Source organism: Camelus bactrianus, chromosome 7 (genome assembly GCF_048773025.1).
Source record: "Camelus bactrianus isolate YW-2024 breed Bactrian camel chromosome 7, ASM4877302v1, whole genome shotgun sequence".
NCBI lineage: Eukaryota > Metazoa > Chordata > Mammalia > Artiodactyla > Camelidae > Camelus > Camelus bactrianus.
In genome coordinates this window covers 40,398,589-40,538,884 of record NC_133545.1, presented here as the reverse complement: position 1 = coordinate 40,538,884, position 140,296 = coordinate 40,398,589, and the positions used below count along the sequence as shown (strand labels likewise).

Sequence of the window (140,296 nt, the reverse complement as noted above, 5' to 3'; positions counted from 1 at the left end):
CAGGCACGTGGAGGCAGCTGGACACTGTAGTCGGGAGCGCCGGGCAGTAAGCAGGGCTAAAATACAGACAGCTGCTCTGTGGGGGAGCTTCTGGGAGGGGTGAGTGATTCTTGGATGGCCAGTGACAGTAGAGGCAGCACGGAGACTTCTGGCCTTGATGATTGAGAGGCCTTTTCTGACTCATTCAAGACCCCAGGTCCTGAAGGACGTGGTACCTCAGGGGTCATTACTTCACACTTGGACCACTGTACTGTGTTCCTCAGTCCCCCTCTGTACTCTTGTTACTCAAGGTGGTTCTGGAATCAGCAGCAGAGGCATCACATGGGAACAGGTCAGAAATGCAGATTCCCAGCCCACCACAGCCCTGCCTAATCAGAATCTGCATGTTCACAGCGCCCCAAGAGGTGCAGGAGTAACATAATGTTTCAGAAGCCCTGGGCCAGGCCAGCAGTTGTCAATCTTGGCTACACATTCAAATCACCAGGAGATTGTCTTGAAATACTGCTGCCTGGGTCCCCCAGCCTCTACCTCAGATCTTCTGATCTAGCTGGTCGGGGGGAGACCCGGGCTGCAGGAAGGTGACAGCTCCCTGGGTGATTGCAATGCATATCCAGGGTGAGAACCCCGGCCCGAGCCCCTGCCAGGCTTCTCTGAGGGACTAGAGCTGGGAATATTGAAGGTGATGCCTTTGTGGAAGTCATTTTGTTTATCTGTGGGTCTCAAGTTGGAAATCTGCAACAAAAAGCACCCTGTCCCCTCTGCCTCGTAGGAGCTCAGAGGAGGGCAGGTGATGTGGCTGTGGGGGGACCTTTGTCACCAAGGGCTGGCTGGAAGGTGTCTAGTTGTTTGAAATACACACCAGCTTTAGCGGCAGCAGATCCTGCCGCGCCTGACAGGGAACTGCTGAGGTGAGGAGTCTGGGGCACCCCCAGCCCCTGCACTGGAGGAGCGCCATCTGGTGGAGAAGACTGTCAAAGACCAGAGGGAGGAGGAGGGCCCCCCACCCCCGGGAGTAAGAGAAGGGGAGTGGGGTATTTCCTGGGTGGAGTGCTGGGCTCCTCCCTCTCTCACCTGGAGACAGGAGCCAGGGAAGTGAGCTGTGCCAGCTCCAAGCTGTGCCCAGCAGCCCTGTTATTTCTGGGAAAAGTCAGAATTCAAGATGCATTCCTCAGGGCCTTGATCCTCCAAGTATGGCCCTCAGACCAGTAGTGTTGGATCCCTTGAGGCCTGCTGGGAATGCAGAATCCCAGGCCTACCTCATCAGATCTCCTGGATCAGGATCCACAGGTAAACAAGCTCCCCAGGTGACTCACAGGCACCTTAGTTTGCAAAGCCCTGGTCTCTGGGGCCCAGCTGAAACTCAGTGTCCAGAGACAGGAAGTTCTGGCTTCCTGAAGGCTATGCCTGTCCAAGGGTTTCCAGGCTCCGCTGAGTGTGCTGGCTTCTGGGCTCAATGAGGCCTGGCACGGCCCCCATGAGCCAAAAGTTGGCCCAAGCACAGTTTTCTTTCCTGAGGAACCTCTGCCTTCTGCCCGCCCTGCACCTCTGCTGGCCGCTTCCTGCCCTGCACTGCTCTCTGGTGGCCATGGGAAGTCATTGCTGTCTCCCACTGCCCCTTCTCTCCTGTCAGCTCCCCAAGTCCCAGCTGAGGTTGGAAGGAGGAGGACTCGCCTGCTACTGACCTCTGGGACTCCCAAGAGCACCGTGGAAGCAGTTTGGAAAATACTGGGCTTAGCAGCAGGCTCGCAGTTGGAGGCTGCCCTTTCATCTGGCTGAGGGGTCCTGGCTCAGCCCTTCCCCTGGCACTGCCCTTTGCTGCACAGCTTGTTGGAAGCTGTTCAGAGCTGGGACATGGGCTGGAGGAGGGAGAAGGAGCCCTTTGTAGGGAGGACGTGCAGGTGGGAGGTCGCTGGCCTGGTTCAAGGAGCCCTGCATGGTGGCTGCAGGACAGGAGGCAGCAGTGAGGTTGTGGAGGGCCTCGTGGGCCGTTATGTTATGTGTGGGACCTTAGTCTGCGGCCCAGGGTTTCAACAGGGCAGAGGCGTGACTGTGTTTGCTTTGGGAGGCTGCTCGGGCGAGCGTGACTGGGGTTGGAACACTGGGAGCAGAGAGGGGGCCCATGCCACAGTTCAGAGAGCATTAGGGGCTTCACGGGAGCCAAGCTTGGGTGGACCAAGGCTGACGCCCTCCCACATCCCAGGGAGAACATGGCAGCGCGGTGTCAGGACCTGACCGGGATGTGAGCTGACCATCTGTGTGGACAAGGAGGGTGTCCAGACACAGCTGAGCTTGTGAAGGTTCTTCTAGGGACATGGCCCTAGTTCTTCCCTAACCTCTAGGAGCTCGCTTTCTGGGTCATATGGATGGAACAGCCTGACTCCCTGCCCTGCGTGGGCTGCTCAGCTGACCATCGCTGCGGCTCCATCCCCTGCCAGATCCGCAGTAACCTGGCCTCACAGGTACTGTGGGGAGCTGCCTCAGAATGCCTGGTTCCCCTCCTAAGGCCAGGGTGCTGGGCCCATGGGGTGACCTCAGCAAGAAAAATCGAGGGCACAGGTCCATGGGCTGGGTACAGGCTCCCAGTGGACTCTCCTGGCCCCACGTTGCACCCACTCCCTGGAAGCTCCGTCTCCCCCCAGGCCCAGCCTAACCCGGCCCCCGGCTCCTGTTTAGGCTGTGCAGTTGACTCACTGAGCTGTCAGGAGCCGGTCACCTCCCCTCCCAGTTGTTCACTTTCCCACCTGAGCGGGAGCAGGAGTTTGGCCTAGAAGTCACCTAGTTCTTGCAGTTCTTTGGCCTTTGAGAACCTGAGGTCCTGCTCCTCCTGCAGAAGGGCCAGGCTGCCCAGAACCGGCCCCACACCCGAGCCAATGCGGCATCTGTATCTGTTGGGGGAGCTCTCGGAGCCCCCTCCCTGTCCCACTGGCCTGGGGCCCAACTCCAGGGACCAGCCCTGCAAGTCTTTGCCTGAGCGTGTCTCCCCCTCTGGCCCATGAACAGGCAGGCTGAAGATGCTGCCAATTAATGCCCCTGGGAAAGCCCTCACCCATGACACTGGGAGCTGGTGGACAAAGGCCCAGCTCTCTCAGGTGGGTCTCCCAAGGCCCTGCCCCACAGATGAGCGCCAGTTTCCACAGTGGTGACCGGCTTGATGACACACCCTGTGTTACCTCCCTGTCTTCCTCCTTCTCATGCTCCCGTGTCTGTTTCCTGGGATCCCTCTCAGATCAGCTCTTTGCACTCAAATCCTATTCCCCGGGTCCGCTGAGGAGGAACCCATATCACAACAATATCTCGTTGAGCCACTTTATTTCCCTGATTTTTGACGTGCAATGAACCAGAAGGGGTGTGGGGGCCAGATCCCTGGGCTAGGGGAGAGGAGGGCCTGCTTTTCTCGTGTGACCTTGGGATGTGCTCATCAGAGTGAAGGGTGGAGTTAAAGCTCAGCCATTTTTAGAGGGCTGTGGGTGAGACTCTGGCCACTCTGGCTGTGACTTGCCCTCTGGGGCAGGGCCTCTGTGCCAGGGTGTCCTCAGGCCCTGGGGCCTTTGCGGGCGACCACAAAGCAGATGCCCTCGTTGGTGGAATGAACCTGTGAGTAGCTGATGGGGCAGTACTCGCACCGCAGCACCTGGCAGCCGGCCTCCTGCACGGCCTTCTCCACCGTCTCCTTCTCCAAGGGGAGCCCAAAGAACTTCTTGGCACCTACCATGTAGTGCTTGGAGCGCAGGGCTGCCATGGTGACCAGGTGCCCGCCCGGCTTCAGCAGGCTGACCAAGCCCCGGATCGCTGCCCTGTAGGCGTCCGCATCAGGACAGGCACTCTCCAGGGCCAGCAGGGTCAGCACGCAGTCAGCTGGTGGCACCTGGGCTGGTGCCAGGGGGTGTGGCTGGGTCACATCACACTTCAGTAACTGAGTGACTGTCCTTCGGAGCCGTGACTCCTTCTCCTGACACCTGCTCCTGTGGGGAAGGGTCACGGAGGTGATGATTGTGACAGTGGCCCCCACCCCTTACCACTGTCCAGAGTGCTTCCTGTGGACAAGGAGAGTGATTTAACCTGTTCAGCAACTCTCTGAAGGAGATCATATTCCCCACATTATATGGATGAGGAAACTGAGGCCCAGAGAGGTTAAGTGATTTGCTCAAAGCTATACCGGTGGTAGGTGATAGTGAATTTAACATTTGATTCCTCTTTCGTCTTCTTCTTCTTCCTCCTTCTTTTTCTCTTTCTTCTTAATAATTCAAAATAATTCACTTTTTGGTCCATTGCATTATTAATTTTTTAAGTTGTAAAATATATATAAGAAAAATTTGCCATCTAAACAATTTTTAGTGTACAGTTCAGGGGCATTAATTGCATTTACAATGACTGCAACTGTCCCCATGTCTACTTCCAAAATTTTTTATCTCCCCATGTGGAAACTCTATACTCATTATGCATAAGTCCCCGTGCCTCCTCCCTACATCCCCTGGCTCTTTAAACATGCAGATCCTTCTAGGTGACTTCCCTCTCTAGTGTTATTGAGATTCATACTAGAGTCCACACTCCTCACCTTGGCCCTCTACCACCTTCCTGACTCCTGACTCTGCTTTTCACTTGCTCAACCCACAGTCACCTTCTTCTAGGTCCCTAAATTCACAGCCAGCTCTTTCTCCCTGATGGGCCTTTGCCCATGCTGTTCCGTCTGCCTGGCACGCTCTTTCCTCACATCTTCACATCTTTTCTCCCTCACCTCACCCAGGAAGCTGCTCTGGGGGCTCCTCCTTGGAGAGGCCATCTCTTACCATCTGCTATGGGCTGAATTCTGACCCCCTCAAACTCATATGCGGACACTCTAACCCTCAATGTGATGGTATTTGGGGATGGGGTCTTTGGCAATAATTAGAGTTAGATGAGGTCACGAGGATGAGGCCCCTCAGGGTGGGATTTGTGCCTTTAAAAAAAAAGTGACCCAAGAGCTCTCTCTCTCTCCTTGTCCTCCATGTGAGGACACAGCGAGAAGACGGCCATCTACAGCCCAGGAAGTGGGCCCTCACTGGACCTGACCTGATGGCTGGTAACCTGATCTTGAACTAACAGCTCCCAAAACCATGAGAAGTGAATGTCTCTGTTTAAGCCACTGGTTTTATTCATTTTGTATGTCTGCCCAAGGTGACTAAGACACTGTCATACTTAACACAACAGCCTTACCTCTCTCTAGGCCTCTACTCAGGTAAAGATTATTCACTTAACACTAATTTTTCCTGAATCTCAGTTTCTATCTAATGTGATTGTGTTGACTTCACTACTAGAAAGTCAGCTCCATGGAGCCGAGACTAAGTTCACTGCGATGTCCCCAGTACTTAGAAGTGAGAGTGACCCTCAGAATGCTCTCCACGAATGGTGATGGGAATGAATGAGGCCCAGGCTGGGTTTCATGGAGACCCCTGTGCTTAGAGACCCTCGAGCCCTGACCCACTTCAGGCTGCCGCCACCTGTAACTGGGTCAGGCCCTAGTGACCCTAGGGTGGGGCAGGAATTTAAATTTAAACTCTGGTCTTTATCCTGGCTCTAAGGTGGCCTAGAGGTCACTCTCCAGGTCTGAGCCTCAGTTTCCTTGGCTGTAGAATCAGGGCCAGAATGCTGCCTGTACCCCTGGGGCTCTGGCAGATGCATGTCCTCTCTGTGAATTGAATGGGGAGGGTGCCTAGAGGGGGTGGGTGCTGTTGGTCTATGGGTTTTGGCAACAGTGCTTCAGGGGGATACCCTGAAATCCATGGATTCAACATTTAGTTAAAGGAGAGCTGAACCACCAGTTTTCAGAGGAACGTGATATCTGTGTGGTCAGGGGCAATCAGAGGAGGCTTCTAGGAAGCAGTGAGACTGAGGCTGGTCCTACAGCATGGGCGGGATGTAACTCGTGGAGCGCAGAGAGGGCAACCTAAGCTAAGAACACAGGCAGCTAAGCTTAGCTGAGCTAAACTAAGGCTGGTTGTGGGACTCACTTCAAGAGAAGGGGGGAGCTCGGGGGCAAGGAGACCCAAGTGGTTCAGGAAGAAAGAGTAGGGAGGTGGTGGGGGGAGCAGGGTGGCAGGCCCACGCTCTGTCCTGTGGGGGCTGGGGAGACCTCGTCTGAGAAGGACGGTGGCCGTGGGTACCTGTCTCCCTCCAGCTCACACACGTATTGCACGGCTGGGGACCAGTCATAGGCCCCCGGCTCCTTCTTCAGCCACTTCTCCAGCTCCCAGAGGTTCTGCTCCGTGTAGTCCGAGACGATGATCTCCCGGAAGGCCTCACAGGCCGAGAGCAGCTGGTAGATGGTGGGGCCCGAGCCAATGTCGATCAGGATGTCGCCTCCCACTCCTCCTGCAGGAGACAGCACGTGCGGGTCTGTGGTGGGGACACCCTACTCCGGGCCCAGCTTTGGTGGCTGGACACGCCAGGCCCTGCCCTTCCCCAGGACTTGCTGGCTGGGGAGGGTGACACACAGGAGCCGACCCTGCCATTGAGTGGCACCCAGATGTGTGGGGACACCAGAGTCCATGCCTGGGGCTCAGGTGGGTAACAGCTGGAGGGTGGGCCACAGCCTGGCTCACATCAAGTCCCTCTTGCTGCCCCCAGAGGCCTGATAGGACAAGTTCTGCACTTCTGGGCAGGTTTCAGATTGACTTCCCAAGTGGAACTGGTTTGTTTCCAACAGTGCTCTGACTCTGGGTTTAAAACAATGGTGAAAGTCACCCCACCACCCCGACCCCATCACCTTCTTGCTACAGAGAAAAGAATCTTGGATAAAGGGTGAGACCTGAGCCAGTGGTTCCACTTTGGCTCAGCCAATCAGGGAAGGCGAGGGAATCTGGTAAGTTATGGGGAAGGCTCTTTGCTTCAGAGTAGCACCAAGTGCTTGCTGCCCTCTTCTCTCTGCTCCCTCCCTCCTTCATTCAAACCCATCTGTCCATTTTTCAAGGCCTAGTGCGTGTCCCTCCTCCAGAAGTATCTTGAGATTTCCCTGTGAACCCTAAGCCTTCTTTCTTCTGTATTTCTATATATGTTGCTTGATCTAGCTTTCTTGGCACTGATTACATAATTAGGCAAGATTTGTTGAGTGACTGAATAACCCCTACTTGTTCAGTACCCTCCCTGCCCAACTGTGCATGGCAGCCATAAATTAACTGATCTTTAGTTTTGTTGTTGCCACTGACTGGCAGTCTGAACTGGGCTGACCACCCCATTCTCTCCCATCTCGGTCTACCCCTGGGTTGCACTGAGGAACTTGGGTGGTAATCTCTGTTGACCACCCAGTCTGATGCCCCAGAGCAGGGATTTGTAAACTGAGCTCTGTAGTTTGGCTTTGGTTACCCATGAACTCTCTTAATTTCATATAGAATATTAGGAATCTGTGTGTATGTGTGTGTGTGTGTGTATGTACCAGAGCATTTATCAGATTTCCAAGGGGATTCATGAGCCCAGGCTACGAAGCCGGGCTTTAAGGGAAGACAGGCAGAGATGGTCAGATGCAGGCAGTGTGCTCATGTCTGTTGTCTCATTTCCCCTCCAGAATGAGCCTGTGAGCCCCACAGGTTACCTTCCCATTTCCCAGGGGAAGAGACTGAGGCCGACTGTCATAGGTTCAAGCCTGGCTCTTTGGCCTCCAGGGCCAGTGTTCCGGCCCCAGTGGGTGGCCACCTGGCAGAGGCCCTTGTAGGTTCACAGGCTGGGCTGCCTTTGCAGCATCCTTGGTGAGCAGTGTCCCAGAGGACAGGTCCCCTGCCACCTGCCGTTCTTCCTGTCAGGTGAAGCCCCATCATCCTCCCGAGATAGAGACCAGCCACTCACCTGAAGAGAAGGTCTGGAAGAGGTTTTTGAGGTTAAATTTCAGGATTTCATTTTCAGCTACAGTGCCTGAATCGAAGGCATAGTAGGTCTTCAAGTAGTCTTGGGGGTCAAATTCTTTCTTATAGTCTTCTCCAGCATAGAGCTTGCCTTCCATCCTGGCTGGGGACCCAGCTGTGCCTCCTCACTCCTGCGGTCCCCTTATATCTACCCTCCTCTCCCAGCCTCTCCCCATCAGGAGTTTCATAATCTCTTTAGACAGACCCTCCTCCCTCCAGGGAGGGAATTGGATTCCACACAGTTCGAGTCAGGCCAGGGTGTTAGCTTTTTCTGGCTGGAGTTTATCTGGTTGAAAATTACCAAGAACCCGGAAATGCAACAGCATAGCCAACAGGTGCTCTTGGAGGTTCTCAGTTTTCGGTTCCTGAGGAGTGATATTTTGAGGGTAGGTGCTGCTGGCAGGGGTTGGGGGTGGGAGAGAATGAAACAGAGGGACAAGGACACAGAGGGAAAAGAGAGAAAGACAGATAGGTAAAGAGAGATAGACAGAGACAAAGACAGAGAGAGAAGAAACATCTGGAATGGTTCAAGGATGCTTCCTTCTTTGTTGTTTGGTGGGAAAGCATGAACTAGAGCAGAAAGACCCCTAAGGGTGGAAAACAGGATTCAGAGATGGCTAAGATCTCACTGAATGAGGTCTGTGAGCTTGCTCTTGGAAATAGTTTGTCCTGAACTTGGTTAAATATTTCCCTCTGTCTTCGATTCTGTTTACTCTAGTCACTTAATCAATTCTTTATTTTGCTGAGGGCAGAAGTGAACTTAGCTAGGGCCCCTGAAAATGCTGGGAAGTCTTTGTGCAAGCCATTTAAATAGTGTTGGCATACATAAACAAATCATGTGTTAAATTGCTCAGAACTTGCGTGCACACAGACACATACATGCACAGCAAACAGGAGTGCCAGTAAAACGGGGGAAAGCTAATCAGAGCAGTGGGTTGTATCAATGACAAATCTGGTTGTGATATTTACCATGTTTTGAAAGATGCCATCATTGGGAGAAACTGGGTAAAGCTTAGATAGATCTCTGCATTACTTCCTATAGCTGCAGGTGAATGTAAAATGATTTCAAAATAAAAAGTTTTATATAAAAAAAAAAAGGATTCCCAAATCTCTTTCAACAATTCACCTATGAGCGGAGACCTCAGGCAGCAAACTTTAGTGTGTTTTGCAAATGGGCAAGTCTGAGACCCTGGTGTGTAGTGAGCTACCCCTACAGAGTTCCTGCTATGTTACTGGTGTCCCCTGGTCCTCTGCCGTCATCACAGCAATCTGCAGAGCAGGTGTTGGGACCACCCCTCCTTGGAGACGAAGAAGCTGAAGGTGATGGGCTTTTCCCCAGGGGTTCCTGGCAGCAAGTGACAGGGTCTAGGTTCCTACTGATTCAAGGCCAGTGTCCAAAGCCAATATAAAGACCAGCTGCACACCTTCTTCTCTGCCCATCACACTGTGCTGCTCAAACTCCTGTGCCCGGGAGTCCCCTGGGGGAGTCCGCTAAGTGCAGATTCTGGTTGTGAGATTCTGTATCTCTGACAGCTCCCGGCTGAGACTGAGGCCACCACACTGTTAGCTCTACTGCCCAGAATCAACTTTTACTTTTCAGGTTTTTAAATTTCCACAGAAATAAACTCTAATTGTATTGTGCTGAGTGAAATGAACAGAAACTGGACTCTGTGGTGTTCCCAGCCAGTAAGAAAAGGGTGGATTATATAATAAATGGTGATGGCACAACCGTCTTTCCAGTTGGAAGAAAATGAAGTTAGACCTCTCTCCAATTTATTAAATAAAGAATTTTTATATTGAAACCCAGTTAACATAATTCTAAAAGGATTAAAATGACTGGTGACATGGAGTGTATCACATGTATCCCAGGGTTTTTTATTATGAATGTGCCCCCAGACACGTGAACCTGCAGTGGTTTGCAGGGCTGTGGTCTTGTTGCAGGAAAACGTGTTACAGCTCCGTGTTGCAGCTCAGTTGTGACAGCAACCTGGATCCGGGTGAGAGACCAAGCAGCACGTGGAGAGTTGGAGAACTCAGGTTTATTATGCCAGAGGGCCCAGAGGAGTTAACACTCCAAGCTCCAGACCCCATCTGTAGGGTTACACAGGCTTTCATAGGCTGCCAGTTTACACTTTGCAACATGATATGCAAATAAGGTATAACAAAAGTTGACTAATTAGGAACAAGCTTTGTAGAAATGGACCAATCAGGAGGGAGAGAAATAACCAATCAGGAGTGAGGGAAATGGACCAATCAGGAGTGGAAGAAAGAACCAATCAGGATTGAGCTCAGGGAACCAATAGAATTTTAGGTTAAGTTCCACTTTCCTAGAATTAAGCCGTTTCAGAGGCAAAAAGTGAGATAGAGCTTCTGGGCCAGGGACTGGGATGGTGCTGGCAGGAGAGTAGTGGCCCTGCCTGGGGGTCCTGCCAGTCTTTTTTTATGGGGCTTCCCACCTCAATCTCACCATGTGCCCCTCGTGCCTGCTTGACTGTCCCCGCACTGGGTCAGCGTTCTTTCTCCATGTCACTCTCAGTGAGCTGGAAATAGCAGTTTCCTAACAGTGCTGCTTAGTAAATAGGACACAGAGGCTCAAGTACACAGTACACAGGGGTTTGACTTAACTGCTCCCCAAAGGATTGTCAGGTGAGAATGTTACAGGTGTTCATTATTTTAAGTAACATTGCAAGCAGTATCCTTGTGCAGTAAGCCTTTTCTGTATTTGGGATTCTGGCTTTAGGCTGGATTCTTAGACTTAAGGTTAATGGATGAAGGTTTTAAAACTTTTAGTACAAATAACTTAGGCAAATAAATAATTTAAGCCAATAGATGCTAAATTATTTTTCCAAAAGGAAAATTTTTTTTGCTTTTTTTTTTGTTTCAGAAGAAATATTTAATTTTTCTCTAAGAAAATGTGTTATTTATTTTCCTTTGGGCTTGTTTCTATCTAAGCTTTGAAAATCTTTTCCTATCCAGAGATCTGATAGTTATCCAATTGTGACAGCTTCTGTGACTTATTTTTTTAAAAGATATTTAGTCTTTTTTTGGTGTTTGATGTGAATGGGGCTCTGTGCAGCTGCTTACAACTCACCAAAGTCTTGTTGATACATGCAAGTTCTGGACTGGTCTCCGCCCCACAGGCTTCTTCAGGAAGAAAGATAACAAGGGTATTAGAACAGGGGATCTGAGTTGGTGTTTTCCTAACTAAGGAATATCGATTCTCTTCTTATCTGGCTGACATTTAAGGAGTCTTATTTTCTTGATAGGTAGCATGGATTATGCCTATTTGTTTGAAATTAAGGCAGAAGTCCTCTCGAATGGAAATTTCCATGAGTTATTTAAGAGTCATGCTATAGAAAGATGTTTAAGATGATGCAGACATTCTTAAAAGGGACTGAAACTGCCTGGCATGAACAAAACGTGTCAAATTGATGACGGCAAACCTTAGGATACTGGTTCTTAACTGGTGGGAGGAGGGGACTTTGTCTCCCTGGGGACATCTGGCCATGTGTGGAGACATCTTTGGTTGTCACAGTTGGAGACTGGGTGCTACTGACATCTGGTGGGTAGAGACCAGGGCTGCTGGTAGAGATCCTCCAATACAGACTTGGTCCTCCCATCCCAGTAAAGAATCATCTGGCCTGAAATGTCAATGGTGCTGAGGTTGAGAAACCCTTCCTCAGGATATACCCATAAAAGACTTGACTTTGAGCTGATTACCCTAGTGCATGAAGACCCCTGGCCAGGCCAGACTCAGGATGTGTGTTAGGGTGGAGAGGGTGAAACTGGTGGAGAAGTAGTTGAGACCAGATGTTAGAAGCTCTGGAATGGGAGGGGGTTTGGATTCATTCCTCTGGGCAGTGGGGTGGGCCTGTTATTTCTATCCAAGGATATCCAACTCCCCCCACTCTGCCAGGGAAATCCCTGGATGCCCACACCTGGTTCAGGGCTTCTGGGTATAGCCTGGATGGCACATAGATGCCCAAGTTCAATTCTGAACATGTTAATGGATGTAGGCTGGGCATCATCTTCCGTGTGTCCCTCAATATCCACTGCCTATCTTCTCCATCCTCTTGTGAGCCCCTACTTCCTGAGAAAAGTTGCTGCTATGGGGGGACTTAGGACTTCAGGTGGTTTCCCAGCCACCCAAAACAGGGCTCAGCCTGGCCTCTGTTGATATCTTTCCGTTTCATTGTAATTCTACCTTGAATTTGCATCGCCTTTTTCTTTTTCTTCTTGAAGCCTGGTCATATCATGCCATTCAAAGCCAGCTCCTCTTCCCTCAGTATATCAACCAAAGCCTTCTTCCTGCTCCCCAAATGGTCAACGGGGACCCCTCAGCAAGTCACAGGCGCCTGGGACCCACAGAGCAGTCCATACAGACAGCCCACCCCGACAGAAACACGTCTCGGTGGTGAAGGGGCCTGGTTATCCAGGTGACCCCTCACCCATCGTGTGGACATCACTCTGGGCCCAGAGAGTGAGCACAGGCCAGAGACCCTGCCCCAGAAGCCGGGACACCCACCAGGGCTACGAGCGGAGCGGAACCAGCCTGACAGCACCGCACCCGGGGCACCGGGTCTTCAGGGCACCTGGTGGTTTTCACACAGCCTGAGAGCTGGAGTCATGCAAATTGCTGGGTTCGGTTTTAATTTATTTGCAGGTGAACATCTCTCCCCAGAGGTGGAGGCAGGAGGAAGGGGAGGTACAATCTCTCTCTAATTATTCAGGGCATTATTTACAGAGCCCTCTGAGCTGAGGCTGGGCCAGGGGTGATTCTAATCTCCCTTCTCAACTGTTCTTCCACAATTAGATGCCCAAGAATTCATTTGGGGCCCAGGCCGAGCCCAACCTACTCCCGCCCCCTCTGCTGCACATCCTCCCCTTCCCCTGTTGCCCCCCTGCTCTGGGCCTGGATGAACAGAGCTTGGGTGGCACCGCTGAGCCCAGGCCTCGGCGCGGGTCCAGGTGGCACCAGGGCCGGCAGCCAGACACCCAGGCAGAGACGCGGCCCCCGGGGGGCTGCCCCCACTCTCGATCCCTCAGCTGGCCTTGAAGGCTGCGTCCCAGCTTGTCAGGCCTCTGCTCAAGTGCCTCTGATGGATCTCACCTCACTCAGGGGAAGGGCCTGGGCCTTACGGTGGCCCACAGGGCTCGCCACACACACGGGCACGGATGTGCACAGAAAAAACACACAGGGGCCAGCACTAACGACACACTCACCATTCACACACGTGTCTACAGGCACAAGTGTGCCCCTGGGTGCACAAACACAGACATTTGCACGAACAACACAGACACGGATGCCTGCACACACACACACAGACACCTTTATACCTTGTCCCTGGAACTTGCCAGGCACCCTCCCTTCTCAGAGTCTTTGACACCAGCTGTCCCCTCTGCCTGGAAGGCACTTTTCAGATACCCCTGTGGCTCCTTCCTACGTCTCCTGCCTCACATGTCACCTGACCGAGGCCCTCCGTGGCTGCCCTTCAGTGGACACTGCTGTGCCCCGTCAGGTCCCTTCCCTTTAGGCTGGGGCACCATGGAGAGGAGATGGAGAGGCCTTTGAGCCTTGGGGGAGACCCCGTGCACCACCTTGCTTCTGCCACCTTGTATCAGGGAGGGGTGGCTGCCCAGGGCCACACGGCTGATGAGAGGTCCAGCCGGGCCTGGAACCCAGGGTTCCTAACTCGTGTAAACCTCCAGGGCATGGGGTTCCCACCCAGCTTCCTGCTCTCGGGCTGCTCCCCGCCTCCCAGAGTCTAGGTTTTCCCATTTGTGAGCTGGGTGGTTGACTCCGTGGTTCTCAAGTGGCCTGCCTGTGCTGGGACCCCCTTTCCTGACAGCTCTGCACCCGCTGGCGGGCGCCACCCATTGGGTCCTTCTCCCGAGGACTCTGGGACTCGTCACAGCTTCCCCCTCCCCCAGCACCGCAATGCAGGAACCGTGGTGGGGGGTGGTTTGGCTGCTGAAAGCCACATGCTCAGCCCCCTTAATGCATTTCCAGAAGCTTTCTGCCTTTGCCGCCGCAGCACACAAGATTTCCTTCTTTGTGGTATTGAGGGAAAAACAAGCAGTTATGCCTTTTGAGGTCTAAAATGGGCACAATAACTCTGGGGGAGAGGCAGAGCGGGATTCCACTGCCAGCAGAGTAGACAGGGGACCCCGAGAGACCCAGAGGGGACAGAGGAGAGCAGAGACGTGTGTGTGTGTGTGTGTGCAGAGTGTGTGTATGATATATATTTACCTGTGTGTTTGTATGTATGTGATGTGTGTGTATAATGTGCATAGACAACATTGTGTTATGTGTGTGTGGTGTCGTCTGTGGGGTGCAGGGTGGGAGCGGGTGTGCCAGGGAACTCGGGAGAGAGAAGTTAATGGGGCAAGGGGTTGTTGCTTCTCCCTGGCTCCATGACACAAGATTGTCTGTCTTAGAGACAAGAACCAGGGGCCCATGATCTGGAGCTGGGGGCTTGAGAGTTGCAGCAGGAGGGAGCCAGCAGGGGCTTGGGTTCTGTGCGAGGAAAGATGCTATCCATGTAGCCACACTGGGTGAGGGCATGAGACTCACACCAGGCTCATGTGAGGGGAGAAAACTTCCCTGAGGTCACACCACTGTCACTGGTAGCATCAGAATTGGAACCTGGGCCTCCTGGTACCCAGGCCAGGCCTCCACTCGTGCCTCTGGCTCACCTGGCACCTCCTCCGGAAGCAGGGCCCACGGCTTCCTGGAATGCATGTGACCCGGGTATGCACTGGAGAGCCCCTCTCCTCAGATCTCATCCCCTGTGGGGTGCTGAGCCTGCCTCCTGCCCACCTGCCCCTCCACATGTAGGGCCCCGGGGTGCCAGTCTTCCTTTGAGCCCTTCCAACTTCAGATTTTGCCTGTTGGTGCCTTTGCAATGCTGCTTCCTCCTTGTTCATTCAAAGGACATGAGGCTGGGGCATTTATTCCAGGTTGTCATATAGCTGGAATCATGCAGTGCGTAGCCTTTTCCCATTGGCTTCTTTCACTTAGTAACATGATTGAAGGTTCCTCCGTGTCTTTCATGGCTTGAGAAATCGTTACTTTTTTTTTAGCACCAAATAATATTCCATGTCTGGATGGACCGCAGTTTATTCATTCACCTACAGAAGGGCATCTTGGTTGCTTCCATTTTGGCAGTTATGAATAAAGCAGGAATAGACATTATGTACCAGCATTTGTGTAGACATACATTTTCAGCTCTTTGGTGAAATACCAAGAACAATAGATGGTACAAATGTACAAGTGCTTTTCAAGCCCCAGTGGCATCACTTTTATTAATATAGCATTGGCCAAAGCAACTCACATGGGCAAACCCAGATGGGGAGAGGGAAGGTGATGGAGAGAAATGGACGTGACCTCTCAGTGGGAGAAGCAGCAAAGTGATTTGCAAAGACACGTTGGGTGCTGGAAAGGGAAGGCAATCTACCCTACCCTTTTGAACACGCTTTTGAATTCTCCATGTTCTGCCTGAAGCACCAAGTTGTTGGATTGTGGGCCATTGGAAATGTAAAGAATGAGACAAAGCCGCTGGATTAGATGGCTTCAGCAACTCTGAAGTTCAAAGGGAGAAGGTTGTAGCAGCACCAAGTCCACAATCGTAAGTTTCACATCATCAACTGATTTCTTGAACAATACCGGTGGGTCACGGAGCTGGTGATGGATGGGCACTGGGGATACAGCAGGGAAATGGAGGCAATGACTCTTCCAGGGAGGGAAGGGGATGGAGAATGGAAGAGAGCGGCATGTGAGGTGAAGGAAATAAAAGGGTGATCTGGTGGCGAAGGGAGGGAGTGAGGAGGGAGGAGCTGCTCTGAGCTGTGAGGCAGGGACCTGTCACAACTGAGCTGAGAGGCTGAGTGTGAGGAGGGCCCAGAGGAGGCCACTAGGAAGGAGCCTGTCTCCCTCTCTCTGTCCCTCCTCCCCCTCTGTTTCCTGTCTTCATTTCTCCAGTTCTAGATCAGGCCCTTTCAGGCTTTAATATGCATCAAAGCCTTTGGGGATCTAGTTAAGATTCGGATGTGCTGCAGCAGGTCGGGGCTGGGACCTGAGAGTCTGCATTTCTAACAAGCTCCCTGTGATGTCCGTCCTGCTGCCAAGAGTCCGGAGGTGGGGACAGCCTGACCTTTCTCAAGCCCGGGGGCTCCAGGTTCAGGAGAGGGCTTGGCTAAGGGTGAGGAGACAGGGAGGGAAAAAAAAGCATCTCTTCTCTGTTTACCTGTCACGCCTGAGCTCAGGAGGCCCCTGGCAGTTCTCTCCTGGGCCACTCAGCTGTCCCTCCTGGCCTGGGGTGAGCAGTGAGCAGGAACAAGTCATAATCCCCTCCCACGGATCTCAAAACTGATGTTTCAGCATCACTGGGTCGAGTTTCAGATGAGGAGAGTGAGGCCAGGGAGGAGAAAGGGTGTCCCCACAATCAGCAAGTAAGTGAACAGAGCCAGGACTGGACACCAGGGCCCCTGACTCTCTCCTTCATGCAGACAGCATCTATCAGACACCTGATAGTGGCTAAGGACAACGTGCTCCGGGGAGTTCACTGTCTGGTGGAAAAGATGGAAACAGACACAATTTGGTGGATCCGGAGGCCGGGGCTGGTCAGGAAACCACTGCGGATTGGAAGTGAAGCTCATACAGCTGGGTTCAGGGCAGTGATGGGGTTGAGAGCAGCTGAGTGGATCGGAGAAGCTGTTTGGGGGAAACATCAAGAGACTGGGGTGAGCCGGGGTGGGGACCGAGGTGAGAGAGGAAGGAGGCTGAGACGGGTGAGAGCGTGGACGGAAGTGTCCCCTCTGGGGTGGGAACGTGGTGGGAGCAGCATGTGTGGGGATGGGGGTCTTGTCTAAGGACTTGCTAAGTTAGAGGGGCCGAGGGCCAGGCACGTGGAGGCAGCTGGACACTGTAGTCGGGAGCGCCGGGCAGTAAGCAGGGCTAAAATACAGACAGCTGCTCTGTGGGGGAGCTTCTGGGAGGGGTGAGTGATTCTTGGATGGCCAGTGACAGTAGAGGCAGCACGGAGACTTCTGGCCTTGATGATTGAGAGGCCTTTTCTGACTCATTCAAGACCCCAGGTCCTGAAGGACGTGGTACCTCAGGGGTCATTACTTCACACTTGGACCACTGTACTGTGTTCCTCAGTCCCCCTCTGTACTCTTGTTACTCAAGGTGGTTCTGGAATCAGCAGCAGAGGCATCACGTGGGAACAGGTCAGAAATGCAGATTCCCAGCCCACCACAGCCCTGCCTAATCAGAATCTGCATGTTCACAGCGCCCCAAGAGGTGCAGGAGTAACATAATGTTTCAGAAGCCCTGGGCCAGGCCAGCAGTTGTCAATCTTGGCTACACATTCAAATCACCAGGAGATTGTCTTGAAATACTGCTGCCTGGGTCCCCCAGCCTCTACCTCAGATCTTCTGATCTAGCTGGTCGGGGGGAGACCCGGGCTGCAGGAAGGTGACAGCTCCCTGGGTGATTGCAATGCATATCCAGGGTGAGAACCCCGGCCCGAGCCCCTGCCAGGCTTCTCTGAGGGACTAGAGCTGGGAATATTGAAGGTGATGCCTTTGTGGAAGTCATTTTGTTTATCTGTGGGTCTCAAGTTGGAAATCTGCAACAAAAAGCACCCTGTCCCCTCTGCCTCGTAGGAGCTCAGAGGAGCGCAGGTGATGTGGCTGTGGGGGGACCTTTGTCACCAAGGGCTGGCTGGAAGGTGTCTAGTTGTTTGAAATACACACCAGCTTTAGCGGCAGCAGATCCTGCCGCGCCTGACAGGGAACTACTGAGGTGAGGAGTCTGGGGCACCCCCAGCCCCTGCACTGGAGGAGCGCCATCTGGTGGAGAAGACTGTCAAAGACCAGAGGGAGGAGGAGGGCCCCCCACCCCCGGGAGTAAGAGAAGGGGAGTGGGGTATTTCCTGGGTGGAGTGCTGGGCTCCTCCCTCTCTCACCTGGAGACAGGAGCCAGGGAAGTGAGCTGTGCCAGCTCCAAGCTGTGCCCAGCAGCCCTGTTATTTCTGGGAAAAGTCAGAATTCAAGATGCATTCCTCAGGGCCTTGATCCTCCAAGTATGGCCCTCAGACCAGTAGTGTTGGATCCCTTGAGGCCTGCTGGGAATGCAGAATCCCAGGCCTACCTCATCAGATCTCCTGGATCAGGATCCACAGGTAAACAAGCTCCCCAGGTGACTCACAGGCACCTTAGTTTGCAAAGCCCTGGTCTCTGGGGCCCAGCTGAAACTCAGTGTCCAGAGACAGGAAGTTCTGGCTTCCTGAAGGCTATGCCTGTCCAAGGGTTTCCAGGCTCCGCTGAGTGTGCTGGCTTCTGGGCTCAATGAGGCCTGGCACGGCCCCCATGAGCCAAAAGTTGGCCCAAGCACAGTTTTCTTTCCTGAGGAACCTCTGCCTTCTGCCCGCCCTGCACCTCTGCTGGCCGCTTCCTGCCCTGCACTGCTCTCTGGTGGCCATGGGAAGTCATTGCTGTCTCCCACTGCCCCTTCTCTCCTGTCAGCTCCCCAAGTCCCAGCTGAGGTTGGAAGGAGGAGGACTCGCCTGCTACTGACCTCTGGGACTCCCAAGAGCACCGTGGAAGCAGTTTGGAAAATACTGGGCTTAGCAGCAGGCTCGCAGTTGGAGGCTGCCCTTTCATCTGGCTGAGGGGTCCTGGCTCAGCCCTTCCCCTGGCACTGCCCTTTGCTGCACAGCTTGTTGGAAGCTGTTCAGAGCTGGGACATGGGCTGGAGGAGGGAGAAGGAGCCCTTTGTAGGGAGGACGTGCAGGTGGGAGGTCGCTGGCCTGGTTCAAGGAGCCCTGCATGGTGGCTGCAGGACAGGAGGCAGCAGTGAGGTTGTGGAGGGCCTCGTGGGCCGTTATGTTATGTGTGGGACCTTAGTCTGCGGCCCAGGGTTTCAACAGGGCAGAGGCGTGACTGTGTTTGCTTTGGGAGTCTGCTCGGGCGAGCGTGACTGGGGTTGGAACACTGGGAGCAGAGAGGGGGCCCATGCCACAGTTCAGAGAGCATTAGGGGCTTCACGGGAGCCAAGCTTGGGTGGACCAACGCTGACTCCCTCCCACATCCCAGGGAGAACATGGCAGCGCGGTGTCAGGACCTGACCGGGATGTCAGCTGACCATCTGTGTGGACAAGGAGGGTGTCCAGAGACAGCTGAGCTTGTGAAGGTTCTTCTAGGGACATGGCCCTAGTTCTTCCCTAACCTCTAGGAGCTCGCTTTCTGGGTCATATGGATGGAACAGCCTGACTCCCTGCCCTGCGTGGGCTGCTCAGCTGACCATCGCTGCGGCTCCATCCCCTGCCAGATCCGCAGTAACCTGGCCTCACAGGTACTGTGGGGAGCTGCCTCAGAATGCCTGGTTCCCCTCCTAAGGCCAGGGTGCTGGGCCCATGGGGTGACCTCAGCAAGAAAAATCGAGGGCACAGGTCCATGGGCTGGGTACAGGCTCCCAGTGGACTCTCCTGGCCCCACGTTGCACCCACTCCCTGGAAGCTCCGTCTCCCCCCAGGCCCAGCCTAACCCGGCCCCCGGCTCCTGTTTAGGCTGTGCAGTTGACTCACTGAGCTGTCAGGAGCCGGTCACCTCCCCTCCCAGTTGTTCACTTTCCCACCTGAGCGGGAGCAGGAGTTTGGCCTAGAAGTCACCTAGTTCTTGCAGTTCTTTGGCCTTTGAGAACCTGAGGTCCTGCTCCTCCTGCAGAAGGGCCAGGCTGCCCAGAACCGGCCCCACACCCGAGCCAATGCGGCATCTGTATCTGTTGGGGGAGCTCTCGGAGCCCCCTCCCTGTCCCACTGGCCTGGGGCCCAACTCCAGGGACCAGCCCTGCAAGTCTTTGCCTGAGCGTGTCTCCCCCTCTGGCCCATGAACAGGCAGGCTGAAGATGCTGCCAATTAACGCCCCTGGGAAAGCCCTCACCCATGACACTGGGAGCTGGTGGACAAAGGCCCAGCTCTCTCAGGTGGGTCTCCCAAGGCCCTGCCCCACAGATGAGCGCCAGTTTCCACAGTGGTGACCGGCTTGATGACACACCCTGTGTCACCTCCCTGTCTTCCTCCTTCTCATGCTCCCGTGTCTGTTTCCTGGGATCCCTCTCAGATCAGCTCTTTGCACTCAAATCCTATTCCCCGGGTCCGCTGAGGAGGAACCCAAATCACAACAATATCTAGTTGAGCCACTTTGTTTCCCTGATTTTTGATGTGCAATGAACCAGAAGGGGTGTGGGGGCCAGATCCCTGGGCTAGGGGAGAGGAGGGCCTGCTTTTCTCGTGTGACCTTGGGATGTGCTCATCAGAGTGAAAGGTGGAGTTAAAGCTCAGCCATTTTTAGAGGGCTGTGGGTGAGACTCTGGCCACTCTGGCTGTGACTTGCCCTCTGGGGCAGGGCCTCTGTGCCAGGGTGTCCTCAGGCCCTGCTGCCCTTGCGGGCCACTACAAAGCAGATGCCCTCGTTGATGCAGTAGAAGTGTGAGTAGCTGTTGGGGCGGTATTCGCACCGCAGCACCTGGCAGCCGGCCTCCTGCACGGCCTTCTCCACCGTCTCCTTCTCCAAGGGGAGCCCAAAGAACTTCTTGGCGCCCACCATGTAGCTCTGGCAGCGGAGGGCTATGGCCATGACCAGGTGCCCGCCCGGCTTCAGCAGGCTGACCAAGCGCCGGATCGCTGCCCAGTAGGTGTCTGCATCAGGACAGGCACACTCCATGGCCAGCAGGGTCAGCACGCAGTCAGCTGGTGGCACCTGGGCTGGTGCCAGGGGGTGTGGCTGGGTCACGTCACACTTCAGGATCCGTGTGACTGTCCTTCGGAGCCGTGCCTCCTTCTCCTGACATCTGCTCCTGTGGGGAAGGGTCACAGAGGTGATGATGAAAATTGTGACATGGCCCCTGCCCTGCCCCTTTCCAGGGTGCTCCCCATGGTCAAGGCCAGTGATTTAATCTGTTCAGCAACTCTTTGAGTGAGTTCATATTCCCCCATTGTACAGATGAGGATACTGAGGTCCAGAGAGGCTGAGTGACTTGCCCAAGTCGATACAGCTGGTAGGTGATAGGGATTTGACATTTGATTCCTCCTTTGCCCTCTTCTTCCACCACCTCCTTCTCCTATTTTTCTTTTTCTTTTTGATTATACAAAATAATTCAAATGTTATTATGCTACATTATTAATTTTTAAAATTATAAATCTATGTAACAGAAAGTTTGCCATCCTAACAGTTTTTAGGGTACAATTCAGGGCCATTAAATGCATTCCCATTGTGTGCAAGTATTGCTACTAACTGCTTCCACAATTTTTTATCAGCCATACTGACATGTTGGGCTCAGTAAGGAATATAACCCCCACCCTGCTCCCTGCAGGCCCTGGCCCTTTAAACATGCTTCTTCAAACACGCTCCTTCCCACTGATGGGCCTTTGCCCTTGCTGGTCCCCTGCCTGACACTCTTTCCTCACATCTTCAAGTCCTTCCTCCCTCACCTCACCCAGGAAGCTGCTCCGGGGGCTCCTGCTTGGAGAGGCCATCTCTTGGCATCTGCTATGGGCTGAATTATGCCCGGCTCACATTCATATGTTGAAGCCTTGACACTCAGTGTGAAGGTACTTGGAGACAGGAATTTACAGAAGTAATCAGAGTTAGATGAGGTCATGTGGGGCCCTTCAGGGTGGGATTCGTGCTTTTTAAATGAAGTGACACCAGGGGTCTTGCTCTCTCTCTCCTTCTCCTCCATGTGAGGACACAGCGAGAAGACGGCCGTCTACAAGCCAGGAAGAGGGCCCTCACTGGACCATGGTTTGGACTTTATCCTCCAGAACTGTGAGAAATAAATGTTTTTAAGCCCCTGGGTCCATTTAAATGGCAGCCCGAGGTGACCAAGGCAAGATCATAGCCAACACAGAATGCCTACCTCTCTCAAAGCCCCTGTGAGCTGACGATTATTCTTTGGGCACTTATCTTTCCCTGAATGTCACCTCTGCCTAGTTGGTTATGTTGCCCTTACTAGTAGGAAGTGAGCACCATGGAGCCGAGACTTTGTTCACTGCGATGTCCCCAGTACTTAAAAGTGAGAGTGACCCTCAGAATGCTCTCCACGAATGGTGACAGGAATGAATGAGGCCCAGGCTGGGCTTCATGGAGACCCCTGTGCTTAGAGACCCTCGAGCCCTGACCCACTTCAGGCTGCCGCCACCTGTAACTGGGTCAGGCCCCAGTGACCCTAGGGTGGGGCAGGAATTTAAATTTAAACTCTGGTCTTTATCCTGGCTCTAAGGTGGCCTAGAGGTCACTCTCCAGGTCTGAGCCTCAGTTTCCTTGGCTGTAGAATCAGGGCCAGAATGCTGCCTGTACCCCTGGGGCTCTGGTAGATGCGTGTCCTCTCTGTGAATTGAATGGGGAGGGTGCCTAGAGGGGGTGGGTGCTGTTGGTCTATGGGTTTTGGCAACAGTGCTTCAGGGGGATACCCTGAAATCCATGGACTCAACATTTAGTTAAAGGAGAGCTGAACCACCAGTTTTCAGAGGAACGTGATATCTGTGTGGTCGGGGGCAATCAGAGGAGGCTTCTAGGAAGCAGTGAGACTGAGGCTGGTCCTACAGCACGGGCGGGATGTAACTCGTGGAGCGCAGAGAGGGCAACCTAAGCTAAGAACACAGGCAGCTAAGCTTAGCTGAGCTAAACTAAGGCTGGTTGTGGGACTCACTTCAAGAGAAGGGGGGAGCTCGGGGGCAAGGAGACCCAAGTGGTTCAGGAAGAAAGAGTAGGGAGGTGGTGGGGGGAGCAGGGTGGCAGGCCCACGCTCTGTCCTGTGGGGGCTGGGGAGACCTCGTCTGAGAAGGACGGTGGCCGTGGGTACCTGTCTCCCTCCAGCTCACACACGTATTGCACGGCTGGGGACCAGTCATAGGCCCCCGGCTCCTTCTTCAGCCACTTCTCCAGCTCCCAGAGGTTCTGCTCCGTGTAGTCCGAGACGATGATCTCCCGGAAGGCCTCACAGGCCGAGAGCAGCTGGTAGATGGTGGGGCCCGAGCCAATGTCGATCAGGATGTCGCCTCCCACTCCTCCTGCAGGAGACAGCACGTGCGGGTCTGTGGTGGGGACACCCTACTCCGGGCCCAGCTTTGGTGGCTGGACACGCCAGGCCCTGCCCTTCCCCAGGACTTGCTGGCTGGGGAGGGTGACACACAGGAGCTGACCCTGCCATTGAGTGGCACCCAGATGTGTGGGGACACCAGAGTCCATGCCTGGGGCTCAGGTGGGTAACAGCTGGAGGGTGGGCCACAGCCTGGCTCACATCAAGTCCCTCTTGCTGCCCCCAGAGGCCTGATAGGACAAGTTCTGCACTTCTGGGCAGGTTTCAGATTGACTTCCCAAGTGGAACTGGTTTGTTTCCAACAGTGCTCTGACTCTGGGTTTAAAACAATGGTGAAAGTCACCCCCACCACCTGCCTCCCTCCCTACCTCCTTGCTGCCAAGGGCAGAGCTTGTGATAAAGAGTAAGACCTGAGCCAGTGGTTCCACTTTGACTCAGCTAATCGGGGAAGGCGAGGGAGTCCGATGAAGACAGGGAAGGCTTTTTGCTTCAGAGTAGCACCAAGTGCTTACTGCTCTCTTCCCTTGCTTCCTCTCTCCTCCATTCAAACCCATCTGTCCATTTTTCAAGGCCTAGTGCGTGTCCCTCCTGCAGGAAGTATCTTGAGATTTCCCTGTGAACCCTAAGCCTTCTTTCTTCTGTATTTCTATATATGTTGCTTGATCTAGCTTTCTTGGCACTGATTACACAATTAGGCAAGATTTGTTGAGTGACTGAATAACCCCTACTTGTTCAGTACCCTCCCTGCCCAACTGTGCATGGCAGCCATAAATTAACTGATCTTTAGTTTTGTTGTTGCCACTGACTGGCAGTCTGAACTGGGCTGACCACCCCAGTCTCTCCCATCTCGGTCTACCCCTGGGTTGCACTGAGGAACTTGGGTGGTAATCTCTGTTGACCACCCAGTCTGATGCCCCAGAGCAGGGATTTGTAAACTGAGCTCTGTAGTTTGGCTTTGGTTACCCATGAACTCTCTTAATTTCATATAGAATATTAGGAATCTGTGTGTATGTGTGTGTGTGTGTGTATGTACCAGAGCATTTATCAGATTTCCAAGGGGATTCATGAGCCCAGGCTACGAAGCCGGGCTTTAAGGGAAGACAGGCAGAGATGGTCAGATGCAGGCAGTGTGCTCATGTCTGTTGTCTCATTTCCCCTCCAGAATGAGCCTGTGAGCCCCACAGGTTACCTTCCCATTTCCCAGGGGAAGAGACTGAGGCCGACTGTCATAGGTTCAAGCCTGGCTCTTTGGCCTCCAGGGCCAGTGTTCCGGCCCCAGTGGGTGGCCACCTGGCAGAGGCCCTTGTAGGTTCACAGGCTGGGCTGCCTTTGCAGCATCCTTGGTGAGCAGTGTCCCAGAGGACAGGTCCCCTGCCACCTGCCGTTCTTCCTGTCAGGTGAAGCCCCATCATCCTCCCGAGATAGAGACCAGCCACTCACCTGAAGAGAAGGTCTGGAAGAGGTTTTTGAGGTTAAATTTCAGGATTTCATTTTCAGCTACAGTGCCTGAATCGAAGGCATAGTAGGTCTTCAAGTAGTCTTGGGGGTCAAATTCTTTCTTATAGTCTTCTCCAGCATAGAGCTTGCCTTCCATCCTGGCTGGGGACCCAGCTGTGCCTCCTCACTCCTGCGGTCCCCTTATATCAACCCTCCTCTCCCAGCCTCTCCCCATCAGGAGTTTCATAATCTCATTAGACAGACCGTCCTCCCTCCCAGGGAGGGAATCGGATTCCACACAGTTGGAGACAGGCCACAAGGTTAGCTGACTGGAGCTTATCTAGTCGATAATATCGAGAACACAGAAATGTAAGAAGATCGTCAACATGTGCTCTCTGGGGTTCTCAGTTCTTGACTGCTGAGGGTGATGTTTTGAGGGTAGGTGTTGCTAGTGGGGGTCGGGGGTGGGAGAGAATAAAACAGAGGACAGGGAAACTGAGAGAATAAAGAAAGACAGATGGGCAAAGAGAGACAGAGACAAAGGCACAGAGAGAGACCAAGCATTTATTATGGTTCAAGGATGCTTCCTTCTTTGTTGTTTGGTGGAAAAACATGAACCAGAGCAGAAAGACCCCTAAGGGTGGAAAACAGGATTCAGAGATGGCTAAGATTTCACTGAGTGAGGTCTGTGAGCTTCCTTTTGAAAATAGTTTGTCTCGAACCTGGTTAAATATTTCTGTCTTCAATTCTGTTTCCTCTGCTTGCATAATCAGTCCTTTATTTTGCTGAGAGCAGAAGTTAACTTTGCCAGCGCTTCTGAGAAGGCTGGAAAGGCTCTGTTTGTACAAGCCATTTAAATAGCGTTGGCATACATAAACAAATCATGCGTTAAACTTTTCAGAACTTGCGTGCACACATACACATACATGCACAGAAAGCAGGAGTGCCAGTAAAACGGGGGAAAGCTAATGAGAGCAGTGGGTTGTATCAATGACAAATCTGGTTGTGATATTTACCATCTTCTGAAAGATGCCATCGTTGGGAGAAACTGGGTAAAGCTTAGACAGATCTCTGTGTTAGTTCCTACAGCTATAGGTGAACCTTACATGATCTCAAAATAAAAAGTTTTATGTAAAAAAAGAAGATTCCCAAATCTCTTTCAACAATTCACCTATGAGCGGAGACTTCAGGCAGCAAACTCTAGTGTGTTTTGCAAGTGGGCAAGTCTGAGGCCCTGGTGTGTAGTGAGCTACCCCTACAGAGTTCCTGCTATGTTACTGGTGTCCCCTGGTCCTCTGCCGTCATCACAGCAATCTGTAGAGCAGGTGTTGGGACCACCCCTCCTTGGAGACGAAGAAGCTGAAGGTGATGGGCTTTTCCCCAGGGGTTCCTGGCAGCAAGTGACAGGGTCTAGGTTCCTACTGATTCAAGGCCAGTGTCCAAAGCCAATATAAAGACCAGCTGCACACCTTCTTCTCTACTCATCACACTGTGCTGCTCAAACTCCTGTGCCCGGGAGTCCCCTGGGGAGTCCGCTAAGTGCAGATTCTGGTTGTGAGATTCTGTATCTCTGACAGCTCCCGGCTGAGACTGAGGCCACCACACTGTTAGCTCTACTGCCCAGAATCAACTTTTACTTTTCAGGTTTTTGAATTTCCACAGAAATAAACTCTAATTGTATTGTGCTGAGTGAAATGAACAGAAACTGGACTCTGTGGTGTTCCCAGCCAGTAAGAAAAGGGTGGATTATATAATAAATGGTGATGGCACAACCGTCTTTCCAGTTGGAAGAAAATGAAGTTAGACCTCTCTCCAATTTATTAAATAAAGAATTTTTATATTGAAACCCAGTTAACATAATTCTAAAAGGATTAAAATGACTGGTGACATGGAGTGTATCACATGTATCCCAGGGTTTTTTATTATGAATGTGCCCCCAGACACGTGAACCTGCAGTGGTTTGCAGGGCTGTGGTCTTGTTGCAGGAAAACGTGTTACAGCTCCGTGTTGCAGCTCAGTTGTGACAGCAACCTGGATCCGGGTGAGAGACCAAGCAGCACGTGGAGAGTTGGAGAACTCAGGTTTATTATGCCAGAGGGCCCAGAGGAGTTAACACTCCAAGCTCCAGACCCCATCTGTAGGGTTACACAGGCTTTCATAGGCTGCCAGTTTACACTTTGCAACATGATATGCAAATAAGGTATAAGAAAAGTTGACTAATAAGGAACAAGCTTTGTAGAAATGGACCAATCAGGAGGGAGAGAAATAACCAATCAGGAGTGAGGGAAATGGACCAATCAGAAGTGAAAGAAAGAACCAATCAGGAGTGAGCTCAGGGAACCAATAGAATTTTAGGGGTAAGTTCCACTTTCCTAGAATTAAGCCGTTTCAGAGGCAAAAAGTGAGATAGAGCTTCTGGGCCAGGGACTGGGATGGTGCTGGCAGGAGAGTAGTGGCCCTGCCTGGGGGTCCTGCCAGTCTTTTTTTATGGGGCTTCCCACCTCAATCTCACCATGTGCCCCTCGTGCCTGCTTGTCTGTCCCCACACTGGGTTAGCATTCCTTCTCCATGTACTCTCAGTGAGCTGGAAATAGCAGTTTCCTAACAGTGCTGCTTAGTAAACAGGACACAGAGGCTCAAGTACACAGTACACAGGGGTTTGACTTAACTGCTCCCCAAAGGATTGTCAGGCGAGAACGTTACAGGTGTTCATTATTTTAAGTAACATTGCAAGCAGTATCCTTGTGCAGTAAGTCTTTTCTGTATTTGGGATTCTGGCTTTAGGTTGGATTCCTTGTCTTAGGATTAATGAATCAAAGTTTAAAACTTTTATTACAAATAATTTAAGAAATAATTTAGGCAAGATTCTATATATTTGGCTTTCTATATATTTGTCTTTAGGCTGGATTCCTAGACTTAGGATTCATGGATCAAGAGTTTGAAACTTTTAGTACAAATAATTTAACATAAGTAATTTAGACAAATAATTGCCAAATTATTTTGCCAAAGTAAAATAATTTTTTTTTTAGCTTTAAATTGTTTCAGGACAAATGTTTGTTTAATTAATTTTTAATAAAATATATTATTTTTTTTCCTTTGGACTTGCTTCTATCTAAGCTTTTGAAATCCTTCCCTATCCAGAGATTAAAAAAAAAAAATCTGTTTTCTAAAAAAAATTATTTATTTATTTAATGAAAGTGCTTGGGATTGAACCCAGGACCTCCCACTGAGCTATTCCCACACCCACCCTCAGAGATTTGATAACGATTCATTCACTTGTGTTACCCTCAGTGATTGATTTTTATGAAGATATTTAGCCTTTATTTCAGTGTTTGGCCTGAGATGAGGCTCTGCTTGGCTGCTTATAACTCACCAGAGAAAAGTCTTGTTTACACTTGCAAGTTTTGGACTCGTCTCTTAACCCCAGAGGCTCATGTGGGAGGAAAGATAACAGAGGCATGGGGTGCTGAGATGGTAGTTTTCCTAATCTGGAGAAGATTGATTCTTTCCTCATCTGGCCAACTCTTCAGCAATTTATTTTCTTGATAGTTATCTTGGAATGTGCTCTTGTGCTTGAAATTAAGGCAGAAGTCCCCTTGAATGGAAATCTCCCTGAATTAATCAAAAGTCACTATATCAAAATGCTTGAGATGATGAAGACATTCTCTTCTAAATCAAACATTTATTGACAATGAAATTAATAATTCATATTTGTGTATGAGAATATCCCTTTATGCTCATGAATCTACTTCAGTGATGATCTAGATTAAAAACTGTACAATGAAAATCACTATTCCAGATTCTCCTCTCTTTCTTTTTTTAATTGAAGTATAGTCAGTTTAAAATATGTTAATCTCTGGTGTACAGAATAATGTTTTAGCTATACATATATACATATATTCCTTTTCATTATAGGTTACTACAAGATATTGAATTGAACTATGTTCCCTGTGCTATAAAGTAGAAACTTGTTGTTTATCTATTTTATATATAGTAGTTAGTATCTGCAAATCTCAAACTCCCAATTTATCCCTTCCCACACCTTTCCCCCTAGTAACCATAAATTTGTTCTCTATGTCTGTGAGTCTGTTTCTGTCTTGTAAATAAGTTCATTTGTCTCATTTTTTAAAATTCCACGTATGAGTGATATCATATGGGATTTTCCTTTCTCTTTCTGGCTTACTTAGAATGATGATCTCCAGGTCTATCCATGTTGCTGCAAATGGCATTTATTTCATTTTTTTTATGTCTGAGTAATATTCCATTGTATAAATATATCACAACTTCTTTATTCAGTCATCTGTTGATGGACATTTAGGTTGTTTTCATGTCTTGACTATTATAAACAGTGCTGCTGTGAACACTGGGGTGCGTGTTTCTTTCCGAATTAGAGTTTCCTCTGGATATATGCCCAGGAGTAAGATTGCTGGATTATATGGTAAGTCCATTTTTAGTTTTTTGAGGAATCTCCATATTATTTTCCAAATGACTACACCAAACTACATTCCCACCAATACCATAGGAGGATCCCCTATTCTCTACACTCTCTCTAACATTTATCATTTGTGGACTTTGGAATGATGGCCATTCTGACTGGTGTGAGGTGATACCTCATTGTAGTTTTGATTTGCATTTCTCTGATGATTAGCCATATTGAGCATTTTTTCATGTGTCTTTTGGCCATTTGTATGTCTTCACTGGAAATTGCTTGTTTAGGTCTTCTGCCCATTTTTGGATTGTGTTGTTTGTTTTTTTGTTATTAAATTGCATGAGCTGAATGCAGACTTTCTTAAAAGGGACTGAAACTGCCTAGCATGAACAAAACGTGTCAAATTGATGAAGGCAAACCTTAGGACAGTGGTTCTCAACCGGGTTGGGTGGGGGGAGGGTTTGTCTCCCTGGGGACATCTGGCTGTGCCTGGAGACATGCTTGGTTGTCATAGCTAGAGATTAGATGCAACTGACATCTGGTAGGTAGAGGCCAGGGATGCTGGTAGAGATCCTCCAATGCAGAGTTGGGTCCCCCACCCCAGTAAAGAATTATCTGGCCTGAAATGTCAGTGGTACTGAGGTTGAGAAACCCTTCCTTAGAGTGTATTCATCAAAAACTTGACTTTGAGCAGATTACCCCAGTGCACGAAGACCCCTGGCCAGGCCAGAGTCAGGATGTATGGCTGCCCTGAACACCTTCCCCCATTTCTCATCCTGGTCCCTGGAGACAGGTTCTAGGGACTGCAGGGAGTGGGGCTTGAGGTAGGGGGCTGGTGGGGCCCTTCCTCTCTCTTTGGGTAGATGTTATTCAGGAGGTGGGGTCTGTCTCCCCTTAGCTCCGGATTTGTGAGCTGGACCAGAAAACAGGAAATGCAGTGGGAAAGGTATAGCACCTGATCCCAACACTCTCCATTAGCCCCTAGATCTTTGAGGTGGAGCAAGGAGGGCTCTCCTGGTCACCACCCCAGCCCCCCAGGCCTCAGACCCTGAGAGTGCCAAGGGCAAAAAGTAGGATTGTGATGGGGTCAGGATGTGGCTATAACAAGGGTCTGGAAAGCCCTCCGTGGGGAGTCAGGAGTGCAGGGTGGGGTCTCAGTCCCATCAGAAACCTGCTGGCAGGACCCTCAGCCTCCAAGGGCCTCACCTGAACCAACTGTAGAATGGCTCGTGGCATCTACCTGGCTCCCAATCATCACTACCTGCCCTGGGGACACAGGGATTTGGCAATGTCCTCTGGGCTCTCATGGCTGTGACCTCCTGGTGAGGAGGGCAGTAGACGGTTAAGAGGTTGCTGAGCCTGGAGAAGCAGGAGGGGTGGGGAGGCAGAAATCAGAGAACAGACTGGCCGGATGTGACCCCACAGGCCGAGAGATGGCCCCAAGCCTGGGCTCCCTCCGGGCAGCAGGTTGAAAGCTTCACTGCGGCTTCCAGGCCTCCCTCCATTCACCCCTGGGCCATTTTCCTAGGTCATCATGTTCTCAGCCCTGCTTCCTGACCTCACCTGCTCTCCCGGAGGAAGCCGTCCAGGCAGGGCTGGACATCCAGGGAGGGTCCCAGTCGGCCCTGAATCTAAAGGCCCTGCCCCAGGATGGCTTCTCTGCTCACCCTGCTGGCTGCAGGGTGTCTGCTGTAGCCTGGGCCCCTACTGCGCCGCTCTGTGCAACCCTGCTTCGCTGCTCAAGCCTGGTGATGGGATGATCATGGTCATACTTGGCGTCCTGTCCTACATGGTGGGGAAGCATGAGTTCTCCTGCTTGGCCCTGCAGAAGGAAGAGGTGGAGCAGGCCGTCCTAGACGCTGGCTTTGACATTGAGTAGCTGCTGCACAGCCCCCAGTGCTGCCAACCCAGGGGTCTGCTTCACTGTGGTCCGCCAGAGGCCTGAGCCCTCAGCCAGCAGGGCCAGCCAGAGGTCTGGCCAGGGTCAGAGCTGGCCTTGGCCAGCTATATACTAGAGAGGGGTAAGGAATGGGGAGTGTCTCCCAGCCCCTGCTTTCAACACTAATTTTCCAGTTTCTGAACTTTGGAGATTTTAACATTTTGCTTTAGAATTCTGTTTCCAATATACCTAGTTTTAGGATCCTGGAGTGAAATATTCCATTTTCTAATGTACTAATCCTGACAGCTACCCTCAGATGCTATCTGCCTCCCGTAGGACTGTAAGTCACCCAGAGACATGGTTTCAGAGTCTTTGCCCAGTATGTTAAAGATGGGAAGCCTCTGGACAGTGGAGCATTGGTAAATATTTCACAACCAGCTCTAAAAAGAGAAAGGCACCAATCTGTGGCGATCATGTTTCTATGGTGTACTCACGCCACGGTTTATTTTGAGCTCTCAGTGATTTAACAACTGGCTCACAAAATTGCTAAAAATTGAACAGTTAACAGTTGGCTCTCACATGCTGACACAAGTCAGCTTGAGCAAACCACTGCCTCCAGACGAGGGCTGGCAGATTTAGCAAATACAAATACAGGATGCCCCTTTAACAGAATACACAAAAACAGATACACAAAATAAAATTTTTTTAGGATAAGTGCATTTCCAAAATTGCACAGGACGTGATTATTCCAAAAAAGTCTTAATCATTTATTAAGATTCAAATTTAATTGGGTGTCCTATATTTCATCTGGCAACCCTACTCCAGCCCTAAGTGGGAAGAGGTGCAGCTTAGGAGATAGAGCTGCTGCTCGCACATAAGGTGTTTTTGTGCAGATTAGGAAAAAATGCCCCTATGGACAAACAGACAGACAAATTGTAGAAAGCTGCCCTCTGGGCTGATGAATTGGGAAAAAGGTGTCCCCTCTCCCTCTGGAAGGACTATGAGAAGAAGGTGCCGCTCTGGGCAAACCAGTTAGAGAAAGGTGCCCTTTCCTTAAGGCTGACTTGATCCCATCCCTGAGCACCTTACAGCCTCCTCTGCCCTACAACCTGCACCTTTGTGCAGAGTAAACCTAGCAGAGCTGAATATAGCAGCCCTGACAAGAGTCAAAAGACCTAGATCTGGTCTCAGCTCTGCCATTAATTGGCTGAGTGACCTCGGGTGAGTCTTTTCCTTTCTTTAGGCCTCATGTTATTCCTTTCTGTGATGTTGGGGAAATGGAACCTAATCTAATAATCTACAAGAAAGTTCTAGTTCATTGATGTGAAAGTGCTTTGAAAAGTAAAAGAATTTTCACAAATTGACTGTTGACATTATTTCCCCAAATAAGAATTGGAATAGCTCTTCAAAATTACGTAGTTCAATTTCTTTGTTCTATAGTCCAGAAAGAGGGTCCTGAGAAGGTAAGTGACTTGCCCAGAGACACACAGCAAGCTGGTGACAGAGTTGGAGTAAGAACCTGGGGCAGTGTACCCTCCACTCCATTAGGTGTCCTCACAGGCTTGGGAGGGCATGGAAGTCCCTCTTCACCTTGGGTCTCTCCTAGAACACACTTGGTCGGTAACAGCAGTCCCAGCTTTTCCCCAAATGTATGTGTATCTGAGTAGACTCCTCTCTGGACTCATCTGGAGAGGCATGGGTAGGTTTTGGAAATGCTTGTGGTGGAATGCTGCTGCCTTGGGCTGTGAGGTCCAAGCCACACATGGTGGAGAGACATGATAGAAGGAAACTGGAAACCTAATAACATGCGGCATCGAGTGAGCCCTGGGCTTCTGTATGAGAGAAAAGACTTCCATCTTGTTTAAGCCCTGATGTTGTTGACCTTCTTGTTATTGTTTGGGCAGGAATACTATGGAAGTGGGGTTGTGTCTTTGTCAGTGTTTAAGTGGGTACATGATGTTGATTTGTCCCAGCGCTGGTGATGGTAACTCTGATTGCTTGGTTAATGTTGTGTCAGCCAACTTTCTTTACTGTAAAGAGACCATTTTCCCCTTTGTAATACAGAAATGTCTATGGAGAGATACTTTGAGACTATGTAAATATCCTGTTCCTCATCAAACTTTTACCCAGGAGTTTTAGCTCCGTTGATAATTCTTGCCCAAATGAATTATTATTATGCTAGTTGCCAAGTGGTGATTTGTTAATTCTATCATTTTTTTCTACATTTATTACTCGACATACAAAGCTTTCTTTCTTTCTTCTTTATATAAAAATGACTCATGGATTCTTAATTTATTCAATGGCTTATAATCACAATAGTATCATTACTTACTTTGAGAGAGAGAGAGAAATCTGCAGGGCAGGCTGGCAGGCCGGCAACCCAGGGAGGAGTTGATGTTGCAGCTTCGGTCCAAAGGCAGTCTGGAGACAGGATGTCATCTTCCTTGGGGGACCTCCGTCTTTTCCTTTTAAGGCCTTCAGTGGATTGGATGCTGACTCCATTATGGAGGGTAATATGCTTTACGCAGAGTCAACTGATTTAAATAGCAATCTCATGTAAACAATACCTTTGCAGTGACATCTAGGCTGATGTTTGACCAAATATCTGGGTACCATGGCTTAGGACGTGGACACATGAAATCAACCATCACAGTGGTGGAAGAGCATTAGATACACTTCTTGGTTAAAGTGCACACATTTACAAAATTTCATTGCATGCCTCTGCTTCTTCCTCATCCTCTGTCTGGGTGGCCCTGTTGCACCGCCTGTTGGACCCCATCACTCCTGAAAGGACTGAGTGAAAGGCTGAGAGCCTCACCAGTGTTGTGGCTGTACCACTTTATCCTGCTGGAGCCGGGCTGAGGATTGGTGTTTCCTTCATCAACAGTCTCACACTGGAAGACACGTGAAGTAGAGATTGGGAGGTGGCCAACGAGGTAAGACCATATGGAAAGCATGTGGATGAAATGTTCCTTCATTTTGCCAAGGACACTGGCCTGGGCTGAACCCCTTGCCCTGACATCTGGGATTGGTGGCCAGAACAGCTGGGAAAGATTGAGTGTCACAGCATTAGAAGTACTTTTATTATGTGTTTCCAACCCAGCTGATCCGGACATGTTGCACCTGGTCAGATCCATGTTCCCACTTTCCCCAGCCTGGAGAGCAGGTCCCCAGGGAGGTCATGGTTATGGCGACAAGTGTATGTGCTTCCATTCTCTGGATCCTCCTGACCCAAGTGAATGCACAGCCCTGCCCTGCCCTCAAGGGGCCCTAGGTTGGTGGGGGATCCATTCAGTCAGTCCCCTCCCTGGAGCATCCTAGAGGAGGCATCACATGACCTTCACCTCTCACAAAACAACACAGCAGTCCCACCTCCCTGTTCAAGGCCCCTACCACCCCTGCTGCACCCCACTGCCAGAGCCCAACAGGGTACCAGGCAGAATCAGGGATCCCATAAACTCCTGTGGTTAGACTCACACAAATGCAGGAGCTTAAAAACTCTTAGATGCCTAGAGCCACTGCTGTATAGTGATGTAGATGATTTATACCCACCCGTACATGCACACATACACATGTATGTGTGGATACACACATGCTGGCAAGGCCTCTAAATCGTCCCTCCAATGAGGGACTTCGAACTTCCTTCCACTCCCCTTTCTTCTCTCCCTTCCTTCGGGACCTCAGGGGCATAGAATTAATAAATAATACACTTTGATTCATGACATCCTCACATCATTGTTCCCTGAAAGGCCACCTTTTATTAACTGATGAATCAAGGAAATACTATAACAAACACTTATGAAACAAATGCCCTGGTGACACTTAGAACACTGACAATTACTTACATCTACCCACAGGGTTCTCCCCTACCCTATCCCCCTGCTTCCCTCTCCCAAGGCAATCGTTACCCTGAATCATGCAGTCTTCACTCCCTTGCTTTTTATTTATATAAAGCTCTTCTGAAGCTCTGTTTCCCTCCAAATTATGATTTTTTTTTTTTTGGTTTAAGTTGGTTTAAGCTTACACAAAGATCTGCTGTATGTAATCTTTTGCAGTTTAACTTTTTTCACTCAGAATTCTATTGCTAAGCTCCATGAGTAGTCCACTGAATTTGTGAGCAGGCAAATGAAATGACTGCCAATCACTAGTGAGGCCAACACTATGTTGGCTAATGCTGGTTTTAGGCCAATGTGTGGCATGGAGAAATTCCTAGCTGTGTGGCTTTTAGCACAATCTTAACCTCTCTGAATATCAATGTCTTGTTTTGAAGAATGGGCCAATAGTAACCACTTTGCCTGGAGGTTATAGGATTAAAGATGTGATAATGTGTGTAAATGCTTGGTGCTCAATAACTGGCAGTCTTGTTAAGGGAAAGCGGGCATCAAGGGGGCCCGGGACACATTCTTTAATTTCAGTACCAAGTCAGCAGAAAGTCCTGGGCCTCCTTACTCTTGCAGCCTAGGCCAGTAAAAGTCAGTCAGCCTAGGTGAACCCAGGAGCCAGCTGAGTTGCTGGGGGTGGACCTCTAGGGGCCACTTCACGCCATGAACCAGGAGGCAGATATTCTCCCCAATTCATACCTTGGGAAATGAAGACTCAAGCTGGAACAGTGACTTGTTCTAGGCCACCCAGGCAGACTGCGCCAGGGCCAGAGCCAGGTCCAAAGCCAGGAGCCTACAGCCTGGCTCTGGACTGCAGAGGGCTTGCGCTTTCTGGCTGCTGCCGCTTGCTCTCAGAGCAAGTTTGAAGGATGCTCCTCCCCTTCCCTCCCGCCTTTCCAGCCCTGGGGTTCCCAGGGAAGGGGCGGAGTTCTCCAGCTCTGATGACACTGTTGCCACGGCAACGCGGCCATACTGGCCCCAACGGACCCAGGAGCCTGGGGCTGCAGCGCGGCGGCCTCGTGGGCAGAGCCAGAGCATGGACAGTCTCTTCGTGGAGGAGGTGGCGGCCTCCCTGGTCAGGGAATTCCTCAGCAGAAAGGTACAAGGCCCCGCCCTCACAACTCTGGGAAGTTGCTCGAATTGCGAGGACGTGGGGGGAAAGCAGTCTGGGGGCTCCCCTGATACCTTTGCACCTTCGGGAAGGGAGCCCTTCCCAGGCCCTCTGCCTGCCCCCGAGATGCCCGATGGAAGCGCCACTTTCCCGTGTTGGGGAACTACATTTCCCAGGAGCCATTTCTGTCACCGCGCACTTCCCGCAAAGCCGGGCAGGACTGTGGCCGCCCTCCCTGGGCATCTCCCCTCCCGGGGCGCGCGAACCCGACGGGCTGGGCCGCCCCTCATTTTTCTGAAAGTCTCGGAGCTCCGGGACCCGACTAAGATGGCCTGGCTGCCGGACCCCATAACCAGTTCCAAGGTTTAGGTTCCACTTGGAAAGAACTTCCGCCGAAGGGAACCCAAGGGCTAAAAAGTTCTTGCCAGTCGAACTCTTAAGTCATGTTCGTCAGTGGGAAGTTCAGTCGTTGGGGTCGTTTTTTTTTTTTTTTTTTTTTTTTAAGTTCTCCTATTGCCTTGTCTCAGGGGAGTTTTCTGAGAACTCAGAAGCTGGGGAGGGCCTTGGCTCTCATCTGCGCTTACAGCGGAGATGAGGAGGAGGTGGGGACACGGTCTGGGATCATGGTGTGTGCAGATGTAGGGAGAGCACCTATTAATTACTCCTACACACCTGACGAGGCTGGCCACGTGCTGTGTGTTTTGTGTCCTTGCCGTGTCATGTTGGGTGGGGGCGATGGGCACTTGTCTGGCATTAAAAGACTCACACCAATGAAAAACAATGTTCTGAATGGGGGGAAAAGGAAGGGCTTTGGAATCAGAGGGAGCAGTTCAAATACCTGCTACTAGTTAGCAGGGTAAGTTTGGTTATGTAACTCACTGCCTGGATTTCCTTATAAATAATAAGGAAAACAGGAATAAGACCTACCCTTGTCAGATTTATAATGAGGATTAATAATAATGTGTGGGCAGGTCCCAGCCATTGTATCTGGCACCTAGTAGGCATTCAACATTGTCTCCTCCCCCCATCTCTGAAATACATTTGTTTTGAAAGTGTCTTTCTTTGCTTTTCAAAAATGTGTTTTTATTTAAAATGCAATGTGGCCTTACTTTATCTGCCCTGTTTTCATGACTAATTGACCTTGTACTCACCAAGTCCTGGCTGCACTCAGGATAGCAATGACACAACCTGTGAGGCTGACCACCGCCATCATTTCTTTTAAGCCTGGGCTACCAAGCAGAACCCTCCGAGAGCTTTCCTCATGCCTTTCCTTTCTTGAGTACAAATGAAATCCAACGGCCTCACCTGATATCCAAGGCTCCCCTGTAGCTTGACCCCAGCGTACCATCCCAGTCTCAATTCCAGTTTCTCTCACATGCTTTCCCCTGTTCCCACAGTGGCCCATTCCCAAGTCCCATGTCCTTCAAGAAGTCTCCAGTAGCTCCAGTTGGAATAACTGACTCACCGGTCTGTGGTCTGCTCATTGGCGCTCGTGTTATAGCTTATACGCCTGCCTGTCTCACCCACTAGACAGGCCCACAGAGCTGACGCCTGAACTGGGTGGGATCTTGGCAGTTCGTCTGGTTCACCTGGCCTCCTCTCCTGCCCACTTTTTATCTGGGCACACTTCTAAATGCTGAAAGCAGAGAGGAGTTGCCCATAGTCACTCAGATGGTCATGGAGAGCTGGGACTGCAGCCCAGGCTTTGCTCCTGGGCAGAGACCATGGACTACCCTCAGGGCTTGGCACAGGCGGGTACTGAGCGGTTATAACCAAGAGAGTTCCCGTCGTGGCGTGAGGTACTTTCTAGGTGCCTGTTCGTCTTCTCAAATCCTCACAACATGCCTGAAAGACAAGTATGATTATTCCCTTTCATGTAAGACTATCATGAGATGAGGAGGCGAAGAAGCTTGCCTAGGGTGAGCAGGTCAGATCATGTCACATGCTCAAAACCCTCCACGAGCTTCCTATTATAGTGAGAATAAAATCCAAGGGAAGGCCTCACCAGGGCCTACCAGGCTCTCTGTGACCCGGCTCCTGGCTACCCCTCGGAGCTCACCTTCCGCTACTGCCTCCTGTACCCTCTGCCCCTACCAGCTACATTGGCCTCCTCCAAGCATGGTCCCCGCTCAGGGAGAGTCATGACAGTCTCCTGGCAATGTTAGGGTCCCCCAGGTGGCTCTGCTGGCACCCTAGCCTTCAAGGTCTCCCTCCCCTGCAGTGTCCTGTCCCATCCTACTCTGCCACCTCTTTCAAGTGGTCGTGCCCTAGGCTTGTTGTTTTCATAATCTCAGTTCCCAGCATCCCATCATCCTCACTTCCAGCTCACCCCATTTAAGAGGCCAATATAAACTATTCTTCAGCCTCACTCCCATCTCCATTCCATTGTTCCTGCCAACTTTTCACAGTCCCTCAGCCCTCCTGTGACCTGCCCCGAGGCTTATCCACCCATCGTTGTAATCACGCCCCCAGTACCATGCTCAACTCCCTTGCCCTTCTCTCCTTCCATCATATTCCCCTGATTAAAAAATTCAGCTTGGCCTCTTCCCTGCCTGCACTGCAGAGCTGAATGGGGCTCTGGGAAAACTCATCACCATGCTGACGGTTTCACTTTACATTCATGGCCACGCATCTTGTGGGATGCCTCGGGGATGCCTGTTCACTCTTTCAAATCTTGGGTGACCACTTCACATCTCTCTCCCCGCACTCCAAAGCCCTATCCCCCTCTAATTTCACTGAGAAAATAGAAGCAGTCTTGAGAAAACTCCAGAAGGCTCTACCACTAGTTACTAACCCTTTTGGGCCTGAACCATTTGCTCCACCCTGCCTCCTGTTCTTAGGAATGAATTCTCCATAGGCCTGGGTGAGGCCAGCCCCTCCCGATGTGCCTGTCCCCTCTTGCATGCTTCAGGACACTGGTGCAATTAACATCATCTCTCTCTATTGTATCATACATTTTGCCTTCTCTACTGGGTTAGTCCTATCAAAGCATATATACACGTTCCTACAAATTCCATCTTGACCCCCAAAACCCTCCAGCTTCTAGTCTATTTTTCTTCTCCCTTTTAGAGTCAAATCCCATGAAAGGGCTATGTATGCTCTGAGTTTAATTCTCTCCCTGTTTTCTCAAACCCACTTTAATGAGGCTTTTGATCCCATCAATCCATGGAAACAACTTGTCAAGTTCATCAGTGACTTCTGATTTTCAGTCCTTACACTTATTGATCTAACAATTGTTTGCCTCAGTTGACTACAGCCTTCTTGGAAACTCATCTGCTTGACTTCTGGAGACCACCTCCTCTGCGTTTTCCTTCTATACCGATCTGGTCCCTCATCGTCAGGTTCCTGGCAGGTCCCCTCTCATTTCCTGAGCTGTGCATTCTGATGGGCTTAAAGACTTAGTGTCTGGTCCTCTTCTCTTCTCCACTCACTTCCCCGACACATCTGCCTGTTTTGTCAGTTCCAATACCATCGATATGCTGAAAATACCCAAATGTCTATCCTTAGCCAAGACTTCTCCTTGAACTCTTACATTCTTTCCAACTGCTTGTTTTAAATTTCCACTTGGATATCCAATAAACATCTCAACTTAACACATTCAAAGCTCAATTCCTGATTCCTTCTACCTTCTGCAATTTTTCCCGCTTTAATAAGTAGTGTTGCTAACTGTCTGGTTGCTTGGGCCAAAACCTTTGGAACCATTCCTGGCTTTTTTTTCCCTCTTGTGCACCCCACATGCAGTCCATCAGTAAACCTACAGGCTTTACCACACAGCACATAGGGAATGTAGCTGCTTCTTTCCACTTCTGCTGTAACCACCCTGGTCCAAGCCACCTCCATCTTTCATGTGAATTGTTCAGTAGCCTCCTAATCTTAATGCTTAATCCCCTGTCTCCTACAGTCTGTTCTCAACCTAGTAGCCAAGTGATCCTTTACAAATATAAATTAGTCTAGGATACTTCTTTTTTCAAATCCTCCAGTAGCCTCCCCATTTCACCGAAGCCAACAAGTCCTTTCTTTAGCAGGCTCTGGGCAACCTCTCTGACCTCATTTCCTGCCACTTTCCCCTGATTACTTGTCTCCAGCTGTACTGGCCTCCTTTTTCCTGCCACAGGGCCTTTGCACTTGTTGTCATTTTCCTAGAACACTCTACCCACAAGTGTCTGCATGGTCTGCATTCTCAGTTCCCTCACGTCTTCGCTCAAATGTCACTGAATCATGAAGCCTTTCCTGATCACCTTTTATAAAGTGGCAACCCTTTCCTGCACCCCCTCTTGACCCTCTCTGTCTCCTGACTCTGCTGTATTTTTTTTCCCATAGCATATTCTACTTGTTGTCTTCTCCCTGATAGAAGGTAAGCTCCATGAGGGCCAGCACTTTGATCTGTTCACTCCTCTGCCTCTAGCAGATGAACTAGTGGACTAGTGGTTCTTTCATTTCATGGATGGGGAAACCAGAAGACAGGAGTGAGCACATGGATGATGCTTAATAAATAGCTGACTGTCTCAAATAGCATCCTTTCTCTTTGTCTCCTCCCTTCCTGTTTTCTTCATCTCCACAATAGTGCATATTAGCAGCTTCCATACTGTACATTTACCCCTTTGTTTATGGTTTGTGTCCCTGACAGAATGTCAGTTCCATGAGGGCAGGGCTTGGGCTTATTCCTTCTATATTTCCTGCATCTGGAACAGAGCCTGGTGCATAGTAGGTGCATGACTGGTGTTTTTTGAGTGAATGATGGAACTGAGGACTGGCTGATTCCTGAGGGCATCCTCGTCCAGTGTGCACCACAGTCCTGGAGAATTTGTTACGCGTGCTAAGACTTGCTGATCTGAACTGTTGACAAACATCTGGAGTTACATCAAGAGCAGACAGGGACCCTCGTTATAGAGGTTTCCACATCACTTTGGTGGGAAAGCCATGGCTAAGATGAAATGCAGGTGCCTCTTGAATCCCACCCCTCCTTCCAGCTGACTCTCCCTAATGCACCCAGGCATGTCCCTACCTTTCCCCCAGCATGTACGCTCATTTCTTTCTGTTCCCTCATCCCTAAGACTTCCTTTTCATTCTCTTTGGTTCAAGGTTGTGTTCATACATCTTGTTTTGCAAATTCTTCTTACCCCAATTCATGGCAGGCAGCAGCTTCTGTCTTGTTTTCCCAGCACTGACAAGTTTCTGTAAAATTCTGAACACAAAGTCTAGGGGAGCCCTTGAGGCTTGGCTAGCACTGGGGTCTGGATCCATCAAGAGCCAGGAGTTCCGTTAGTGCCAGGCTGAGCTGTGTGTGAGGCATCCCCTCATCCTCCGCCCTTGAGTGATCACCGCGATCTGGTAAGATGGGCAGGCCACAGCTGCTGTGGTTGTTTTCAAATGGAGAACCCAGGCTCTTCGGGGAACAGCACTTCCCACAGCTGGGCCTCCTGGGAGTTCAGGTCCAGGTGAGGGAAAGTGGCTGCTGGGGCACAGCAAATGTTTACCACGTACTTCATGTGGGTCTGAGTCCTGGCCTCATCGCCTTGCAGCCTGGGATGGTCAGAACTCCTGCAGTATGAGTCCACTGTTTCATGTTGGGCAAATCAACCCTGGCGTCCCCTCTGAGCAAAGAAGGGAATGAACATTGTCATTTCACTTATGTTTCTCCGTTTGTTTATTTTTAAAGCTTTATGTTCTGTGGCCCCAACTCTAGGCCAAATCCAAGGCTCCCCAGCCAGCTTGGGGCAAGACTTTTACTGGGTTTTTACTTTCTTTATCTATGAAACGCGCTGACTGCTGCAGCCTGAGCTCAGCCCACAGGGGATTGTAAGATTCGGAATAATAATTGTGAAGATGTTGTCAAATGTAAAGGTTATATAAAAACAAATTCTCAAGTCAGTTTTTGGTCTTCCCAATATCCTGTGAAGAAGGCAGGGTAAGATGATCGTCATGAACATCAACATTTTGTTTATACTCTGTGTCAGAGAGCGGAAGGTTTTGATTTAAAATGGTAAATAATGAGTCAGAGTTCTTCCCACAGGGCTTAAAGAAGACGTGTATGACCATGGACCAGGAACGCCCACGCTCTAACCTCAGCATAAACAGCAGAAATGATCTCCGAAAGGTTTTGCATCTTGAATTTCTCTACAAGGAGAACAAGGTACATGCCTTTAAGGTGTGATATGGTGTTCTGGAACTGAGTTTGACAATGTCAGAGCACTCATGAGCCCTGCCAAACCATCAGAGACCCATCGCGGGAGGCTTCCCATACCGTGGCCAGGAGAAACAGACCCAGCTGAGGGTGGACAAATCCCAGCTGTGTGTGGGGTTTCCAGCCTCTGGCGGCCCTGCCCCACTGGCATAGTGAGCTTGCGCGGCTGTGAAGCTCATTTTGAACCCGAGTCTGTAACAGTTATTCCTGGTGCCCCCGTCCACCCCCGTGAGGCTATTTTTAGTAAAAGCGTACTTAAAAATGTAGCATTCACTTGTACTAAAATTTTCCATTCTCTGCCTGCATAAGGTTTTCCTTCTTCGGTTCTGAGTAATACCTTTTTCTTAAGGCCACTGTGATGTTTAATTCAGGCAGATGCGGGCTTGGGTTCAGTTAACCCTGGTGCATTGGAGTTGAGATAGCAAATGGAAACAGGCACCTCCTTGGGTGGTGGTGTGGATACTTCTCTGATCCCCCAACCCCCTAGCCTCGATCTGATCTCCCATCTTCTCTTAAAAGCCTTCAGGGTACCCTGTACTTTTCATTTGCTGTACTTATTAGGCTTAACAATAGAATGTGTGGTTTTTTAATTAGGATCTGCCTCCCTCACTACCTTGGACGCTGCCAGGGATACTATCGTACCCCGTACTTAAATGTTGCCTGATGACATAGTAAATAGCCAGTATGTTTTTGTGGAATATATGAATGAATGAATGAGTGAACGAAGCTACCATTTTGACTTAATTGTTCTTTCTGTTAGGTAGAGAGAATCTTACAATTTAATTCAGAAATAAGCTCTCTAGCAGATGTTGCCTTGTGGGAGGATACCTCGTCAGAGCTGGAAAGAACCTAATGATCATGTAGTTCAGCATTTGTCAGATGGCAGCCGGGTGAAGTCCTACCATTGGCTCAGTAAAGACCTTTGTTCTCTGGGTCCTGGGATGACACTTGGGCCCCTCCATGTCCTGTATGCACTCGGCTGAAGTTCTTTAGGAGGAAGACTGTTGCCCCAGGCAGCAGACACTCAGTGATCCTCTATTTGCTGTCTTTAAGGCTGGAGAATGGACTGTACATTTTAGAAAGCTTTTCCACAGAGAGTGAAACAGTTAACAAGAAAATTCAAATAACCATTGAGGTACAGTGGGATTTTTATGTAAATGTACCTTTACCTAATTTCCAAGAAGTATCTTTGCCGTTTAAGTTATTTTTATTTCTCCATCATAATATAGTCTTTCGAAAGCAACTGTTAATACTTAAGATATTTTCATTAGATCTTGATAAGTGCACTGATTATTTGATTTATATAGTAGTTATTAGCTGTTATACAATGAATTAGAGCTTATATTTTATAGGAAAATATACTCATTAATCTATCCATGGCATTATAATTTTGACATTCACTCAGCACAAAGCTAGAATGATTCCGGGAAAGCCTTGCAATTTAGTGTTAATTCCAGTAACTTGTTTTTTTCCTATTAAATGTGCAATAGATAAAAATGCCTATGTAAAACTGAGGTTTTGAAAAATTAAATATATTTGAAAAATATATCTAGATTCATATGAAGGCTGTATCTATTATGAGCAAAGTGATATGAAAAGCCACAAAGTATAGGTCAGGTATCTAGGGCCCTAAATCTCTCATATTGGAAGAAAAAACAAGATTGAAGTAAATTATATAATGTCCCCCTGCCAACTCTCTTCCTTGTACATGTCATTAAACTTAGACAAAATAGTTCTTTTTAGGTCCCATTCTAAAAATAAATAAATAAACTGTTCCCAGATTTTAACTGCCCGAGAAATCTGTTGAATTTGGTTATAACCCACTGAGCTGTGGGTCTTGGTCCCAGAGAAGAGGGGAGAAGGAATGGCTTTACCCAAGGGTCCCCTGCATGCCAGGCTCTTTGTCAGGTGCCTTACCACTCTGACTGCGGACTCACCACATGCCCCATGCCTGGCCACAGTCCCAAAGCGCCTGTATGTACCAGTCTGGTGGGATGCGGACTGACACGCGGTCCAGTCCTTGCGGCCAGCCTATGGATTGCTACTTGGATAACTGTGTCTACCCAAATGACCTAGGAGAATTTCTAAAAGAAATCAGCGCTCTAATCTTTGCAATTCTGGCTTAGTAAGACTCAGAAGGACCTAAGAATCTGTCTTTTAAAAAAAAACTCCAAAAAGTAGTACTTAGTGCCATCAGGGTTGGGAAATACTGATACCATTTGTTCCTAAAATCTATCTTTGAAGAGTTTCTTTTTATCTTTTTTAAGGATTGGGATATAAACGAAGTCAGTCTTGCCTGCCTGCCTCTCTGTGTTCTTTGTAGTAACACTCTGCTGCATCGTCTCTGTAATCCCTTGTGTCCAGCGTTAAATGTAGAATACACAAACTAAGAAATCATTCAAGTCCCAAATATTTACAAACGTGTAGAGTTATCAAACCTAAAGACTTAATTTTTTTAATGAAAGGATATATATATATATCCTTTATAATATTTATAATATATTATATATATATGTATTATAAAGTTGTTCCCAGGAATAAAAACCAAGAAGAAATTTGCTTGGGTATTCCTCTGTTCATATCACATTTTATTACATTTTATTTATCAAGTGATTATGAATCACTTGACTCATGCACTGGATGCTAGTTCATTTAGGGTACAGATTTTTATTTTCATCTCTGTGTTGCTACCTAACACAGTACCCAACATGTAAAAGGTGGTCAGTGAACATTTGCTGAAAGAATCTATGAATGAGTGAGAAGGTGATAAACTTATGTCAAACAATTAGAATAGCTGTCTTTTCAACCCTTCCCCTGAAGCAATACATAAAATTAATGATTTTTCATTCTTCCAAATAATAGGCAAAGGAAAATCCTCTAAAAACAAACCTTGAACTCATTACCAGATATTTTCTGGATCAGTTTGGAAATACTGCTAACAATTTCACTCAAGAAACTCTAATCCCTGCACTCTCACTTCCAAAGAAAAATAACAAATTACCATTGAGATGCTCAGAGACCACGCTGGTAAATATATATGACCTTGCAGATGAAGATACAAGCTGGAGAACATCACTGTCAGAAACAAGCAAAGCCAGGTAACTCTTCTCATTTTTACTGTAGATTAGTTTCTTATTGCTGCTGAAACAAATTACTATAAACTCAATGGTTCTAATAGTCAGGGTTCTCCAGAAAAACAAAACCAACAGGAACCAATAGGATATATGTATATGTGTATATATATATATGTTTTTATATATATGTGTGTAAGTATATATGTGTATGTAAATATTGTATGTATAAATAAAGAGATTTATTTTAAGAAATTGGTTCACATGATTGTAGGGGCTGGCAAGTCTGAAATCTGTAGAGCTGACTGGGATGCTGGAAATTCAGGTGGGATTTCTGTGTTACAGTCTTGAGGCAGAATTACTTCTTGGGAAACCTTTGTTTTTGCTCCCAAGGGCTTCAACTGATTGAACGAGACCCACCCACTTTATCTAGGGTAATCTCCTTTACTTGAAGTCAACTGATTGTAGATATTAATCACATCTTAAAAATATCTTCATGGCAACATCTAGACTAGCGTTTGACCAAACAATCAGGCACCATAGCCTAGCCAAGTTGACATATAAAATTTAACCATCATGATGTCTTAAAGCAACACCAATTTACTGTCTTACAGTCCTAGAGGTCAGAAGTCCAAAATTGGTCTCACTGGGCTAGTGGCAAGGTGTCAGGAGAGCTGGTTCTTTCTAGAGCCTTTGAGGGGAGAATCTATTTCCTTTTTTCAGGTTCTAGAGACTGCCTACATTCTTTGGCTTGTGCCCGCTTCCTCCATCTTCAAAGCATATGACTACAACCTCTGCTTCTGTTGTCACATCTACTACTGACTCTTATCCTCCTATCTCCCTCTAATCTGGACCCTTGTGATTGCACTGGGCCCACCCAGTCAATCTTGGGTAACCTGCCCATCGCAAGATTCTTAACTTAATCATGTCTGCAAAGTCCCTCTTGCCATGTAAGGTAACATATTCACAGGTTCCAGGGATTAGGACGTGGGCATGTTTGGGAAGCCATTACTCAGCCTCCCACACTCTGCACTTTAAGAATCCCTGTCATGATGGAGCACGTTATTTTTCTCTAGAGGTCAGGGGAATGGACCGCTTTGTGACAGAGGATACTTAATGATTTCAAAATGTTTAATTTAAAGTCCATGATTTATAAGGTTCAGGGGCTTGCTTTGTTTGCATTTTCTTAAAAAAAATAGAACTCTAAAAGGCCATGAAACACTGATTTTGTGTCTTGTTTCCTGGTCTCATTTTATAGGCCAGACTTGCCCTAATACAAAGGTATTTTTATATTCTTTACCTTTAATGATAAAGCACTGACTGGTTAGACATCACCACAGATTTGTGAATGCCTGTTGAATGTGGATTTTATTATCATTGCTAATGATTCCTTTTGAAGAGTCTGTTTTCATGTCCTGCCCTCTTTTGCAGACAGGACAATCTTCATGGGGATGTACTTGGTAATTTTGCATCGTCCAAAAGGCCCTCACACAGAAGTAAGCCCGTGCAGACTGTCCCAGCTGAAAGCCCCCCTGTGGCTCCTGCTTGGGAGAAGATGGACAAGCTGCAGCTGTCAGAGCCTTCCTTGGACACAAAAAGGATGGGAGAGAAGATCAGGCCAAAGTCTGGCCTGATTGTCCGAGGCATGATGGCCGGTCCCATCGCCAGCTCCTCACAGGTGGGGTTGGTGCTCTTACTGTTATCATGACCATGGAAAGCGAGAACCGGACAAGGCTTAAGGGGCTGTCTGGGTTTATTTGGGGTACCCCACAAGACGGGAGGATCTGTGTGGTGGGATGGGAAGAACACCCGCCTTTTTTATTCCTTCCTGGCTCTACTGTCAACTCCCCGCGGGACCATGGGCAGCCTCATCACCTCCCCTGCGCTCACCTTAACCCATCTTGTCAACCAGGTGGTTGCCATGGTTTTATATTCCTTTGCCAAGTGAGAACACATCTACCCAGCTTTATGTTTGCAGTACAGGAATGGGGGACCCATCCACATCTAGAGAACATCTTTTTTTATTTTTAAAAACATGATAGTCAAAAGGGAAAGAGGAATCCCAATCCTTACACTTTTGTTTTGCTTTTAAAAAATTCTAAAAATTTAACACTGATGTTTTATAGTCTCCCTTAAGGAGGGGCTGTGGCAGGGAGACTAAACCAGATGAGAGAGTGAACGTAAAAGGGGTTTGTAAAATAAAAGAGAAACCGAAAAACAAAGGAAAATCAAACACCAAACTTCAACTCTGTAGTAGCAGTCAAATCAGGCAGCCTAAGCAAACCAAAAATGGGAGCCTAAACAAGCCAAAAATAGTTCATCTGGGTCCAGGACTGGTCACCCCCACTCTTACGTGCTACATGTTTAGATGTGGGTGTGACTGTTGAGGCCAGCACTGTTCTCCCAATTCATTTGGAGTTTTGGCAAGCAGTGGACCCTCTCCCTGCCTCTGCCTATATCTGGTGAGATTTTTGGACAAGGTCTTTATTTCTCTTGGCCGTGGTGTTGTTTGTTAGGTTAGGTACCTAAGGTCCCTTCGAGATCTGGAATTTCATGGCTTGGAGCTGGTCATGCATTTGGAAAAGTATTTTAATCGTCTTTTCAGAAAACTAGGAGTATTCTTTAAATACTGCACCAAAGCTAGACAAGTTGTAGTTTCGTAAAGTGGAATCTGACACCATGCCAATGAACTTTTTGTACTTTATCAGTTTCTATTGATTTGTCTTGCACTTTGGATGAATCTTTTACCACTGCATGATTTTGTAACATAATGCACTGGTCATTTGGAAATTATTGGTTTACTAGGTTATGTAGATCTTCCGAATGTTGACACATTTCATTATACAAAAACAAAACAAAACAAAACAAAACCCCAAAACCCCTAAAGAAAACACATTTCTTGATGTTACTCATCAGAAAGTTTTTAAGTATTGGAAGCTCTCAAGTTCACAGTGGCAAAGACAAGTTTCCCCAAATTCTACTTTTTACCTGACAACATGTATTTGATCACTGACAACAGTAGATCAATTGTTTCCCTTGACATGACAGGTTCAATTTATTTTCAAGACAATGTCTGCCAGAGACTCAAGTCTGAATAACCATAGTTCGTCTATCAGTTGTTCCATGAAAAAAATATCGAGTTCAGCTCACAACTCAGATGGTTGGTTGCATAAGTGCTTTTCCTGGAGACAACAGTCATCCTCTGCATCCCACAGAACGTTCATATCTACCTCCCATTTTGTCACACAGACTATTAAAGAGATGTATAACATAGGGTCAAGATTGAATATATTTAATATTTTTTATGTTCCACCAAGGACATTCTTAAGTGAAATTAACATTTTACTTATTTATTTTTATTGCAAGTTGTGCTGAATACCTTAAGTACTAGTAAATTTTGGTGCTGCTGCCTTGATTCCTGCCAAGGGCCAGCAGGTTTTCCCACCAATGCTTTTATACCATCACTGCAAATGCTGACCCAGTGAAAAAAAGCAAATCATGTTGTATTATTACTATGAAAATAGTTTCGATCTCCCTGAAAGGGTTTGGGGACAGACCCCTAAGGTCTGTGGGTCACACTTTGGAAACTGGTGGACCAGATGAATGCGAGGGTCCTGTCCTGCCATGACTTTCTGATCATCAGGTCCATGCCGTTCAGACCCCTTCCTAACTGGGGTGTGAGGGAGATGACTTGGACCTGCCTCACTGCCAAGAGATTGCCGCAGACTTCTCCCAACAGGGGAAATGATTGTTCTCGGAGGGGTTCTTTTCTCCTGGGGTATCGTAATCCCCTGAGGAACATTGAAGTAGAAGTTTTCTGGTGTTCTGCGGGCCTTTGATTACGTTGGCCATGCTTACCGTTTGCTCAAGAAGAAAGAGCAAGGTTTTCTGGATATTGCATCATTTTTCACTGCCAGACCAGCTCTGCACTTTTGAAGGATGAGTAAGAGCCTGAGTGCCCTGCCCTTGGCCGGAAGTTTGGGTCCCCTTGGGAATGGTGACTAATGTTTCCCTCACTCTGGGGCAAGGGATGCCCTGGGTGGCTTTTGGAGGAGGTTTAGAGTGCCTAGTAATTTCCACTAGGTGGGAACATGACAGAATTAGCTGTTCTTTTTCCGGCACAGGCTTTACCATTTGGCTCAGGATTATTTCTGGAAATGCGGAGAGGTCCAGAATTTTAAACCCAGGAAAAGCCCAGCAGGTGTATTTTGTCCCCTCCCTCTACTCCTCCACTTCAGATTGGTAACAACGTTGAGTTCCCATTTCATCGGTTAATGATGGATAGTGAGAGAGGTTATTTCAGTTGACTCCCCTGGAATTCCTTCATTTCAAAAAGTAAGGAAATCTTGAGTGCTTACTAGGTATAGGTCACTGAACTGGGAGCTCTGTGGACACCAGAGAATGAAGAATAGCCTCCACCATCTGGTCTACCTGGCAGGAGGGGTTTAAGGCCATACGTAAGTGGGAGCAGGGGCAAAGATACATAGCAGTAGCTAATATTTGTTGGCTGCTGTGACGGGTCTGGCTCTGTGTTAGTGCCTTACATGGGTCTCTTCTTTAGTCCTCACCATGGTCTTGCAGAAGATAGACACTGCAGGTCCCCAATCCCTCATCCAAAATCTTTAGGCCAAATGTGTTTTGGAATTTAGATTTAAAAAAAAAATTTGCAGAAAAGAAATATGGTACATAAAGCACAGACCACTGAACGCCTGCAGGAGGGTCTGGAGTTGCACCCTATAGGCAAAACATTTCTGCAGCAAAATATATGAATATTCAGAGTCTTAAAAAAAAGACTGTAAGCAACCTCATAACAATTGAAAAAGAATTTTCCACAGGATTCCGAGAGAAACGTTCACTTTTAGAGATTTTGGGAGTTAGAAATTACACATAGTGGATTGTGAACAGGTTATATTACTGGTGGGGGAAGTGAGGGACAAAGGTCAGTGATTTTACCACAGGGGATGTGATGCAGGAATTAGAACACAGGTCTGACCCCCGGAGCTGTGGCCTTACCTACAGCTGGAACCTGCTCTCTGTAAGTGGTGTGCGCGGAGGGCCGAGGCGGACTGTTGGGGTTCATGCCGTTGGGGTGCCCTGGAAGCATTACAGAAGTGGTAGCCCTTGAGGCTCTCCTCAAAGGGTAGGTAGGATTTTACGAGAAGGAATTGGGGATGGGGAAGGACATTCCTGGCGGAGGGAGCATCATGGGTAAGCGCTTGAAATGGGGTCTTTTCCCACCTCCTGCCGGGGGAGCCTCACTGCTTTGTCCTTGCGCCTTTCAGGATTCCCTCCACAAACGCTCCATGAAGCGGTCCCCGGCCTTTAGCAGCCGGGCCCAGGCGCAGGAGGAAGGGAGCCCACCAGTGCCCGAGCTCTCAGCTCACACCCCACCCTGTCCCGCCCCGCAGGAGGGCCGGGCTGCAGGCACCGGATCCACCCCCAGGAGCCCCCTGGACCCGCTCAGTCAGCTGACCTCGGAAAAGCGGAGAACCTCGCCCAGCAGCCCACCTCACCTGCCAGGCAAAGGGCTGCCCCAGAGGGGGCGTGGCAGGTGGCGAGATCTTTTAGAGGACAGCCCAGCCGTGGACTGCGGCCCAGAAGCAGACAGGACCGCCTTGAAGTTCTCCTTCTTTGGTGGGAGTGCCCGAACGAGCCAGGAGAGCCCGGAAAGAGCGTTCAAACGGCAGGGGAGCCAGCCCCCCGCCCTCAGGTGAGTGTGCTGTGCCCAGGTGATGGTTTTTCCAACTGTCCAGTCCTGAGTGGCTCCTTGGGCTCTCAGAGCAAGACTGTGAATTAGGGAAGGTGGTGATGGTGGTCACTGTAGGTCACCCAGAGCCCACACACCCAGAAGCCTTGGGGAGGTTTCTTTGACCTTCCTTGTTTCTCGGTGGTCAGGCTGATGTGGTACAAGAAGTGTATGGAGGCTGGATGTATGGTGGTGAGTCAGCTCCCACAAGCCTCCTTTGGAAATTGTTTTTAACCCTATTCTAACTTCGCTTTTATTCTTTCACAATAGACCTTGATGATTCCTACACTGATTGATTTTTGAATATTAAACCAACCTTCCATTCCTGGAATATATTACACTTGGCTATGATAGATTATCTTTTTGTCTATGGTTTGATTTGATTTATTAATATTTTGCATGGGTTTTGTGTATAAATTCATGAGGGAGGATGGCAAATTTCCTTTCTTGCAACAACAGCCTTGTCAGATGTTGGTATCTAGGATGTGCTAGAAGTGATCCCTCTTTTTTTTTTTTTTTAAATTGTCTTGAAGAGTTAGTGTAAGATTGGTGTTATTTCTTCCTTAAATATTTGAGAGAATTTACTGGAGAAGCCTTCTGAACATTGAGTTAAAAGGTTTTAAATTATGGATTTGAAAGTTTTTGTAATTCAAATTTTGTATTTCTTTTTGTGTCAATTTTGGCAGGTTCTATTTTTACAAAGAATTTAACCATTTAATCTATATTTCAACTTTTCTAGTATAAAGTTGTGTAATTATAATATTCTCTTATTGCCATTCTAAAGTCTGTAAGATCTATAGGGATGTATGTTTCCGTTCCCAATACCGGTAATTTGTGTTCTGTGTCTTAACTAGTTTCTCTAGGGGGTTATGAATTATACACTATTTTCAAAGAGCTAACTTTTGGCTTTGTAGGTTTGTTTTCTAACTCATTGATTCCCACTCTTATTCTTTCTTTCATTCTGCTTTTTTTAAGGTTAATTTGCTATTATTTTCTACTTTATTGATGTGTATCTTAATTGATTCTCAGCTGCCTTCTTCTCTTCCTCCTTCTTGTTCTTGTTCTCCTTCCTCTTCCTCTTCTTCCTTTTCTTCTTCTTCTTTTGGCATTTCTGATTCTAATTTTTAGGTGGTTTCTGCTATTCCAGGATTATTTTCAATATTTCATACATGTAATTATTAATTGCTACCATTAATTGAGTGTTTACTTAGTGCTTGATACTATATTAGGCACTTTTCATATATTTTTCCATTTCATACGTGAAAAAAACCTGCAAGGAGGTATTATTATTCCTCAATTTACAGATGAGGAATGACAGACTTATAGAGGTTATCCAAGGTTACATAGCCAATAAGTGAAGGAGCTGGGATACGAGCCCAGGCCTTTCTGAATCCATAGCCCATCGTGCCTGTAAGCACCATCCTATCCCAGGTAGGTTATTGTGGGTTTTTTGGTGTATGTGTGTGTGTGTGTTGTGTATGTTTTAAGCACTAGTAATATGCTTGTTAGGATTTCTGTAGGGGTGGGTAAAAGAAATATTAGGCATCCTGATTTGTAATACTGGCTTTTTTAGTTATTTGCTGTGCACCTAATACGTGCCATGCACTTAGGCACTGATAGTACAAGGCAAGCTAAACAGATACAGTCCATGAACTCCCTTTGTGACCATAGGTAAACTGGGCCTACTTTGCTTATACATTTTGTAGCTATGTTATTTGATATATATATAGAGAGAGAATAAATAAATAAATAAATAAATAAATAAATAAATAAATAATTCTTATAGTTTCCTGTTGGTTAGACTTTTCTATCATTATGAACTCTCTCTTTGTCTCTAGTAATGCTTATTGCCCTAATGTCTATTTAGGGATAGCGACTACTACTTTCTTTTAGTGTTTTCATGATATATTTTTTTCCATATTTTCATGTTCATCCATTCAGTAGCCATATATTTAAGGGTGCCAACCAAAAGCCTGTGGGGTTTGCCAGGATCCTTCCCCCCTTTTTAAAAATAATTGTTATAATTTATTGATACTAAACTAAAACAAAGCAAAAGAAAAACATTCACCCCTTTCTCCCACCTTCTACTCACCTCAATCTTCTTCTTTTATAATATCTTTTAAGGCTACAAATTTCTTTCTAGGTAATTATTTGTCTGTAACCCACAAATTAATATATTATATAATCATATAATTTAGTTTAAATATTTTCTAACTATTATTGTTATTCTTTTGGCACATGGGTTGTTTAGACATATGTTGACTAATTCAAAGTATTTGGGCTGTTTTTCTGGTTATCTTTTTGTTTTTGCTTTCTAGCTTATTTCTACTTTGGTCATGATATAATGTGTATGATTTCAATCTTTTGGTATTTGTTGAGATTTCTTTATGGACTCGTGTATATTTAGAGCTTATCTCTTAGAAGCAGCATATATTTGGATTTTTAAAATCCAGCCTGATAATTTTTTGTTTTAGTCCGAATAATTATTGCATTTATGTTTTCTTTAGTATTTCTTTAGCAGGTACGTTACAATAACTTTTTTTTCAGTTTTTGCTTGGTAATGTCTTTATTTTGCCTTATTTTTAAAGGATGTTTTCAATGGGTATAGAATTCTAGATTGGTGTTTTATTTTTTTTCAGCACTTTAAGTATTTCATTTCATTGTCTTATCTTAGTATTTCATTATCTCTGTTGATAAACAAGGTGGCATTTTTATTATTACTGTGTGGAAGAATAATTTGGAAGGTAATAATGACTTTTTTTAACCTCTGGCTGATTTTTTTTTTTTTTTTGGCTTCTTTTGAGATTTTCTCTTTCTCTGTTTTTCAGCAGTGTTACTATGACATACACAGACATATTTTTCTTTGATGAATCTGCTTGGGATAAGTAGAGTTTCCTGCAGTTTGGGGTTGATACTTTTCATCAGTTTTGAAAATTACTGTCTATTATCTTTTCAAATATTGCTTTTGTCTCATCCGCTCTTTTCTCTCCTAGCACTCCAGTTACACGTGTACTAGATATTCTCATTGTGTTCTACAGGGTTAAAAAAAAAATTCTTCCCTATATTTCCCATCTTTTTTCTCTATCTGTACTTTAATCTAGATATTTTCTCTTAATCGATCTTCTAGTTTGTGTTTCTTCTCTTCTGGTATACTATTAAATATGTATAATGAATTCTTAATTTCAATTATTTTTCAGTTTTATAATATCTATTTCTTTTAAAAAAGTAGATATCAGTCTTTTATGAGTTTCTCCATCTTTTATTTTCTTGAGCATATTATTCATAGTTACTTTAAAGTCCCTGTCTGATAACTTCCATATCTGGATCACCTGTAGGTCTGTTACTATTGTCTATTTTTCTCTGGGGTTTTAATCATTTTGCCCAATTTCTTTGCATTTTTGATAATTTTGATTGAATTCCAGACATTGTATATGAATAATTGTATAGGCCCTGGTTAAAGTTACCTTCCTCCAAGGAGGATTTAATTTCCTTTTGTTAGATATTAATCTCTTGTTAGTTTTAGACTTTGTAAAATATCTTCTGTATTTCTGTTATTTGCCCCATGATTTTGTCCATTATCTCCTCTGTTGAACAGAAGTTCTTAATTTGATATAATTAATCAGTCTCTTTTTGGCATATGATATGCATTTTTGAATTTTTAAAAATCTTTGCTAAGTTTTTTTTTTCCTTTAGGTTTCAGTGATATCCCCTCATATTTTTTCTATTAACTATGTAATTTTAGCTTTCATGTTCAGGTATTTAATCTTTTATATTTATTAGGATGAAAGACTCTTGTTTATTTTCCTCCATATAGTGAGACAGTTATCCCAGTGTCTACTCTACGCTCTGTTCTTTACCCCATTGACTTATGGAGCTGCCTTGATTCTCTTCTAAGTTCCCATATAGACATGAGTCTGTCTTTGAACTCTCTGTTGTGTTTGACTGGTGTTCTGTCTTTTTTTAAAAACTAAAACCACGTGAACATAGCTTTTATTACATGGCTTTGTAGTCATAACTTAGTATCTTGGTAGGGTCAGTTCCCTACTTCTCCTTTCTTTTAGGAATGACATAGCTATATACAGATCCTTTTTTTTTCCTACAGGCTTTTTTTCCTGTTCACCTAACATGTTTAGCTTATTTCTACATGAGAGAGAACTAGCGTGTCCCCTAGCTATAAAGGCCCTGCTCCCATGTCATCCTATGACTGTCTCTTTCTAGTCAATCAGATGTTCTATACTCACAGTGGTTTTCTTTGGCTACCTTCACCTCTGGTCCCTCGCCTCCAGCCAGTTTTATTGTCATCACAGCACCTATCATTACCTGAAATTATTTTACTTATTTGCTTATCCATTATTTGTCTTCTTCACAATAGAATATAAGTTTCATGAGAGCAGAGACCTTTGCACCTGGAATAGTAGCTGGTACACAAAAGGCACTCAATGAATATTTGTTTAGTACTATTAGTACTGCCACTACTACCAACAAAAATAACGAGATCAATAAACTTTTGATATTGGCCTATTTTGTGCAAAACATGGTTCTGTTTTAAGTAAATTTACTTTTTAAACTCTCATAAAGGGTTTCTGAGGGAAATACTATTATAATTGCTGTTTTGCAGATAAAGGAAGTCATGCAGAGAAGTTGCTTTACTTGCCCCAGTTTCCACACCTAGGAAGAGGCAGAGCAGGGATTTGAACCCAGGCAGCTAGCTCTGGAGTCTAGTGAATACATGAATGAGTGGTGTCACCTCTCTCCCCGAATAGAAGTCTCTTCCACAGCCTTAAGATGGTAACTGCCTTCAGCTTAGGTGCTCGTAGGCTGCGGTTGAGAACGGACTCACGGGGGCAAGGTTGGAAGCAGGGAGACAGGCAGGGGAGAATGCAGTTGTCTGGAGGAGAGCTGAGGGTGGCCTGAGTCGGGCAGTGGCAGTGAAGGTGGTGAGACGTGGGCTGGACTCTAACACAGACACACAGACACACATGGATCCTCTGCTTTTTAAGTTAGCTTTATGCAACTTTGCTTTTATAAAAGACCTGTGTTAGCTAACCAAAAGAAATCCTAACAGGATTTTTGCTTGGAAGGAAAAAGGCCAAAAGGGAAAATAGTGATCAGTGTTTTGTAATGAGTTCTTCCGAAGGCAGCTCGCACCCTGAACAGCAGTGAGAGCGGCATGGCCGAGCTCCTGCCCCGGAGTCACACTCCGTATTGGGCTGCCATAGCTCGGAACCATGTCTGCAAGCCTCTGTGCTTAATCTCGATTTATCTTGTGCCTCTTTTAGCAAGATGTGTCCTAAGGTAATTGCTTCTTTGCTTTATACCATTTTGGCTTAGGAAAGGTTTCGTAGGAACGGTCTACTTCCAGGTCGTAGGGGAAACTTGTATGTGGTCGAGTCAGCAGGATTTGCCCATGGGTTTGATGCGCCATATTAGAGAAAGAGAAGAGGCAAGGGTGACTCCCAAGTATCTGGCTGAACAACCACCAGATGGGGCGGCCATTCCCTGAGACGAAGACGACATGGGGAGAAGCAGGTTTAGGTCACGGGCACTGGGCCATGGTCCACAGCCCTGGCCACTGTGATGCTTTCTATCAGACCAGTGGTGTTTCTTTACTAACTGGTCTCCTTGTGGCCTGTGAGTCTGAGACCACGTTTCTGGAATCCACAAATGTGAGCAGTCAGTTGTCCTGTGGTTCTCATTTCAGACCCTGTCGATGCTGTGGTGACAGGACAATTTTATTCTGGCCTCGGGGCCTCATTGAAGTGGTAAAGAGATTGTCTCCCACACCAGGACTATTGCTAGAGCCCATGTAATAGGATTGTTCACGGATATTCTCTGAGGACAGTGAAAAATCATTGTCTTGCCTTTAAATCGAACACCTATTTTTCCTGTGTTGCAGGTTGAATTTCTACCTTGGTCAGATCTCCAGCCCTCTCTGGGGCTTTGTGTTCCTGTCTGTAAGGGGAGGGGTTGGATGGACTGCTCTTTAGTGGCTCCTTCATCTCTGACACCGCTCCTCCCCCATCCTACCTTGTACATATGGCCTTGGGTGTGCTTAGACCAAACTTCCGCCTTCTCTGTGAACTAAGACTCACAGTCTGTTCGGTTGACCTCTGAGGTCCATCCTGGGTAAAGACTGAGCCTGTAAACCGGGGGCCTTTTCCTTTGGAGTCCCTCCCGGAATGTGGGCTCCTCTGAGCTCCTATAGTAAAATGTTCTAGGGCTTGGCAGCCTGGAGTCACCCCCAGCCCTGAGCACGAGGCTCTGTTGCTGGGTCATGATCTCCTGTTCCGGCTGCAGGTTTCGGAGCTGGGAGGCGGGCTGACCGCTGCATGGTTAAGTCCTGCCATCTCTAACCCCTTTATCTATTACTTGCTGAATGATTTCTGTCTGAGGTCAGGGTCCCAAGAACAGCTATTCTCAAACTGTGACCCCTGGACCAGCAGCATCTGTATCCCTTGGGAACTTGTCAGAAACACAGCTTGTCTGACCTGCTAAATTGGAACTCTGGGGGCAAAGCACAACAGTGTGTTAATAAGCCCTCCAGGTGATGGGCTGCAGGCCAAGTTTTGGGAACCAGTGTCCTGGAAGCTAAGCCTGAGATGGAGGGTCAGGGGCATGCAATCTGTTGGGGGTGTGCTCTCAGGAGGAAGACAGTGAGGGAAGCAGGACAGGGCAGCGGAAGGTCTCAGCAAGGATGTTGGGTCTTAGGCTGCTCCCATAGGGAGCTGAGAGTGAGTTGACCCAGAGCTGATCCCACTTTTAATCCAGGAGTAGGCTTTTTTTTTTTTTTTTAAGCTGTGTCAGTCACTGGCCATGGGTTGCCCATCCTGGGGTGGGGTGGGCAGTGTGCCACCTCCTTGGTGAGTTTGGTGAAGGGTGATTCTCTGAAGAAGGGTGCAGCTGCGAGCTTTTAGCAGCCACCACAGTCAGCAGCTGGGACGGGTGTGCCCCGTCAAGGGCATCTAGGGGGGACATCTGCATCTTCCATGTCAGTTCTCACGGTTTCTTCTACATTCACCCAGCTCCCAGTGGTGTAGCAAAAATAGACAAGCTTGAAGCCTGCTTGTGGCCATCACCTCTGGTGCATAGGATGCCCTGGTGAGGCAGGCCAAGCAGGGATCATTTACAGGTGAGGAGATGGACCCCAGAGTGGGAGACTAGAAAGAAGCCTGATACAGACCCACAGACAGCCCCTCCCGTCAAGACACCCGCAGCCCTCCTTGCAAGAGTACCGTGTTACCCCGTTACTGGCTTCACGGTTGGGTGATGCCCTGCTGTCTCAATCAGACAGGAAGTGTGTCTTGAGCTTTCTTGGCGCCGAGATCCGGCACTAGGGATGTGGAAGAAGGGGCTGGCTCTGGGCTCCGAAGCCCAGGGCCTGCCTGACGCTCTGTGTAATTGGGTGCTAAACTGTGGCCCTCACAGGGGAGTGGAAGATCTGGGAGCAGATGGGGGCGCTGCTGATGGACAGGAGGGCCTTGGACTTGGAGGGGCTGTGTTTAACACAGAGACTTCATGGTGAACTAGTAACAGCTGGAGAGGAATAGCTGATTAGCCTGCCTTGTTCTGTGCAGGTCTCTGCAGCCCGGACACAGCCATAGCCCCACCAAAGCGTCAGTGTCCTTGCCTCTGTGTTGAAACCAGTAGTCAATTCCAGGGATTCAGCCACTCTAACACTGGGGGTGCCCAGGTCAGATTTTGGGGTTTTGCAGGAGAATGGACAGTAGGTGGCAGCAGATCTTCATCAATCTTCAGGACCCCAGTGACTAGGGTTGGCCCTGCTGCATGATTTCACCCAGGCCCCTACCAGCGATGAAGAAAACACGCTCTGGTGGGAGAAAGATGAAAGAAATCCAGCCCCTCCTGGGTACTTACCCATCCTGGGCTCCTGGTCATAAGCTGAGACCTGCCTGCATCCTGAGAGGGAGGGAGTGATGCCATCTGGGGGCTGGCAGAGGCTGGGCAGAGGATGTGGCATTTGTGGTTTATTGACTATTCCCCATATCTGAGCATCCTGACTCTAAAACATCTGCCTCGCATGGGACAATAATGAGTGGAATTTCCATTTTAATTTGTCTCTGTACATTATTTGGAGGCTTGAAATTAGCTGACTCAAAACATACAGAACACACAGTTGCATTCCTGTGTGCCAGCAGCCCCGTGCAAGCAGGTGGCCTGCCTGGGGCTCCTGTGCTGGTCCAGCTCCCTCTTTATAACTGACTCCAGGGACCTGTCTCCTGGGGGGGGGGGGGAATGGCTGCACCCACACCTGCCCTCGGTGCCCTGTGCCCAGCTAGCTCTCCTTCCCACCTCTTACCCACATTTACCTTACATGTGTGCCCTGGGCCACAGTGGAACGTCACTTCTCTCTCCTCTGAGTGCTCATGTCTCCCTAGCATGCCCAGGAGATTAAAGATGAGAAATAGCTCCAGTGCACATTGCAGGCCACTTGGAGCCCTCCAGGAGTAGGGTTGACGCCCTTACCCCTGTGCCGTAATTATAGCTGCTGAGTACCTTCAGGTCCAGGATTTCTGAGTCTTTGATTCAATGTACCCTCCAGGGGAAAGAGACTTCTTATGACTCACATTTCCTTGGAGATCAAGAAAGTGTGGCTAAAGTGGTAAGAGAGAGTCCACACCTCTCCTTGGAAGGGTGAATGATCTCATCTTGCCCATCTCTGGACATCAGAATAGCAGCTCTGAGATCCTCCTCTGATCAGGTCTTGCCAGCTCTGCCCTAGGCCCAAGTCCATGGCACGCAGGCTGGGAGGATGTTCCATGCAGAGGATGCTACTGCTGCTGCTGCTAGATGGAAAGAGGCCGTTAAAGCTCAGGGATAATTTTGGGGAGGTGAGTGTCAGAGAGCAGGGGAGGTGTATAAAGATTTTCTTTCCTGAGTGCTTTTTTCCCCTCACTCTAAGATGCTTATCAACTGGTCTGCAAGCCAGCTTCCAGCAGAATCTGACTTCCAAAACCCCAAAGAGAGGCCCATATAGAGACCAGCAATGGGGTCAGGATGAGAGTGAAGCATGTGAGGTATCTGGGATGCAAAATTTAAGGAGGCACTCACTGTTAAGGTGGTTCAACTGCAGTGTAGTGCCTCCATGAACCCAAGAGTGAGTGCCTCCTTAAATTTTGCATCCTAGTTACCTTATATATTTCACCCTAATCCCAGCCTGGTCTACAGAGTCGGCTGCTTCTCTTTTGCTCCTCTGTATCATGGGTAACACTCAACAGAGCCTAATGATTTGATAATTCATCTTTACTTCCATGATACTCTTTGAGGACTGGAGTGGGCCTTATTCCTCTGTTGTTGTTTCTAGCTATGTCCTTTGACCTGACAATTAATATTGAACAAATGAGAGAATGTACATAGTAAGGAGAATGAAAGGAAATACTATGCTGATCTCTTTGGGACAGTGTCACAGTGTCATGAAACTTAAACTGATCATCTTTAATAGAATTGGACCAGTCCAAACTTGATCTTCAACTTCACCTGTTGGCATTCATTCATTCACTCATTTATTTTTTATTCATACATTCATTTAACCAACTAGTCATCCAGCTAATCAACCATCCACCCAGCCAACCAACCTACCAGCCCACCAACCCTGTAACCAGGCAACACGACCCATCACAACTGGGATGTTCCATGTTTAAATCATCTTGAATATTGCCTTCTCTCAGAATCCTTTCTGATCTCTTCCCTGCTCCTGGCCCTGGATGTGATTCCTTTCTCATACCTCTCACAGCACACGTCACACTGGAGGGAGCCGGATTGTCAGCCACCTGAGTATGGGCATGAGTTGTCTGTGACTCTGCCTCCCTCAGTTTTGCTCAGAATTGTTCCAAACCTATTGGGTGGAGCCGAATCATTGGCTTTGCCTTGGGGTAGAAGGAAGTGAAATGTGAGGTCTTCCCTTCACTCAGGGAACACACAGGAGAGTAAGGTTAGTGATTGAGCAAACAGGAGAAGTCACCCAAAAATAACAGGCAGTGTTCGTCTCAGAGCCAGATGGATGGTGCCCAGTGAGGTACCATAGGACCTTAGAGGAGGGACTGTTCCTGGGCTGGGCTTTGATGGCTGAGCGGGGTTGGACTGGCCCAGTTGGGGGCCAGCCAAGGGCCTCACTGCTATGCCTGACATACTCCTCACTCTTCTCCACCTTCCTCCAAGCCTGAGGTTTTTGGGGAGGAGTCTACTGGTGTTCTTGGAGGTCTCATTCCTGAGGACTAAAGTGGCTCTCTTGCTCATCCTCAGTTCCTTTTTTCCCTTGCAGCTTGCCCTGGGTTCTGCTGCCTTTGCAGACGTTTCTGGATGGTATGCACTTATGGAGACAGAGCCTAAGCTTTTAGCTTTCCTAAGGACTGGGAGAGGGCATTGATTTAGGGGAAAGATGGGCATCCTTGTTCCCACCCCGAGTGTAACTCTGATAGGCTGGCTACCTTGGGGGCCTGGGTAGAGAGAGTTGGAGTCTTTCCGCTGCCAAGTCCTGTTCCATCCTGCTGGAGTGGACCCTCCCTCGTGATTCCTTGGCTGGTTTTCACAAACGGTGGCCGTGGGGTGGAATGGCTGCTGTGACTCATCGGGCTGGTGCCTCCACCTTGGAAAGATGGCCTTTGATGCTGAGTTCTGTCAGGGCCACTTGGGGCAGAGCTCTTCAGATCACAAAGATGACGTGCTGGGGTGGTTTCCTGTATAGCTGGATTCCGTGTGTGCCTCATTCCAGAAAATTCTATTTTGTTTTCTCTGCTCATTCCACACGAAGTTACTAAAGCCATGGGATTCCTTCCATTTCCTGTTGAGGCCAGTTTCGTGGCCATGGGTCCCTCAGAAGTAGAGCCTCTTCCCAATAGAGTAAACAGTTTTTGATCTCAATCTAAATACCTGTTGTTTAATTTTATTCAATTCAACAAAGCATTTGTGGAGTGCCTTTTGAGTGTTCGAATAGTGCTAGGGAGAGAGATGCTGAAGATGTGATTCTTGGCCCCAAAAGGCTGAGACATCCATGCAAGTAACTGTTCTATAGGAGTAAAGAAAAAAAAAAAGACAAGAGTGAGACGGGGACAGGCAGTGCCATGAGGCCCAAGTCTGGACTAGTTCAGGGATAATTGAGCTATTGATATTTATTGAATACTCACTATTTGAGAGTTCCTGCTGCAAAAACCTTAGATGCATTACCTCATTTAATCCTGACAGTGACTCTAGGAGGGTTGCAGCTCCATTTTACAGGTGGGGTAGCTGAGGCACAGAATGACCAAGCAGGCTGAGTTCATGCAGGCAGTCTGGCTCTAGGGGCCTCAGTCTTAACCACTTTCCCCTGTCTGAGGAAGAAGGACAGTTGGGGAGCTGACATGGGCAGGGACTTAGAGGGTTGGCCTGGTGATTCAAGGAGTGGATGTGTCCCATGTTGAGGGGATGGTGTAAGCTAGTGTGAAGAGGCAGATGAGTTGGTGCAGCTGGAATACAAGGCACGTGTGGGGACCAGGAGGAGAAGAGACTGGAGGACAGTGCAGAGCAATAGAGAGTAGAAGATCTCTTGAGTTTTTGGTTAGGTGGTGGCTGTTTTTTTAACCAATCAGAGCCGTGCTTTAGGAAGATAAGTCCATAGGCTCTGCAGGACTGAGCAGGGGGACCAGCAGAGGCAGAGTGGGCCCTAACCTGACTGGACCAGAGGGGCGAGGAGCAGGGGATCTGAGAGGAGAATCTGCAGGACGTGACACGCGGGGAGGTTGTGGGCCTGATGGGCCGGGAGGCTGGGCATGCAGATGGCAGAGAGAGGGGACCCGAAGTGGGAGGCACTGGCTGGGTCAGGAAGCGGGTGAGGAGGCTGTTCCAGGACACGTCCAGTGGAGCAGTTGTTTTCAAGGTCAGGAGTCGGGCAGGAACGCAGATCCTGGGAAATGTTGGATGAGAGGTTGTGAGAGGGGCGTCTTGAGGTGCTGGCGCAGGGATGAGAGCTCAAGTCCTTGGAGGGGCGGGCACAGCCAAGGGTACATGATAAAGGTGCCAAGGTCAGAACTCCACAGCTGGAGAGCCACACGTTTGGTGTGGTAAGAAGAGCGATCGGAGCAGGAGGAGGACCTGGGAGATGAGGGAGGGGAAGTTCTCCAGGAAGCAGGAGGTGGGCAGATTCACACCCTTAGGCAGGTTAGGAAGGTCGCCAGGTCTGGTGATGGAGTGGCTTTGGAGAGAGCACTTTCAGTAGGGTCTGGGGCCAGAAGGTCACCTGTGTGAGGACATGCAGCTTTGTAAAAGAAGTTAGAGGGGACGGGAAGCAGAGGGATAGGATGGCGGCTCAAGAGGGTAGAGGGTAAGGGAACAGGGTCTTTCCAGGGCGGAGGAGATGTGAGCACGTTTGTAAGTCAGGGGCTGGGTGCCAGCAACAGAGAGGAGTCACAGAGACTCTGAGGAGGCAGGAAGTGTGAGCCTGGGCAGGCCTGGGAGGGGGCAGTGGCGACAGTAGCCAGATTCATTTTCTGCCACGCTCCACGATGATAATTGATGTCCATAATGACGGGCCCAAGGCATTACAAGTTCCCAAAGTGCCTTTTAAATCCTCAGTGAAAGAGCTGGTTCTGCTCAGCTGAGTTTTTGAGTTATTTGAAATTTATTCCAATTAAGCGAAGCTTTGTTAAGTTCTTGAGGACTGCTGTTTGGAAACACTGCTTTTTATTGTATTCTGAGACTTTCAAACGTGGCTCTCCATCTTTAATATATTTAGTAACTCAGCATGGTGAGGTTGAAAAGGCTCAAGATTTAAAATTGGACAGATCTGTCCCTTGCTAACAGGGTGACCTTGGGCACAATGTCATTTTTTTTTTTAATTTTTAAAAATTAAAAACAAATCTCTTTACGGCTTAGTTTCTTCATGTGAAAAGTGGGATGGTCTACCCTCCTTTATGTTTATGTTATCTTTATGTTATGAAGAATAAGTGAAATAATATATATAAAATATTTGGCCAACAATAGTTACTTTAATAAATACCTGCTTTCTTTCCTACTATTCAGTTAGCCAAAAACATCCTATTTCTGAAATGGACAGATGTATTCCTACATAAACGGAAATTTTGTAAGAAAGGTCTGGGAAGTGATGCTAGAGCCTGATTATGGAAGATCATGATGGTTAGAGAGAAATGTTCAGCTCCACTGGGTGGGCCATGGCTGGGGGCAGTGAAGACGAGAACGGGCTGGGTGCCCTGACTTGGGCTTGGAGCGGGCGCTCTGTGAGGTATGCCTCTCCTTGTGCCCTGAAGGCCCAGCTGAGGCGGGGTCCATGTAAAAGCTCTGGAGGTCCATGTGGATGTTCCTCCCACCTTTCTCTTTTCCAGAGGCTCTCCCGAGGCCAGGCCTGGACAGTGGGCTGGCGCAGGGAGCTGCCTGGGCCCGGGCCCGGGCCCAGGTGGCTGTGGATCCCTCTGACGCCTCCTGCTCCAGGCCCAGGGCATCACTAGATTCTGTGAGGGAGTACAGAGAAAGAGATGTCTGTGAGAGGAGGATGGCGTTCCTATGACTGACAATGATGCTTCCTTTGGTCCTAGTGTCACTTTGTTCAGTCTTATCCTTTCTTCTTTTGAATGAGAAAAAAAAAAATTGAGCAAACTAAAAAAGTCAGTGATCCAAACTAAACCGAGTTCTCACCTGGGGGTGGAGGCTCTTCTGTAAGGCTTAGAGCTGCCTTATTTTCCTTGTTGGCCTCCTCATGGAGCAGTGACACATTGAGTGTTCCCTTTGCAGAAACTACTTTCTGGAGGGCAGATGAACTTATAAGGGCATTTCAACAAGTGTCTAAGGAGCCAGTGCCAGAAGCTGCCAAGGAAATACATCCACACGACTCTACAACTCAGAGTCTCCACCCCACCCGGCCAGGAGTGTATTAACAGAAGAAACGAGAAGTTGAAAGTATCCATGTTACATAAAAACCAAAAACTGATCTGGCCCATTTAATATTTAATGAGGACATTACGACTGATTTATCACTCTTCTTTTTAAAGACAATAATTCCAAGAGGGCACACTTAACCAGATGCAGGAGTCTGGGAGAGCTTAAACAAGGATCCTGGTTTTAAAAAGTGTTGTCATACGAATAAAGTGGATTTTGAGGAGACTATTCTTAGGAGTTACAGGCTGAAGTAGTTGCTTTCAGATGGTCTAGGGAAAAAAAAAGGTGTGTGTGTTTGTATATGTATGTGTGTATGGAGAGAGAGAGGGAGAAATAGAGAGGGGAAGCAAATATTCCAGGATATTGACAATTTGTCACTATAAGTGAAGGGTCTTCCTTGCATTATTCTTAGGTTTAACATTTTTCAAAATGAAAAAGGAAAATTTACATGGGACAGATAGGCAAAATGAATAGTCAGTAGGATCTATCTTTTGTCTCTCAGTGAAGATCGTGCAGTATAACAGGCTTGTAGTGTGTCACTAATGCTGGAATCTGGGTGAGGTGACAGCATAGACCCACGGCTAGCCCAAGAAACATCGAGGGGACACCCCAACACAGCCCCTTCCTTCCTCAAGCCCTTTGACCTCCAAGGAACCAGTGGCTGTGACAGAGGCAAGAGTCACATATGTTTCCCAGATGTGCAGATGCGCAGAAAGCAGCCTCTTTTGGTGTCATCCCGGTGGGCGTGGGAAGCCCTTTCCTCCCCTCCCTCACCAGATCCGTCCTCCCCCACCCACGCTGCTGGGCCTGCAATCTGCACGCCCACAGCCTGGCGGTACGAGCTGGCCGCATCTTCCCTCTCCCGACCTTCTGGATGTTTTCTCAAAACTCGCAATTCTTTGATTACACCCACATCGTGAGGCTCAACGTGACATTTCCAACAGGAGACTGCCCGGCGTGGGTCCAGCTGCTTCACATGGTTTTTCTATTTGTCCTGGAAAAAGCTCCAGATACCTTTGGTCAAAGCTCTTCCTGTTGGCTGCGCTGCTGGGGCCACTGCTCGCCCACGTGGTCCCGCTGGGGCTGCAGTCGGTAGGTCCCTGCACGTCCACTCCTGCCTGCCTGCCTGCCGGGGACAGGTAATCATGGCAGAAAGGTGTGGCCTGGAGAAGCGAGGACTCCAGGGGGTTTGGAGGGTGTGTGCTTTCAGTCTCCTGCCTGTGTTATCTGCATTTAGATCCCTAGAAACCAAGGGAGTCGGAGCCTTGCCGAAGGGCTTCATTCTGCTTCTGCAGAAGTTTCACTATTAAGGAGAAAAGAGAACGTGCTGCTTTGATTTTTTTTTCCTTCATACAAATTCACATGAAATATTGTTACCTCTTAAGGATCTGGAAAGGAATACTGTGGTAAAATTCTAAGTCCCTACTACCTGACTTCTGTGTGAGTTGAGTCCTGCGTTCTCCTGCTTTGGGGCTCTTGGAAGGTTCCAGCACAGATTCCCCACCTTTGAGCAGCTCTTCTCATCCACATCCCAGCTCCCACTGGATACCCCTGCCTGCCAAGCTCTCCACCCATGAGCCACCTGTGCTGAATACCTGGGAACCCTCATTAGAGGCAAGGGTGGTCACCCCAGAGGGGCGGGGAGGAGGGGCTCCCATACTCTGGTTGGTACCCAAAGACCCTTACACCCTATTTCAAGTGTGGACGCTGCCAGGAGAGGCACAGGGAAACTGCCTGGCTGGCTCAGGGACACATCTCATTTTAGCCCAGGGTGTGCTTGTCCTAATGGAAGCTGGCTCACCCATGGAAATTCCACCACTCTCCGTTTTTATGTGTGTGAGTGGTGTAATACTCAAAGTTTGCAAAGCTCACTTGGGTTTAAAGCAACACGTTTCTTTCTCCTTTTTCTAAGAAATGCCCAGAAAACAATCAGTCCTCTGTGTTTTTGGAGTAGGTCAAAATTTCCTGGAGATTTCCTTTTTGTGTGTGTGATGAGGCAGTGTACGGTGGAAGAAAGGGGAGTTCCACGAGCCAGTTTGGCTGGGCCTTTCTCTGTGTGAACTTGGACAAGACAATTACAGGGTGTCTGGGGCGGTGGAGACTTGGAGACATCGTCGGTATAGTGGGTCACTGTGAATTCAAGGGTCAGCAAAATAAAAACAAAAACAAAAAACAAACTCCTTGGGTTCAGGTTCAGATCCAGACATTGTGGGCCTGAAACATACAGTTTGGGTGCCTCTTGAAGACAAAGAATATTAAACTACCTCATTTTTGCAAATTTGACCAAAATAGAAGACTATGCCAACACAAGTGAGGGCCTCTTGGAGGGGACCGTGCAAGTGAGGGTCCTTGAGGCTTAGGCCCTATTAACTTCATGGTAAATCAGACACTATTCAGGTTGTTGTTGTAATAATAATAATAATAATAATAATAATAATAATAATAATTATTATTATTATTATTATTATTATTATTATTATTCCTCCTCACCTTTTCTAGAAGTAAATGCACCCAAATTTCTTTGTTTTCAAATTGATAGGAAGTTAACCTCGGACCCAAACAGTGTTGTTTCAGACTTGCTGCTTATGGCTCTTTTATTAATGCTTATGCAGAGGAAGGTTTTGTGAATTAAAAATGAAAATATTTCACCTCAGAAGTTGTTTGAAGCCACCCTTTGGCATATTTCACCAAACAGAACCTAAGTGGACTTAATGTTTAGTGGGACTCAGAAAGTGTCGGGCTCTCGTTGAGACAGCTCCTTCTCTGGATATGTTGGCTTTTATTAGGACAGTAAAGGACAGTCACAGTGCCAAAACGCAGCTTCTCCTAGCAGCTAAGTAAACATCTCTGCACGGCTTTCCAGCCCATGGTGGAACTGGCGGCAACTCTTACGTAATGTCTTTTGGATGCGTGTTAGAACCTTCACTTTTATAACTCCAAGTGTGACTTTAGACTTCCTGGGACAGGGCCAAGGTTGGAGAGGCAATCTTTTCCATCCTGGGCTCTCACGCTAGCCTCAGGGAGGGCAGGGCCGGGGGAATCTTTGTCTCTGATAGAGTCATCCCATTAGGTCCTCACTCTACTGCCAGGAGCCCTAATCAGAGACAGCTGTAGTGATCCTACTGCTGGGCGTGCAGTCTGGGGCTCACGCTGGGGGGCCCTCATGGCGTGGGCCAGGTACCACATCACCTCTCTGGCTCTGGCTCTGGCTCTGGTCATTGCGCTCATCCAGCGTCTCATGATGGTTGGGCTTGGCCAAGCCATGCAGCCACGTGCTATTGGGCAGAGGGAAGGAAGCAAGACCAAGAGGAAGGAAGATCGTGGGCTGGCAACGTTCTGCTTGGTGAACTGCACAGCTCAGGTGAAGGAATGATTACTCAGTGGATCTGGCCATGTTCCAGAGGTGTGCTCCGTAGAGACCACTTGTTCTTCAAGAGGATGTTTTTCTTTCCCCGGAGCAGCAGCATCTCTCCTCACCTTTTCACTGCCTGTTGAGCAATGCCTGCCTCTCAGCACCAGTCACCATGTGGAGCTGAGCTCAGCCACATCCAGGAAACAGCAACCTGCAAGAAGAGCAGAGAGACAGGAGTTGGGAGAGCTGCAAAGCCCTGCTGGGAAGAGCAACCAACCTGTTTCAATGCATTTTAGGTCTTAAGACAATGCAGTCAGTGCCTCCAATGTCCAGGCATGGGATAGATGGAAATGAATGGAGGTGAGAGTCTGGAGCCTAAAATTCTATTTGTGGCTTTGTCCATTACCCAGGGAACCTTGGCAAAAGCTCGGCTCCCCCATCTCCATCCCCGCCCCCACCCCTGACAGGGTGGCAGGATTAGACAAGATGGTCTTTCAGCCAGGATTAGACTAGATGGTCTAGGTTAGCTTTCCAGCCTTTCCAGATGGGCAAACCATACCCAGGTGAACTCTTGAGTACTCCTCAGCTTCCAGAGGGAGCATCCATTAAGCCTCAGTTGTATGCCAAGGCCTTGTGCCAAATTGGGAGAATAACATGGGGGAAGGTCACAGCTGGTAGAATTTTATTTTCCGAAATGTGTGCCCTTGAAGGAACTCTCCCAGTCTGATACCTTGGTGACCGGGGTAAATTTTTTCTCTGTTCCTGGAATGTGCCAGAATCCAGCCCAACTCAAGGAAGGAGAAATGTTGGACTTGGTTTCGGATCTTGCCTTGGCTCTGCACACGTCTGGCCAAAGGTGTGTGCCAAAGCCTGTGGGCAAGGGCACATATGGAAAGATAGTTAAGCCAAGACATCATCACCCCCAAAGAACAATGGCTCAGGAGGCAGGAACACAGCGTGTGTTCTCACCAGCTAGAAAGGCTGAGCCGATGGCTTTTCCAGGATGCAGGGCCATCAGTGACCCCTCCCCTCCCAGGCTGTCCTCACTGGGCGAGCCCTATCTTTGTCCAGGCTTTGTCCAACCTGGATGAGAGAGAGTTGGGTGTGCAGCTCAGTCCCAATTAAGGTTATTCACTAGTTTCAGAAAGATAATTTATTGGAGTTAAATTGTTACGGCAGATTGCTTTCACAGTATTCCAGGCAGAGTGCTTTCTCACAGGAAATGTCAGACCCAGCAGTTCTAGTCAGGTTTTCCACATCCTTAGGAGAAAAGGGAAAGGAAAAAAAAAAGATTCTTTTTATATGTTGAAGGTCAACAGTTGGAGAACTGGCAACTGTTCCAGTGTTAAAACTGAGATCCATGCCCACGATGACTTCTTGATAACCCAACCCTTGAGACCTCTTGTTCTTTTACAGCTTAATTTTTAAAATGCCTGCGGATGCGGAGACCCACGGAAGGGGAGCGCTTCCCGAGGCTGGGACAAGGATCCCCTCGGGCTGAGCTCCCCCGGGGTCGGGGGAGACCCTGGAGGAGCCCCCTTCCTCTCTCCAGAGTGCAGTTTCCTCATCTGTAAAACCAAAGGTGATGCCATGTAACTCCTAAGCACCCTCCAAATCTAAGTCACCATGATTCTGTACCTCGTCTTCATCTGGGGGAGCTTGGCGGGGACTCTATAGGAAGCCAAAGAGAAATGGAGAGCAGGAAAGACAAAAGAAGAAATCTTTTCTTCTATGGAGACTTTGTTTTAAAGTTCTTATATTAGCTTGCCCTCAGGGATCTGTCTCACTAAGGCTCACCCCTCCTGCATTTCAGTCGTTACTGCGAGCCTTTAAGCACAAGGATTGTGCAGAGTAATTGTTGGGAAGGCAGGTAAGGAACACAACACAACAGAGCTGCTTCTCCGAGGGCACCTCCTAAGTGCCTGCCAGGTGGCCAAGAAGTGCCTGTGGGTGGGGATGAGGTGGGTCCAAAGAGCTGAAGTGCAGAATCTTTAGAGGTTATGGTCCTTACAGCTTCCCAAAGATGATTCTGGTGGAAAGGAAGTTGAGGCTCAAGGCAATCAGTTTATTGCCAGGTGATGCCATCTTCTCTGGCATGAGCTGGTCCTATTCTGTCCAGTTCCTCTAAGTCCATGGATAGCAGAACAGCTCTCTGCTTCATCACCATCTAACCTTCTTGTTCATGTCAAAAGGATGTTCTCTTTGAAGAGGCATAGTGGCAAGTGTACGAACCGGGGTCAGGAAACCCGAACTCTGGCCCTGGTTGCCCGTTTCACTGTCTAGTACTGCCTCTAGCATGTCTCTGGTATAGTTTTAAATCTTGTGGGATACTGGGCATCCTCATCCAGATGCTGCTGCCTGTAGTAGGGAAGCTTCCAGTGCTTCAGAGTTAGGATGCTCTATAGACTTCAAATATATGTATCAAAACCCTTCCCTTCCCTTGAGCTGGCTAAGATTTATTTTTTAAATATATGTATGAAATGCTTTTATCAGATGCTTTTCCTGCATCTATTGAGATTATTTTAGATATTTTCCCTCTGGAGATTTCTAGATTTTCTAGGGAATTATTAGATTTCCTAATCGTTAAAATATTCTTGCATCCCTACTTGATCAAAAATTTCTTCAAACTCATTGCTCGTCCAGTTGCCTATTATCTTATTTTATATTTTTGCATTATGTTTACAACTGTTAGGTTTTGGGAATCAAGGTTATACTAGCGTCATTAATCATCATCATCATTGCAGCTAACACACAGTGATTTCTGTGGTGGGAACTGTTCTCAGCACTCGGTGTATTAACTTGTTGAATTCTCACCACCATCTTTAGAGGTAGAACTATTATTAACTATTTCACAGAGGTTCACAATGACTAAGTTTTCCTGCTGAATCGCTCCTTTTGCAATTCTGTAACAAATAGGTTTATCACTAACGATGCATCCTATCCTATGGTCTATTTTTATCAGCATTTAGCTACCTTAGCTTTTAAATGATTGGCATACAAGGGATATATATCTTTCCCATGCTTTACTGTTCTCCTTTTGTGTCATGTATCATGTGAAACAGCATATGGCTCATTTTAAAAAGTCGATATATCTCTGTCTTTTCACTGGCGAGTTTAATTTGTCCACCTTTATTATAATTACGGATGTACCTGGATTCATTTGTCCTGTTACACTTTACACTTGGATTTTGCCGTGCTTTGCCTTTCTTTCTGTTTTTCCTCTTTTCTTTTCCTATTTATTTATTTATTCCTTTCTTTAAATTACCTATTATAAAGTGAACAATCCAGTGGCATTTAGTGCGTTCACAATGTTGCATAACCATCACTTCTCCCTAGTTCTAAAACATTTTCTTCTCTTCCAAGTAAAATCTCTTCCTGTTAAGCAGTTTCTCCCCACTCCCCCCACGCCTAGCCTCTGGAAATCACGAGTGTCCCATATTTGACATAAATGGAATCTTATGTGCCCATTTGTCTCTGGCTGTTCCCACTTAGCATCATGTGATGGAGGCTCATCCTTGTCGCAGCATGGATCAGTACTTCACTCCTTTTGATGGTGGAATGGTATTCTGTTGTGTGAAGATAACATTTTGTTTATTCACTCATCCATTGGTGGGCATTTGCGTTGTTTCCACCTTTTGGCTTTTGAGGATAGGGCTGCTGCGAACATGTATCCCTATTTTCAGTTCTTTTGGTGATTTGGAAGTGGAATTGCAGGGTCATATGTTAATTCTATGTTTAATTTTTTGAGGAAAGGCCAAATTGTTTTTCACAGTGGCACTTTCTTGTGCATCAGCTGATATGTATTCTTATTTCTTCTGCATTCTGGTTTGGAAGTTATATACTATGTTTTTACTGTTTTAATGGTTGCTCTTAAACTTGACCGTAATTGACTTGAAGTTTCAGTTCAGTCAATATCATTTTATTGATACTGATTGAATTCTTTTTCCATTTCTTGGTTAACGGTGTTCTGTAAAGAAGTACTTTCTGTTATCTGTTATCCCAGCCCCGTCTCCTTCCTCCTCTAGTCACAGATTCATGGATTAAAAAACACGTATTTAATACGTCATTATCCATCACCATCATGATATGCCCACAAGTTTTTAATTTCTATGACTGTATTTGCTTTTCTGAGATGCCTAATCTTTTCTCGTAGTGTCCATTTCTTTTTGTATGATTTCCAATCCTTTTTAAAAAAAAGTTCCCCTCTCTCTCTAATTACAGCCTCTTTTAGATTGTTACTCTATTATCTCCAGTTCTTGGGAGTCCTATTTGTCGTGTCAGTTGACTTTCATTTGTGGTGGATCTTATATGTATGTATATATAACAGCTTTTTGTTTTAAGCGTATTTTCAGTGGGCCTTAAAAAAACCTCTCTCTCCCCTGGGGGAGTCTTGTGTGACCTGCTTTGTAGAAGTGCCCCTCTAGACAATTTTACATCACTTCTGTAAGAGGTGCTGGGATATCGCTGGCTTGGGAAAATTCCATGTTAATTTCTTATATTCTGGATTCTCGTGCTGCATGGGTGGGGTCATTTTGGACGCCATTCACACTGGGTTCAGTCTTTTCATCAGACAGAATATATGGTAAATGATCGATGTCTTTATTCTCATGGGGTATCTTTCTTTTGTAATCATAACTAATTTAACCAAGTATCCAGTACCAAACTTCGAGGAAGGAACATCTCCTTGTCTCTGTTCTTATGTTAAGAGCTGGTGAACTATTCTGAGTGTTGGGTGCGTAAGCCATAGAGCATCTTCAGGAACAGCATAAACCCAGCACATCAGTCCTCTCAGAGCCCTCGAGCCTGGTCACCTTCCACAGTGAGTGGTCTTGCTGAGGCTTCACCCAAGGTTCAGATGATGCGTTTGATGCCCACAGAGGGTAAGTTACTTGCCCAAGATCACTCAGAGTTGGAGGGTCAGGGGCAAGAGCTCTAGTCTCTGAGTGGCTCTTTCTACCTACCCAAGACTCAGTTATTCAGGGATTGAGTCCTGGTCCCATGTAGCCCCGAACACCTGCAGTGCCCTGGCCCTTGCCTCTCCCTTGAGGTCACAGAGAGGAGCTCGGCTGGGAAGTAGAGGCCCCAGACCCAGCAAGCAAGCTGCGTGTCTACAGCCTGGCTCACGCGGTTTTATTAGATGCACACTTTGACACATGTCTCCGGGTTATCTGCATGATCACATTTGGAAAAAGTGTTTTGAATCCCTGATTTATCTTTTTGTCATTGTTTTTCATAATAGGTTTCACTTAAAGGCAAGAACATGCTTTTAAACTGACCTTTTAAACTTTGTAATACTTAGGCCACAAAGGGGCACATGAAAGGAACAATGCACATTCCCTAAGTGTGAGCACTGCCGAGGTCTCCTCTGGTGAAGAGATCTATGGGGAACAGCACAAAGCATCTGAGCTTCGCTCTTGCTGCTGATGGATGGCCTTGGGGTGGAAGTCTCATGACTGGGAAGAGGCCCAGCTCCACCCTACGCAGCGGGCACTTCATCCCCACCCTCTCCCCATGGCTCGCGGCCTGGTCAGTGTGCCGCCACGGTTCTGCCCTTGGGAGCCAAGGGAGCCACTTGGGAGGTTTGGACTTTGTCCCCTGGTCCACAGGAAGCCATGGAGAGTTCTGGGCAGGGGAAGGAAGCATAAAATAGAAAAAGGAGCAAAACAGAACATTCAGAGTCAGCGGCCTGGGTTTGAGTCCTGGCTCTGGGGCTGCTAAGTTGCATGACCTGTGTGAGTCACCTAGCTTCTGTGAGGGTCACCCATGTATGGAGCACTTACTAGGTGCTGGGCACGCAGGGCACAGAGGCGACCAAGAGAATCCTGCAGGCCTTCGTTCCTCCTTGGTTATTTCTCTTACTATGTGTATTAGTTTCTCATGGCTGCTATGACGAATCACCACAAACTTAGTGACTAATAACAACATGGATTTATGATCTCACTGTTCTGGAGGACTGAAGTCTGAAATCAGCTCCACTGGGCTAAAGTTAAGGTGTTGGCAGGGCTAGTTCTGCCTGGAGGCTCTAGAGAAGAATCTGTTTTCTTGCCCTTTTCAGCTTCTAGTGGACACCCTCATTTCTTGGTTTGTGGCCCCTTCCTCACCTCTGTTTCCTCATCACATCACCTCTCCTTTTCTGTGTCAAATCTCCTTCTGCCTCCGTCTTTATAACGACACTTGTGATTAGGTTAGCCCCTCCTGGAGAATCCAGGATACTCTCTTCCATCTCAAGATCTTTAACTTAATCCCATCTGCAAAGTTCTTTTAACATGTAAGGTACCATTTGCAGGTTTTACGGATTAGGATGTGGGTATCTTTGGGGGCCATTATTTAGCCTACCACACCATTGGCATGTTGCAATTTATGTCTGTTTATGTTACTCAACTGGGTCTCCTTTGGGCAGGGAGACAGCACTGCCAGTTAACTGCTATATGTTTGCTAGGTGAGCGAGTGAAGAAATGAATGAATGCATGTATTGAGGCTGAGAAGAAGGTAACATTCCAAAGGGCTGTAGAGGATTAGTATGAGTTTGCCAAAGTATATTCTAGCTGGAGTGAACAGCTTATGGAAAGGTGCAGAGACATGGGCAGTTCAGCATGGAGGAAATGCAGGTGGAGAGGGAGGGTGGAGAGGGAGATGAGGCTGGGAGGGTAGGTGGTCAGGTCATAGATAGCCCACAGGGCACCCTAATGGGCCTGGGTTTTTTGTGTTATAAGGAAGCAGTGTGTGTGGTGGTTGCTGTCATTATCTTTGGAGTCATTACCTGGGTTCAAATTCCTGTGCTGCCATTTATTTGCTGTGTACCTCTGGGAAATTAATGGACCTCTCTGAGACTTAGTGCACTAATACTTCATAAGGCTGTTCTGAGGAGCAGGTGACTTTTGTTGCTTGCAAGGCACTTAGCACAGAACCTGCAACAGTCAAAAGAATCAGAAAGTATTTGCTGTTATTATTGCCATCATTTTTATAAATATGATTGTTGGTGATGATGGTGATGCTGATGGGGAATCTTTGAAGAATTTCAGCCGAGCCATGGCATGGTCATATTTGCTTTTTAGAAAGATACCTTTGACACCCATGTGAAGATGTGGGGGCTGGCACGGGGTGGGGCATCACACTGGGGGTCAGGAAACCAGTGAGAGGGCTGTTAGAATGATCTAGGTGGGAGATGAGTAGGCAGGGAGCAGAGATGGTTACCAGAGAGATGTTCTTGCCGCCTTTGGGATGTCCCAGAGATGTCCTTACTCCTACTGTTCCCTGCTTGAGGTGGTTCTGGGGGGATTTTAGAGGCCATCTAGCACCTGTGCCTCAGTCCTTGCTTTTCGGACAGGCTCAGCAAGGAGAAGTCCCCTTGCCTTAGTCTCCAGGTGAATTAGTGACAGAAGGGATAGTCAGAGATGAGACTCAGGTCCTGGGTTTTAGTGCAGCACCGTTTAGGGTGGGAGAGGTGTGGCCAGCGGAGGCTTCTGATGAAAGGCCAGTTGTCCCTTGCTGGGCACTGGGGAGGGGTGGCTGTGACACAGCCTCTGTGTTGACCCCTCCATATCCTTCTATTGCCCCTCCATGCCTTAGCTCCTGTTTCCAGCTTGTTCTTTCACCATTCCCACAGGAATGCTTGCAGAATCCTGGTAGCAAAGGGGCATAGGAATTTTGTGGTTTTGAATTGAGGAAAATGGGCTTGACTGAGTGGGGAGGACAAGGGGAGACTTAGGACTGCCTGGGAGAGGTGGGAAGGAACTCTGTGTTCCAGCGCAGGAGAAAGGAACCCGGAGTCCAAGCAGTATGTGATCAGGGATTTGGTACTGCGCGTCCTCCGAGGTCTTCCACTCAGCCCCTTCATACATCGCCAGGAGGAAGCCAATTCAATAGAACGTACTGTGTCAAGATTACGATTGTTACTTCAATCATATCTTACCCTGCAAGGACGTTGGAGGAAAATATATTTCAATGCCATGTTCAAAAGAGCTGTCATTTTTAACATAGTAAATGGGTTTTTCAAGAGGGTGATGTAATGTTATTATTTTTAATACATCCTTTTAAAAAATGATTTTACTTTAGTTCAGAATGATGCACGCTGAAGAGAAAAAAAATCTAAAGAGAGCCGAAGCACAGGTGGGCCATTTTATGAAAGCTCTGGGTGCACATCCTTGAATTTACAAGTCAGAATCACTGGACATGTTCTTTGGTGCATTCTAGAGGTTTCTTGTAAATGGCTGCTGATAGCTTTAGAAGAAAGCTGGGAGAAAGGCAACAAACAATTGAGATTAAAAAAATCTGGGCAGTGATTGCAAGAATTCGGGGTGTGTGTGTGTGTGTGTGTGTGTGTGTGTGATTTCCCAGCAGTATTACAGTCACATCAGCAAATTAACTTGCAAGTGTCAAACTACAGGGTTTATCAGCCTATATTGGCTGCTCTGCGTGTGTGTGTGTGTGTGTGTGTGTGTACAACTGAAAAGCACCTGGAAGTATATAGTCCCACCCAATGTGGAACCTGTGGCTCAGAGAGGGGGAGTGCTGGTGCAAGGCACACACAATGCCACAGGCCAAGGCTACAGAGAATCCATCTCCTGAAGCCCCATCCAGTGCTCCTCCCATTCTTCTCTACTGTTTGCATTTCTCTGTCATTCTCCTCCATACATTGACATTTCCTTTTCTTCTAGGAGAAGTCAGTTGCCAGTGTCCAACAAAGTCGACAACGAGCCAGGTGTTCTGCAGCTTGGTAGGTACCACTGGGGCCTCTGTGCTGTGCTCATCAAGGTCTAGGGGTCTTCATTTGGTCTGTCTGGGAGATGGTGGGTGGTGGGGCTCTCTGCTGGCTGGGGTGAGGACTCCTCTCCTCCTACTTGACCTCAGGAGGCAGGGGCTGGCCCAGGGAGTAGAGCAGGCTGGGCTTCTCTCTTTTTGGTTGATGTCCAAATCCATCTTCCACTGCCTGTCTTTCCTGGAGAAATCCTTATAAGAAGTCTGGATATTTTTAGAGCCGCAATGGGGGCAGGGGGTGGGCAGAGGAGTCTTTTCCTCATTTGGAGGTTCTTTTAGGGTCACTCAGCATCTTCAGCGGTCTCCAGAAGTCAGTTCTTAGTCACAATATCAGTCCAGGTCTGTCTAGAGAAGTCCATCCTTTAAAAATGTTTACCCATATACTATTGAGGTGTAAAATACAGGGAGGTGCATCAGTGCACGAACCTCTGATGTTCCGCTTGGTGCCCTCTCACACGTGTATACATCTGGGTAGCTCCTCTCTAAGATCAAGATAAGAACATACCCATCTGCTCTTTCATTTTGAAGCCATGTATTTTTTTTTTTCCTGTTTCTGGAATTCTCTACTCGCCAAAGACTGATGTGTTTGCTGGTGTTGGCAAAAGCAGCAGTAGAAAAAAGGATGACGACCAGGGACCAGACATGAAAGGACGAGGCTTGGGTGCCATTGACGTTTGCTCTTCTGGAAGCCGGCAGTTTACCTGTGGGACCATTTTGGTGCACAAGAGCTGCTCACATCCTCTTCCTCTCCTTTTAAGCACTTTCTTTTACACCGAAGGAAGAAAGCAGCTCGCCCTTTAGAAGTGACTTGTGTGAGACACGCCGTCTGACAGTTTGCTTTGATGAGGTTGAAAGGCAGGGGCCGGCCTCTGAATCATGGAAGCAGGGGTTTGTTTATTCTGCTTAGTTTGCTTCAGAAGTAGCAGTTGCTCAGAGTTTTCACCATCAGAAGTGGCCAGTGGGATCAGCTGGTCTACCGAGGAAGGGGCAGATTTCGTTCCGCACACGGCTATGCAGAATCAAGTACAGAGCCAGGAAACCCTGGCATCCGAAGCCTTTCTGTAAAGCGCTTTAAGGTTTTCTAATGAAAGCCACTCCTCTTTGGACATAAACTGAAGCAGTTCCCGGCTTTCAGAACCCAGAGGGCTTCCATTGGAAGGAAGGCTTTTAGCAATTCTCTCAGAACCCAGCTGTTTGAAGTATTTGAGTGTTTTCCGGAGGGAGGCCGACCCCTCTTTGCTAGTGGCTCAGCTGACGATTTAGAGACAAAAGATTAAGAGGTCATGAAACCCAGTCACTGAGAGAAAGAAGAGAAGTTTGGGGTGAGGGATCAGAAACAAGGAATAATATTTGGTTAGAGGAACAACATTCCCTTCCCCAGCCTAGTTCAGTTTTCTTTGGTTCAAAGAAACTCAGCAAACTTCTGTTAGCAGCCACGTGCCCAGGCACAGACAGGACTGTTGAAAGCAGCTGGAGGTGAATGAAAAGTAGCCTTGCCTTCTTGGAGGGCGGGTTTGGGTGGCATGAGAAAATAGAGGTGTCCTTTGATGGCAACAAGCAAAGCAGATGACCAGCAGCTCTTCACCACTTCAGGAGGCTTATAAGCCAAGCTCGGTGGTGGGTTCTGGAAGTTTCCATAGTGAGGTGGTGTTTAGACTGGGCTCCAAAAGGTGGTCAAGTTCTATTAAGCAGTGATGTGAAATGAATGATGTTTGGGGCCATCTCTGGCTGTGTGTCTGGGTGGGTTTTAGGGGTAAGAGCCTGGATCTTGGGAGACTGGTGAGGGGGCCATTGTTCTTTCATGGGAGACTATGGGTATTTCAAGACCCTGCTTAAGTATTTCTCTCTTATGAGAAGCTTCCCTGATCCTTTAAGGCAGAATTATTTGTCTCCTGCCTTTTGCTCTTACAACCTGTGTACCTGTCGCCATTTTAGCACTTACGTCGGGGGCTCTGCCTCCCCCTCTAGTCGGTGAGCTCCTTGAAGGCAGGGATGGTGTTTTCATCATCTCTGGCCCTCCTCTGTCACACATAATCCCTGGCACATCGTGAGTGCTCAATAAAGTGCTCTGTGAACAAATAGAAAAACGATGACACTTTCTTGTAACCAAGGAGCGAAAAAGGCTGGAGGGGAGCGTAAGAGGCACTCCAGAGGCAGGATAATCGGGAGGCTGGAGCGGCGTGGTATGTGGGAGAGGGCTGAGGTTTTGGCCTGGGTCCCTGGTGGAGGGTTGGGGAGATGGAGTCTGTTATCATAACGGAAGCTTGGGGAGGTTCTGTGCTGAGATCTCCGAGTCTGGGGTGTTGGGGTACTTCCAGGGGAAGATATCTTGTAGTCAGTGGGAAGTCCTGAGTAGGGACATGGGAAAAGAAGTATATGGGTCTCTATTTAGTATTCCTATATATATGTATATGTTTTCCTCCAAAGGATAAATAAAATGGTATAGGAAACAAAATTCCTTGCTTCTTTTCAATCAGGTATTTACAGCAGGGACTTGAAAACAGCATTTCCAGACCAGCAGTCTTTGCAGCTGGTTTTGTCTGCCTGGCCGACGTGTCTTGCTGGAGTGCTTTTGTTTTTCTTTGCATGGCGGTCCCGCCACATCTGGGCCCAAGGCCTGCTACGCAGTCCTCAACTAACTCCCTCCACAGGCGCCAACTGCCTCCTGGCAGAAGCCAAAGGAGGCTGCTTCTTGCTGGGGGCTCCACTCCATCAGCCCCCACTCTGGGGCTCCCAGCCTCCACCCTCAGACTTACTTCATGGGACCTGAGCAGAGCACATTTCAGTCCCAGCTCCCTCCTATACAACCTCAGACTAAACAGAAGCCTCCGAATAGACTTAAGTCCTGCCGCTTCTGGGCCTCCAGGAAACAGTGGGGACTGAGGCATTGCAGGTCCTTCAGGGCCTGGTGGAAGCACCCAGTTACTTTCCCCCTATGGTTTGGGCCTCTGGTGCCTTCAGATGAATTAATCACACATCTCTATTCCCTCATGAACATTCTCAGTACTGATCTTTGCAAAGCCTGCCCATCGGCCTCCCCCCCACCCTCTCCTGCCCTCTTGCCTCCCTTCCTTATTTCTCTTGCATCCCACCCCCACACTCCATGACCCCGCTCTCCATAAGCAACCATTCTCTGGTATTTAGTGATTTCTTCTTGCTTGTGCACGTTCTTGCAAACTGTGTAGTGTTGTTTTGTGTGCATGTGTTTCTAACGGATGTAAACAGTGCTGTGTTGCGTATCTAGTTTGCTTTCTTACTTCCTCTACCCAGCACCATGTTTTTAAGACCCGTGTATGTTGCTGGGTGAACATCTGGTCTTTATTTCAGGGTATTTTTGGAAGACCACAGTCACAGGCTTTTTCAGAGACCCTAACTAAGAAAGGTTTTCCTTTAAATTCCAGACTTATTAAAAAAATTTTTTTCAGCCTAAAGGTAGAATCTGTCTCCTTTTCTGTGGACTGAGACTCTAGGATTTGGTCTCCTGCTGTGCCTGGTCCTCCTCCAGGGAGAAAAGCAGGCTGTAGAACTAGATTTAAGCATGTGTCCTGGGGGTGTCGGCCTTTGGACACTATCTCAGAAGATGTGGGACAGGAACAGTGACATCTCTATAGTCCCAGATGCACGGAATTATGGCAGAGAATGTTGCTTTCTCAACAGTGTGGCATGCTTTTAAAATAATCATTTAATCTTGGGAAAATGGGAAAGAAGGTCTCCAGAGAGTCTCTGGAGACTGGCCTGCTCAGCTCTGCCAGCATAATTGCCTTGGGCTGTTTTCGCTTGGGTCCTTCATCTGAGTGTTCTGGTAAATGCTGCGGCAGTGAGTGTAATGGCAAGAGGGAACCTCACCGGCAGGGAGGGCACGGGCTGCTGCCGCCAAGACTCACGATGGGACCCTCTCTGGGCGTCAGCTGCCCTCGCCGTAAGAGGACTGTATCCGGAATGTGACTTAGCGTCCCCTGTGGCTGGAGGTCCAGGGAGGTCTGGCTGGCAAGATGGCAGAGCGGTTAGGAGTTGGCCTGGGTTTATATTCTGTCTCTGCCGCTTTCTATCTGTGTGACTTTAGGCCAGTTACTTAACTTCTCAAGCCTCAGTTTCCTCGTTTGTAAATGGGAGTGATGATAATTACTGTCTCATGGGGCTGTTATGGGGCGTAGGTGATAAAACACAAGTGGTCAATGAATGGAAGCCACAGTAGTGATAGTCCATTACTCCTATTACTGTTCTCTCAGGAATGGGGGCATTTTCTTTCCTAACTCTGCCCTCTTCATGTTCATCCTCAGGGGGACGGATTTGTGGGTTACGCCCACCTTTTGTAAGAATTGTGTCTGAGCCAGGCTTTTCTGGGCCTGACTCAACAGCTTAGGCCCAAGGCCCTTGTTTCTGCATGTCCACAGGCAGAACTTTCTAGTGGACAGATAGCCAAGTCCCACTTGCCAGCATCCTTGGACCTGTGTGGGGGTGACAAGGAGCAAGGGCTCTCTCTCTGCCTTTTTCCTTCTGATGAAGGCTTAGAAGCCCCAGAGGGGACAGGGGTGGATGGTGGAGGAGCCCTCTTCTCATTCCAACCATCGCAAAACTCATCTGTGTCCTGGGTGTTAAATGGCTTCCTAGTCTTGGTTTGCTCTCCACGAATCATAACAAGGAGCTCACGTGGCCATGGTTTTCTTTCAGAGGATGTGGAGGATGAACTGGTCAGGGAAGAAGTCATCCTGTCTCCAGTCCCGTCAATGCTCAAGCTGCAAGTAGTGTCAAAGCCCATCGACCTCTCAGTGGCAAAGGTGGGTGTCAGTTGAAAAGGATGAGTTGATACGTCTTGATTTGACTTGGTGTGGATGAGGTGATTTTCATCGCTCCTGCCCCATTCATCTCATTATCGTCTCTCGGTCACTGTTAAAATGGAAATTTGTGTGTGATGTGGAAGAAAACCTAAACTGAGAGTCAGAAAAACGGGTGTCTAGTCCTGGCAGCTCCCTTTCCCTCTCCAAGACAAAAGGTGAGGATACAACCTCCTCCCACTCAAACATTCCAGGATCCAGCTTTTCTTTCGGTCCAGAGCTGCTTCACTGCATCCTCAGTGGGCAACTCCAGAACTGTGATGGGACCAGGATAATTGTCCTCATTAGCTTGACTCTGCTTCTGCACTGGTCCCCTGAGCTGGGTTCAGGCTGGGTTGCAGTGAGGGAAGGACAGGGAATTGTTACCAATTCTTCAGCACCATCTGGGTTCGCACCAGTGGCCTCCTGGAGTCACAGGGCTTAGGGAGCCGGTTCCTGGCCTTAGCAGCCTCCTCTGCAGAGACCTCCTCTGCGGGGATGTCCTGGATTCCTCACCATTTCCGCTGCAGGATGGCCTCGCCCTTCCCCAAGGTTCCTGTGGGATGGAATGCCGCTCCTACTGTCCTCCGCTGGCTCTTCAGCCAGGAACCAGGAGGGAAAAAATAAAACTCCTGGGGACAGAGCTGACCCTATTCTCTTGCTACTTCCCAAGTATTTACTCAGCATACATAAAAAGGTCAAAGGTTTTTCTAGAGGTTTTTGTCCTTCTCCATCCTCCCCTCCTTTTCCCTTCCTTCTTTTGACACCACAGGGTGTCAGACACGTTTAAGTCGCCCCAAGCCTGGGAATAAATGCTCTGGCTGTAACCACAGGGCGATGATTCTTTGGGAGGGGCCCTCAAGGCCCCTAAAGACCACTGAGCAGTAGCATCTCCAAAAGCACCTGAAAAACTGAAAAGGAGGACCCAGGACACATGGCATCTGCAGCAAGTAGGACCCAGGTTTCCAGGCTTCTAACCCTGTGACCTGACAGCCATTCCGTGCCTAGCTGGGAGCTGTCACTCTGTGATTGAGAGAACAGACATAGGCTTCAGCCAGAAAACTCAAGGTCCTGTAGTTTCTAGGCTTTCGGGAAGCTCAGTTCAACTATATGGACGAGTGCAGTTGGTGCAGGAAGGGGAACCAAGCCCTGACAGGTGAATTCACCCATCCCTGTCTCCTGTGTGCCGCCAGCCCACATTTGATGACATGTAGACATATGCTGTTATAGAGATTTTCCTTGTACTTAATGAAATGGAAAAAAAAAAAAAACCTGATTCTGGAGAGAAATAATACGAGCATGTAGAAAAGATCTGACCCAGAGAAGGGGTCTGAGGGAGTAGTGACAGAATCCACGTGTTGGCCCTTCAGATGTAAAATCGTGGCAGAGAGAGAAGCAGCCGGCATGAAGGAGGAGCATCTGGGGAAGGCTCTGCTTCCCCATCCAGGGGCTGGTCGCTGGGGATGGTTTGGCACTTCCTGGGGCTCTGGCAGGTGAGGCTTAGATTGCTGGGAGCTCAATTTCAGCCAGAAGTTTTGAGAAGAAAGAGCTATGAAAAAATGGAGGAGCTGCCTTGGAAGGTGGTGGGAACCGCTTCACTTGGTGGCTGGGATGTCCAAGCCGAGTTCCTGGGGGAACCACTAACCGGTGACGGCGTCGAGGAGGTGCTTACGTGTTGAAAGTGGTTGTACTAGTGTGGGGTTGGCAGCCTTTTCTGTCAAGGGCCAGGTGGTGTATTTTTGGCTCTCTGTTACAATCACGCAACTCTACCACTGTAATGTAGGAGCAAACACAGACGCAGTGTAAGCAAATGAGCATTGCTGCTTTTCAATACAACTTTATTTACAAAGTAAGTGGGGGGCTGGATTTTGCCTATGGTCTGAGTTTGCTAAGCCTGTGCTAGGGCACCAGTTCTCAAACTTGGCTGCACATTGGAATCACCTGGGGAGCTTTTAAAACTACAGATACCAGCATCTGATGCCCGGGGTTCCGCGTTAGTCGGCCTTGCATGCGGCCTGAGCATTCAGGCTTCATAGGTGATTATAGCGCGTAGCCAAGATCTTCCAAGTTCCCCTGAACATCTAAAATTTTGTGTTTCATGAGTGGATAGATTCTGGCCTGGGTCAGCACAGGCTAGTTGGGTTTACGGATGTTCCAGAGGTAAGACCCTCAGGGTCAATTTTCTCTTTCCTCAAATATGAGAAGAATGGGTTTGCAAAATAAAGAGAAAACAGATGACCCTGTTGGAAAATAGATAACCCTGCTGGAATTCAAGACCAGCTCCTGTGGGAATGCAAACACCCAGCAGTGTATTGTTGTTTGCTTTTAAAATAACTAATAAAACTCTCTTCTTTTGACAGGACATAAAGACCCTTCTGTTTGGGTCCAGCTTTTGCTGTTTCAATGAAGAGTGGAAACTTCAGAGTTTTTCCTTTAATGACGCAGCCTCGTTAAAATATGGCATTGTGCAGAACAAGGCAGGTTGTTTTTAAGCTTCCTGGGGACCTTTCTATGGGCCCATCACAGATAGGGGCACACATCCCCCAGCCTGGTAAATCCCGTGAGAATTTCCCGAGCCAGCCCCACATTTGCCGAGTTGTCACGTGGGCAGGAACTTCACGTGTGGCTGGCAGAGCAAGAGCCGGGAACGTGCCGCCTACCATGACTGATGCATGGTGCTGGAATCCTCTCTGAGAGGGAACAGAAGGGGGCTCTGCGTCTGGCTGGGAGCACCAGAGAGCGTCCTTAGGCTGAGGATTGAGAAATGACTTTGCAGGTAGAGCTGGAGAAAGGACACTGGAGGCAGGTGGCAGCATGAACAAAGGATGGCCATGTGAAAATCCAGGGGATGCAGGAAGTGGCAGAAGTACCAAGGGTGAGGACCAGAAGCGAGTAAAGAGGAGGTGTGGTCTAAGACAGGGAAAAGTAGGTAGATTGTGGCAGGATTTGAAGGTGGCTGATCCACATTTCCCAAGATACGCACTTTCAGGACCAGATGATGCTCAAAATCTCGTAGCTCATCCGGGTTCCATTTCTGAAGCCCCAGGAGCCTCCGCTGCCCCATTCTACCTGAGGAAGAACCCTCAGACTTCCGTCCCTAATGTAACCAAGTCAGCATGTCTTCTTGCACCCGAGTTCAAGGTCGCCCACAACCTGCTGCTCTGACAGTCCTTGCACCTGTTGATCCCTACAGAGGTGAGACACACCTCTGTAAGACACACCCGAAGGGTTACTGAGGCAGGTCGCAGTCCAGGCTCAAGATTGCTCACATACGCGGAGGCTGTCCAAGGGGCTCGCTTCTGGCTGGGAGGGTCAGAGAAGCCTTCCTGGGAGGAGGCCTTAGGATGGGCCTTGAGGGCTGAGTAGACAATTGACACCCTCAGCCTGTGGACGTGGAAACATGTCCCTGGATGACAGAACACCCATGGTGACACACCTGACTGGTGATAGAGTCACTTTCCTCCCCTCACACACTGCAGACTTTTTCGTTCCTCTAGCCATGGGCGCCAGGGCCTTTGTCGCCCCTGATCTGTGAGTCAGAGTCAGTGCTTCACTGAATGTCGCCAGGTCAGAGGCCCCTGTTAGAGGGGCATGGGCTCCCCGTGTTTTGTAACCTGTGGACAGAGGCTAGTTCTGGAGGAGCAGACCGCTCTGCCCTGGGTCAGTTCTCACAGGCTCTAACGCGTGTCCTTCGTTGCAGGGTGGTCCCTGTGGGGTTCTGGCAGCTGTCCAAGGCTGTGTTCTACAAAAACTCCTGTTTGAAGGAGATAGCAGAGCCGACTGCGCTCGGTAAGTCAACGCTCATTCCGGCAATATCTTCTTTTCCCAAGGCTTTTCCGAACTGTCCAGAAAAAATAAGCAAGGAAACGTGTGTGTTCCCTGATATTTCCTGTCTTCTGGAAAGGGAAATGGCGGCTGGCTAACAGGGCCAGCGCTGGCCAGTTTAAATGACCTGCATGCATTTGTTTCTAAGAGCAGGGAGGCTTGGTAAGTCCTGTTCCACGTAGGAAGCGGCGGCTGGAACAACACTGACACTCAGGCCACCCCCTCCTCAGGAGTGGAGCGCAGCGGCTGCCCAAATCCTGTCCATACGCATGTCAACATGCTGACCCCGCCACTGAGTCCAGGTCTCCCCTCCCTCCCCGCGTTACCCCGCCTCTGCCAACACCATCTCCACGCGGTCCAGCCAGCCCCGCAGGGCACGGCTTCCCTCCCTTGGGCCGCTCATTCTCCACCTCCCACACTGAGTGCCTGCACGTGGCACCTCTTTCTCATTCTCACTCGACAGACGTTTCTGGAACATTGTCTCTGTGCAGGCACAGGTGATACAGAGAGGAATGGATGCATTCTCTGTTCTCCAGAGTGCCCTGTGAGGTTGAGGGATGGACAGAAAACTGTAATCCTGCCTTGTGGTTAGTGCTAAGACAGAAGGCTTGCAGAGGTGCTGGCCGGTGCTGGGGCCAGCTGGGCCAGTTTGAGGAGGCAGCCCTCTTACCTTAACCAGTAACTGTGTGCCCAGTTCTGAGTCACCCTCAGAGCTACAGAACTTCTGGCACTTGGGTTTTTTTTTTTTTTTTTTTAGTTGAATTCTAACATACATACAGAAGAGTACACAACTCATACATGTTCTGCTTAATTAATTATTGCAAAATCACACACCCAGATCAAGAAGGAAAATATGTCCAGCATCCTGAACAATGCCTATGTTCTTGATATAGGCATTTTAGTCTTTTTTTATTTTTAAGATACCGAGACCCATCCCCTATTTATTCATGTTCAGATTCCTGGGAGAGACACTGGTTCCCCAGACATCCAGCCAAGCTCTGTACAAATGAAACACATTTTACGAGCTTAGAGGATGTGGCCTTAGGGTCCAAGTGAAGGTAGCCTTTCATGCTTGGCATTTTATACTTTGTCCAATAATATAATTTGCCCAATTACTTTACAAAGCCATAATTAAGGATGTTTTCACTCAAGCTGAAAGATGCTAACCACAAGCATGGCATAACCATAACCAGAAGCCTGGCGACATAACATTTCCACAGCAAGGTCTCACCTTGTCCCGTTCTCCTCCCTACTGCCTGCCCTGGAGTCCAGTCCAGCAAAGTGCCGGCCACGCCGTGGCTGGGAGAGGCCTGCGCAGTGCCCGATGGTCAGGGCTGCTCCTGGCTGACTGGGTGGGGCTGCCTAAGTGAGGGGCCTCTGGCTGCCCAGCCTCAAAGAGCGCAGGGACCCTCTCTGGGCGTATATACAACCCCTGCCCACCTCCCCTCCTTGCACTGGAGAGGAGCACACTGGGAGAACTCAGCAGGTGCTTGGAGGGGATGCAGGGCTCAACACGGCAGCTGTGGCCTTGCCATCATGGCACCTATGGTTAAACATGAGAGCCAGATGAGTAGGAGGTCCCGGGGGACATTCAGGGAGCTCAGGGCCCACCCAGCACGAGGAGGGGTGGGCAGGCTTCCCCGGGGGAGTGACGTTTTAATCTTACTGAGATCTGGAGGATGAATAGTACTCCTGGTTCGCCTCACAGGCGTCCTTGTACAAGTTTACTCCTCCCTCGATGTCTCCCTTCCCAGCAGATCCCTCAGACTCCTTCCCTGGCTCCTCACCACGCAGAGGCCATGATTTCACGGGGGCCTTCCGCGACCTCCCAGCTAAGACAAACCCTGGCCAGCCTCCAAGGCCCCTTACCAATGGGTGTCCTTTTTACTGCAGTCATTACCTGCCCATTGTCTGCCCCCTAGAACACAAGCCCCCTGAGAACAGGGGCCTTCCTGGGCTGCCTGGTTCATAGCCTGTCCCTGGCATCCAGCCCAGGGCCTAGTCCACAGAGGAGGCCCTCGGAATTTTTGTTAAATGAACGCATGGGCAAATGCATGAGCTATCCAGACCAACAGGGAGGGGAGGGGATGGTATTCCAGTAAAGAGAACAAAGAGTACAGAGGCCTGAGGGCAGGGAGAGGAGCTGAAAGTGACCTGGGGGGGCCAGGGCGGAGTGTAGAGGGGCAGGGTGAGACCCGGGCCAGTGGGTGGGTCAAGGCCAGGCTGCCAGAGGGGCCTCAGGGCCCAGTGGTCTGCTCAGGTCAAGCCTTGGCCCTCGTGGAAGATGTTTCATAACTCTTTTCAGCCCCATGCCCCTTCAGAGCTGCTTTTGAACTTGGACTTTGGACTTCTCAGGAGAGGCTGTGGATCATTTCCCAAAAGTTCAGACAGGGGTGTTTAAGTTGGTTCCAGGAAGGGCCATTTCTACCCAGGGCACAGGGCAGGCCTGGTTCCTTGTCTCCTGCCCCCACTCCCCCACTAAGAGGAAGAGGGAACCTCTGGGTCCCCAGACAGATCCCCGGGAGTGAGTTCTGCTCTCCACACCAGAGAGGGGGCCAGTGCTTGGAAGGCAGAAGGCCATCAGGTTGGGGGCCCAAGATGGGCTCTGGGTAGAAAGAAAACTGTACCAGCTGTGGGAAGTGAGTTCTCTCCCACTGCCCACTGCCTGCCAGTCAGCCACCAGCCAAGCACTGACTTAGGCTCCCGTTTATATCAACAGTTGTCTATTTAGTCACCAACGATGGTGAATTCTGCGAAGGCCCTGCTGGGGAGGAGGGGGTGGACGGAGGAGGGGTTTCTGCTGTGGCCCCCAGGGGCTCCCTGTTAGCTGGGACCCTGAGAGGATAGTTGGGGCCAGCGTAGGTTGAAGACCATCGGAGGCCGGGCTGGTGGGGCAGAGCTGGGTCCTGGGGGCAGTGGTGGGTGGGCAGAGGGGGAAGAGGTTGGAAGGAGCTACTGGCTGCTGGGGGTTATGTGTGGAGTGAGCCCTACTCTGGGGGGAAGGCTTCCTGGCTGGGCTAGAGGACGTCTGTGCTGAGCTGCCAGGAGAGCTCGGGCTGCTGGCCAGGGCCCCTCACCTCCTGCAGGAAGCAGGGAAGGATTCACGCTACAGAAAACTGACCTCACCTTCCTTTGGAGCCCCACAGCTATGGGTGCTCCATGTAAGTCCCTCCCCTGTTGTGTCCCTCCCCCTGCCCCACAAGCCTTGCACCCAGAGCTGCTCTCCATGCAGGCTGAGCATAGAGGACCAGCTTCCTGCTCACGTCGCCAGCAGAGCTGGCCCGGGAGTGGGCATTCTTTATACCCAACTGAGAGGGAGGAGCGGAGATCTAGGCCCCATGACCTGGCCCTCTAGTCTGGCCAGGGCTGCTGAAGGTGCTACGGGGACTCAGGAAGATATGGCTCTGAGGGGGTCCCAGTGGTGGTGGGCTGTGGGCAAGGGGTGTCAGCTGCCTCCACACCCCTCCTTTCCCTTGTCCTCCCACTTCCGCTGCTGTGGGCCTGGTTTTGCTGAGGTATGAGCCTGCCTCAGGGGCTGGAGGGTGATTGCGGGTGGGAGGGGAGAGTCCTTTTGGGTTCAAGCTAGGACTTGGGTCAAGCCAAGGCTGAGGGGGAGTGAGAGGCTGGGGCCTCGGGCTGGCAGCAGAGGAGGGAGGTAAGAGTAGAGTTTGGATCACTGTTTGCTGAGGTGAGGCCCTGCAGATCAGAGACCACAGAAAGGCCTTGCCCAGTGGGCATCGGTGCAGCCTGTGGGTGCCTGTGCCAAGGCTGGGGGGAGTGTCCAGCTCTGTGGTCCTTAGCCTGTGTTCAGGGCGGGGATTGCTGAAAAGAGTGCTGGACTGGCCAGAGACCTGGATTACAGTTCAGTCTTGAGCGAGCAAGGCCTCACTTTCTCCATTTGTGAATCTGTCCTGCCCAAGTCTGACTCAGTCAGGAAATGCAGGCCAAGTCCTTTGTAAGTCGTGAAGGGCTGTGCAAATGAGTGGGACCTCGAGACTGCCTGCCGTGGTACATACAGGGGAACTGCGTCCCAGAGAGGGGAAGGTGCTTGCCCAGGGTCACACCTGGCCTCTGTGACAGAGCCAAGCCTGTCACGTGACACCCTGTCATATCATGCTGGCTGTGCCCTGTAAGACACCGAGCAACAGGAGAGCCAGAGAGGCCAGGAGGGGGTGAGGGGGCGGCGCCGGGAGGCTGTCTTGAGCTTGAAACACCCTAGGGTTCGACCCCCAGACGGACTCTCAGTGACCAAGGTGCGGCTCTGTAGTTTACGAAGGGCTTCTGGGAAGAACCTCCCAATTTTTCCTAATTTGGAAAAAAAAAAATCAATATAGAAGAGTTCAGAGAGTAATACAGCAAACTCCTGGGGGCCCGCTGCCTCACGTGAGCCAAGGGTGACATTTGACACCCCTGCGGGAACCTTCTCAGCCCCAGCTCTTTTGGTTTCATTGATTCCTTTATACAGTTTCAGGACTGATTGACTGAGTCACTGATGTTGCTGCATGGGCTGTGTATGCTGAGCTGGGTTTGTGCCTTCAGGACTCCCTTTTGACTCTGAAATTCCAGGATTTCAGAAATGATCCAGCTTAAAAAAAAAAATAAGCAGACAAGCTCCTCTGTTCCTTTCAGGAACACCACGATGGCCCGCAGGCCACACAGAGGCGGCCCCTGCAGCTGCACAGCGAACTCTGGGCCCTTGCTGGGCTCCGGGACGGTGGGTCATCCTGCGCTGGGTCTGCAGGCCTGGGCGAGGGGCGGGGAGTGGTCCCCTGCTTGCTGTCTCCCCCACAACGGACAGGGAAGTGGTTCTGTGAAAGCAGCACGAGGTTGTGACTGTGCCCTCCAGGGAAGTCATGCTGAAATAAAGGCATCTTGGCAGGGGTGATGTTTTTTCTGCAGGACTGTCTGTCTTCATTACGACTCATTCCATCAGGCCGGCAGCCCGCCTCTCCTCAAACGGGGAAGACAGAGCCTGGCAGCAGGATCTGGTGTTTTTCCACTTGAGGAGGGGCTGTGCCGGCCGGCTTGGCTCGTGGGAAAAGATAGTGAGCCTCGTTCTTCTGTGGGCCTGGGGAGAGCCACGGACAAGGGAGCTGTCCTCTCACCCCCATTTCCCTTATCAACTGGGAAAGTCAAGGCCCAGAGAAGGAGGGGCACTTGCTCAGGGTCTCTCTGGACACTAGTTAGCGGAGCCAGGCTCGGAACCCAGGTCTGGTGGTCCCCAGGTCAGCCTTGGCTTCCCACCCTCCTCTAGCAGCTTTTGACCCTGAGATGGGGCAGAAAGACCTACAGTCATTCACCGGCTTTCCTCTGATCTTTTCAGCCTAGTGGGCACATCAGAGTGGACGGGTCAGCCTGTTTTGAGATGATTAGAGTAGAAACATCTCTTCAATCTGAAAGACTTGGGTAATTAAGCCAAAGATGGGATGTATTACTCCCCCACACCCGCTGCCATCCCTAGACAAATCCTGCCCTTCTACTGTGAGGAATAAGACTCTTTTAAAGAAACTTCTCTTGGTTTAAGAGCCCAGCCAGGTGCTAGATTCATGGTAGGAGTCTGATAAATATGTGCCTGACTGTTCAGGCCATACAGGACCATCCTGGTCACCGAAATGAAGGTGGACACTGAGTTACCTGGTGAAGGTGGCATCTGGGTGATTCACCACAGCGCCCCCTTCCCCTTGTCATCTGCAGCCACTGCAGCCCTGTCTACCCTGTGGCCAGGTCAATGGCAGAATGGCAAGGCTAAAATGATGCCCGGAGGCAGCTGGCTTGCTGCTGGCATTTATGGGTGGGGAGACAAAGGCCATTGAGGGTCAGGGACTTCCCCAAGGCCTTGAGTCAGGATAGGAGCCCAGGCCCCACCACCGTATTTCCCAATGTCACTGTTTTCTGGAAAGCTGTGTCTCCAAAGAGCAGGCTGGGGAAGGCCCAGGGAAGGATGGAGAGGCTAAATGGAAGCCAATGAAAAGAACGAGGACTTTTATATAGAAACAGGTTCAAAGGGTCTGTAATTAGAGCCTGGGAGACGTGGAAGACAGGCTGGGCCAGGAGCCAGAGCCCTTGATAGCGCTGCACGTGCTGGGAAGACGGGCTCAGAGGCAAAGGGGTGCTGGTTCCCAACACCAGGAGCTCTGGACAGCTGGTTCCCCTCTCTCCCCTTCCTCCCCTTCCTCCCCTTCCTCCCTCACTGCTGTTTCACTTTATTCAGTTTTTACTGTGTGGCTTTGGGTAAATCATTTAGTCTCTGTGCCTCAGTTTCCCCATTCTAAAAGAGGACAATAATAGTACCTCCTTCATAGGGTGGTTTTAATAATTAATGAAATAATATGAATGGAGTGCTTCTAACGGGGCCTGGCACATAAGCACTTAATATATGTTGGTTTTTAAAATCTTAATCTGTGGCTGCACTGAGAAGCTTTCAATCAAGCGTCGCCTGCTTCAGGAAGTTAGTGTAGAACACAGTGAATGATTGGAAGGTGCCCACTTAGTTCTGTCTGGAGGTTTTCAGCATAGATGTTCAGGGTGGAGTATACAATCCAGGCATAACTTTGCACCACTCCTACGCCTGTTGAGGGATCTAACTGGGGAGTGCCCTGGTCACATCTGTGCTGTAGGAAGAGCCCACAGTGAGTATGTGCAGTGAGGACTGGAGGGAGGGCAAGATGGACCAGCAACGTTGGTCGGGCACTGGCTGTACAGCCCAGCTGAGGAGCAGGGCACCCCAGTCCCAGGTGGGGGTGGGTAGGGAGGGGGCACGGGTACTCAGGAGGTGGGATTGACACGACTGACTGTCACCTGGGGCAGCACAGAAACAGGAGCTACAGTGATGATGGAGTCCACATTCACGAGTTCTGAATTCAAAAGAGATAAATGTCCAGTCCTTTCTCTTTTGTCTGACGAGCCCTACTTTCCAGGCCCCCCGCTGGCCCTTGGCATCCTCTCCTGAACCCAGAGCAACGTTTCCTCACCTTTGTTTTCATAGTTGACGGTGGCCTGGAGCAGCGCTCCTCACAGCTCGGGCCGCCGGGTTTGCTGATGGTGTGGTAGCTGTTTCTAGGGAGCAGTGGGCTTCCTGAGGCTGCGGACGTAGCAGGCATTCTGTGTTTCGTTTCTCAAGTGGTTGAGTGCTTGTTTGTCTCACTGGGGTTTGAAGGATCGCCTGGTGTCAGCGGCTTGTTCTCACTTTCACATCAGATGTTGGGAGTTCATTTTTCCATGAACTCTTTGGCCACGGACTTGATGTTTCCATAAAAACAACAGCAATAGGCCTTTTTATTTAACACTGTCCACGTGCCAGGCACTTTACACGCATCATCTCCTTTAAAGCTCCCAACGCAATGAAGGAAGTACCACTGTTATTGCCAGTTTAGGGATGGGGAAACTGAGGGACCCTAAGTCGCATCACCTCCCACCTTAAAGATATTGGACCACAACAGCCTGGGTGCAACAGCTGACTCAGTGTCCCGGGCACTGGACAGTGACCACAAGCTGTCTACCATGGTGACCTGTGTGCTGGTGTCCTGGTTCCTCTTTCCTACCCTGGAGAAGAAGGAAGAAATGCCCAGTCATCATCCACCCCCACAGCACACACACACTGCCGCCACCCCAGCTCAGCCTGGAGCTCAGGGGCTCCTTGGTGACTGACAACACTGAAACTCCCCTCTGTATCCCTCTGAGCCCCAGCAGGGTCTTCATCAAGCCCCTTTTATTTGTTAGGAAGTGAGACACTCAGACCCTCAGCCCACTTTTGCAAGAATTTCGAAAACCTTCCCAGAATCCAGGGGTGGTCTGTGGAGCCCTGGAGAAGTGACAGAGAAGCAGCGTCTGCATTCAGTTGCTGCCTCTTCTCTCTCATGCACTTTGAGCACTAGGGACCTCTTAGTTACTGGTTTTATGGTAAGAGATCGCTCTGCCACTTTTGACACCGCTGACTACCATCCTGTTTAAACCCTTTTGCCTCTAAGACTGTAGCAGCCCATCTCCCAGCTCTGCCTTTCCTGCCTTCCTCCCCCACCTCCTCCATTCGCCAGAGTTCCACTGGGCTCCGTCCTTGGCCGCTGCCTCCACCTTCCTCATTCTCTCTCTGGCAAATCTTAGCCACTCAAAGTGCTTAGGATTCCTACATGCTGGTGGTTCTTTAATCTCTGCTCAGCCCGGACCACTCTCCTGGGCGTTAGAGCAACAGCTTCACCTGGGGGTCCCCTATGCACCTCCAGCTGCCTCTCCCCTCCCCACCCCATATTCCTCATTTCAGCTGGTGGCATCACCATGCACTCAGTAAAAACCCAGTGGTCACCCATGTCCTGTGTCTAAGTAACCAGCAAGTCAGGCTACTTTCCCTTCACATGTGTGGTCTCATTTCCTATCAGCTGGTGGGAGCTCAGGGCACCTGCTTGCGTGAGCTGTCGTCTCCAAGGACCTGGGTGTCAGGGCTGGCCCGGGTAGGGCAGGGCTGTGCCTCTGCCTGGAGTGGGAGCAGTTCCCGGGCATGTTGAGCTTGGCCCCCTGGGCTGCTCCTGTCAGAACTCATGGCCTTTTTTTCCACACACCTCTGGGCCTTGCCAAGCCTCCAGAGTCCCCTTTGCTCCCATGGGTGATTTCCTTGGCCTGCTCCTCCTCCAGCATACCTGCCCGGGCCCCTCCCTCAAGGCTCTTCCCTGGGTCCGCATCTGCGGAGGCACCTCCCCCCAGGCTCCTCTTGAGTCCCTGGGCTGCAGGGCCCCTCTGGGTGGCAGAGGAAAGGACAGGCCGTCTGCCACAGGGCGGCGCTGTCTCTGACTTGTGTTCCCAGAGGCATAAACCCATTTCCTTTTTTTTGCCCCCAGGCAGCTGCAGCCTTCGAACGCCCACAGGACCCACTGCCTGGCCCTGGCCATCGCGGACATTGTGTGGCGGGCTGGGGGCCATGAGAGAGCTGTGATCACACTGTAAGTGCTTCCCAGGGCTGTGTTGCTAGCACTCAGTCTCGGGCGGGCACAGCTGCAGGCAAGCTGGCTGTGTGCTTTCCCGTCCTTGGGGAAATCATCTTCTCACGCAGGCTGTCTGGGCATAAGGACCATGTCTGTGTCCTCCCAGACCTCTGCCCTGTGCTCCAGGCCAGGAGGAGCCCAAAGAGTCAGCCTGATGTGCTGGGCAGCCCCGCCCTAGGAGACGGCCAGCCCTCCACACAGCTCTAGTCGAGAGGGGATCAGATCTGGGAGGACACCCCCCGCCCAGGGAGCCCTGGGGGACACAGCCGGCTCCCCCCTTCTATATTTCTCTAATCCAGACACTTTGGAAGACAGCCCCTCAGCTGACCCAGTCACTTGTACTGCTCCCCCCAGTCCCCAAAGCATGCTGCGGTTTGCTCTGCCACTTGGATCCCCGTTCCATTGACGGGGAGAACTCAGAGCGTTGGGACGGTGGTGGCAGAGCCAGCGCTGTCCTTTCCCTGCCGCCTCTGTCCTGCTGACGGATAAGCCATCCTCGTAATCCACACGGCTAGTCTGCTGGCTCTTCAGCCTGACCCTCTAGAGTGGAAGCATCATGCCATCCCAGCGGTGTGGCTAAGTTTCAGTAAAGGGGGTGCCCTATGGGGCCACGGGCCACATTCTGGTGGTGCACAGTGGTCAGTGGAGCACAGTACTCAAGAGAAGAGATTCCAGAGGCTGACTCCCAATGCTGTTGATTATTGACTGTGGAACTTTGGGCAACTGACTCACCCTCTCTGTGCCTAATCTGTTTACTTATCTGAAAAATAGGGATGATATTAATGATCACTTAATAGGGTGACTGTGAGAATTAAATAAGTCAATATAAATAAAATGATATATAATAGATGATAATAAGGAACTTGATAAGTTTAAATCACTTATCCATATAAATAAGTGATAAATAATAATAATACAAAGCACTTAGGACCAAGTCTAGCACATCTAAGTATCTGTCAGTGTTAGGTATCATCATCATCATTATCACTGTTGTTCCTACTGAGTGCTTGTGCTTGGTACCCATGTTCCAGGTAACTTACTAATGCTGGCCCTTAGGATCTGCATGGTAGCCCTAAGAGCAGATGGGGCACAAATGCAATCCCTCCTCATTTTACAGGTTAGGAAACAGAAGCCCAGAGAGGGGCAATGGCTAGTCTAAGGCTGCACAGCAGGCTGATGTCATAATAGCCCCAAACCCAGATGCTGCTTCTTCTAGTCCATGCCTCCCTGGGCTGCACATGCAGGTGCTGCGTAAACAGACGTCTGCTGAGAGGACGGAGGCTGGGCTTCCTCACGTCCCTGAGAATGAAGGGGAAGTCAGCATCCCTTAGTCTGCAGATGCGCTCGTCAGCGGGTGAGAGGCAGACAGACTTCCTTGGGTTTGGTTACCCCAAGCTCTCTTTCGGCTGTCTTTTTTTCATTCCACGTGCCTCCTCCCCCGTCAGTGGAGTTTTCCAGACTCAGCCTAGTGGGTGAGTTCAAAGCAGAGAAAACTGGGAGCACTTGGCTCCCTTTTCCCCTCTGGGCCACCTTTTTGTTTGTCCTCACTAAGCTGCCTGTGTGGTTTCGCCCTGGCTCTAGGGCACGTCTTCTCTCCGCGCAGAGACTCATGCATCTCCTTTTCCTTTTTAGGGCTTCGGGAACACAGCAGTTCAGTCCAACAGGGAAATACAAAGCAGATGGAGTCTTAGAAACAGTACGGCTTTCTGGAAAATTATCACGCAAGCTTTGGCTTTGTTTGGGGACAATCTCCTTTCATATAAGTAAATCCTTTCTTAGCTGGGGAAGCCAGCCCTCCCGGTGGTCCAGGCCAGCAGAATCCTCCACCTGGGACTGGGGTGGGGGCAGAGTTGGGGGGCTTTGGGGATGGGCTCTGGTCAGAACTGGCCAGAAGGCTGATGGCGCCCTGTCATGTGGGGTTGTACAGAGCCTGAAGTTCCCTTAACATTGTGAGCATAATGCCTTTCGGCTAAACCCCAGCCTTCCCTGGGCCCTTCTTTGTATGTCTTAGCATCCTCTCTCGGATGGTTATGGGAAAGGGTGGGGGGCGTGGGAGGAAGAGGGGGAGGAAGTTAGATAAGCAGAGAAGAGCTCTGATGGACAGAGTACCAGCTGTAAAGCCAGACCCAAGCAAGGCAAAGGATGGGAAAGAAATGAGAGATGTGTGAAAAATGCAGAAACAGTGACATTTCCCTCAAATGAACCTCCTCTTCACTGAGGATTTTTGTTTTGCTTAGCTTGTTTCCTTTGACCTTGGTTTGGGCATGCGTGCCCTGGGATCGTAATTAAGGGTCTCACTCTGTTGGATTTCTGTAAAACTGTTTTTTCCTGACCTGCCTGAGAAAGCACAGGAAACTCAACACCACTGCTTCCCACTGAACTCAAGACACTGCCTGGCAGGCTTAGAACTGGCCTGGCCATGGCGATCTGGATGGGTCGCCCACCCTGCACCCCCTTGTGTCCCCCGCCCTCAGGTGCTTCTCAGATATGCGTGACTAGCCCGCAGGGTGCGGCCCCAGCCTCCCATCAGGGCCGTGTGTGGTGCTGGCTCCTTGGCTTTAGTCCCGTGTCTTGAATCCTGGGGTCTCTAAAGGCAGGCCCAGAGCTTCCTCAGGGTAGCAGCCCCACAGACCCCAGCTGGGTCCTAAAGCCTTTAAACTGCACACCAGTGTGGGAGCGCCTCTCCACCATGGCTCTCTGACTGCAGGGACATCCCCCCCGGGGTCTTATAGATACTGAAGTCAGGGCCACAGACGCTAATCCAGCACGGGCCGCCGTCCATGGGGCTTGGGCAGTTTACTCTGTGTGTTTGTGTTTCTCAGCTCATCCTCCACAGCTTGACCTGCTTTGAGGAACTGGTGACTTTTCTTCAGCAGAGTGTCCATCAGGTATGAATAATGGTTTGGTTTATGGGATGGGTATTGCTAAGCCTCTGCTTTCTTTGTGGAAGGGATGCTGGTGAGCTGGGGTTGTTCCCTGTTCATCCCCGCCCTGGGGTTGTGAGGTGATGTAAGCTGGAGAAGAGTGGGCTTGAGGGGCCGAGGATTTAATCTCTGTCCCTGTGTCCTTGAGGGTTGTCATGACTACAGGTGAAGGGATGGGTTGGAGGTCTGAGCACCACTGATGGAGACCCTGCTGGTAGAGGACCTTGGTTGGTGTCCCTGGAGGCAGGGCCAGGCCAGGCAGGGCCTGGGGAGCATCCTGTCTGCTGGAGGAGATCCATGCATCCGCCCCTGGCTGTGAGATGGGGTGGAACCCCGCCAGAGCCTGGGAGCAGCCCAGTTAGAGGGCTGAGGGAACTCAGAGTTTGACTGTAGCCTCGCTGGCCTTGTGGAGGAGGCTGTTGAATGCTCCAGGGCTGGAGAGTGTGGTCTCTGGAGCCGTCAGCCTACATTTGCATCTAGGCTACACCCCTTAGTAGCTCTGTGGCCTAGGGCAACTTCCTGGACCCTTTGTGCCTCAGTTTCCTCCTGTGTAAAATGTGGATGACAACAATGCCTGCTCAGAGCACCGTGCAAAGTGCCTAGAGCCACTGCATTCTGTTCCCCATTGCTGTGATCCTTAGCTTTCATCCTGGATGCTTTGTCACCATTGCCATGATCACTTAAGGCAACCTTGAGATGGGTTAGTTGTAGACACATAGAGGCCGGAGGGAAACATGACAGGCAGGAGGCAGCCTGAGCCAGCCGGGGACCGACGCCCCCTGAGATGTGTCAGGGTTGAAGGAAAGAAAGGGCACGAGGCCACCTTCTCCTGGAGTGCAGGCCAGTCCCTGTGCCTCCTCTCGGCCTTCCCTTCAGCCTTCTGGGCTGTGGGCTTGGCTCTTTCAGGGTCCAGAGAAGACATGAGAGCATTTGGTGGTGAGTCCAGAGGGTGAGAGAACTTGCCGGATGTGGGACCAGGCCAAACACTCTTGCTGTCAGAATACCCTCCTTGGACATAATTCCCGGAAGATGCTGAGGGTCCGGGCACAGCCTGGGATGTGTCCTGGCCCTGAACACACAGCTGCCCCTTGGATAGGAAAATGGGGCCTGTACTGAGACCACAAGGAGGCAGGTGTGCCATCCCTGAGGCACTGGGCTACCTGAAACCCTCTGCCCCAGAGCTGATGCCTTGGACGTGACTCCACTCAAGGAGAGGCCCAGAGCCTGGCCAGGGCTGCCAACTCAGGGTGCTGCCTTTCTGTGCTGGCCTGTCCCAGAGGTGCGTGGGAGGCACTCTGATATAAGAGGGGTCCTGGCCTCGGCATTGGGAGGTCCCGGCTGGCTGTCACTTGCTCCCCGTCCCTGGCTCTCACTGGGTCTTCATGGGCATAACCCAGTGGGCCATCTGCAGGTGCAGCATGCATACTGCCTGCTCAGGGCCATGGGGAGCCTAGAGCAGGGGCCCCAGAACCTCCTCTGGCTTATTCTTGGGTTATATGTGGCCCCATCTGGAAAATGGAAGGTGGAGCAGTTAGCAGGAGTCTTCCAGCTCTTTACTGTCCACCTGTGGTTCTTAAAGAAGGAACTTAAACATACGAGAAAGAATGTCTTCCAAATTAAGTACTAGGCAATTTAAATAAGCAGAAAGGGCAGCTGCTATTAAACATGCCCAGAGTGGTGAGAGAATACAGCAGTGCATCTGAGAGAAGAGCAAACCCTGATAGCATCAGTGTGCATTCAGGGAGGCCAGGACCAAGGCACCTGTGTTCACACCGTCAGGGGAAGTGGAGCTGGAGGAGAGAAGTTCCCTGCGGGGCTTCTATGGGGCAAAGGAGGGGCTCCAGGGTGATTGCTCCCATGCCCCAAGGATCTGAGGCCCCATCTTTGCCCCTGATGGCCCTGGGGTGACCCTTTAGCACCAAGGTTGTCTACGTCCTTGTCTATAAGATGGGGTCCCTCCTCCCTTGGCCTGTCCCCCCAGGGTTTCGGTGACGGCCAAGCAAGGCAGTGAGTGTAAAAGAGGTCCTGAGATTGGGGCCGGTGCCAAGGGAGGGAACTGCCTTCTTTCTGCCACGCCTCTGGGCGCAAAGCAATTCCTCCTCCTCTCCTGGCTTTGGTCCCCGGGTACCAGCGGTCAGTATTTGGCCTCTTTGCTCTGGAAGGCGGTGTCTCCCCCCTGCAGTTGAATTGATGTTTTTGCTGGAAGCTGTGGAGCTGCCTCAGCACTCCCCTCACCAAAGTCATTTTTCATGGCCTGGGCCTAAGAGGGGTTCCTCATGCCAGGGCTGGAAGTGAACACTGATCCGCCGCTGCCCAGAATAAACAGCCTCCTTGCTGCGTTTTCATTACCACTCACCCTCTCGGTGAGGTGTCTGTCCCCTCTGTGAGCTGGGGGATGCTCCCATTCCTGCCTCCCATCGGGGTTCTTGATGGACTCAGGTCTCCCTAGGGCCAGAGCCTCGAGGAATAGTGGCCCCTTGTTCCCAAGCAGTACCAGACATTTTTCCAGACCCTGCTGGTGGGTTCCGGCCCCATTGCCTGCCTGAGCTCTCCTTTTAATGCAGGCACTTCGCCCTGTGGCCTTCCATGTCTTGATGGCTGGAATTTGATGAGATAATTTTAATAAATATTTTTTAAAAACAAAATGGAATATTGGTGCCATTCAGTCCTATTCCAGTAAGGGCCAGATGCCCCAGGCCAGGATCATGTCCCCACCCTCTGCCGTCTCACCTCAGCCATCCACATGGACAGGCATATCCACAGCTCAGGGCGAGGTCCCCTTGGAGGTAGCCCCAGGACTATGGAAAATGCTGGCCTGAGTATAATAAGAGTTCTGTACATTTACACAGAGAGTTAGGCTTACAGTGGGCATCTGTGTTCCTTACTTCATTGCAATCCTGCAAGTAGGAAAGCACCGCAGGCAGGGCAGAGGGCTAAACAGACTGAGGAAGGGCTGTGGCCTCCCCAAGACCATGTGCACGTCCATGGCAGAAGTGGGTAGGCATTTCAGAAGGAAAACTGAGACTCAGCTTTGTCACCCCCTAAGGCAATAGGCAAGCCTGTAGCAGAGCTATGACAAGGGCACTGGTGGCCTGGGTCCTCCCAGGCCTCTGTCTCCTGGTGCGGGATTGGCAGCGTTACTCTTTGCAGTTGTCAGAGCACTTCCACAGTTGTGGTCTCATAGGATGTGCACCATAACCCAAGGAAATATGCAACAGAGGTATTGGTCATCCTTGTTTTGCGAATGGAGAAACTGAGGACAACAGAAGCCTGAGATCACAAAATTAAGATGAGGTTGATTTAAGATTGTTGTGGATTTATTCATTCCATTTTTGCTTCCAAAAAAAGATTTAAAGTTACTTATAAAAAATGATGGCCTCAGGCTTTTCTATGCTCCCACCACAGTAAACCAGACCTTTCTCGTCTCTGGGCCTTTGCACGTGCTTTTTCTCTAGCCTGGAACAACGTTCCCTTCTCTTCTGATTCCTCCTTGTACCTTGGGTTTCTGTCTAGACATCACTTCCGCCAGAAAGCCTTCCTTGACACTCCTTCCTTCCCTAAGCCCTGAGTCTGTACTGAAGGTCCTTTGTGTGTTTCCAGAGAACCTGTATTTCCCATCAGCATAGAGCCTTTTCCCCATTTTTTTCAAGTTGCTTACTATTATTTCTTTCCTGAGTTACTTCCTGTGAAGGCGGATCTACGTCTACCTTGTTTACAAGTATAGCTTTATTTTAGCAGGGAGCATCTTCTTGACACAAAAAGTTTATGCGGTAATTTTTTTGAATAACTGATTGAATTACTGGGTGAAAATAAGACTACATATGTATAGTATTTAGAAAATATACATATTTTTAAATTGAAGTGTAATTGATTTATAATATTATGTTAGTTTCATGTGTATAACACAGTAATTTAGTATTTTTATGGATTATACTCCATTTAAAGTTATTATAAAATAATGGCTATGTTTCCCTGTCCTGTGCAATATATTCTTGTTGCTTATTTATTTTATACATAATAGTTTGTATCTCTTAACCTTCTGCGCTTTCTTGTCCCTCTCCCGCCCCTCTCTCCATGGGTAACCACTGATTTGTTCTCTATATCTGTGAGTCTGTTTCTGTTTTATTATATTGTTTGTTTTATTTCTTCAAGACTCAGAGGTTGGGGGATGCTCCTTGGCGGGCACTGCATCTACTCCCCATCCCTTAGGGGGTCTGATTGGTGAGACCTGCATGGGGTCTGCCGTGATGCCACCTGGCAATCTCTGGGACCAAGGGGAGGCAGCTGGTTGAGAGTCAGGCTGCTCCCTGGGGTGCGGCCCCCAAGGAAGTGAGAGGAGGAGGGAGGTGCAGACACCAGATGGGTGCTCATTCGTTTCTCGTCTTCCCAGTTCGAGGCAGGACCCTACGGATGTGTCCTGCTCACCCTGTCGGCCATCCTGTCCAGGTCCACAGAGCTGTGAGTATCTTTCTCCTCCAACTCCCAGGGCCGGGCTTGTCTGTCTGGTTCACTGCCGCCTCCCCAGAGCCCAGGGCAGAGCTTGGCACCCAGCGGGCGCTCAGGGAGTGTGGGCGAAAGGACGAATGAAGCAGCGGACCAGGGGGGCAGTTAGCCATTGTGGCGCGAGAGAACAGTTACATTCTGAAGCCTGAAGACCTGGGGGAATGAATTTTTACTTTAGGGAGGTGCTTGGTGTTGGGGAAGATTTGAGAACAACTCTGAGCAGGTGGCCCCTGGGGACTGGGGAAATGGAAAGTGTGGCCATGTGGTGCCCAGTCTGGGGAGGCCCCGGCAGAAGGCACTTGCTCCCCACGCTTGGGCCCGGGTGGGCCCTGTCCGCGTTTCCCGCGGCCTCTGGTGTGGGTAGGAGGAGGATGGCAGGAGCTCTGCAGCCTCGTGCTGCTGGCCTGCCTGCTGCTCGCTGCTACTGACCTTATTAAATGCGTGTGTGTGCACTTTCTAATGGCATTTTTCTCCTAATCCTGCCATAATGATATGATTCATTACTGGCTGGACTCACGTGCACGGAGACCATAAGCCGCACTGCCTTCTCCCCAGGCCTGGGTTTGCTAATCCCTGGGCTGATGGGTGTGTGGGTGAGATCTCTGAGCTCACTGAGGGGAAGCTGAGTTCCCGGAAAGGTGGGGCCCTTTTGCAATCCTCTTGGCCTCAGTTTTCCCTTCTGAACGGGGCCTCCTAGCTCTGGGGATCAGAGTGTCTCTGCTCTAGGTGTCGTGGGGGCAGCTGCTGCAGACCCTGCTTGCTAGCCTGGGAGCCGGGCACTCTGCTCACATGTATGCTCCTTAGGGAGCTCTTCTGGCAGCCCTGTCCTTCTGAGGGGCTTTCCAGGCCCATGTGCAGGCAACACTTCATGTCATCCACAGAGCTGCTTCTGCCGCCTCCCTGCTCCATCCAACCAAGCCAGGCAAGGGTCAGTCCCTGCCTAGGTCATGACACCTGTGGGGCATCTGTGTGGGGAAGGCTGCCCCTCTAGACCTGCACAGCCTTGTGCCCATGGGCCCGAAGTCACAACCCTGCCATGCCCCTCCCCATCTACTACACACAGGCACACAGACACACACACACGGAGACACACAGACAGACACAGATACACAGAGACAGATAAACATACACAGACGCAGAGATGCATACACAGACACACACACAGACACATGCGATGTGGCTGGAGTCCCCTCTTCCCCTTGTCCCCACTGCAAGAAAGAGAGAGAATGTAAAGACAGTCTCTCTCCTGCTCAGGGCCCCTGAGGACCTTCCTGGGTCCTGGAGGCCGAGGTGCAAAGCCTCCCCAGGCACTGTGGCCAGCCTGGCCGCCTTCCAGGAGGACCAGCACAGAGAGCTGCTTTAGCGCTGGACCCAGCAGCGCATTGGCGGGGCTTGTCTTACCCCTGTGGCCTCCCACACAGGGTGGAGGACATTGTCATCGGCAGTAAGAACGGTAGCAGCCAACACCGAGTAAGCGTCCCGCGTGCCAGATCATCTGCTGTAACGTCCTACACGTGAGACGCCTTTAATCCCCACAGCAACCCTGTTAGGTGGCACTAGTGTGGTTACTGTCACCACCTCTGTCTGTCAGATGAGAGGCCAGTGACTTGCCCCAAAGTCACACAGCTCAACCCAGGCAGCCTGACCCGAGACGGGGCTCTTTGGGTTTGCTAACTTGGGAGTAAAACAGACTTGGTTTCAGGTCTGAGTCCATACTCCTTTAAGCCTGAGTTTCTTACTCTGTATAATGGGGGTGATGATTCCTGCCTCACCAGATTAAATGCAGAAATACATGTTGTGTGCTTGGCGTGGATCGGGGTGGGTGGCAAGCCTTGGATGGTGGCGCTGCTGGTCCCATCCTCTCCCGTGGTGCTCAGGGTCCTCTTGTGTCCCATCCTGTCCTGTCTTGCTCTGAGTCTTGGCTTGGTGCCTTGTGGTGAAGACATCGCCACGGGGATGGCCTGCAACGTGTGATGGGTCCCCCTGTGGCAGCACTCACCCTTGGCAGGCACTCCCTGAGTGGCCCGGGGGCTGCCTAGGTACTGTGTGTCATTGTTCAGAGGGGCCAGGAAAAGGGGCAGCGGGAGGACCAATTTCTGCCCTGGGAGTGCGCTGCCCAGAGGTGTGCTTGGAAAGACACCCGGTTCAAGAAAAATTTTAGTTAGACTGTCTGAGGGCTTCAGGTGGAGAACGGGGCCTCGGGGGCTTCTCCAGACCCACCCTCCTTCCCGGCCAGGCACTCCCAGACTGGCTGCCCGACCACTCCACTCCCCGCCAGGGCTGCCAGAGACACGAAGGTTGGAGTGGAGCTGGCCTGCCATCCCTAAGTTCCAAGGGGCTTCCAAAGGGGTGGCAGCCGTGAGGAGGAGACACAGGACTGACAGTGAGGACGGGAATAGCCTGTTGAGATGCCACACAGATCCTGTGAAAGAGTCACACTGAAATTATTTAAAATAACACGTTAGTTTTCCCAGCATTTCTGAGCTCCTCTGAAGAAGCTGTTCCCTCGCCCTCCTTGAGAAGGGGAGCTCCTGAGTGGTCCCCTCCCCATCATGTGTCAGTCACGTTGCACGCCAGAGCTCCCATCTCTGTCTCTGGGGGATGCCAGGCCTGGCTGGGGGTTTGTTGTGATTTGCTTGGCAGTAATAACGACCCAGGGACCACGAAAGCCCCCCTCTTCCTGGCCTACCTCAGGGATTAGCACCTTGCAGAGGCCTTTCTTTATGGACCTTTGGGCACATGGCACCCTGCACAGGCACCACTTGTCAGACTGAGCTGAGAGGCTGGTCCAGGCTAGCCCAGGTGGTGACATCACAGGAAAACACCCACTAGTTGGCTGCTATGTAGCTTCTGAACACCTGGGTCCCTGTCTCTGTTCTGCCACTGGCAAGGTGTATGGCAGAACCAACCTGTGCCTTCGGCTCTTTACCTCTAACAGGAGTGGGTCGGACTAGTGCTTCTGAAACTCTCTTTGTAGTGAAACAAGATCTGACTTTTTTCCGAATGAATCGTATCCCAGAGCTAACCTCACAAAGCCTATGCAGCAGAATCGCTTTGACCAGAGCAGTGGGGGTGGGGAGGAGCAAACCCATGCCTGCCCCTCCCTGGTGCCAGGAGACCCCTCTTTGGAGAAGCCCCAGTTTGCAAACACAGCTTAGAAACTGTAGGACCAGGCAATCCCCAAGGGCCTTCCTGCTCTGAGGTTCAGGTTCAGCTTTGCTGAACTTCTTGATACCATTTTAGGCTGATCTGGTGCTGCTTTGGGTTGTTGAAAACATGCCCTCGTAGCGCAAAACAGAGAGCAGAGTCTCTTAAATCATACACTGTCCAGCCAGGAGACACAGAGTAGGGGGGGCTGGGAAGACACCCAGTTCTTCACAAACATGGCATGTGTGCATTTGTGGTGGTGTGTGTGTGTGGTTGGAAGATCGGTGAGTGGGTGTGAGATGATGCGGGGGTTGGTGGTGGTTTCTGAATATTGTGCAAAGGGCGACCTGATGTGTGTGTGCAGAGTGTGAGGGTGACTGAGGGCATGGCCATCCTGCCCTCCTAGCAAGGGCTCTGAGACTCATGCCTGAGGCCCGGCGGCAGCCCTCACTCCAGAGTCAGCCTCTCATGTCCGTCAGCTGTCCCCAGCCCTGGGTGGAGCCAGGGTGAGGGCCCCATGGGCAGACACAAATGCAGCAGAGGGCAGACACAAATGCAGCGGAGGGCATCCTGGCCCCTTCACCCTCGGAGGCCGAATGAACAGTAGCAAAGCTGGTCTTGGACTTTTGTTTTCCCCAGGCTGAGTGGAAAGCCTTGAGAAGGTTTTTTATTATTTTTCGCTTGATTTCAAACCATCTATTTTCTTTCCTAAGATCTCAAGTTGCTTACAGTAAGTCTTGTACTGGCTTTCATGTTTTCCTAGATCCCCTGCTTTCCAAACCACATGGGCTAGAACTTTCCCCAGCACACTCTCACAAGCCCCAAGGATGCTCAGGGCCCTGGTGTCAAGGCCAGCTCTGAGCCAGGCCTGCACAGCGCAGTGCAAGGGTGTGCCAGCCCCTCGGGGAGTCAGCAGTGAGCTGGGACCTGGCACAGGGGAGGGCTTGAGCGATGCCCCCCGGGTGGCTTAGGCCTGGGCAGTGTGGGGAGGTAGCTTGTGAAGAAAACCTTTTCATTCAGTAGACCCTTGGCATTCATTACAGTGGCAACTTTGGCCTACCCAGGGTAATCTTGAAAGTCCAAAATAGGCCTTAGTTTGCCATTTGCTGAAATAATTTTTGAACAGCACAAGCCAGGAACTGAGGGCAGCCCCTGCACCATGGTGACTCTGTGCTCTGTCTCTAAGAGAGTTAAAACAACAAGAGCACAGTTTACTTCTTTGTGGAAATAGCCTTGAAATTAAAGCCAACTGTGAGCATTGGTCATGCAAAGGCAAGTGACAGAAGTGCAGTTCTTAGCCAGTGTACACAGAAAACAGCGCTATTAATTGATTCATATCAAAAGCTCAGGGCTTTAAGGAGGGGCTGGGTCCAGGAACCCAGACGTTTTGGGGACTTGGTCTCTTCATTCTCCTTTCCAGTGTCTCCTCTGTGTTTTGGGGGCACCCTCCCGCATGGAGGGCTCTGGGGAGCCCGGCGGGAAAGGGAGACTTTTCCCCGGTACTCCTCAGCCCATTGGAAGCCGTGCCCCCGTTTCTGGTGCCTCAAGGTGGCCGGGCCTGGGCTGCACCCATCCTGGGGCATGTGAACTCAGGGGCTGCCCCAGACGGCGGTCAGAACCCTCAGGGATCTACCACCCTGGCTGGGGAAGGGATGGGCTGTATAGTCAGGGACTGGAAGTGTGGGACATATCAAGGAGCTCAGAGCAGACGTGAGCTCGGGGCTGGGTCAGATCTGGCCCCTGCAGGCTGCTCTCAGAAATGAAGAGAAGCAATGACGGAGCTTCCAGTCCATCTCAGGAAGGCTGGGCTGGCCAGGGGATGGCGGCGTAAGGATTCAAGCCCAAGGCGCTTCTGGTTGAGAATCTTAGGTTTTTGGTGGCCCAGGACGTGGTGTCCTGATGGGAGGGGATAGACAGCGTACACATCTGCATTCTCCATCACCATCCTGTCGTACCACTTAACCTTTCCAGCCCAGAATGGGAGGTGCACACAGAACCTCCCAGACCTGGTGCCCTGGCTCAACACAGCAACCGATTCGCAGCCCTGAACAGAGCCCTGGCCTTTCTCCCTTGTGTCTTCCACGTGGGACATGGGAGACCGGACAGGATGGTTAATCGCTTCCTTCCCAACATGTCAAGCTCTTTTGACTATAGGTGGGAAACAGGAGAGGAACTTTCTCAATGAACTCCAAGTCACCTTTAACCTGGATTCAGATGCAGGTGGAGGCTATGCTAGTGAGCGCTCTCAGCAGACGTGTCTGAAGAGGCCAAGGTGGTGGGCAGGAGACAGACCCAAAGGGGTTATCGATACCTTTGTCATCAGAAACAGCAGGTGTTCCACCCAGACCCCACTTCCTTCAACTGACTTTCCTTCCTCACCCTGGTTCCTTTCCTGGGAGTCCCCATCTCCTGTGCCCCCCCAGCTCCTGTGCAGTGACCAAAGCTCCATCCTGTAGCTCTCTGGCTAGCTCCCTCACCATGAAGAAGACTGGTGCTGAGAGGGGCCCTGGGCCCCTGCAGGTACACAGCAAATGGGCCCCAAATTATGTGAGCCGCCCACACCCAGCCCTGCGGAACGCCTCCGGAAGCTGGATCCCACGCAGTACTTGGAAGCAGGCAGAAGCAAGCATCCCACCCAAGTAGCTGAAGCTGCCTGGAACATCCCACCCTGGGCTTTTGGGGCTGGCAGCAACCCAAGGGGCAGGCCCATAGGCCTGGGGCCATTATCCTATTTTGCAGATGTGGGGACCAAGGCTCTGAGAATTAAGTCCAGGTTGACGGCACAGCTGACAGCATCACCCAAGTCTCCTGTACCTGCATCGCCCTTCCTGAGCTGTGGGAGGAATGATGGGCACTGCTCGGCTGCGTCTGCCCACTTAGGAGGAGATGTGGGACGCAAGACCACAGGGAGGCCCAGACCAAACTGATGCTCATCCACCACCTTCACTCTACACCTATTTTCAGCTGGCGTGGTCTGGTCTCAGGCTGCTAAGATGGCAAGTCATGGCCAGTGAGTGCCAGCAGGGCATGGTTGAGGGCAGCCAGTCTGCCCACGGACACTGAGCCTGAGGGCTGGATGCAGAGGAGCGGGACCAAGCTCAGGCCACGCTGGAGTTAGTGGTAGAGCTGGGAGGGTCTCCTGACCTTCAGTGCAGCCAGTCACCCAAGGCTGCACCTCCTTGTTCCACGAAGGGCTCACTCAGGTGCCCAAGTAAAGAGGACAGGCCTCAGGAGGAGGGAGAGGCCATTAACCTTTTAGAAGAACTTTCTGTTCCGGGCAGCCCAGCTGCTTGGGTGGGATGCTTGCTTCTGCCTGCCTCCAAGTGCCGCCTGGGATCCAGCTTCCAGAGGCCGTTCTGCAGGCCTGGGTGTGGTGGGCTCACGCACTTCAGCGCCCGTTTACTGTGCACCTGCAGGTTAGGGCCGAGCTCTGGGCACCACAGGCCAGATGGACACAATGTAACCCTGGCCCTCAAAGTCCTTGCTGCCCGGAGGGGCAAGACCAGCACCCAAAAAACAGTGGGTGAGTGCTCTTAGGAAAGGGATGTCCACAGAGACATGGACGACATCTTCCCAGGGGCAAGGGAGGTGTCTCTTTATGCAGGAGGCCACATTTAACAGGGCCCTGGGATGTGTGGGAAGGGTTATGTTGGACAGCAAGAACAAAGTAGGCGAAGACCGACAGAGGGGTTTGCAGGGAACAATTGTACAACGTGTGGTTGGGAGGGAGGGACTGGCACTTGGGGAGAGGACTGGGAGTGGTGAGGCGGAAGGCAGCAGGGGAAGGGTTTGGGCATCTTTGCTTCCTCTTCCTTCCTCCAGGCAGCTCCCTCTCTCTCCATCCTCGGTCCTTGCCCTGCTTCCTGTGTCCCCACCTGGCCCCTTCCTCTTCTGGGCCCCTGACTGCAGAATGAACATAACACCATTCCCTCCGACCTGTGGAGCTATCTGCAGTTCGCAGGGCCTTTTTATGGCCTCAGCCCTTATTGCAACAACTCTGTGAGGGTTATTGTTGTCCCCATCAGGGGTTGACATACCCAAGGCTCAGAGACGGAAAGCAATCTACCAAAGGTCACACAGCGCTCACGCTAGAGGGGGCCTGACACCCATGTGTTCTGACTCATTGTCCATTTCCTCTCAGCTTTCCTGGGAAAACAGTCAATATCTGCTCTATCCAAACCCTTTTCAGATATTCATGGCCCCAGTTCCATCACTGGGAGCCTCCATTTATTCTGGGTTCTTGGCTATGGTACGAACAGTTGAGGTTGCAGGAATCATGACCTCTCAGTCATTGTGGGTTTTCTTTTTTTATTTTTTTATTCTTCTTCTTATTATTGCTGTTATCATAGGAAAAAGGAAGTGACATTTACCAAATTCCGAATGCTTTAAATACTTCATCTCCTTCAGTTCTCACAGCAATCTATAATAGAAGCAGGCATCTCCATACCCATTTTGCAAGCAGGGAAACTGAGGCTCAGAGAGGGGAGCAACTGGTAAGCAGCAGCAGCTGGATTTGAGTCAGAGCCCAGGTTCTCTTAGTTGTTTCACAGCTGTCCTTTTTGATGTTGATGTTGTCCTCGAGAGTCAATAGAAACCCCACCGAACAATGGGTGATTGTTTCTGGAAGCCGCTGCTTCCAGGTAGCAGGGACTGCAGTGGAAGGCGCAGTCTCTCTGGGGGAGAGGTCCCCCTGGGTGGGACAGGCAGGAGCTGGCCCAGAGGATGTGATGGTGCCTGGGCCTGGCGTCCTAGAGGTCAGGTGGAGGGGAGGTGGCTGACTGGCTCCTCCTGGGTTAATCACTGCCTATTTTAGGCATGATGTTTTAAATATCAAAGTCGTGGACCAGGCACACTTGTTCACATCCCAGAAGGTCCCCAGAGACCACCTGCTCCAGGACTCTGGTTTTATAAATGAAGACACAGGCTGAGAGTAGGCAGCAACTTGCCTGAGGTCACTGAGCCAGCCTGAAGCCGAGCTGGCCCCTGACCCCCGCCTCTCGTGGATGTTGATTTTAGGTGAATGACTTGGACTGTAGACTGGAACCATAGTTTTAGGCCACTTGGACATATCTTCCTTCTTATTCAGAAACTTCTGTACGAAATGCCCGGATTCACGTGTTCGGTCACATGGTGGGGAGGCTTTAGGGTGAAGGGACAAGCTGTGTCCCAGTAGGGGAGGGGAGGAGCCAGGAACGGGGCTTCAGGGCTCCGGGACCTGCCTGGAGCTGGCCAGCCAGGCTGACCATCACGTGTTTCAGACCACACTGGACATTGTGAGACTGGTGCCAGGGACACAGTCCTGGCCCGCCGACTCTGACCACAGGACTGCAAGTCCCTTCTCCTTTCCCCATCAGTAGAACGGAGGTGGCTGTTCCCTGGCTCTGGTCTAACAGGGCCGTAGAGGGAGGGCAGTGCACCTGGAAGTGTCTGCGACCGCAGACACTGCGGAGCCGAGGCTCAGGTGTTGTAAGCTGCTCGGTGGCAGAACCTCTGCCCCTCTGAGCCCCGTGACGGAGGGCCGGCTGGACGTAGGCAGTGGAGCCCTAGGGCCAGCTTCGGGCCTGAATGTGGGCTGGCACCTGCCACTGGCCCTGGACCAGTGTGTCCTCTCTCTAGGCTTCTATTCTTGTATCTGCAAAATGCTGGGCCCTGAGGCCTCTGCCATCCCTGACGTCCGCTTTCTGTTCTGTTTCTTTGTGCAGTGCAGTGTCTCTGGGACCTCCTGATGGGGGCAGAACTGGGAGAAGCAGTCCTTGCTGGCATCCTGGGCAGAGCTCTCTGCTCCCCTTCCTCTGACAGTGGGTAGACTGGATCCCCCCAAGGTCGGGTCATCACCCCAGATCATTGGTTAGGTTCTGGACTTTGGCTTCCAGAATGCTGAGGAGGTTGGCGGCAGGGCAGCCAGGGCCAAGCCCCTCCTCAGAAGCTCAAAAAGTAGGAACCTCAGAACTCAGGCAGCCCCTCCACTGATTCAACCTCTGCTCTCAGGACATTTCATGACCTTGGAGACGTAGGGGTTCCCCAGAGGGGCCACAGGGCCTGGTGGAGAGGGAGAAGGATGGGACCAGCCTCTGCACTGCCTCCAGCCCAGAGCATCTCTGCCTTTGTGTTTCACATATTGGCTTCTGCGTATAAGAGTTCATTTGAAGAAAGATGTTGGAGCCCCTTGTGTTGGTTTGCTAGGGCTGCCGCCTGGGGAGCTCAGGCCGCAGAGGTCGGCTGTCTCACAGTTCTGGAGGCCAGAGATCCAAGATCAAGGTGTTGCAGAGGTGGTGTTCTCTGAGGCCTCTCTCCTTGGCCTGCAGATGGCCATCTCTTCTCTGTGTCCTCACATAGTCTTTCCTCTGCGGGCACGCATCCCTGGTGTCCTACTGTGTGTCCAAGTTTCCTCTTCTTAAAAGGACACCAGTCAGGTTGAATTAGGGCCCACCCTGGTGGGGTCAGTTAACTTAATCACCCCCTTTGAAACACTTTATCTCCAAATATAGTCACATTCTGAGGTACTGAAGGCTAGGGCTTCAACATATGCATTCTGGGGGACACCACCCCCATCTTGTGCAACCCTCTCATATTATAAAAGGGGAGACCAAGGCCCAGAGAGGAGAGGTTTGTGGCTGCACAGCTAGTCGGGGCTAGAAATCGGGCCTGGTGATGGCCGTGCGGTGCGAATCCCCTCTTCTCCGGGCAGAGCAGAAGCTGCTGTTTCTTTGCTCTCGGACGCCTCACACTCAGCTCTCCAGGGAATTCCCCGAGAGGGAGGCCTGGGCATCTAGATTTGCCAAAGTTGTAAATCTCTTAAGCCATAAGCCGCTCCTTGGCGTCTCCCGAATGCCCTAATATGAAATACAGATGTTCCTCCCTTTTAAGATCTGAGCCTACTTCTAAATTTCCCATCGTGTTTGCACCTAAGGATGCAATTACCATTTCCTCCCATTGTCCTTTCTGCCTGTCCCCCTGCTCTCTCTCAACTGACGCAGGCGCCCAAACCCGCTGGGTGAACACGAGGCTGTGAGATTACGAGGATAGGGCTGCTTCTGAAAGCCTTGGGGTGGCTCAGGGCCAGTGATGCTTATCAGTCCACCCAGGGCTCCTCTGAGGTTATTTTCTTCTTTTCAGAAGATGCCTGAATGTGCCGCGGGAAGCATTTCCATCAATTCTTCTGCCAGAGCCGGTACCAGTCGAGCGCTGCCCTCGGCTCCTTGTCCCCCTTCCCCTTAGCCGGCTCCATCGCAGGCCCACTGGGCTGTCTTCTGGGGTGAGGCCCGCCTCCGAGGCCTTTCCCAAGGAGCCCTGGCCTCCGTGGTTCTCGGCTGGCCCTGCAGTGCCAGCCCACCCCGTCCTCTCATGTGGACCACAAACCATCCCCGTGGGGCCACGGTTAGTAAAAACCACAAGAAAGCATTTCTCCTGAGGAGTCCTGGAGCTTGAGTTTCTCAGCTTGTTTGGAAGTTTGCAGGGACCAGGGTGTGGATTTTAGGTTTGTGGACTTCTGGCAGATCTTAGATTTAAAGCATAAAATTGAGACCAGGTTTCTCTTCTCTAAAAGGAGAAACAAATGGCATGACTGCTCGGCTCTTCCTACCTCTGGGCCGCCCCTGGGCGCTCTCTTTGGGGTGGGGATGGGCAGGGCAGGCCACGGCCTGTGCTGGATGGGCAGCAGTGTGGGGAACCGGCTTCCTGGCCTCATATCATCCCCCTGGCATTACCTCTCTGAGCTTCTCTCCATGTCCATAGTGGTTTCTACCTCACTGGGTGGCCGGAGGGTTGAAATGCTGTCCTCTGAGTGCGGTCCGTATACAGGAGCTCTTTTCCTGTTTACCCGGCCCACGGCTCAGTTCAACAATAATGCATGGTCTCCCGAGAGATTTGCTTTGGGGGTCAAAGGAATAATGTCCTAATGGTGGGCTTTCTGGATGGCAGGAGGGTTTTGAGATTTGTGGATGGGGAGACTTGCTCCCTGGTGCTGACCTCACATGTGACAGGGCCATTGCTGACATGACACCCTGAATCATTCTGGCCCTGGATAGCATCCCACCCTAGCAATCTATTTCTGTTGGCAAAATGGCTTTTCACTTTGCACCTTTTGGGGGACCCCGTTCTGAAGGTGGAGCCACAGAGGTGACATCTGAGACTGGCAGGGAGGTCCCCCACCAGCTCCAATGCCCACGAGCCCAGCTCCCTGGGCAAGTCGATTCTTCCCTGAGCTCTGGTTTCCTCTCAGTTTAGGGAATAAGGGGTGTGCAGGGCCTGGTACAGAGTCTATGCCCAGGTGTGGCAGCTCTTGTTTTAGGACTCAAGGAGGCATTAGAGACCCATTCTTCCCATTTAAAAGACTTGCAGACTGAGAATGGGAGGTGGCAAGGGATGTCCCAGTCCCCACCATTAGTAAGTGATCGTTGGGGTGTGAATGCAGAACATGGATTCCCAACCTGGGGCCCTTTCTGCTGTGGCATGCTTCCATCACTGACTTCTGGTGTCAGCAGAGGGCCTGGTGAAGCCAGGCTGGAGGCCTTTGCCAGAGCAGAGTGAGCCCTGGGCTTGAGCCCCAGGGAGGGCACAGAGCGCAGAGGCTCAGCTTCCCACCAAATCCAGAATTCTGGGCCTCAGCCTGGAACTGGAGGGGAACCCCTGGCCACCCAGGGTTTTGCCCAGCAGCCTGAGTTAGGCAGAGACATGCTAACACCCCTTCCTTTTTGTTCTCCAGCATCCGCCAGGACTTCGACGTCCCCACCAACCACCTGATTGGAGCACACGGATACTGCACGCAGGTCGGGGCACAATGGGCGTGGGGCAGTCAGTGCTTCTTTCCCTTCCTCTTCCCTTCTGTCTTTGCCCCTGCTGCTTTCATGTTCCACCTCTGCTGGGCTTCCACATCACGAAGACCTAGAGAGGGAACTCAGATTAGCTTCTGTTTCTGGAGTTTGCTGTGCTTGATCTGTATGTGTGGAGCTGCAGGAGATGCAAAAGAGGCAGACCCAGGCGCCGTCCAGTGCAGAGCTGTGGTGCAGGCTGGGGGCCCTGGATCCAGCTGGGGAGACGACGGCTATGGCACCCTGAACATTTGCACAGGACATTGTCTTTATGATGACCTTCTGCATCTTCATAAAGGGGCCTTCAAAGGGCCTTGTGGAGGGCAGGGGGAGACCCTTGGCACAGTTGCTTATTATTAATCCTCCCAGTCACCTGGTGACACAGGGAAGGGGTCTGTTCAAGATCCTATCAGCGAGCATCAGGACTGGGAGCCAAATGCTACACCTGGCTTCTGTCTGAGCCTTCCTCTGCATGGCAAGGCCTCCCCAAGTGGCCCCTGGGCCACAGTTAATCTGATCCACGGTGCATCCAGGGGCAATGTGTGTAGCACAGACAGGCTGGGCAGAGCTGCTCTGTCTGCTGGGCCCAGCTGAGGACCCAGTTATCTTAGGGGGTCCTGGCTCACTTGTGTCAGCCCTGAAAACATACCTGGGCGCCATGCAGGGGCCAGCTCAGGGCCTGTGGTTTGTCCAAGGTACCCAAGGAGTTGTGGGGTTGGCTGCGGCCCCCTCTAGTAAGGGTTTCAGGCTGAACGACCACCCATGGTGGTCCAGATCCCGCTCTAGGTGCCCATCCTCCCTGTGGGAGCTTCCCGATGGGCAGGCAGAGAGCAATGGGGCCCAGGGGTGGGCAGTTAAGCAGGGTACAGAGGATGCGGCCAGAGTCCGGGGCTGAATTCTGAACTGTGCTGGCTGTGGAATGAGCCTGGGTGATTTTCTTCCCCTCCCTGAAGCCTGGTTACCTCATTTGTAGAATGAGGCATCTGGACTAGACCAGTGCTTCTGAAACTTGGATGTTCACAAAAGTCCCCCAGGGTCTTGTTGAAGAGCAGGCTCAGAGTCAATGGCTGGGGCCTGAGGTTTTGAATTTCTAACAGCTCCCAGGAAGGGTGACTCTGCTGGTCCACGGGCCACATTTTGAGCGGCAAGGGACTAGATGATCTCTAAGCTTTACCACTGTGTGATTTTGAGTCTTGGAGCAAGGAGTGGCCTGTTGTCCCTTCTCCCCCATTTTGAGAAGGCTTCCTGCTCTAAGGGAAGTTTTGAGACACATCCTAGATGGGGTGCAGGACCTTTCCCCCCCTTGAAAACCAGATGGGAACACTCGAACATGTCTGAAGACGGTCGTGCCTTTCTTAGGCAACCACTGCCCCTGGGGTGCAGTATCTCAGAACAGACATTTCCTCCGAATTCTTTCTCATTTCCTCTGCAAGAACACAATGCAGCCCCCTTGGTATCTTCCTCTAGTGGGGGCCCCTTGGTGGCCATCAGAGGGGCCTCTTTTACTGCCAGTGAGGCCAGCATCCTGGTGTTGACAGAGGGATTTATCAACCTGGGCATCACTCTCACAATTCAGGGGAAACACTTCTGTGAACTCTGCCCTCCAGAGTTTACGATGGACAAGGGCTGTCATGGCCGTTCCCACATCCCTCTGGGGAGACTCCTGCCTGCTGACCTCACACACCTACCAGCCCGGCAGGAGGGGCTTAGGCAGAAGGTCCTGCCCCGGCACTTGGGCCGGGCTCGTGTGACTCCTTCCTCAGCAGCGGAGCAGGTGCTTAGCGGTCACCCTTCATCTTGAATCTTTGGCCAACCAGGTGGTACCCTGAGGGTAACAAGTGACGGGAGAGGGAAGGGACACTGGACAGGGAGCCGGAAAGTGAGGAGAGAAGTCCAGCTCTGTCACTAACCAGCTGTGTTAGTGAAAGGCAAATCCTTTCCCAGCTGTGAGCCTGTTTCCCTATTCCTAGCAGGAGATTGGACCCTGGGTGCCCTGCTTGAGGAAGGGCCCTTACAGCCACCTCAGTGCAGGAGGCACTGGCTGAAGGAGACAGCCGGAGAGTCGGGGTGCCGCAAGTCGCTGTCTCCGGGTTCCGGGGTCGGCAGGCTTGCCGGCCCATTGGGTGTGCAGCATGAGTCCCATGGCCAGTGGACCCCCGATGCCCCGCAGCTGGTGGGGCAGAGACAAGAGTGGAAACCCTACCTCTGCCTCTCTGCCGCTGCTGTCCTCTCCTCTCCCTCCCAGTTTGAAGGCCCCACTGTCAGGTCACCGGCGAAATCCAAACATGGCCTGGAGCTGGATTATTCGTATCGCCTCGTGGTCAGCTTCCTGGTGTTGATAGTGTACTGTGGTTTTACAAGATGTTATCACTGGGGGAAGCCGGGTGAAGGGTACACAGGAACTCTGTGCTATTTTTATACCATCTTTTGAGTCTAAAACTATTTCAAAATAAAAAAAAGTTTATTTAAAAAAAATGCCGTCCTTCAAGACCCACCCAAGTATCACTTCTCCACAAAGCAGCTCTGACTCTGTCATGGGTTTGTGTCCGCCTGGGCTGTGAGTGCCCTGTGCACACATGTTTATAGTCCCAGTCACATCTTACAATGTGCTCCAGCCATCCAGGCCCACAGCTGATCCTCCCTCTAGACCCGGACGCCCGAGGTCAGGAGCCACCCTCCCCCGCAACAACACAGACACATATGCAGGGCTTAGGACAGGGTCTTGGGCACATTGGCACTCAGTGAATGCCTGTGGGATGAAGATTGATGGGTTCCCAGAGTCGCTTTGATGAGCAGAGTTGGCGACTTTCCCTTAGGGCTGTGGGAATGCGGAAGTCACAGCCCCCCTGATTTTGGCCCCTCACCCTCCTTGCTTTCTTTCCTTCCTTCTCTGCCCTTTGTCTCTTGCTGCCCATCTCCCCTTGACAAGCCTTTCGCCTTTCTCTCATCAACAGGAACTTGTCAATCTGCTCCTGACCGGGAAAGCTGTGTCCAATGTTTTCAATAACGTGGTCGAGCTGGACTCTGGGGACGGGAACATCACGCTCCTCAAAGGCATTGCCACGCGCAGTGACATCGGCTTCCTGTCTCTCTTTGAGCACTACAACGTGTGCCAGGTGCCGAGGGACCCCCGGGAAGGAGGGAGGGGAAGCAGAATTCAACTCCCGTTCCCAGAGCCGTGTCTAGCCTCCATCATGGAGGGTTTGGGAAAAGTGCACCTTCACTGCCAACCAGTACAGGCACGAATTCACACCCAGAGCCAGCGGATCCCATGTTCTGGGAGAGGCTGTTTGAAAGGGACTTCAGGAGATTTATGGAGTGACTGTGGGTCAGAGTGGCTGCTGTTGCCGTGTGTGTGTGTGTGTGTGTGCACGTTGGGCCTGAGGTCTTAGCTTTATGTTGGTTCCCTAGGACTGTCACAACAAAGCACCATGAACTAGGTGGCCTAAAACAACAGAAATGTCTTGTCTCATCATTCTGAAGCAGAAATTCTCCTAACAGTAAAAAATCAAGGTGTGGACAGGGCTGTGCTCCCCCCAAAACCCATAGGGAGAATCCCTCCTCGTCTCTTCTAGTTTTTGGTGTTTTTCAGCAATTCTTGGTGATCCTTGGCCTGTACATGCGTCACTCCAATCTCTGCCTCTGGTGTCATGTGGCCATCTTCTCCCTCCGTGTCTGCTTTTCTTATGAGGCTGTCAGTCATGCTGGATTCTGGGCTCACCCTCCTCCACTAACCTCACTTTCACTAATTACATCTGCAGCAATCCTATTTCCAAATAAGGCCACATTCTGAGGTGCTAGGGGCTAGGATGTCCACAGTTTGGAGGGACACAGTTCAACCTGTAACAGGCCTCACTCAGTCTGTTTGTGAGTGTATTGGTCCCCCTACTTTCTCTCGTCCTGCAGCCAGGGTCTTAGAAAGGGCCGGATCTCCAGGTGAAGTTGAGCAGGGGACAGGGTGACAGTCTCTCTGGGCAGTGTGGGCAGAGGAACATCCAGGGCCCTGCATTCTTGTCCCACCCTGCTGCAGAACTTTGAACCTCGGTTTTCATGTCTTTAGGGAAGAAATTGCTCTGTGGTTGATTACCTGAAAAGGGTTGTCCTCAAGGGCTAGCAGATCTTTATGTGCTGAGTGGCCCAGCAAAGGGTCAAGATGAGACCTGATTCATCTTATATCCCCAGGACCAGGGACACAGAGACTGGCCAAGGGGACACTCAGAGCATGCTAGGTGGATGGATTTGCAGAGTGGGTGGAGACTGGCACTTAAAGGCAGGGATCAATTTCATTGTGCCCTTCCTGCATGACCACATGTCGGGATGTGCTGTCCCATTGCTAATGGGCCACGTGACATGGCCCTGTCCCCAGATCCTCTCTCTGGGTGACCTCCCTATCCCCAAAGACAGGAAACAGACTTGTGGGCTCCAAAGATTTGGGGAGAAAAGAATGATAGCGACTCCTTCCCAGATGTGCTGGTGTTAGGAGGAAGCCCAAGAATGTGGCCACATGGCCCTTGAGAAGCACCAGGAACCCTGAGCGTCAGACCCTGGGTGGGGTCTGAAAGCTTTCAGCCTGAAATTCTGTGAGCTAAGAGAGGTAACCTTGGCCAGGCTCGCAGAATCCCCAGGTTTACCATGAGCCCTGGTTTTACTCTTGTGTGGAGGGCATTGGTCAAAAAGTAAACTATTTTTCTTTGGGCTTTTGAGGGTAATTGATGGGAACATCAGTTGGGTATCATTCTTCCCTTGGAATAAAATGCTGATTGCAGAAATTCAGGTCCTACAATGACCCAAATCCTTGAATCCCCATGGGCCCCCCTCTTTGTTGCTGTGCTTGGTCAAAGACTAGGAGCGTTATCTCTCTGCAGCAAGAGGTGGTTTGCTCCTCTGCCTTGGGACTGCAACCTTGCTAAAGAAGGAGCCTTGGGTGCCTCTCTTTCTCCCCAGAGCTCACTGAGGGTTGAGCCGCTGAAGGAGAAGATAGAGGCCTGGCGGTTTAGGCAAAGCGCTTTCCTCTCCCTTAACTCCACCCGCTATGCCATCTGTTGCTGAGTTCCTCCGTGATTAGTGAACAGAGAAGGAATCCAAGGAGGTTTAGCATCCAGGTCCAGACCTGGACCCAGAGCCAGGGCCCCCGCTCTGGCCTGGCCTGGTCTTCCTCCACTGAGCAGCACATAGGTGGTCATGGGGACAGTCTGGCATCGGGGGCAGCCTGGGCACGGCATCCACAGCAGGGCTGTTCTGGTAAGGCTGAAGGCTTCCTTTCATGTAGACAATAGAACCAGGCCTGCCTCTCACTTGCAGCCCATCTCCAGGCTTCTCGGTGCAGCCTCTGACTGGGAGCCAGGGTTCTGGGGCCCTCACGAATATGTGGGGGGCAATAGGTCATGCCCATTGGTGAGCTTGTCAGGTGACCCACATTCTGGCTGCGCCTGGGTTAATCAGAGGCAACCCCAGGCCAAGAAATGCACTCCTGCTGTAAGTAACCGGCCCTCCGCCCCAGCCTGGCTGTGTTCTATGGGACCTTATCTGCTATCTGTGACCCACTGGGCCAGTCTTGCCCGTCTGACTTCCCCTTCACTCCCTCCATCCCAGAGCTCAAAGTGAGGGCTGGACTGCATTGCAAGCTGCAGTGGGAAGACCAGCCCCACCTGGCTCACAGGGGCAGTGGTGACGGGGGACTGTTAGGCCAGGAAAGGACAGCACGGGACGGGAAGTTTAACCCCAGGGCTTCCCCATGACCTATAAGTCATGTTCATTGCTGCCTTCATGAAGGGAGCTGGGCAAAGACGGCTTGGCAGGGAGAGCTCTGCAAGCGCCATCCTCCCCCGTGTGTCCCAGCTCCGCAGACGGCACCATCCACCCAGTTACTCAAACCAGGAGCCTGTCCGACACATTGGGATGTCATGGGGCTCCTGCCCTAAGTGGTTTCTCAAGTCTGTCCATTTTCATCCCAATCCGAACCATCAGCATCACTGGGTCTGGACGCTTGTGACAGCCTGGCTGGCCTTTGGCTCCTGTCCCCACCTCCTTCCAATCCTGTCCCTTCACTGAAGCCAGTGTGATCTTTAAAGGAGTAGATCAGTCACATCATCCCTTTGCTTAGCAACCTTCCCTGGTTTCCCTGTCCTCTGAGACTGTCATGGCCGGATTGTGTCGTCCCCTCCCCAACGTTCATCTGTTGGAGTCCTGGCCCCAGCACCTGGGAAGGTGACTGCATTTGGAGACAAGGCCATTGAAGACATAACTAGGGTAAAAGAAAGTCATATGGTTGGGCCCTAATCCAACTGGCTGGTGTCCTTATAAGAGGAGGGGATTAGGACACAGGCACACGCAGGGAAGGCCATGTGAAGATGCAGGGAGAAGACGTCCGTCTACAAGCCAAGGAGAGAAGCCTCAGAAGAAACCAGCTCTGCCGGCACCTTGATCCAGGATCTCTGGGCTCCAGACTTGTGAGAAAATACATTTCTGTTGTTTGGGCTGCCCAGTCTGTGGAGCCTGTTACACAGCTCTAGCAAGCGAGTACAGAGACTGCCGTCCAGACCTTCCCATGGCCTGCGAGGCCCTGTGAGACCTGCTGCTGCTTTTCCCCCTTCATGTTTGGCTCAGCTGTCACTTCCTAAGGGAAGCCTTTTCTGACCTCTTCACTCTATCTAAATAGAGGTCGGCTTTCGTGGTCCCCCGCCCACCTTGTCATCCTCCGTCATAGAATCTTAAATTCTTTCCTTCACAGGCCTCCTCTTGGTTTTACATTATCCCATTTCATTGCTTTTGAGATGCAGACTTGCCCCACACTTGAACATTGCTGAGATTTTGGTGCATTATTGCAACCTGTCGGTGGTGTGGCAGACTTCAATTGCCAGCCTGCTTGCTTTCTTACAAAAGATAATGGTGAATCTGATGGCATCTCAAATTCAGTGAAATGTGGTGCAAATGAGTGTGTGTGATTATTTGTTGTCTGTTTCCTCCCCATTCGTCTGGTAATCCCATAGGGACAGGCTGTTCTGGCGTCCTTCACCTCTGTCCTCATTGCCTTGCCCTGTGCCTGGGACCAAAGTGTGAGTCATGTTGAATGGATGCTATCCTTGGAGATGACCAACCCTCACTCTGCCAGCAATCAAATGTTGAGCTTTTTAAATCAGGGCTTCGGAGCTGACAGTCTGCAGTCAGTTTGGGGGCATTCACCCACCCCACCCCTGCAAAAGATGGAAGAGCCCATTTAAAAGTCCAAGTTGGCCCTTGAGCAATGAGGGGGTTAATCCACGTATGATTTATAGTCAGCCCTTTGTATCTGCCATTCCTCTGCACCCAAGGATTCAACCAACTGTAGTATTTACTATTGAAAAATATCCGTGTGTAAGTGGACCCGCACGGTTCAAACCCACATTGTTCAAGGGTCAACTGTAATCTCTACCTGTGCTGCATGTTCGCCCACCAGGAGCAAGGCTGGGGCTGTGCTGGAGGAAATGCACCCTGCAATGCACCCTGCCTTGCCCCAGGCCTTTGGTCAGCTACCGCAGAATCCAAAGGAAGCGAATTTCATCTTTGGAAAATTTCACCCACTTGGAAGGGGCTCTTGAATGAGAAAACTCATTTATAAACTCCCTGGGCGGCTTTTTTGCCCTTAATCTTTTGACTGTTGCATAAATGGCAAGCTGCCCTTTTGTCCCTCTGCTGGAAAATTCAGGGTGGCTGATTCTGCAGTTGCCTGTTCCCTGGCGGGGTGCGTGGCTCTTTTTCCTGCAGTGAATGAGCACCGGGTCCCCATTCTTCAAGGCTCCCTGTTCGAGGTGATGCCCTCACCAGAAAAGCCTCTTGGAACCTGGAACAGGAGCCAAGTTTGCAGCGGGGTTTAGGCACGTCCAGCCACGTCCTTTAAGACAGCTAATCCTCCCCCATCCCACCGAGGAGTGAGCTCTGCAGTCACACTTTAAAGTCGCAGGGGCTAGGGTGAGGACCCAACTGGCCACTTGGGGGGGCGGGGCAGGGCACTTGGGCAGCGAGGAAATGAACACTTTTTGTAAAGTTCTCCCTGCTACCCTCCAGAGGAGATAGCTGTTCACAGGCAGGCATTTCTCTGGAGACCTAGCATGGGGCCTTCTGAGCACAGCCCCTCTGTCCGAGAGACCCCAGCCCAGAGTCGGCTCCAGGTGGGCTCTGAGAGGCTGCCCAGCCACTCCTTTGTGATAGGCCCTGGAGAAAATATGCCCATCTCCCCACTGGAAAAATAATTCCCATTCTTTCCTTAATCCACAGGCTGTGCCTGTAAATACCTGAGCATGCAAACATCTCCCTGGGGCTGGCAGGGATTAGGCCGAATCAGCCTGGCCCACTGCACGTAGGGAAATGAATAAACGCAGGCCCGGGCTAGGGAGTCCCGGATGATGGGGAGAGAATGCATGGAGGTCTGTCTGGCCAAGCAGCCGAACCAGCCAGGCATCTGAGTTGGCCTTCAGAGGGCTCCCCAGGCCTTTCCCCTTTGCAGGCAGAACGACAGCAAGGCCTGGATGCTGACTTTGTGCATCTGCCTTCCTCCAGCACCTCTCTACCATGAAAGTCCTCTGCTGGGAACCTTCCAAGGGACCCCCGTCTCCAAAGGAAGTTCCAGCTCCTTATCCTCCCCTCCCCTTGCTCTCTTTCCTGCTGGTCCCTGAGTGTCTCTGGACATTTGTTCCTGGCATCACTCACAGACTGCTCACTCAGATGCCCTCCCCCCTTCTCCCCGAGGCTCCAAGTCCCACCTGTCTTCAAACTACAGTCCTAGCTCAAGTTGTGTTCATCCACAGGGACCTTCATTCATCAAATGCTTGCTGATGTTGACTTAGCCTCTGCTCTCGGTGCTAAGGGTATACTCCCTCATGCAAGGCGTAGGTGAACGCTATCATGAGGCAGAGGAGGTTGGGTACCCAGTACCTAGTTCAGAGGACCCCACCCCCACCTCCACCCTGGAAGCTAGCAGGAGGATGAGATTTGTGCTCCCTGATTGGGTAATCGGGTGATGCAGGACCCCGAAGGGGAGGAGAGGTGTGCTGGTGGACAGTGAATGCCCAGCATGGAAGCTTGCCATGCTGGATTAGTTTGAGGACTGGTGAGAGGCTCTGTGTGGCTGTGGCTGGGGAGGGGAGGGCGTGGGAAGAACTGGTTAGAGGTCATTGCCTGGGGAGGAGAGGCTGGGCATGAGGGAGCTTTCGGAGGCAGGGTGGACAACATCACATACCAGCTGGATGTGGAGGTGAAGGGGAGGGGTGACGCCCAGGTTTCAGGCTGGGATATCTCCATATGACGGTGGGGCAAAGGCCCTGTGGGCAGCGGGCTGAGTGGGCAGGGACAGCTCTGTGTCGGTGGGCAGCACACACAGGCTGTCATCCCCAACAGGGCCTCGCTGAGGTCAGCCCGTGCCTGGGGGTGGACAGAAGATGCTCCGGCCCCTTTCCCTGGGGATGGCGCGGTGCTTCAGGTATCTCTGTCCTCTCCCTCTTCCTCGTCCAGGTCGGCTGCTTCCTGAAGACGCCAAAGTTCCCCATCTGGGTGGTGTGCAGCGAGAGCCACTTCAGCGTCCTCTTCAGCCTGCAGCTGGAGCTCCTGAGTGACTGGAAGACCGAGAGGCTTTTTGACCTGTACTACTACGACGGCCTTGCCAACCAGCAGGAGCAGATCCGGCTGACCATCGGTGTGCCACCTCCCTGCCCCGTCCCTGTGCATCCTCTGTGCCGGGGACACTGGCCTTAGCTCGCCCGCTCAGAGCAGTCAGAAAACAATGCAGACTCGATTGGTACTGGGGGATCAGAGGGCGAGTGTGAGCCGGTCCTCCTGCCAGAGGGGCCGGAGCTGAGCCTTGAGAAACTCATGGCGTAAAAAGTGTAAGGTGAGGTTGAGACTATGTAGGAGAGAGTCACGCCCACATTATTCTCTGGGCAGTGGGGAGCCATGGAAGGTTTTGGAGCAGGGGAGTGAGGGGATGAGATGTGCTTTTAGAAGGATTATTCTGGTACCTGAAAGGGGGCAGGAAGGTAGGGTAGAGACTGGAGATGGGAGGCCAGAGAGTAGGGTGCTGTGGTATCCAGGTCAGAACCGATGGGCAGGAATGAAGGAGGGTCCAATTGAGAAGAGGAGAGGCCGGTGCCAGAAGTGAGCCCTAGGAGCAGGGTTGTTGGTGCTGACCTCGGGGTGAGCTCGGGCCCTGGGCTGATGAGTGTCTGCCTCTCTCCCCCTGCTCCCCAGACACCTCCCAGACCATCCCTGAGGACAGAGACAGTGACCTCGTCCCACCCCTTGAGCTCTGCATCAGAACCAAGTGAGTCAGGCCCTTCTGGGACCTCACCCAAGCAACTGGGAGGTGCAGTGGTTGGGGGTGGCCTGCAGAAAGGGGGACGAGTTCCTGGATTGTCCCAACTAGGAAGAGTGTGGTGAGGGGGGTTGGGACCCCTGCAGACTGGAAAGACACAGTGCTTGGGGCGTGTTTGAATGTGGATTTCGTGGTCACTGTGGCCCAGGGAGAAGTGTGTGATTTGTGGGATGATGTGCCTTCAGACAGCTTCTTAGCATGTCCCCTTATTCGGGGCCGGGGTGATTTGGTGCTTTTTGAGGCCCCTCCTCATTCAGATCAGCAGCTGCCAGATGTGGTGAGTACTCTTAGGATGGGTAAGTTTACCTGGTGGTAGTAGGGGTGGGAGGGCTTGTATAGGATGGGAAAGTGGGAGGGTCCCACCCAGCCAGGTGTGCTTCCTGGGGCAGTGCCCCCCTCTGTGTCAGGGTGGAGCAGCCCAGGTTCTGCTGGTGCGGGTGGGGCCCTCTGAACACTGAGTGGAGATGCCCCTAGTCTCAGAGGCAGTGGGGTCCCTGACTCCTCTTACCCAGCCTCCTTTAAGGGAGGCTGAGGCTCAGGCCAGTGATGGGTTGCCCAGACTCCAGGTGAGTCGGGGCTCACTCCACTCAGGAGTTCTCAGCCCAGGCCCCCGGGCTGGGGCAGCACTCTGCAGGGCTGGGGTTGTAGCTGTGGGAATGGCCAGCGCTCAGGCAGGCCCTTCACAGGGCCTTGGGTAGTGACTCGGGGGGCTCAGGGTGCAGAGGGAGGCAGGCTGGGGAAGGGGGGCCACCTGGAGTCCAGCCAGGGAAGCAGTAAAACTGGCAGGGGTGATGAGCGTGGTTTCTGGAGTTCGAATCCTGGTCTTGCCGCTTTCTGGCTGTGAGCCCTTGGACTTCTCCAGTCTGTGCCACACTTTGCGTCTGTCAGGTGGGGACAATGGCAGTGGCTGGCCGCATGGTGGTTGTGAAGAGTGCCCGGGACGTTACTAAGCGGTGTGAGCAGCTCTTGTTATTATGTCTCGCTGGGACCTCGGGCGGAACCTCTATTTTCCTGTTTGTGAGATGGTGGGGGTTGAGGTGGAGGCTGTGGGCCATGGCTGGGGCCCCGCAGCTCTGACTGCCGGAGATCCAGGGGGCCTAGGACCACTGCCCACACTTATGCAAGTGAGCCCTTGAATGGAGCCGCAGAGAGAAAGCAGACTCCACATGCACAGTGGAAACCCAGGGAGGGGACATGGAGGAGACGTTGGACATCTCATTACGCCCCACCCACGCATCCATCTGCTCATCTGTCCACCTGCCCGCCCACCAGACCAGGGATGGAGCATTCCTGTGGGGTCACGCAGCGGTGTTTCTTTCGTCGGGAGGATTAAAGGCACATGCAGGTCGCTTTCCTTTCATGTACAAAGAGCCACTCATTCGGAGTGATGAGAGAAGGGCAGCAGCGGGGGGAAGGAGGTGACACCAGCCTTGGCAGTTTCTGCAGGACAGGGTGGGAAGCCACAAGGCATCCTTCCTGCAGGACCCAGCAGGACTCTGGACCACACCCTGAGCACAGGCTCCGCCCACCTGGACTCTGGGACTCCTTGCTGAAGGCCTCTGTGCTCCTCCCAAGGCCCCAAACCTCTCTGCCTGCCCCATCTGAAGGGACTCCTCTTTCCTCAAGAGTGCCTCTGCGGCAGGACTCACTGGGAACCTCCTGGGGCCCCAGAGATTGGACTTTTTGGGCTCAGCCCCAATTGGCAAGTGCTTGAGAATGACCTATTCTATCAGGGAGCTCAGGCCAGAGACATCTGAGTGTGAAAGTGGGCCTGGAACACCTCTTCCTCTTCTGTCAGCTGTCCCCTTCTCCCAGGACCTACTGCCTGCCCCTGTGGCCATGTGCCATGACATGACCCGGTAAGTGATGGCCTGTGAAATGCTCTGGAGAGGCTGCACACATCACGGAGTGAGCCCTTGGCCTGGGGCAGACGTTCCAGGCTGAGTCCCTGCCCTGCCCTGGTCTGTCCCTGCTCACTGTCATGGGAGGAGCTTGGGCAAGGCTGAGCCCTGGCATCTCCTCCAGTGGTGCTTCCTAGTCCTTGTCACAGATAGAAATCATCATACTTGTGAAGCACACAGGGTGAGAGACAACTGGCCCGGGGCCTCCGGTTGGCCCAGACTCCACGCAGCTCCCTGATGGCTGAGGGGATCAGCGTCCCAGTACATCTGTGTTCATCCCTGCCATTCATTGGGAAGATGTGCTCTAGAGCATGGTCCTCAGGCTTCAGCAGGCATCCCCTGGGGGGCATGGTGAGACACAGATACCGGGTGCCACCCCCAGGGCTTTTGATTCAGTAGGTCTGGCGTGGGGCCTGAGAATGTGCATTTCTGAAGAGTTCCCAGGTGCTCCTGGTGCTGCTGTCCTGGGACTGCACTTTGAGAATTGATGTTCTGGTGGCTGGTGAGGGCAGTGCCTACCTCTTCCTGGCTGCCTTGTGAGAGTCAGATGTCAAGTGAGGTGCTGACCCTCCAGTGTCTGGCCTGCTATAACATTGGACCAGGGGACTTTCCTCCTGGCTCCGCTGGCTGCCTGCTGCCCCCTGCCCCCCAAGTGTGAGTGTTGCATCCCTTGCCAGGACTTTGCTGAAACCAGTTCTACTTCCCTCATCACTTGCTCCACCACGATGGGTCCATCTGGGCAGTTAACATGATGAGACTTTTCTCAGCATCATTCCCAGAAAGCTGAGTGGATGAATGAAGAGTGGGAATGCTGGGTTTTTCCCCTGCAGTACCCATCAGATAACATACCATGGTAATGCGAAACAGCAGGCACAGCCTCCTGGAATCCTCTTCCAAGGGGTTGGATTACAAAGGCTTTGTGTTTTGTTTTCATCCCAGATTCTCAAACAGCTCAAAGGGAAAAACTTAGGAAAGTGGCCTTCAAGGTCAGTGAGGACCCGCTAGAGCTGCAGCCCTACCTCTTGGGGAACCAATCCTGCTGCCTTGATAGCACAGGGGTACACGTGGTGCCACGGCCCGAGCTCAGGTCATTTCCAAGGCAGCCGTGTGCTCATGGCAGGATAGATCAACCTGGGGGGCAGGTGGGGCTTCCCTCCTATCACTTCAACCTCATGGAACCCCTGGGCTGGACTCCAGGGAAGAAACAGCTGGATAAGACTTAGTTCTTGCTCTCAGAGTTCACAATCTAGTAGAAGTCAAGTTCAGAATCAATTCTGCTCTGATCCAGGGAGAGATGCACTGCCTGCCCTCAAATTCTGACCCACACAGAGTGTGCCACATGCCTGGCCACCTGGCAGCCTGCTTGGATCCACAGAAAGGCCCTTGGACACCACCGGATACGGCCCTTCCTTCTACGGACAGCGGTCTCTAGAGTGGAGGTCTGTGCTCCAGGCCACACCTCGTGACACGAGCAGTGCAGGGCCTGGAGCTTAGAGCCATGCTGCCCTGGCCAGTAGAAGGCCACTGAGTGGGAAGTGTGACTTCCCGCCACCTGGCTTTGTTGCCACGGTGACATTGCACAAAACCAGACTGCCAGTTTTGCCTGTGGAGAAGAGCATCCTAATTTGAACCAACCCTGGGTCGTGCTGTCTCCAGTGTCTGGTGTGACACACACCTCGGCCTCAGAAACTCTCCTGTTACCTTCGCTCGTGTCAGGAATGTAGGGTCCGTCTGCCCCTCTCTCCTCTGTTCTCTAACCATCTAAGCAAAAAAAAAAAAAAAAAAAGACTCATGTGTGGTCATTTCCAAACAACACACACATGGTGACCTCTCTCAAGCTTCTAGCCTCGCTAGAATGGGAGAAAATGAAAGAGTTGTCAACAGTCCAGAGGAAAGAGGAAAAATCTCATAACCGGGGCCTGGGGCTGGCCCACAGATGTTTCTGTTTGTAGGCTGAGACAAGAAATTGAAAATGTAATTTCAGCTGGGAACAGTGCCTTTGAGGGGCTAGAGCCGAGTGCCCACCTCCCTCAGCTGCTCCCCTGCCCGCCAGAGGGGCCTGCTCCAGCCTTCACACCTCTGCCAACACCCTTCTTGCATGGGTGCCCTCTTCACCATGCCTCTCACCCATCAAGGGAGGGCTTCTTGGGTGCTCCCACTGCCCAGCCGCCCCCTTCTGGTTCCCCTTCCTGCAGCCCACACACACAACTGCCTGTGGTGTTCCTTGCCCTGGTTGGGTTCACCGCACATGCCATGCCATGATGCAGGGCAGAGCACTGAACAGGAGTCTGGAGACCTCAGCTGAGTCCTGGCTCTGCTGCTGTCACATGGTATGGCCCCCAGAATGTCTGGTTCTGTCTGGACCTCAGTTTCCCCATCTGTCCCTTCCCTGTGCCATTGTGAGGTCGAGAGCAGAGATGTAGAAGCATTCCCTTCCTTTTGGAGACCTTATGGGCTCACACGTGAGTGGGGAGAGGAGGAAGAATGGGAGGAGGCAGAGGAAGAGGGACTGGTGGGCGGTGACTGCCGGGGTCAGAGGGAAGGGAGTGTGAAGTGTGGTGAAGACTTAGGTTTCCCCGCTGGTGCCTGGGCTTGTGGAGGGGCAGGTGGTGTGCAGGGATGTGTTCATCCAGCAGCCCCCCTGGAAGCCCAGCACTGAGCTCAAGATTGTAGAGAGGATGAAGGCAAGGCCAGCTCTGCCCGCTGGGGGCTCCCAGTCTAGCGGGAGAGGGAGACACCATGACCGTATGGCCGGGGAGAGCCTGACCGCAGTGCTAGGGAAGGATGCTTCTGGAAGGAGGGCTCCTGGATCTGATCCTGAAGGATGAGGGGGTGAGGAGGGAGGATGGTTATTCCAGGGCACAGCAAGGCCAGGTTCTTGGGTGAGAGATAGCTCATGGGGCTAATTCTGGAGCCGCTCTGGCTCCCCGTGGCTGGAGTGCAGGACAGGACGCATGCACACAGGGATGCTCATCTGGAAATCCGAAGTGAGTAAGAGGAGCTCTGGGGTGTTCCTACTGGTCAGCTCTGGGGGCTTTAAAACCAGGCCTGTGCTCTTCTCCTTGCTGATACAGGCTCTATCAGGCGTCTTCTCCCTTTGAAATACACCAGTTCCATCAATGTTGAAAACCTGTTGAGGAGGTGACTTCCACTCTGTTGGGGTGATGGCCCCTGGGGAGGAAAGGGTCTCATTCATGGCCTGCTTGTGACGCTGAGCTGACCTGAGCTCTGAGGACCACAGCACCTTCACTGAGCTCAACCCCCAAGCCAGTGGTCCTCAGCTGGGGGCAATTTTGCACCCCAGGGGATATTTAGCAACATCTGGGGACGTGTTTGGTTGTCTCCAGTTGAGGGGGTTACTAAACATCCTGCAATACACAAGGCAGCCCCCACAACAGAATATCCCGCCCAAAATGTCCACTGTGCCCAGGCTCCAAACTCTCACGCGCTCAGCCTCCTCCTGCATCAGCAAGCCTGAGTGAGCCTGGATGCCTCCTCCACACTTAGAAGCCCGTCTGTTTCATTGCATCCCTCCCGTCTCTCTACCAGCCCCTAATTGCATATGTAGGGCTCTTCTTATTCATCCTTGTAACTGACCCACAGACTTTCAAAACCATTCCTGCCAGCGACCCATTCATCCCCTACAGAAGCTCAGCATCCTAGCCTTTCAGCCCTTTCAATTTTGAAAACGTCTTTGCTTTAATTCCTGTTGTAGTTGTGAACAGCTTCTACTGTGTCTCTAATACTCTTCCTGCCCGGCACCTGTTTGTCATGGTGGGGTAGTTTACTTACCTCTCTAAAAGCCTCAAAGCGAGGCATAAACCCCACAGCCTAAGCTCAGGACTCAGTAACTGGTGGTGTGACATGGACGTCTAGCAGCAGATGAGTGTGACTCACCCCTGCACTGAGGCCAAAGCCTATGTTGTCAGGATCTGAGGGGTCTGCAAATTGGGAGGACCTTCTGTCTGCCTGTCAGGGTGAGGAGAGTAAGTCTGGGTGGGGTGGGGAGGAAGGAGGGGAGGCCCTTGGGGGCCAGGCTGAGGGTAGGTCTTACAGGGATACAGGAAGTCTGGTCTGTTTCTGACTCTTCCCCTCATTCTCTCCGTGACTGGGGGCAAGAATCTACCCTAGTCTGGGCAGTAGTTTCCCCTTGGCAAATCTGGGTCCCTGGTGCCTGTCTGGAGCCAGGCTGCAGGCGAGAATGTCACTCTCCTCCCTGCCTCCCATCTGCTGCCCTCTGGGGATCTGGATTCAGGGTGTGCCCCTAGTGTCTAAGATTTTAATGGGAAACTTACAGAGGCTGACGCTCCCCTATAAATCTTCACAGAACAGTAAAAGCTTTTTAATGACGCATTTCAAAACTTCAAAGATGATACACAGAGAAAGAAAATTGAAATCCTCAAGTTGCATGGTCGAGTCAATTAGGCCCTTCCATGTGTTGCCGCAGATCGCTAAAGTACTGTTAACCCAGTAGACGCAGTAGGTCCACCCAGTCCCTTGGGACCTGTGGTCAGCACTGTGCCTACCCAGCCCGTCTTACCTCCAGAACCTGCTCAGCTGTGTAAGTCAGAGCTGCGTCGGTCTTCCTTATCAGCTGGACCAATATTAGCTACCCTGAGACATCATCAGTGTCCAGCACCAGAAGTGCAGGCAGTGGGCACTCACCACCTAGGAGCAGCCTGATTTCTCCCAGAGATGCCAGATTGTCTCCAGATACCATCCCAGTGTCTCTCCTCCAAGCAGTGATGAATGCTAAGATGCTGATGGAGTCCATCAAAGTGGCTCAACCCCGAAGTGTCTAATAGATTCTTCTAGATCTGCCTCAGTGCTGACGCACAGCTGCTCAGGAGACAGTCTAAAACATCTGGGTACCAAAGAATCACTTAATTCTTCCACATCCAATGGAACAAGTGATGCTGACCATGTCGATTCACATGACATGACTGATAATGAAGCAGAGGCAGGGTCCGTGGGTGAGCATGAGAGATGAGCACGTATTTCTTATCACAAGTTAGGCTTGGAATGGATCTTACTTAGGTAGTTCTTCCAACAATTACTCTTGAGAGAAGAGCTCCTCTAGAAACGTATGCGAACTTTTTGCACATCCAGACCTACCAATGAGTATTTGTGATCAGAAGGATCCCAGAGACCAAATGGTTCAGGTAGTGAAATGGTACCTCTCAGCCTTTCATGCAGGAAGGAAGGGATCAGTTGCCAAAAGACCATACAACCTCATTTGGGGTGAGATATCTCAGCACCGTGGGGCTGAGGGATGTCACCAAATGACACTGGAGAGAACATAGAGCTAGTTTTGGAAGGACCCGTTCTTTAAAACAGTGTAACATTCATGGCTGAGTAGCTTTTCCATCATCCACCCATCTCAGCCTTTTATGCTGAATGTTTTAGTAAGAAGATGCAATCCAGCATTCATATTTGGACCAGAAAAATTTGTTGGGATGTCAATTGGCACGCACAACACAGGGCAGGGCTGTGTCTTGTGTCTAGACTACAACAACCTTCACACTCTCATATTCCCCAGTGGTTATGGAAGGTCTGTCCTCATAGTGCCTTAGGTAGACCTAGAAGGAGAACGCAATATCAGTTGTTCCAAATATGCAAATATGTGCATATGCAAATATCTCCTACTAAACCTTTCTATGGGGGCAGGAAGCACAGAATTACAGCTAAGATTCTTTTTTCTCCAAATTACAGAAATCGTTTTGCTCAGTTGGAGGGGAATGGAATGGTGTAAAGTGTGCAAAATATTCAACAAAGGGTCATAGAGTCTTTACAGAAACCAAGAAGTTGCGTGTAATCAGGAAGCTGGAAGAGCAGAATGAGTATGAATCCCACTGCCTCTGCAAGGCTGTCCCTCTCAGCCTAAAACTCAGAGATGTTGATGTGGCTGTTGAAGCGAGGCGCAGGTGTGAAGAAAGATGAAGAGCCTGGGGAAGGAAGGAGGGAGAAATTCAGTGGGGGTCATTCATGAAGATGGAGAATGTTGAACCCCTACTGAAATCACATGGTGTTTCCAGGCATTCGGCTGGGATGTGCAACAGTCTTACTTTGGGAGAACTTGTTTACTCCCTTCTTGCTCCAGTTCCAATCTCAGGGATACAGGCAGACCTCAGAGATACTGCGGACCAACACAGTGAAGCGAGTCATACGATTTTTTGGTTTCCTAGTGCATATTAAAATATGTTTACACTATCCTGTAATCTTTTAAATGTGCGATAGAAAATAATTTATTGCCAAAATGCTCACCATCATCTGAGCCTTCAGCGAGTTATAATCTTTTTGCAATAATAACATCAAAGATCCCTGATCACAGACCACCGTAACAAATATAATATAATAATGAAAAAGTTTGAACTGCTGCGAGAATTACTAAAATGTGACACAGAGACAGAGTGAATGCTGTTGGAAAAAATGGCACCGATAGACTTAGCACAGGGTTGCCATGAATCTTCAGTTTGTGACAAAAACGCAGTATCTGTGAAGCTCAGTAAAGTGAGACAGGCCTGTACTGGACTTTCCAATGCAGATGTACAAGAAAGAAAAGCACGCCTATTTCCCTGGGCCAGTTACAATTTTGACTTCAAAAAAACTTTAGGTTTTGAAAATGTCTCCTCTTTCCCCAAACCCTGCGCCCCAGGAAGCATTTCTAACCCCCAGTCTCAAACTCCGTGCTCCAGTGCTGCTGTTGAGGTATGCGACATCTGTTTCCTAGTTTGTATAATCTTAGGATAACACCAAAGCCAGATTTTTCAGAAGTATTCCATCTGCACCAAATGTGATTCCTCTGAGTTGTTCTAGGAAACTAGCTCCATGTATTAAAATCAAGTGCTGGGAAGTGCCAGGGTCTCACCTACAATAACTTTAATTTTGAAACTGAACTATTATTAAGTTGTATCTAACCCTGGACTACTGTTTAATTATGCTCGGTGCTTCTTAAGGCTTCATAAAGTAATTTTTTAAAAATGCGAATCTGTGATTACTGAACTGCTCATAGCCCTTCAGTAGCTTCTCCTGGTGACTTTGCTCTTAGAGCAAAGCCCAGAGTCCGCGCAAGGCCTCCCAGGTCACAGGCGGTGCCGCCCCGGTGGCTCCTTGTGTCCTATACCGAACCTCTCTCCCTACCTTTCTGCGCTCCAGCAACTGGAACTCCATCTGTGCCTTGAACCTTCCAGGATTTTTTCATACCTGGGTCTTCCCACAGGCCTTTAAAGTGCCACCCTCAGGCTCCCCGGGAAAGTGGCTGGATTAAACTGTGTGTAGACCACTCATCACGGACAGTACCCTGAAGCAACAGCACTAGGGAGGTTCTCAGTCAACATGTGCGGCACCAGTGAATGAATGAAGGCGTGACTTTTGTCTCCTCCATTGCTCTCTGGGGTCTTGGGTACATTTGTGTTTTGCAAGGGCCTGTATATATGTTTGTCAGTGAGTCGTGGAGGGGTGAGGTGGGGGTGGTGAAATCCTCAAAGCCCCCCAGATGGGAACTTCACGTGAGTGAGGACAAGAGATGGCTCCTGTGTGGGCCCCTGCAGCCCTAACTCTCTTTTCCTCTGCTTTTAGGTGGAAGGGGGCGTTGGTGAACTGGAATGGCTCAGACCCCATCCTGTGACCCTTCATGTTGGTAAGCCCCATGGCTCCACCGCTCAACACTGGGGGTGACGGCTGAGCCCCAGGCTTCAGGGACAAGTCTCTCAGGAGAGTGTCACCCACACCTGGGCCAGTGCTGCTGCAGAAGCATCCAGAACCTCCCTGCCCCTGCCATGGAGGGCCCGCCCAGGACTGTGATGAGGGCCCAGGGTGTTGCTACTCGCCCCACCCTCCTTCCTCCTTGCGCTGTGACTGCCCAGGACTGGAAGGAGGCTGGCCCTGGCTCTGCTGCTTTTCTTCTGCATCCCTTCCTCCCTCCCTGCTGGGCCACCCCCTCGCCAAGCCTCTGACCTGGTCGGCCCGGGGGCCCTGGGCGCTCCGTATTTCTGATCGTTGGCTTTCTATAAAGCAGGAGTCAAACCCATGCCGAGGGCTAAGACTCATTTGTTCTGTTGTCACAGAGGAAGCATGAGGTCTGCACGGTTGGTGGCTGGAGTAGGAGTGGGGATGGGTGGTGGGGCCCCAGTGCCCTGGAGACCTGGGGGCTAAGTTGTTACTAGCTGCAGGCCAACAATGCCCTATGGGCCAGTGGTGTCCCTGGCTGGGCTTCTGTTCTGGCCTGGCTTCTATCGGTTAGCCCCAGGCCTGAGGCACCAGGCTCCAAAAGCTGTGCTGACCAGGAGCAACTCAGGCCCTCTGGCTGCCCATCTCACCCGGGTCCCTGCGAGACCCCGAGAGGATGGTCATGTGGACTGGAGGGTAGGCTAGACTGGTCGAGCATGGGGAAAAGAACCTTCTAGGGAGGAGCCACTGGGCCATGGAGGACAGTAGGATGAGGATGAGGAGACGGACTGGGTGCGGCGCCCCCCGTGTGTCTGCAGTGGAGTGTGTGTGTGTAGAGAACCAGCGGAGAGTGTGGGTGGGCAGAGATGTGGAGACCCTCGCGTTCTAGGTGGGGTAGGTGAGGATGGGGGAGACTCCATAGTCACATGTGAACAGAAAATCACACACTCAGAGCTGCCTTGATGTCACTGATTTGTATCCTGATTCCAAAAAGGAATATGAGCAAGTGTAGCAACACAGTGGGAGGCTGGTGAAGAAGAAGAGCAGAGACAGAGGGTTGTGTCAAAAATGGAAGCTAAGGACCCCTCTGCAGTGGCCCCCAACAGTGGTCAGAGCCGGGGCGCCCAGAGGCAGAGCGCGGCCTCCAGGGGCCTCTGTCTGTGACTGTCCATGTGGGAGGCAGAGCCCTCCAGAGCCACGCCCGGCGCCCACCCCTCTGTGCTCACCAAGCACTTGGGCCAGGACTCTGAGTGGGGCCTGCAGAGATGGGTGTTTACACGCGGGGACCAGGGCACACGTTCCTCCTGCTTCTGCCCCGGCCCAGGGAGAGGTCTCGGAGACTCCTAGACGCTGGACGGCAGCCAGTCGCCATCCTCTGTGCACCCGTCCAGGGTTCAGGGCACAAGCATCTCAGGGGCTGTGCTCCCTCTGCAGCGCTGGCTGAAAGGAGACCCCTTTTCTTTAAGTGCCAGGCATGCAGGAGGCAAAACTGGCATTCGCTGGTGACAACTTAAGAGGCTGTTTTGTGCTTTGGTGGGCTGGGCATGAGCAGTGGCCAGACTATGGGTCTTTGGGGAGCAGCAGGGAGGAGCTGGGAGGGAAGTGAGAGGGCAGGGAGCGCTTTGTCCAGGCTGTGCCGAGGTCCCCGTGGGGTTTGCTATGTAAACTCGAGTAGCCATTCACAGCAGGCGTCCGGCAGAAATGCTTCCTATATGTCCCTGAAATGTTTATGCATTTGTTTTCCTTGGCCAGGGCCAGGCCGCTCCAGCTGAGCGACCGAGTGGAGGAAGTCGGTTTCCCCGCAGCGGCCTTGTTTATCAGCCTGGGAAGGAAAAGTGTGTCTTTTCAATAAAACACTTAACCTCCTGACCAGGGTCCCATTGCCGGAGCTGGAGAAATCAAAATATTCCCAGCGTTGCTTGAGAAGACTGGTTCCAACAAATTACAAAAGCACTTTTCTAGAAGCCAAGACATAGGTACATGTGCAATCTGACGCCCCTTGCCTGGAATTTTCTGTAAAGGAAGATGAGCAAAGTCCGGTACCACCCTCTCCCAGGCCCACAAGCCAGAATGAACCCAAGGTACTGCTGCCAAACCTGCAAGAATGAAGTAGAGGCCCTGCCTCTTCGCACATGGCGGTCTCCATCTGGGCCGAATAATTTTCTAGGGAGACTGTCAATAAGCCTCAGAGGGCCCATAACTCCCCCTCCAAATTATATTAAAATCTTTGTGCACATGTACATTTGTGTAATTTTCTAAGGAGAGAGTCTATAGCCTACCTTGTGGCCTTGGACTTGGAACAACGCCCCACTCTCTGTGAAAGGTTAAGAACCATATCCCAGAGCTGAGTGGCCTCTCAAGGGCTGAACCTGGGCTTGCCTGCTCCCTCTCTGGCCTCTACATGCACCAGGGGCCGGTTTACTGAAAAAAGCAGAACTCAATGGGTTGCAAGCAGGAAGCAGCTTTATTCCTTCTTATTACAGTTGGCACCTTGTATCCGTGGGTTCTGCCTCTGTGGATACTGGAGGGCCAACTATGGGATTTGAGCATCTGCAGAATTTGGTACCCATAGTGCATCCTGGAACCAACCCCCCTCGGATGCCGAGGGACGACTGTATTTCTCATTGGATTCTCTCTTTCTCTTGGCCATTTGTTTCTTGGTCTCTGCGTGAAAGAGAAGGCTGATTCCACTGTTCTTCCGGCAGTGTGAACAGTAAGACCAGTCTGCTGGCAACACCTAGCCCCATACTCTTATCACTGAAAAGTGCCCCCTCCCCCTGCTCTTATGGGGACCTCTTACTCATAGGGGTCTTTCCTGAGTCAGCTGATTCATCCTTAGGCTGCTGCTTATGGACGCTCCCAACACCTGCCCCCACCCAGCTTCTGGTGGAGTCAACCTCCCTCCTTCCCCTTTTAAGAAGACAGGAGTCGTCCTTCTGCGGGATCCACATTTGAACCAAGCAAAGGACCGATGCATCTTTGCCTCCCAAATTCTGGAAGTCAGACCTTTCCCACCTCAGCCTGCCTGTCAGCTCAGCCACCCCTCAGGAGCGCGACATCTCACCGTTCTCAGGTGGGAGTCAGGGACCGCTCCACACTGAGGGGCACATACGACAGGCTTTCAAGGAGTTTTCTTGAAGCCTCCCTCACTTGGCTTAAGGAGAGGAGATGGCCCATGAGTAGGAAGTGGGGAAGGGGATCCCAGCGCACTGATGTCTCTCTCCAAGGAGGTCCTTGCGAGCTGCTGGCCTCTTCCGCTGCCTGCCCAGTGCTTTCCTCGCCTTTTCCCACAGCCAGAGGGCGTGATGGGCCGTCCTCGGCAGAACCATCTGCACCTCTCTGCAGTTCTACGTGGCAGCGACACAGGTAAGAAGAGCAGCTTCCAGAGGAACTGCAGGAGTTCCTGGGGGCAGAGCTGGGCCAGGACTCGGGGGACACTGGGGGATACCCTAAGCTGGGGTTGCGTCTGGACCCTACTTGACTGCTCCCCAGGGTCTCCGTGTCTGAGCTGGAAGGGAAGTCAGGGGCCACGGCTGGGCCCTAGCCCGTTGGAGGCACCAGTGATAGAAGAGGGGGCAGAGTGGGTGCAGGCTGCTGGGAGGGCCGGGAGCAGTGAGGGGCAAGTGTTGGAAGCTCTGCCCTAGGGCTTGTGATTTTGTGGGGTGACAGTGTGGAAATTCAGAAGTCGTCCCCATAGTGAAGAAGTACTGAAGGGACGCATAGGAGGAGTGTGTGTAGGCCCGCCAGGAAGGAAACTGCATCAGGTTTAGTCCTGACTCACTGCTTCCTGCCTCTGTGGCCATGAGCCCTTGACATAAGCTCGCTGGACCTCAGTTTCCTCATGGGTAGAATGACCCCTTCATAGGCTGTGATGAGGATGAGGTGAGTCAATACACTGTGAGCACGTGGAACAGGGCCAGCACCGCACAAGGACTTGGTAAGTTTGCTCTTAGTATTTCCAGTGTGGGCTAGAAGATGCTCCTCGGTGCAGCATCCAACCTGGACCTTGAAAGACGGGCAGGGTTTTGACAAGGGCAGAATTGGATGGAAGATCATTCCAAATGGAAGGAACGGTGAGAGAGCCAAGAGACCATCAAAGTCCAGGATGTCTGTTGGTCTCATCGAGGGCGACCTGAAAGCGGGCGGCCCGGAGACGAGGCAGAGTAAGTGAAGGCCTTCGATGGCGGGCCTCAGGGCTGGGGTGTTTTCTCTGGAGACAAGGACTGCTCAGAGCTTTCTTTTAGAACTTTCTTCTTGGCAGGCGAATGGGAGTGGGGCAGAGGTGGGGGGCCACATTGCGGGCCTACTGTGATGCTCCCAGGGAAGGCAGTGCTAGTGGAGAGGCAAGGAGGGGATGGAGGTGGCGGATGCTGATGGCCTTTGCTACCGGAGGCCCTGTGGACGGTCCTCCCTGGCCACTGCACCCTTACAGGATCCTGAAACTTGCAGGAGGCAAGGAGGCTGCCAAGCCTATGTGCAGGTATTTCTCTCTACCTACCAGAGTCCTCCCTACTCCCTAATCATGCCCTAATCCTCACGGGGCTGTAGGAGCTGTAATTACCAGACAAAAATGCCAGGCATTTGTGATAATGGAGATTGCTTAATGCAGGACAAGGGGTGGGCTGGCAGGTGGGCGGGCAAGTGGGCAGGCAGGCTGCCTGTAGGTCATGGCAGTCCAGTGCCAGTGCCTGCATGTCCTGGGGGCCGTTGCTCCCGCAGACCTGCTCCACACGAGAGAAGGAGCAGAACCCCACTGGCTGGGCACTCAGCAATCACAGTCTGCCTGCCCACCCCTCCTTCCATATCACGGTGCTTCATCCCACTGTCCAGCCCACATTCCCACAAACCACCCATCCTGTTCTTCAGGAAGTCACCAAAGGCCTTCTCTTTACAAATGGGGAAACTGACCAGGTAGCAGTCCCTAGTTAAGAGCCCTCCTGGGATGTTTCTCCTTCACAGGGGTCTCTTGGAGACCAGACCCCTAAGATGGTCTTTGGGCGGAAGGGAATACATCTAATGGGAAGGCCGTGGGGTTGGTGATTCCAGTCCACCTCTAATTCCGTCTCCTCCCCCCTCCACCTCCACTCCCTCCTCCAGCTCCATGCACTCCCCATCCCAGACCATAGAAGCTGCTTCCCCAGGGAAGCTCCTTGCTGCCTAAGTCCTTCGCTAGTGCTCTTTGCAGCACCTGGGTCCCTGCCCTCTGTCTTCTTGTGTCTGTCTGTCAAATACTACCCATCCTTCAAGGATTATCTCTAAGGCCCCTCCTCTAGGAAGCCCTCCTGGGTTACCCAGCTGAAAATGCCAGCCACACCTCTGGTCAGCTCCTCTCTTACAAACCCAGATCCCAGTGAGTGGGTGTTGGTCACACAGCTATAGGTTTCCCCTCCACCACAGGCTGTGTTTCCTTATCCTGGGCCTAGGAGTCCTGGTCTTTCCTTATCCCCCGCCCCCACCAACCTGTACCAGCCCTATCCTGGGGGATGAAGCCCAAGGTTCATTCTCTTTGCAAAAGCCCCTCCCCAGCCCACACCTGCAGCCTCCCTTCACCCCCTGCCCCGCCTCCAGGCCTAGAGCCACAGTCACTGGGTGTTGGGGAGAGGAGGCGGTGCTTGAGGTCTCTAAACCGTTGAGTTGGGTGTGGTTTTGAGATTAAACCTGGCGCCTTTCCTGCGGCCTCTGATAAGGGTTATCCTGGGTGCTTATCTGGCAAGTTCTGTTTTAAGGCCCACTGACATCTGTGGGGCTCAGCGAGGTCCCAGCTCCCCGTGGAGTGGAGCCCTGGGGGATAAGCGCCCACCTCCCGTGCCCTGCCGGGGCGCCCAGGGCAGGCGCTCTCAGGAACACGGGGCCCTGTCCCCTCTGCCTCACCCCTTCTGTGCCCCAGCACAGAGGCTGAACCCGAGGGGGTGCTGTTAATAATGACGTCAGCACAATTGTGTCAACAGACTGCACTGCATATGGGAACCTTAGTCTAAAGGAAGGATTGTTCTATTATCAGTTGATCTTCTGACATCCTGTTCTCCAAACTCCCGGGCTCAGATCCTTCTTGGATTTTATTGGGGACATAGGGCTCAGAGGAGAGGACTTATATGAACGGGAGCTGTTAGGGAGGCTTCTTGGAGGGGGAGGATTGAAGCCTGACCCTGAAGGGGAGGGTAGGAGGGGCAGAGGCACTCGGGGCAGGATGGGCAGGGGCAGAGCTGCCAGGGGAAAGGGGCCTGGGCAGTCTGGGGTGGCAGGGAAATTGAGGATATTAGGGCTGGATCCTGAAGGGCTTTGCACATCAGGCCAAGAAGCCTGAGCTGCCTCGGCGAGCACTGGGGAACCATGGGGGTTTCAGAGCAGGGCAGTGGTGGATCCAAGCTGTTTTAGAAGACTGACATTGCAACAGTGTGGAGGGCAGATCAGAGGAAAGAAGACAGCTTCTGGGTTAGGGCCGTGGAGACGAGGAGCAGATGGGTGACATCCTGCCTTTTAGTGATTCAGCCTGGGGAGCAAGGTGGGGGACCCAGGGGCCGGAGTCAAGGCCCCTCTCTCCCCTGCTTCTTGGCAAGCAGATCTCTGCCTTGAGTAACCATTCCCTCTGCCTGCTCTCCTGTCTGCACTGGCAGCTGCAGCTCTCCTGGGAACAGTCTTTACAAAACATCCCTACCTCCTGATGAAGGCTTCCTCCGTCTCCTGC

The 140,296-nt window shown here is 50.7% G+C and overlaps 3 protein-coding genes and 1 pseudogene across 5 annotated transcripts in view; 2 read left to right on the top strand and 2 right to left on the bottom strand.

Moving 5' to 3' along the window:
* LOC105082129 (indolethylamine N-methyltransferase-like) overlaps positions 1 to 8,111 on the bottom strand; it is a 9,916-nt gene extending 1,805 nt beyond the window's left edge. The window contains exons 1-3 of the mRNA XM_010971632.3: positions 7,816 to 8,111; positions 6,141 to 6,348; positions 1 to 3,962 (exon numbers count right to left, since the gene is read on the bottom strand). The exon at positions 1 to 3,962 is cut by the window's left edge and continues 1,805 nt beyond it. Coding sequence (XP_010969934.3) covers positions 3,533 to 3,962; positions 6,141 to 6,348; positions 7,816 to 7,969 — 792 coding nt within the window. The 5' untranslated portion in view covers positions 7,970 to 8,111 and the 3' untranslated portion in view covers positions 1 to 3,532. The remainder of the gene's footprint in view (positions 3,963 to 6,140; positions 6,349 to 7,815) is intronic.
* Positions 8,112 to 20,063: 11,952 nt separating this feature from the next.
* On the bottom strand, positions 20,064 to 24,620 carry LOC105081898 (indolethylamine N-methyltransferase). Its single transcript, XM_010971298.3, has 3 exons — positions 24,418 to 24,620; positions 22,741 to 22,948; positions 20,064 to 20,733 (listed from the first exon to the last, which is right to left on the bottom strand). The coding sequence occupies exons 1-3, from the start codon at positions 24,569 to 24,571 to the stop codon at positions 20,304 to 20,306; spliced, it is 792 nt and encodes a 263-aa protein (XP_010969600.2). The 5' UTR covers positions 24,572 to 24,620; the 3' UTR covers positions 20,064 to 20,303.
* Positions 24,621 to 35,544: 10,924 nt separating this feature from the next.
* MINDY4 (MINDY lysine 48 deubiquitinase 4) lies at positions 35,545 to 133,972 on the top strand. 3 transcript variants are annotated; one of them, XM_045508030.2, is made up of 19 exons: positions 35,545 to 35,702; positions 41,728 to 41,847; positions 44,761 to 44,996; positions 46,401 to 46,647; positions 50,378 to 50,679; positions 76,606 to 76,664; positions 81,377 to 81,483; positions 83,880 to 83,996; positions 85,220 to 85,308; positions 94,173 to 94,274; positions 95,949 to 96,012; positions 97,139 to 97,204; positions 101,631 to 101,698; positions 112,007 to 112,267; positions 113,595 to 113,658; positions 116,655 to 116,816; positions 123,187 to 123,367; positions 123,919 to 123,991; positions 133,522 to 133,972. In XM_045508030.2, exons 1-19 carry the CDS (start codon positions 35,640 to 35,642, stop codon positions 133,568 to 133,570), a joined length of 2,430 nt encoding a protein of 809 aa, XP_045363986.2. In that variant the 5' UTR covers positions 35,545 to 35,639; the 3' UTR covers positions 133,571 to 133,972. The 3 variants fall into 3 exon arrangements, with proteins under 3 accessions (XP_045363986.2, XP_045363969.2, XP_010969578.2); XM_045508013.2 differs by having other exon boundaries at positions 50,252 to 50,679; XM_010971276.3 differs by lacking the exon at positions 112,007 to 112,267 and having other exon boundaries at positions 50,252 to 50,679.
* On the top strand, positions 125,908 to 133,515 carry LOC123613336 (oxysterol-binding protein-related protein 9 pseudogene; annotated as a pseudogene).
* Positions 133,973 to 140,296: the final 6,324 nt, after the last annotated feature.

What these genes read in the sequence shown, in the direction of transcription:
- LOC105081898 (XM_010971298.3), bottom strand. Translation starts at nt 24,571, where the DNA reads ATGGAAGGCAAGCTCTATGCTGGAGAAGACTATAAGAAAGAATTTGAC. An exon ending in CTTCCAGACCTTCTCTTCAG is followed by an intron (nt 22,949 to 24,417) that starts GTGAGTGGCTGG and finishes TGTCTCCTGCAG; the next exon opens with GAGGAGTGGGAGGCGACATC. An exon ending in TGTGAGCTGGAGGGAGACAG is followed by an intron (nt 20,734 to 22,740) that starts GTACCCACGGCC and finishes CCTTCCCCACAG; the next exon opens with GAGCAGATGTCAGGAGAAGG.
- MINDY4 (XM_045508013.2), top strand. Translation starts at nt 35,640, where the DNA reads ATGGACAGTCTCTTCGTGGAGGAGGTGGCGGCCTCCCTGGTCAGGGAA. An exon ending in TCGACCTCTCAGTGGCAAAG is followed by an intron (nt 81,484 to 83,879) that starts GTGGGTGTCAGT and finishes TTCTTTTGACAG; the next exon opens with GACATAAAGACCCTTCTGTT. An exon ending in TTCAGCAGAGTGTCCATCAG is followed by an intron (nt 97,205 to 101,630) that starts GTATGAATAATG and finishes TCGTCTTCCCAG; the next exon opens with TTCGAGGCAGGACCCTACGG.